This window comes from Amblyomma mixtum, chromosome 10 (genome assembly GCF_055824585.1).
Source record: "Amblyomma mixtum isolate Tamu chromosome 10, ASM5582458v1, whole genome shotgun sequence".
Classification (NCBI taxonomy): Eukaryota; Metazoa; Arthropoda; class Arachnida; order Ixodida; family Ixodidae; genus Amblyomma; species Amblyomma mixtum.
Window position 1 is genome coordinate 49,523,565 of NC_143021.1, and position 144,179 is coordinate 49,667,743.

General features: G+C 48.5%; 1 protein-coding gene, 1 long non-coding RNA gene and 2 pseudogenes across 2 annotated transcripts; 1 reads left to right on the forward strand and 3 right to left on the reverse strand.

Moving 5' to 3' along the window:
• Window positions 1–13,939: 13,939 nt before the first annotated feature.
• On the reverse strand, window positions 13,940–115,813 carry LOC149325741 (uncharacterized). The gene is made up of 4 exons (XM_089563810.1): window positions 115,610–115,813; window positions 90,171–90,239; window positions 54,279–54,368; window positions 13,940–14,654 (listed from the first exon to the last, which is right to left on the reverse strand). Exons 1-4 carry the CDS (start codon window positions 115,811–115,813, stop codon window positions 14,589–14,591), a joined length of 429 nt encoding a protein of 142 aa, XP_089419936.1. The 3' UTR covers window positions 13,940–14,588.
• On the reverse strand, window positions 29,649–31,595 carry LOC149325742 (uncharacterized). Its single transcript, XR_016286072.1, has 2 exons — window positions 30,917–31,595; window positions 29,649–30,337 (listed from the first exon to the last, which is right to left on the reverse strand). It is a non-coding gene; the product is annotated as an uncharacterized LOC149325742 (long non-coding RNA).
• LOC149325743 (uncharacterized) lies at window positions 76,550–77,736 on the reverse strand (annotated as a pseudogene).
• An 11,879-nt stretch (window positions 115,814–127,692) lies between the features above and the next one.
• Window positions 127,693–134,886, forward strand: LOC149325744 (protein GVQW3-like; annotated as a pseudogene).
• Window positions 134,887–144,179: the final 9,293 nt, after the last annotated feature.

Here is a 144,179-nt window from a genome sequence, read left to right on the forward strand (position 1 = left end):
AGGCGGCATAACAACGGAGCCGACAAGCAAGCGAACGTATTTTATATACCCCCCGCCGTTCTCCAGCCTCCTCTGTACACTCCGCAGCTGGCGAGAGCTCGGCGAGGGCAGCGCCTCCACTCAGCAGCGGCGCGGCTACGGCTGTAGTGCGCCGCGCCTCGCACCGCCCTTCAAGGTCAAACGTGCCTCGCGGCCGCCCCGCCGCGAAGAGCTGAAACCTGTCGTAATATTGCTTACGCAATAAAACTTTTCGCAATGCGTGTGCAGCCGCCAGCATTCTTGGCCCGAGGCGACGCCAGCGCCACGCACTATTAACGGCCAGGTGCGAGATGATTATCTCAGTATGTTTGCGAAGCCTGACCATAGCTGGCGCGCAGTTCCGTTTCACTGCTTTTTCGCCCGATCGCCGCGTAGACAGCGTGATCGCTAAGGGGATGTCTACGATTTGCTCGCGATTGAGGAGTGTTCTCACCGCAGGAACTCGGCATTTTGAGCGAAGTTGCCGCAGCTCGCGTGCCTTCATAATTTGGTGCCTAGGCTTCCAGACTAAAAAACGAATTTTGTGAGTAGTGGGCTCCACTTAAGTCAAGGAAAAAGCAAAGAGCAGGGCTAGCACAAGTTTGTGCAGCAGGTCAAGTTTAATAGCAAATAATTACGCGGTATGAAATTGTGTCCGGCTCATCCTCATATCTTGGTTCTCTGACAGCGCGCCTCGGATTCTTTTTCCAGACAAGTGTCTCCAGGAAGTAAGATTACTAAATAATTACGTCTACTTGGGACAGCAATACAAGTTGTTGAGCTAGTTCGTTTGATTCCATGCTTGCAGGACTCAGAGCAAGAAAACAAAGCACAACAAGAAGCGCTCCGTCCTGTCCTCCTTCTTGTTCTTGTGCCACGTTTTTGCGCCCTCAGTCGTGCATGCATATAATCAAACAAACTAGCCCAACAACATGTATTGCTCATGCATATCTCTAGTACAATATGCTCTTCCTCATCTTTTTATGTTGACCTTATACAAGAGATTGCCCTCTTAGCCACTGCTTCGTGAAGGGCAAGGATGTTGAGCTTTTCCATGGGCCACAGGTTTTTGCCCGCGGAGATCTTAAAAATGTTAGGCGGTGTAAATAAGCGCTTCGTCCTGGCGTCCTTCGAGTTTTTGCGCTGAGTCCTGCTAGCACAAAATCAAACCAATTCGCCCAACAACATGTATTGCTCATGCATATTTCTAGTAAAGCACGCTCTTCCTCATCTTTTTGTGTCCTTTACAAGAGCTTGCCCTGTTAGCCACTGCTTCATGCCGGGCAAGGATGTTGGACTTCTGCATGCGCCACAAGTTTCTCAAGTGTGTTAGGTGTTATAAATCAGAGCTCCGTCCTGTCGCCCTTGTTCTTTCGCCTTGTTTTTTGCGCTGAGTCCTGAAAGCATGGAATCAAAGCAACTGGCTCAACAGCATGTATTGTCCATGCATATTTCCAGTAAAGTAGCCTCTTCGTCATATTTTTGTGTTGACCCTTTACAAGAGCTTGCCCTGCTAGCCATTGCTTCATGCCGGGCAAAGTAGTTAGACTTCTGCATGCGCCACAAGTTTCTCAAGTGTGTTAGGTGTTGTAAATCAGAGCTTCGTCCTGTCGCCCTTGTTCTTTCGCCTTGTTTTTTGCGCTGAGTCCTGCAAGCATGGAATCAAAGCAACTGGCTCAACAGCATGCATTCTCCATGCATATTTCCAGTAAAGTAGCCTCTTCCTCATATTTTTGTGTTGCCCTTTACAAGAGCTTGTCGTGCTAGCCATTGCTTCATGCCGGGCAAAGTAGTTAGACTTCTGCATGCGCCACAAGTTTCTCAAGTGTGTTAGGTGTTATAAATCAGAGCTCCGTCCTGTCGCCCTTGTTCTTTCGCCTTGTTTTTTGCGCTGAGTCCTGCAAGCATAGAATCAAAGCAACTGGCTCAACAGCATGTATTGTCCATGCATATTTCCAGTAAAGTAGCCTCTTCCTCATATTTTTGTGTTGACCATTTACAAGAGCTTGCCCTGCTAGCCATTGCTTCATGCCGGGCAAAGTAGTTAGACTTCTGCATGCGCCACAAGTTTTCCAAGTGTGTTAGGTGGTGTAAATCGGAGCTCCGTCCTGTCGCCCTTGTTCTTTCGCCTTGTTTTTTGCGCTGAGTCCTGCAAGCATGGAATCAAAGCAACTGGCTCAACAGCATGCATTGTCCATGCATATTTCCAGTAAAGTAGCCTCTTCCTCATATTTTTGTGTTGACCCTTCACAAGAGCTTGCCCTGCTAGCCATTGCTTCATGCCGGGCAAAGTAGTTAGACTTCTGCATGCGCCACAAGTTTTCCAAGTGTGTTAGGTGGTGTAAATCGGAGCTCCGTCCTGTCGCCCTTGTTTTTCCGCCTTGTTTTTTGGCGCTGAGTCCTGCAAGCATGGAATCAAAGCAACTGGCTCAACAGCATGCATTGTCCATGCATATTTCCAGTAAAGTAGCCTCTTCCTCATATTTTTGTGTTGACCCTTTACAACATCTTGCCCTGCTAGCCATTGCTTCATACTGGGCAAAGTAGTTAGACTTCTGCATGCGCCACAAGTTTTCCAAGTGTGTTAGGTGGTGTAAATCGGAGCTCCGTCCTGTCGCCCTTGTTCTTTCGCCTTGTTTTTTGCGCTGAGTCCTGCAAGCATGGAATCAAAGCAACTGGCTCAACAGCATGCATTGTCCATGCATATTTCCAGTAAAGTAGCCTCTTCCTCATATTTTTGTGTTGACCCTTCACAAGAGCTTGCCCTGCTAGCCATTGCTTCATGCCGAGCAAAGTAGTTAGACTTCTGCATGCGCCACAAGTTTTCCAAGTGTGTTAGGTGGTGTAAATCGGAGCTCCGTCCTGTCGCCCTTGTTTTTTCGCCTTGTTTTTTTGCGCTGAGTCCTGCAAGCATGGAATCAAAGCAACTGGCTCAACAGCATGCATTGTCCATGCATATTTCCTGTAAAGTAGCCTCTTCCTCATATTTTTGTGTTGACCCTTTACAACATCTTGCCCTGCTAGCCATTGCTTCATACCGGGCAAAGTAGTTAGACTTCTGCATGCGCCACAAGTTTTCCAAGTGTGTTAGGTGGTGTAAATCGGAGCTCCGTCCTGTCGCCCTTGTTCTTTCGCCTTGTTTTTTGCGCTGAGTCCTGCAAGCATGGAATCAAAGCAACTGGCTCAACAGCATGCATTGTCCATGCATATTTCCAGTAAAGTAGCCTCTTCCTCATATTTTTGTGTTGACCCTTTACAAGAGCTTGCCCTGCTAGCCATTGCTTCATGCCGGGCAAGGTAGTTAGACTTCTGCATGCGCCACAAGTTTTCCAAGTGTGTTAGGTGGAGTAAATCGGAGCTCCGTCCTGTCGCCCTTGTTCTTTCGCCTTGTTTTTGCGCTGAGTCCTGCAAGCATGGAATCAAAGCAACTGGCTCAACAGCGTGCATTGTCCATGCATATTTCCAGTAAAGTAGCCTCTTCCTCATATTTTTGTGTTGACCCTTTACAAGAGCTTGCCCTGCTAGTAAGGCTGAGATCTGGGCGAGTTGGTATGCATTCATACTGGTGAACAGCGCAAAAAAGGCGGGACAACAACAAGACAAGCGCTAACTATCAACTGGGTTTATTGAAGGACGGAAGGGTATATATACAAAAACATAACACAAAGAAGTAAGAGATAGTGTGAAAAGGGCCGTGAAAATCAAAACTTATGTCACATGTGAAGTGATGTAAGCCAATTCCTTGTTGCTAAGTGCCCTGCTAGTCATTGCTTCATGCCGGGCAAAGTAGTTAGACTTCTGCATGCGCCACAAGTTTTCCGAGTGTGTTAGGTGGTGTAAATCGGAGCTCCGTCCTGTCGCCCTTGTTCTTGTGCCTCGGTTTTGTGCGCTGACTCCTGCAAGCATGGAACCATGCCAACTAGCCCGACAACATGCATTGCTCAAGTATATTTCTTGTACAATAGGCTCTTCCTCAGCTTTTTCCGCTGACCCTTTACTAGAGGTTGCGCTGTTGGCCATTGCTCTGTGCATGGCAGGGATGTTGGGATTTTGCATCCGCCACAAGTTTTTGCCCCAGAGATCTTAAGTGTGTTAGGTGGTGCAAATCAGCGCTCTGTCGTGTCGTCCTTCTTGTTCTTATGCCTCGTTTTTGAGCGCTGAGTTCTGCAAACTTGGTATAGGTAGTGACCTACGGATCACAAAAGTGGAATAACTAGAAGCATAAGAATGGAGTGAAGCGCATTTTGGCAGGTTCTCTGGAATCATAAATGGCATTTTTCTAATATCCCGTCTGATTAACGTATATGAAAGCTGTATTCTTTCGAAACTCAGCTGTGGGGAGGAAATATGGAGGCTGTTGTAGTGTTTGATATAAGTTCACAACACAGCGAGCTATGCAAAGAGAAAGGATGGCATAACGTTAAGAGGCAGGAAGAGGGCAGTGTAGGAAAGGGAACAAACCCGCTTTATTGACTTCGTAGTCGAAATCAATGTGGAAAATGGGCTTGGCTTGTGCACATGAGAAGGTGAAACAACCTAAGGCGTTAAGGGCAGCTTATGGGGTACCAAGAGGAGAGAAGCCTAGCTAGGGCTGGCCGAAAGTAAGGTGGGCGGAGGCGATTGAGAAGTTTGCAGCGATACGGTGGCTGCATTTGGCACAGGACAGGGTCAGTTGGAGAAACATGAGAGAGGCTTTTGACCTGCAGTGGGCGTAGTCCGGTTGATGGTGATGATGGTCTCGGCTTCCCGCCGCCGGGAGCAAAACACGTACAAACGCACACTTCACGAACGCGCTGCCTACGCGGCAATCGGGCGCCTGTGAAACAGCGATCGCATCGCACGGCGCGCCACATATCATCAGGCACCCTAAATATACTAAGAGCATAATCTTACAGCCGGCGGCTAACGCTTTGGGGCACCTGCGTCAGTCTAATCCACGCTGTCCGTCATTAATGCTAAGTGCGCAGGCGGCTGTAGGTTTGCGATAGGGCCGGACTTTGCGGGACACCTTCGTCCGCTCGGTCCAATTATTTTTGAAATGCACTCTCGATAGGCAACACAATATAAGAAAATTAAAGCGGATACTTTCTTTCCAATTCCTTTATTTCTACCTTGTAGAGACAAATACAGAGGAGGTGCAGGGAACACTGTCAGATACAGCTTGATAAAGCCGCAGCCCCAATTCCCTTGTCGGCGACTTGAGAGCAAGGCTTTAAAAACTGATACAGTTGAGCAATGTAATAACAGATACACAATATTACAAAGACTCAAGTTTCATCAGTGCCTTATGAAAACTTTATCTCTTATTACATGTAGCAATGGGATGTTTTACGTCACGCAGCCTGCGATAATAGACCAACCCAGGGGCTCCCTTATGTTTGCTTGTCGATGGTTCGATTGCCGTTGCATGGCTGACTCATGTCGTGACTAATAATTCTGTGCTGCATCTCCCGTATATTCGAACGCAACCGGCTCCGTACTTGTGCGACAGTTTGGAGACTCACAAACATTGATCCGAAATCATGTTACCTGGCAAGGTGCTATGTCATTACAAGGGACCATAGAGGAAGTGATGCTTTGAAGTGATGTTGGGGGAGAATCTGTTCTCGCTTCGGCGAGTGCGGCTTCGGCCGCTTCTTTTTGAGCAGCGACCGCTCCGGCGGACGCAGTTGTTGCTGCGACGCGCGTCTTTTCTTTCCTTTACTTCTTTTCTCTGATCTTTTAACTCTCCTCTATCTGCACGTGGCAGCGGTGGTGGCTTGGCTCGAGCCAGTAGCAGGCCCGTGCAATTTCCTCTCCATCCTTCTCTCAGTCACAACAACAACAACAACAAGTGATGTTGTGAGGGCAACAGCCTCGACCGTGGTTGGAGTTGTCTCGGGGCATTCAAATGCATTCTATTCTAATGCTATTCTACCGTTTTGCAGTTGTAAGTACTTTTAAAAACTCAGGGGGCACTTTCACTGTCTAAAGTGCGTAGAGGCGAAAGCGTTTTCCGCACCACTTTGACTGCTTCTGTGGCACTGGTGGCGTCACATGTAATTGAGTGTTAATTACTAAGTGACGACAAATCACTAATTAATGGTTAATTACTGATTAGTGCTTGAATACTAATTAACTGCTAATTAATGACGCTTAAGTTCGCCTTTAGGAGTGGAACGCGACAACGTGTTATAGCGCTGCCAGGGAGTCCACGGAACGCCACCACCCGTTCGGCGCGATGTCTTGCCCTTTGAACGATTTTGAGGAAAGGAAAGGGCGCAGTAATTCTCTGTCATCTCGGTGGACACCTGAACCGCACCGTAGAGGAAGGGAGGAATTGGGATTGGAAGAAGAAAGACAAAGATGGCCCGTAATGAAGAAAATGGACATTGTATTTGAGGAAAGGAAATTACGCAGTAACTGTCCCACATATCTCGGTGGACACCCGTCAAAATTCAGGGGGGCACTTTTTTGACCTAAAGTGTCGTCACTGATGTGTGGTTACGATGTTAAGCGTCGCCTCTAAGAGTGGAAGACGACAGCGTCTTGCAACGCTTCCAGGAGTCCATAGAACGCCATCGCCCATTCGGCTCTATGCCTCGCTCGTCGGCAAATTGGTTTTTGAGGAAAAGAAATGTATGTGTCTCTCATATCTCGGTGGACACCTAAACCTCGCCGGAAGAGAAGGGAGGAGGATGGGAGTAAACGAAGACACCGTATTCACTAGACGCACCTTTGTTCATTCCAAACCATCGTGTTGGCATGGCGGTGTGGTAGCGTGCTCGACTCGCACTCCGGAGACCGGGGTTCGATTCCCATGCTCGGCCAATTTCTTACTTGGTTTTATTTATCTGGTCGGACTACAAAGGTTAATTAGACTAATTGGTTAAGTAAGCAATTAACTAAGCTCAGTCCCACTTGGAGCATCACTATAGGATCCTTTCAATTGGTTGCCTGGTTACTAGCCGAAGTACAATTGGCCCTGTTTGAAATTCGCGCACTGTGACGTCACGACCGTTTCGACCAACTGAAAAGCGTGACATTTCTGTCGACAAGTGCTGCTTACAACGATGAGACATTAAAGGCTTTCGCCTTAATATTTGGTTACTACAGAATAATATTTGTATTCTCCTGCCTTTGACGACTTCACACTGTTTCGACCAATCGCGAGATTAGTAGTGCCACTTTTTAGATTAAGCTTGGTTCGGGTGTTGGTGAGCCGTGCAAAGCTTTGATTTAATTAGCCACAGAACAACACACCACAGACGCGAAAACTTTCAAGTAATTTTTACTCTATTATGAGGCATTCATGAACATACATGGGCAGCCTCACGAGAGCGAGCTCTCATGAGGGCGTCCTCGCTTGTCTAACTCGGTCAGCTGAGGGCGACGGTGAGGGAAAGAAGATACATTGCTGAGGGCGTGCCTCGAATTTCGTGCCTGCCCTCGCCTTTCTTTAAAGACCAGCAGAAACGCTTTTGGGGGAAATTCGATGAGATAATGTTTGAAACCGGTAGAATAAGCATACCAGGTAATTTTATGCTAGCATTTAAAGTAATTCCGTGATCGCATATTAAAGTCACGACGTTGTTCAGGCTTCTCAAAGGCTCGAAAGAGAGTGGAAAAACCGCAGAGACTGTCATCAAAAGTAATGAGTATACCGAGTATACAAAACACGCTTGGTTTGACAATGTCTTTTGATCCACCTAGTAGTCTTCAAACTAAGAACCTTGGGCACTGACACAGCCAGCCCAACTAGTTTACAACTACTTGTAGGTGTCTTGGAAGTCCTTTTGTGGAATTTCGTTGAACACCTTCGTTGCGACTCTGTGAACATGTTCCATAGTGTTGTATCGGTGTCCTTTTAAGACGTGTTTCAATCTCAGAAACAGGAAGTCAAGTTCGGGGCTGTGCGATGGCTATGACTTGTCCAGTTCCTGATAGCGAGCGACGTGTGCGACACAGCGAAGTCGTGGCGCAGGACCGATGATGTCGCATTATCTCGGCGCACGATCTCCGCGTCGAAATCTTCATTTGCCGTCGCCCCGGAGGCAAAAGAGTCTGATAGACGTGAAGAAGCCTAGCTTGCTGGGCCAGTTGGTGCATGGTAAGTAGAAAACCAGCGAAAGGGGCGCGTTCACAAGGAGGAGAAGTACGCAGGACAACGCTGTAATATAAGTCTTATAGACGATTCGCTTCAAGTCATGGAAAGTAAGTAACATGTGTTTCACTTTGGGTTTCGCATGCGCGCCTTCCTCAGACGGGGAGAGTAACTGGTGTGTCACTCCGAGCTCTAGACTTTGTTTCTTGGTCATGTTGAAACAGCTACATTTCAACTCCAGTGATAAATCGTAGAAAGCCTCCACCAGTGTTCATTCATCAACATGATTCATATTGGACTATTCCAAAAAGTGGCGTTTTCGGTATGCCTAACTCTACTACAATTATAAGGACACTCAAAGCTGGTCATTGTTCACTAAAGCACGCAAACAATCAACATTAGCGTCCGTAACCGTCGTCCACCGGGAGCGGCACCGTGGCTTGTTGTGGACGTCTTCACGGCTCTTTGTAAACGCTTAGTGCCGTTTGAACACTCGCGATCTGCATATTGCATAATTCTTTTATGCTGTCCTGATCTGATGCTGCCTGAGGAGAAATAGGTTTGGACAGGACATGTAATGCGAAGGCAAGATAACCGCTTTAAGGATAACGGCATGGAGTCCAAGAGAGGGCAAACTTAACAGGGGTTGGTTAAGTGGGCGTATGAGATTAAGAAGTTTGTAGTGGACACGGTGGCCGCAGCTGGCAAAAGCCAGGGTTAATTGGAGAGACATGAGAGAAACCTTTGCCCTGTCGTGGGCGCAGTAAGGCAGAAGATGATGATGACGTCTTGGTCATATCGAACATCTCAGTAGGGAGCTTGCTGTGTTTACACAAAACTTACCGTATAGTCCTGATCGATCGTTATCTCCACTGCGTTCTTAAACCAACGACGAAACAAGGCTATACTCTTAAATAAGGACTTCCACTCGCTTCACCGCCTATTCGAAGCCAACTGAGCTCGGTGCGTTGTGAAGCTGAAGGTTTCCCGGCATTCCTGCGAAACCGGTTTGCCAACCAAGCGCATGCGCGCGCAATGCCATGACCTGCCCTTTTAGTTTCAGAACTTTCCCTGTAGACGATTATGTCATTTTATTTTACGATTCAAATTTCCGCTTCCTTCGACGTCATCCTGGTGTGAGCACTCCGATGTCTCCAAACAGCGCTTCCAGGTCTTTAGCCTCGATCTCTCTGTTCTGAGCAGGCGTCTCTGTGTTGGAAATGCGCCGCTGCTGCAGGCGGCGTCATCTTTTCCCTCCCTCTTCGACACTGTGCGCTGCGCAGGAACCTGAACGTCGCCACAGCTTTATTCAGTGATGACGTCATAATTTTAAACTTTAGCACAAAAGACTTGGCACGGTTTAGCAGCGGCTCTCACACATTCGACCCCATTGAGATCATCGATCTCTGAAACCTCTTCAGTTCTTTCAAATTCTCTGTCCAAAACACCCCCACAAGAACTGTAGTTTAAGGGCACGCTGCATGATCCGCGCCGCGGGCTACGCATCAGCTAGACAGAAAACGGAACAAGACGATCGACGGAACAAAGGAAAGCAAGCAGGCGACACGTTGCTTCTCGACTGGAAGCCAGCTGGAACACATCCTGAGCCATGCGAGCCTAATTTTTGCAGAGACATACTTATTCCGGCCTCTCTCCCACTTCTGTAAAAAGGCAGAGGGGTACTCCGTGACACGTGGCACCATGACACATTTCACAATAGCCGCCCTGCGGATTGTTGTCGCCCCGCAGGTTGCGCTGCCATCCGCTTGCATCAGATCTTCCTCCATTCTTCTGGCCCCCCCACTAGTGGAGATGAATATATCCTGCTTTCCGCTCACCTCATGCCAACAATGGCAGGTGGAGAGAGAGAGAGAAATCACCCCAAACACCATATGCCGCATTGCCAAACTTCGCAGCTGGAGGCTTTACAACGCCGAACAGTTTTCGCCTTCATGGCAGTGCGAATGGTATCGCAATGAAATACAGGATGTTGCCCAAGGAAGCGGTGAGCACTTTTCGAGCACAAGCTGCGCTGACTCTAGGAGCCCCGGGGAAACCTATTCTGCGCACCTGCTATGCTACCCCTTTGGCAAGTAGCGAGGGGGTTTATGAAACAACCAAGGCTCATCTGGGCGCCAGGCTGCAGTTACTGCAGCCATTTACCAAATTAATTTGCCACTAATACCCTTAGACTAATACAGGCCTTTGTCATCTGCAGGATAGTGTACGTGGCCCCGTACCTTCGTTTGAGGAAGACCGATCTAAACCACCTGGACGTTATCATTCGAACGGCTTATAAGAAGGCACTCGGCCTACCCATGAAAGCATCTACGGAGCGTCTACTAAAACTAGGAGTACACAACACGGCTGATGAATTGATTAGCGCCCATCTTACAAGCCAGGTAGTGCGACTGGCCACAACTACGACCGGCCGCAGGGTCTTAGAAGATTTAAACATTAGCTTTCCGCAGCAAGTGGCTGGGAGACAAGATATACCTAAGGAGTGGAAGAGCAAATTCCTTACGCTTCCGCTTCCCAAAAACATGCACCCGGAGCACCATCATGCTAGACGAGTGGCGAGGAGCAAGAAGATGAACGAGTGCTATTCAACAAAAGAAGGAGCCTTCTTCGTGGACGCTGCGGGTCCTGTACAAGGAATATCAACAATCTCAGTGGTGCACCAAACGCAAGTCGTGGACGGGCTTTCAGTTCGTAACGGGGATACACAGGCTATGGAGGAAGTAGCGATAGCCCTAGCCGCAACGCACTCCGAATCTAAATACATAGTTACAGATTCCCAGGCGGCTTATAGAAACTATATGCGTGGCAGAATCACGCCGCTAGCCTGCAAAATTCTTAGTCAATGTAGGACTTCAGCTGAACGGAAGGAATTAATATGGGTACCAGGTCACCAGGGAGTTGAAGGAAACGAGCGCGCACACGCTTCGGCCCGAGCTTTTCTTCCCCGGCATCCTTCTACGTCCTCCCTTCCTGATTCTGGCTCCCCCTCTCCGCTAACGACATATTCAGAAATATTGCAACATTTACGCCTTGAAAGGCAGACACTCCCGAGGCCCGCTAAGGGTCTCAGTAAATCAGAGGAATGTCACCTTCGCAGGCTACAAACTATGTCTTTCAATAACCCAGCTACGCTTCACGCCATTGAGCCCGAGTCCTTTTCGGCACAGTGCAAATTTTGTGGCCAGAAGGCAAACTTGTACCACATGGTATGGGCTTGTCAGAAAAATGACAGCATTGAGATCATAAATCAGCCAACGCGGGAGGGCTGGGAGGCGGCCCTGTCCAGCTCGGACCTCGAGGAACAACGAGCCCTCGTCGCCAGAGCACGGGCAGCGGCTTTCACCAACGGCGTCCCGGACTAGGGACCCGATCAGCCTTCCCTTCAACTAAGGCTTTAATAAACGTTTTCATCATCATCATCCACTAAGGATGATGTGAGTATATATTTGCGGAAGTTAGCAAAAAGCGATTAGAGGATTGATGGCTCAAAAGCAGAGAATTGACATAAGGTTAGAAGAGTAAGAAACCGTATTGAAAGAAAATGGCGAATTTTAGTAACAATTTACAACACAGTTAAACAGAAATAAAGAAAAAAAAAAGCAGACCATAGTTGCCTTGAAAGAATGTCGTACGCCAAAAAGGACGAAACAGGAAGGAAAAACACAGAACAGGAAAGAGGCGCCAGTTCTACTACACAGAGCCGCGTAATACTACACCATAGTTGCAACTGCCACCACCCGGTTTTAAAGGCGACGCTCCTATCTTCTATCCATCCATCCATGCGCTTTGCACGGAAGAGTTTCTGCCGGCATCTTTCGTTTAATCGCTGCCGGAGGTGCCGGATTGACCCGGCTCTTGCCAGTGATCGGCTACAGCATGACCCTAGTTCTTTCGATGGAGATGAAGTGCTAGAGACCTGGGTATTGTGCGATGTCACAGCACGTTAAAGAACCTCAGGTGCTTGAAATTTCCAGAGCCCTTCACTCCCGCATCCTTCATAGCCTGTGTCGCTTTGGGGCATTAAACCCCCGCAAATCATAAACCTAGTTCCTGCGTTATTCTTGCAGATAATCAAGGCTACTGAGAACTTGGAAGTGCTAAGCAAGATTCATGCGTCTCGACACAGTGCAAAGCAGACGAAAATAGCAGACTGTTATGATTGTACTTCTGGCCATGTGAACCCAAGCAAGCAGCAACCGACAACGGTCGACAAGGCCGACAACCTGGCGACGGCGGCAGACTAGTGTAGTGCTTGTGATGCCTCCCCCCCCCCCCCCCCCCCCCCCGCTCCAGCCTAAGTGGATCAAGGCAGCGGACTCCCTCGACCACGGTGTCCACGGCGGCAGCGGCGAAGGTCGAAGACCGGCGAAGGCCGATGATACGGCGGCGAGGGCTGGCGAAGGCATTAGCAGCGGCGGAAACAGCGACGGAAGCAGCGCCGACGATGGCGGCGTCAGGTGGCCGAGTCTACCCTCCGGTCGCCGAACGACGGAGTGGTGCAAGGTCAAGCTGTTGCTGTTACCTGAAACACGGCTGTGTCTTCGACAGAGGTCTTGTGTTTTGGACATCCGGCGGGGAGGCACAAGGACGTTCGTTCACCTGCTGGTAGACTGCGGGAGATTCATTTCCAGCTGTGTTTGATTACTCAGCCTCTACCCCCTCCCTTCGACCGAGCGGCGAGAGAGCGGGACAGCCCAGCACCGCCCCTGCCGTGGGTGGTACCACCGGCGTCCACATCTGCCCATGCGATTGCACATCGTTCTTCGAACTTTATCTGGGATATGGGGAATCCGAACCCTATTTAACTCGGCTGTGAGTGTGGCCGAGAGTCGCCCGTTAACTCCCGTAGACTCCGGTTGGCGAAGAAGTTCCCTTCCACAGAGAGTCACTCTCAGTCGCTCTTTTGTAAATAATGTAAATAATTGTATAAAGTTTTCTTTGCCTTCCTCTTAACCCAGTCTCCCATCCTCCTCGTCCAATCACCGGCAAGGCCATGCTACCCGCGTTGCAACAAGACGCAGATAGTTTGCGCCTTGTTGCGATGTTAATATATCGGAGAATATGAGAAACAAATCGAATGTTAGCAGTGCTGATTGTGAATGCCATTGTGAAGGAGGGCCGACAAACTGACAGTGATGGCGAGGGCCAGGTAATTTTACGAACTGAGGGTGAAAGGACCAAGTATTTTATGGCGGGGGTAATGGAACAAGGATGAAATGAGAGGATCTGGCCATATTTGGTGATGCATTTACGCCGGCAGCTTCACCTTGCCCGTTTATTCGCCGCTCTGGTGCGAACAGTTCAATCTCGGTTGGTGAGAGTGCGCTCGATGGCTCACTCACACACCTTCCCACTTCCGCAGTTGGAATGGAAAAAGCTCCCCCGAATTCCTTCAATTCTTTTCTTCTTTATTCCTTTATACCTTTCTTTTTTTTCTTCTTTTCGCTAGTCTTTCTTCCTTCATTTCGTCGCTTCTTTATTTCCTTATTTCTTTCTTTCTTTCTTTCCGTCTATCTTACTTTTTATATCAATTTATTGGTTTTTTTATTTCTATTACAAATAATGGGGGCGGCCGAGATAAAAGCAGCTGGTATGCAGCCTGTGGGGCCCTTGACCCCTTCTATATGCAGCAGCTCGGGAAAGCATGGCATGCATGTTGTCACACTTTCATAAACAAGTTTCAGGTCCAGATATTAGTAAGCTGAATATGCAAACATTGAACATTATTTTGCACAGGTTGTCTCTCGTAGAAGAAAATAATACAAAGCATAGAGAAGAGAGAACGGACAGCAAATATATTACATTTTATACCGTCATACTCAAGTATAGGAATGTGGGAAAGCCTTAAATTCTTAATGGTTCATATTTCGAATGTCAATGCCTATTTCATTCTTTGAATTTAATATCTTAATCTTTCACTTTTTCGCCTAGTGATATCTGCTTTATCAAACAATGGCTGGCATATTTGTGCGCAGCGGTTAGAGTGGGAGGGTAGATTTCCGGAGTGTATTTTACCAGTCCTTCTGATGTTCCAGTCGCCTCGTTCTAGCACGCCTGCTAGACTGACCAATGTAGTGCCTGTCTCACAATAATGGAGTCTGATATGTGATCTCTAGCGTGCAGCCAATGTACCTTTTGCATGCGTGTGCAGTTTCAGATTGGTTATGTGTGTGCACTCCTCTTTTTCGTGCATGCATTCTCTTTGCCTTTAAGACAGCCTTCATTTAGTGCTCGCTTGGTGACTGTTTTCGGTCCGCGCGCTACTTTATCAATAGCTGGCGTGGCAATAAGCCGTTCTTTCCTGTGCTATCAAAGTGTCAGCGCAGTAAGTAGTTCCTAGTTTTCGCTTGTGTTGTGCGTCGTTCTGTGCCTGCGGTATTGTGCTGTGCAATCCCAGTGAGTTTCAGAAATGGCCGGCCAACAACCGGCCGAGTATTGGCGATGCAGCTGCGCCGTTGGTCGCCACTCAGAGGCTGAGCCCCTGGCTGGTCTGCACCAGGATCACCGTGTACGTGATGATGGCTCCGCCCATCTGCGAAGGAGCAAAGAGGCTCAGTCACGATTCGCGGCACGGCCAAGTGTGGCGAGCAGGAGGCTGCGACATTTGTGCATACATTCCCTTCTGGTCTAGCACGCTTTCATCGGAAGTTTTTCCTTCTGAAAAAGTTGCGATGTAGCCGCTGAACACTTCCTATTCGAAGAGAGCGCGCTTTTCGAGAAAACAACTTCCCGAAGAATTCGAAATAGAGAGAAGCATCGAAAGCTTCCGCGTCTCCTGCACCGGCGCCTTACCAATAAACACTGCACGGAATGCTTCGCATGCCTTCTCAAGACGAGCGCGACAACCATTGTCAGCACCAAAATGTTTTCAAACGCCGCGCCATTGATACCGGGAGGCCCATCAGCACCCATGTTTGTTTGTAAACGACAAAACCTTGCTCAGTACTTAATGCCGGCTATCGGAAAGAACTGGGAAATTAAGAACGGTGTGGATCTTGAGATCATGTATCACGAAAGAGGAAACTATGCGACAACTGTACCTTTTCAGTGCTCACCTACGGCACGAAAACGTGGAGGCTAATGAAAAGGGTTCAACCTATGTTTTTCTTTATTTATTTATGCAACATTTCACTTTAAGCACTCCGCCCAAGAAGGGAAAAAAATACATGAACCATTCGTCACATAAACGGATTTCTTCCAGGAACACCGGAAAATTCGGTAAATTGAGGAAAACGCAGCGCCTAATGGGAACTAAGATGGTAGAAGAAACGTTAATAAACAAGCACAGGGCAGAGTGGGTGAGAGTACGAACTCAGGTTGATGAAACCCTAATCAAAATCAAGGAGAAAAACTGGGCTTGGGCAAGGCATGTAGTGCTGAGGCAAGGTAATTGATGGTCGCTAAGGGAACGGACTGAGTTCCAAGAGGAAGCACGCTTATCACGGGGCGGCAGAGATCGAGACGGGCGGATAAGGTTCGGGAGTTTGCAGGGATAAGATGGCCGCAGCTGAAGCAGAACAGTGTTAGAGGGGCATGGGAGAAAATTTGTCTTGCAATAGGCATAGTTAGGCTGATGATGAGTGACGGCAGCAAAAGTTTACGTGATGCGGGTGTGCGGCAAAACAATTAATTTCGGTGGTCTCATGCTTCAGACAGCAGGCGTCCCGTAAAATTTTGCTCCCGATCGTAATTTTGGCGATAGGAACACACATGTGCCACTCTTGTCGTTCTGTGTATTTTGACGGTGTGCGTTTAGTGTGATGCCACACCATCCGTGCAGACTAGTAGCTACCGAACGAAGTGCGAAAATTTCCATAAATGAAATTCGCGTAAACTTCTTGCATGCTAGGAAAGAAAGAAACGCAAACTTTTCATAACGGATTAGTATAAGAGAGGCAAGGACAGACCAAGAACGGGCTTCTAAAGCAGTGTTATTGCAGACGCGCATAGAAGTAACGCTTTATAATTCACTGCTTCTATGTTATCGTACGTGCTTTACGCTGCTAATGTTTAAACAAGGGCCAGAATGGGTAACGGGTCCGGTGGCTTTTTTTTTTATTAGGGAGGGTGGGGGTGGGGGGGGGGGAACTACTTTAGATTTGGTTGCGTTAATCCTCAGTGAAGATTCTGTATTAAAAGCGAATATTTTACACAAGGTTTTATCAGCTTTCATTTTTTATTCGCTCATTGTTTGAGCCGTTAGATATATACTCTCGTCGTGTGCACATCTGATAAATTTAGCGTTGTTGTCAAGGTTCAATATGGCGTTAATGCAGACATTAAAGACCGTGGGTCAGTAAATGCTACCTTTCGGCAAACGTGAGCGATTGAATTTCATATGCAATGAACAATTGTTAATCACTACGACTTCTTGGCAGTGCTCTAGCACGTTGCGATAAGCCCAAGGGAGTTACCGCGAAAACCACGGGGTGGCGCAAGTGAACACTCTCAGGAGTAGGCTACACGTAAAAGTAAATACCCCCGAAAGCAGGAGATTGCACAGCCGTCGCCGTAGCTCAGTCGGCCGAGCAAATGACGCGTAAATCTGGGCTCGTAAGTTCGGATTCCAACTACAGCACCGCGGTTGTTTTTTCTTCTGATTACTAAGCACTTATACTCAGGCGATAAAATAATCACTGATAATCTCCATTGATCAACACCACAAAATAAAAAAGTTTCCCTATGCACCTTACTTTCTGCGGCTGTTGGCATTTTTTGATTGTGGTGAAAATTTCAAGCAAAAAATTTGTGCGATTCTTGGAATTCGAGACGTCGAAAGAATGCAAGAAAAAACCGAGATGAAGTATTTTTCTTCTTCAAGTTGGCTTAAAACAACTTCATTTGGAAAGCTGGTTTCGTTGACATTCGTTTGATGAAACGAAACGGCAAATCTGAGATTGCTTTGTACTTATCAACTACGCTAGAAACACGAAATTTCAATAATTTCTTCAAACATTTGGAAAAAAATGCGAGGTAGATATGGGCTGACAGTTAGAAAATTTATTTTTGCCAACACTTCCAAAAATTACTACAACTTTGACAATCTACAATATTTTCGAGAGTATTCATGAAAAAAAGTAAGGCATGCATCTGGCAGGTGTACCTTGGCCGAATTATTTGGAGATTATTAATGCTTTTGCTTCTGCTATTTTCAAAGGCTGTATTATTCACACAACTTCAGTGGTCGTAAGAGGAGCCGGGTAAGAAGGTTCCACTACATTTTTATCCACACTGTTTGCACATTGCCTGACGTGCGTGCTGTCTGCAGGGAATAAGACGTAATTATAAATGCATCAGCTACCTGATAATCTGAAAAGGGTGTGCGATTTGCGGCTATTGCATCCGCAGGAAGCCACTGTCTCATGGTCTGCAAGGTACGCAGCCGTTTTAAGACTCCTTCGATAAATAAGTAATTCTTGTAATTTCTTTTCGCTTGCCCGTCTTTAATACGCGGTCTTTTTGTTACAGCGTTAAACTTGTAAATATCGGCGGTCTTGTTTTCAGGAGTGACTAATAAAGTATGTCTTTCTCTTGTATCGCATCAAAGTATTCCCATCATCTGCATTTGTGTTCTATGGAGAACAGTGAAAATGCACCCTCTACGAGAAGAAAGAAATTTACCAGTGCTTTGATTTGATTTATTTGGGTTTAACGTCCCAAATTGACTAAGGCTATGAGAGACGCTGTAGTGGAAGGCTCCGGAAATTTCGACCACCTCGGGTTCTTTAACGTGCACTGACGTCGACCAGTACACGGGCCTCTGGAATTTCTCCTGCATCGAAATTCAGCCGCCGCGGCCGGGATCGAACCAGCGTCTTTCGGGCCCGCAGCCGATCGCCGTAACCACTGAGCCATCGCGGCAGGTAAAACGTACCGAGGGCAAAACGCTTGCCTAGAACACGTTCTGGGTGTGTTTCGGGCTGATTGTGTGATATCTAGCGACAACACTTGGTTTAAAATGGTGTGGATGTAAAAATTCGCAGTTAAACTCGTAGTATTTCATCGTCATTTTTTGCCTTCCTGGTCGCAGTGGTTTTGGGAGCTGCGGAACACACAGTTCGGTCGTTCTAGCCATGTGTTTGCCCTCTATACGTGTTCATCGTCTGTAATAGTGGCCTAATAGACGGGGCTCCAGTATTTTAGTTCAGTACATTGGCAGATGTACCGAATGTTTGCGATTCTTGACATGCGTCAGTAATCAAGATGTCTAGCAGTGTTCATGGGTCGGTCGTAATGCGTGTTGCCTGAATTGTGACATTGTACGGCGTGTTACCATCCAGTATAGAACAAAGCTCTTGCTGTATACTTGACATTTCAATGGCGTTTATATTCAAGTCTCCTTGCAGGTTATGACTATTTACCGAGCTGGAGTAGAAAAAGGAAAAGGTGTTACTGTTTAAACTAGGTCCCACTGCAAAAAGCACGCCTAAGTAGACTGCAATAAAAGCCCTTCATAGTCATCAGTTACAAGGGAGAAAATGTCAACTGCTTCGTACCTTATGTACGTCTAGGAAATTATCTCAAATACTCTCCTTTCTTATAGCTGCGGTTAAGAAAACTGTTGAATACCCTGGAATAATAAAGATTTCATGAAAGAAGCATCTCCACTTAATTTTGGTGGCGTTTTCTTCTTTGTAGTGATGCGTAAGACTTTACTATGTATTCAGTCACCACAGGGTGTTCGTCTAGGACCAATAAATTATTTATAATCGAATTATTAATCTTTTATTTCATGCCGTTCCAGTTTCAACGCCTCTGCGACATCAAACTTGCGTTTAGTTCCCGTGAAGCTTGCAAAAAGTGTAATATAGTTTGTTGCTTCTTTATTTTTTTCCCTCCAGTTATTGAGGCAGCTTAGTTTTAGCGTTGTAGTCAAAACGACGAGGCAACGACTATATGGGCATCGACACAAGTGGGCATCGCTCACTTGTGTATTTTCTTCCGTCTAGGGACCGATTTCTGGGATGACGAACGTATGGCCATCGATTTACAGCTGAGTGTGTTCGAACCGCGATATCACTGTGGTGTCAGCTGTGCACCCTGCTCTACCCACGAGGCCTGCCGAACTACGATGGTGGAACGTCATCCAGGACAAGGCCAATCAGCGCAAGCAACACGGATCGACAAGCTATAAAAGCCGCCGCTTCTCTTCGAAGGCTGCAGTCCGGCGGATTACGAGGGCATCACTCACTTGTGTATTTTGTTCTGTCTAGGTGAGAATATTTTTGCCTTTCACACTTGCTTTGTTAGCCTTTTGCCTACGCCGGACTGCCCGCCAGTTTTTTGCAATGCCAAGTAAAGAATGCCTTGCATGTTTAAAAGCGATCTCACCTGATGGCAAAAGTCTTATCTGTACCGAATGCAAGAATGCTTATCATGTTGGAAAGTGCTCGGGCGTTACAAAAACAAATGTCAAAAGCATGTCGAGGGAAATGCTTCGACAATGGGCATGCTCGACCTGCAAAGCGGGCAGGTCAAGAACCGCACGTCACAGGGACACTGATTCCTTGAGTGAAACATCGTCATGTGACCCTGATGAACCTTCTTTAGCAAGTGTCATGTCAAAGTTAGATGCTGTACTGCGTCGCTTGGACGAACTTGAAACAAGGCAGGAAGAACAGCTGACGAAACTAGATACTACAAACAAAAGAATAGTGCATCAAAATCAGACAATGCAAGGTATGGAAGCATCGCTAGACCTACTTTCTTCCCAATACGACACTGTCCTGCAGTCGCTAGAAATACAGAAAACCGAGCTGAAAGACATAAGAAAAGAGACTTGCGACCTAGCAGATCAACTAGCAACGTCAAACGCGCGGCTTCAGCAGTTGGAAACGGAGGTGGATAAACTGGAGACTTACTCCCGTAGAAACAATATAGAAATCCATGGAATAAAACAAAGTGCTAATGAAGACCTGAATGTAGTTTTGGCATCTATTGCTGACAAACTCCAACTTCCCGTTCCTGATGAGAATGAAGTCGACGCGGTGCATAGAATCAAAGGTAAATCGAGCAAGGAACCACCAATACTGGTCAAATTTTTCAAGAGAGCAACAAGAGAAAAATGGATCGAGAAAAGGACAGCCCTATGAGATGACGACATTTTCATCAATGAGAATCTCACATACTCTGTGAAAAAGCTGCACTGGCTGACAAAGTGTGCCGCCAAAGAAAAACAGTACCGTGTTGTCTGGGTGCGCAATGGAAGGATATACATGAGTAATATGGAAGGGGGAACAGTAGTACGAATAGATAAAGAAGAGGACCTAGCTAAGATTGCATGAACATGACAGCTAACATGTTAAATAACATTTTAAATCAGACAGCGCGTCATTCCTTCCTGCCATCAGATATATACGCTGCATCCTCGCAGAAAACAAAAACTATCTCTTGCTTTCATATCACCGCACAATCCTTGCGAAATAAAGGTGACGAATTTGAATCGTTTTTTTCCACACTTAACTTCCGTTTCAACGTTGTCATGGTCACTGAAACGTGGTATGAAAATAGTTGTGAAATACTGCAGTTGCCGAACTACAACACGCATGTACAAAATCGCAATGACAAACGAGGCGGAGGTGTCTTGATAGCAATAGACAAATGTTTTAAATGCAGTATTCTCGCTGATTTCACTCAAATTCATGATGACTACGAAGTACTGTCCTTACAAAGTGGTAAAAATGTCTTCTCTGTTATATACCGGCCTCCTAAAAGCAACTTCTCAAATTTTCCTTGCTTTCTTGATGAATATCTCCAATGGGTCTCAGATAACAACCTTAACCTAGTATTAGGTGGTGACATGAACATAGATTTTCTTTCCCATTCTGCTAACAAACTAGAAGTTGAGTCTATACTGCAATGCAACGGTTTTATTAACGTCATAAATGAACCAACACGATTACAGGCTGCAACGTCAATTGATGTTTTTTACTAATTCTCCAGCTGATCATCTTAAATCAGGAATAATTAATGTCCATATCAGTGACCATCTTCCAATATACCTGATTGTTGAGTGTGAAACATCTAGGAAACAATGCGTACCTTCTGCGATAGAATACCGGCGCATTAATAATGAAACACTGAATTTCTTTCGAGGCGCACTTGCAAATGTTGACTGGAACGTTGTGCGAAACAAAAATGCTCCAGAGGATGCCTACAATGCCTTCATCGCCATATTCAGGACTATATATGAGCAAAGCTTTCCTTTTGTCACTTTCAAAAGACCTCGAAAAGCCAGAAAACCATGGATAACTGCAGAATGCCTTAAAATGATAAAAAAGAAGACGCACCTTTACAACCGCTTCATTCAAAGAAAGTTACCCGATGATCTTGTACGATTTAAAACATATCGCAACCAAGTTACGTCTACTCTTCGTCAGGCAAAAAAACAGTACATGGAAAAACTATTCAACCAAGACTCACTAAAAAGGAGCGATCTTGTGTGGCAAAACATTAAAAGAATTTTAAACCGAGGTTCTGCTGCCACTGATGTACTTGAACTTTTTATTGATAATGAGCCAGTGAGTGGGAAAAAGCTAGCAGATAATTTTAATAATCATTTTGTGTCTCAGGCGGATGGGAATGACGATCTCACGGATGTGAAGTGTCTTGACGTACGTATTGTTTCCAGTGCATTCCTATCGCCAACAGATGCTATTGAAATTAAAAATTGCCTCTTGGCTTTACGCAACAGCAAGGTACTTGACATTGACGGTTTCAGAATTTCCCCAGTAAAGTATGTACCCGATGTAATTAGCCCAGTGTTAGAATATATCTTTAATTGTTGCATTGAACATGCAGTATTCCCCAAAAGAATGCAGATTGCCAGAGTCACGGTTATACATAAAGGCGGAGACAAAAACATTCTGTCAAATTATCGACCAATATATATTCTTCCTGTTTTTTCAAAGTGTTTTGAAAAAATCCTGTTTAGACGAATATCTGGTTTCTGTGACAAACATAACATAATAACGCCCAGTCAGCATGGTTTCAGAAAACACTTCTCGACGGAAACCGCGCTTCTAACTCAGAAAGAACTAATCTTAGAGTCCTTTGAACAGAAACTTCTCACTCTTGGCATTTTCATTGATTTTTCCAAAGCATTTGACCGCATGAATCACAGAATAATGATAGCTAAGCTCGAACATTATGGTTTTCGCGGAAAGTTTCTTCAAATCATTCAGTCTTATTTAGGTTCTCGAGTACAACAGGTAAACATACACAATGACTCCTCAGATTTTAGGCATATCACTTCAGGCGTTCCGCAAGGCAGTAACTTGGAACCACTCCTATTCCTCCTTTATGTTAATGACGTCGTCTGCATTAGTAAGCTGCCAACTTTCATTATTTACGCAGATGACACCACTTTATTTTTTAGAGCCTCACATTTACAAGATCTTCAGCAACAAGCATCACATTGTCTACACTCGCTTTTAGAATGGTCTAAATGCAATTTGTTAAGCATTAACACCCAGAAAACAAAAGCTGTGCTCTTCAGACCTCGCAGTAAGCCTATTAACGGATCGCCACTTTCTTTAAGATTGGGCTCGTCACTCATCCAGATTGTTCCAGTCATCAAAAGTTTAGGTGTGATTTTTCATGAGAACTTATTATGGAATGATCATGTCGAAATGGTAATAAACAAACAGTCAAGGTTGTCGGTATTTTATGTCGACTAAGGTACTTTATGCCGAAGCGTATTAAGCAAATGCTGTATAACGCACCTTTTTCTTCTGTTCTTAACTATTGCTTTTTGGTCTGGGGCACTACGTCTTTTACCAACATTAATCGTTTGCACCTTTTTAAAAAAAAAAGCTGTTCGTAGCATTGTGAATGCTCCGCGACTAGAGCATAGTGGCCCGATATTTCAGGCACTCGGCATCGCCCCCCTTCCCCAGTTGTATGAAACGTTGCTCTTAAGACGGTATGAAACAAGTGTTGTTAAAAACAATTGCTTTATGTTACAGCTGTCTGGACTGAAATACAAAGAGTCTAAATACTCTACTCGAACAGTTTTGAATTGGTTTGTACCTAAGACCCGCACAAATTACGGGTATCAAAGGCTGAACTTCACTCTCCCACATTTATTAAATAAGAAATCCTTATAAATGTATAGCTAAATAATGCCAACAACTGTTATGTGTCTTGTGTGTTTGTACGTTTTTTTTCTCTGAAAGTGCCCTCGTATTGATTCTTTCGTTTGTTCTGTTAACGTGAACAAGTGTATCACTGCCAAGCTTCTGTAGGGTGCGCCGGCCTCGTCAAGCCTTGCCACTGTCTTTTTGCCGGTACACCCAACATCGCCATGATGTTAAATAAATATATTCTGATTCTGAACTTCAAGAAATTTCCGCCAAAATCTAAGCAAACATTAAGGTAGTGCGCATAATGATAATGATGGGAAAACCCCCGATAGATGCGGACTAAGCAGGATGAACATGATATGTAAGAGAAAAAGAGAGAAACAACCTGATTGCCATAGAATGTTGGGATTTAGGGCAGTTGGGTGGCCCCCAGGTAGGGGCGACTTCCAGAGCCCACGAAACGAGTGCCAGCTGAATGGTCTGGCCTTCTGGGGAGTTGGTTCGATCCCTCCTCGGAGCGGGCTGGCAGTAAAGTTTTGTGGGGGCGTGTTTCCCTCCTAACCGCGGTATGCGCCTGGGTGGCGATTTCTCCCCGGTGACAGTTTTGGCAGGCGGGATCGTATTCACCGTCTGTGATGAGTGATAGCCTAGAATGGCTAAGGATCGAGTCTGTCTGCAACCTGCGGAGCATAGTGGCTTGCGCTCTATTTAAGTTTACTCATTTTATTTCCCCTGTGGACCCTTGAGGAAACAATAAATAAAGTCGGGGTGGGGAGGCGGAACTTAGCGTCTCGTCTCTCGGTGGATGTTGGTGAATTCGGCAAAGGTGTGGGGAGCCTCGGCAAGAGCATCTGGGTCCGTGGGGCCGGCCGCCCGGTTGATTAGAACTCGGGCTACTCGGTCCACCCCTTCGTTTCCAGAGTTTCCGCGTGAGCCGGTACCCAGACAAGGTTGACCTTATGGTCGTGAGTGCAGCCGCGAAAGCTGCGTGCAGCGGGGTGGCAGATAAAGCCTGCCGAGTAATTTTGTATCGCTCCTTTGGAGTCACTTAGGGCTGTGCATGTGCGTGAGTCAGTGACGACCGGCGAGATGCCGGTTTCTTCCGAAGCGGTAGAAGAGTGGGCTCGTACTGTACTGTGGCTGTGGTGACGAGAATGAACTGTATCGGTGTTGCACAAGTTACGTATGTGGTTGCACTTTGCCGTGCAGCACCCACGTGTTCGTCGGCAAGGTATGTGGCATCCAGTGCTCGGGCTTTGAGCTCGCGGCGCTTACCATGTGCGGCCAGGTAGCATGTTGTGAGGATTGGTTCGATAGCAACGCTGCTGTGGACGCCTATTGGAATGGGGGCCTGGGCTGGACGTCACCTATGGAGTTGATGTTGAGATGACCAACTTTTAGTGCCAGAGAGCTGGTGGATTTCGGCGGTCTTGCGTGCCCACATGAGTTCCGTAAGCGTGTTGTAGATGTCAACTTGGAAGAAATGATGCGTGCTGGCGTACTGGGGCAGCCTCGGTGCCGTTTTGTACACTGCAAGTATAATGCTGTTCGCAGCTTCCTCTTCCCTCCGGCGAAGGTGATAGTGGGGGTGGAAGTCGACTATCGCCCTAATAATGAATGCTTCCGTGAGCCGACAGAGGTCGTCCTCCTTCATACCTCTGCAGCGGGTGCCGATGCGGCGGATGAGGCCGTTCATCTGATTGACTGTGGTGCGGAGGCGCTGAATGGCCGCCGAAATTTGCGTGTTCTTCTGTATTTGAGTGTTCTTCTGTATTAGCACGCATAATCCGGACTAGATGTACGGGATGTGTGTCAACTTGTAGTAGAATGGGCTCATGCGAGTCGGATATGGGCAGGAGAACTCACATGTCCCTGGTGACTAGCAGTTCGGACTTGTGGGGGAGCATGTGAGCGGGTTCGTTTTTACAAAGGCGTCGCCTTTTTTGTTTTTGCTCTTTGAAGGAAGTTGGTGCAGAGGGCATATCATCATCATCAGCCTAACTGCATCCACTGTTGCGCAAAGGCCTCTTTCATGTCTCTCAAATTAACTATGTCGTTTTCCAGCGGCGGCCACCATATCCCCGCGAACTTTATAATCTTATCCGCCCACCTAACTTTCTCACAGCCCCTGCTACGCTTGCCTTTTCTTGGAATCCACTCAGTTACCCTCAAGGACCAACGGCTATCTTGCCTCCGCATTACATTCCCTGCCCAAGCCTATTTCTTTCTCTTGATTTCGATTAGGATTTCATTAATCCGCGTATGTTCTCTGACCCACTCTGCCTGCTTGCGGTCTCCTTGAAGTTCCACCGAACTTTTTTATTTCCACAACTTAATGCGTTCTCCTTCACTTAAGCTGAATCTTTTCGTTAGCCTTCACTTTTCTGCACCGCAGCTGAGTTGTGGCACGGTACAGCTGTGATATACTTTTTTCTCGAGAGAGGTATTGGTAAACTGCCATTCATGATCTGAGAGTGCCTGCCACATTCACTCCAAACCATTCTTATTCTTCCAGCTATTTCCCTCTCATGATGCGGATGAGCGGTCACTACCTGTTCTGAGTAGACGTATTTTTTTACCACTTCCAGCACCTCGTGACCAACTGTGAACTGCTGTTCCCTTGCAAGGCTGTTGAACATGACTTTGGTTTTCTGCATGTTAACTTAGACCTACTGTTCTGCTCTGCCTTTCTAACTCATTGATCATGTTTTGCAGCTCATCTTCTGGGTGACTTAACGAGTCAATGACATCAGCGAATCGCAGATTACTTAGGTATTGTCCATAGCCTCTTATCCCCAACTCTTCCCAAATCAGGCCTCAGAACACCTCCAGTAAATAGGCAGTGAAAAACATGGGCGGGATCGTGTATCACTCTCTGACACCATTCCTTAATAAAATTTTATTGCTGGCTTGATGAAGCAATATCGTAGCTGAGCAGCCGTTATAGATATAGTCAGTATTTTCACATGAGACTCTTCTACACCCTGATTCTGAAATACCTGCATGACTGCTGAGGTTTCAACTGAGACAAATGCTTTCTCGTAATCAACGAACGGTATATACAGGGGATGGTTATATTCTGCGTATTTCTTTATTCTTTAGATACCTGAGATACCTGTCAGGTATCCTGTCGAACCATCCTACCGCCTACTTCTCATGCACACTTCGTAATGATTGCTGCCAAATTATCGTTCATTCTTTCAACATTAAAATAGTCTTTCTCAGTTCGAGCAAAATATGTGCTTTGAAGCGATTTTCTGAATAATTCTCCTTTTCCTCTTACAGCTAACTCGTTAATGTGTTTCCGCTTCATTTATTTCTTCTGTTTCCTTCTCAAGTCTCAGCTTATTCGGAACCATTCCGTGGTTGCTACAACGTACTTTTCCAAGGCCATCCACATCCTGCGCGATCTAGGGCGAGCGCATAGTATGAAGTCTACTTCATTTTCAGTCTTACCACTCGGGCCCTTCCAAGTCCACTTCCTATTCTTTCGTTTGCGGAAGAAGGAATTAATGATCCTTAAATTATTTCTATCTGCGAACTCTAATAATAGCTCTCCCCTGCTGTTCCTGGAGTCTATACCGCAGTCGCCTACCACTTCGTCTCCGGCGTGCTTCTAGTTTACCTTCACGTTGGAGTAGCTCGTTAGTACAGTGTACTGTGATTTTAATTTCTTCATTGCCGATTCCACGTCTTCATAGTAGCTTTCAACAACCTTGTCACCACGGATAGATGTAGGCGCGTAGATCTGCACCACCTTCAGCTTGTACCTCTTATTAAGCCTAATTACGATAGCTGCAACCCTTTCGTTAATACTATATAACTCCTCTATGTCGGCAGCTATATCCTCATTGATGAGGAATCCACCAGCTAGTTCTTATCGGTCCGCTAATTCACGATAGCACACTGCATGCCCTCCATTTAGTACTGTACATATACGCCTCACCTGTCTTCCTAACCTCACTAAGGCCTATAATATCTCATTTAATACCCGCTAGTTCCTCGAACAGCACTGCTAGACTAGCCTCACTGGATAAGGTTCTTGCGTTAAAGGTTGTGGGGTTCATTTTCCAATGGTGACCTGTCAAGAACCAGATATCCTTAGCACTTTCCACTACGTCACAGGTCTGATCACCCCCTTGGTCAGTTGCTTCGCTGCCGCTGGGGACTGAGGTCCGAGAGTTAAATGGTTTGTTCATAGAAGGTTGTGGCTAAGTACTACACCAGGGTGGCCAAACCCTGCTCTGGTGAGGAAGTGCGTTGTCGGTTCTGATCACCGAGGTCAGGCCGCACCCCAGAACATGCGGAGTTTTTTTTTCTTTAAACCGGTAGAGAATTGCCCGGCGCCGAGAGGCAAACCCTTGTCCTCTTGCACGCGAGGCAGATGCTCTACCCCTACGCCGTCGCTGCATTCATCGGCGTATACTGAGTGCTCAATGAGAGGTATGTCTTCCAGCAGTGCAGGGAGGCCTCTCATTGTAGTGTTGAAAAGTAACGGAGATAATGTTGTGGTGTTCCCCGGGTGCCTAGGGTGATCTTCTCGCTGTGAAGGTCTGCAATGTGAAATTGTGCTGCATGGTTATGAAGAAAGTCGGCGATGCAGTTGTAGGTGCGGGTGCCGACATTCATTTGTGGGAGGTTTCCAGGATGAAAGTTTGTGACACGTTGTCGAAAGCCTTCATGACGTCTAGGCATCGGATGGTTTGTGTAGCTCGGATGGGGCTCGGATCGAGGATGTCGTGTTCGATTTGCCACATATTATCTTGGATGGAGCGGCCTGTCCTGAAGCCGAAGATAGTGGGAGAAAAAAGTCCCCTTGGTCTACGTGAGTGGGAAGTCTATTCAGTAGGACGTGTTCCCTGGCCTCTCTCAGGCAGGACGTGAGCGGGATTGGACGGAGGTTGCCCAGCTCCAGCCATTTGCCTGGCTTAGGTATTAAAATCACTTTGGCATGCTTCCAGGTGTCTGGAAGGCAATTTCATGCCAGTGTTGGTTGAAAAGGTCTCCCAGTGCCTCGATGGAGTGATGTTCGAGGTTACGCAAGTCTGGTTGGTTATGCGGCCGCGCCGGTGGCCGCGGTGCTTTTAATGCGATTGAGGGTGGTGGTAACTTCTGCTGCCGAGATGTCGGCGTCCATGTTGGGGTTCTGAACGCCAGTATACCCTGAAGGAATAGTGATTTCAGTGGAAGTATTGATGTATTTGTCTTTCAAGACGGCGAGGAGGTCCTCATTCATGCCCTGAAAGGCGCATATGCGCGAATTGGGTCCAGTAGATGTCTGAGCAGGAGCCACGAATTTTCGCATCCTAGCTGGCCGTTAAGATGGTCGCAGCTTTAATGCCATTGCTCCTATCCCAGATTAATGGAGTAAGCTTCGATCTCGAGCTCGAGGTCAACGACACGGAGCTTGAGGGGTCGATTGCGTTTTTGGCGGAGCCAGCTAGCATGAAGGCTGCACTGGGCCTCCCACATGTGTATGAGTTTGGCGTCGAGAGTGCGGCCATCTTCTTCCTGGGTAGTTGTGGAGATGGCAGCGGCGGCGTCTTGGAGCAGTGAGTTTGTCCATGTGTCCATGTCGTCTATAGGGGCTAGTGCGTTTGGTGCGCGCGTAAGATCTGAAGGCGTCCCAGTTAGTGTGCTTGATTCTTCGGCTGGGGGCTTTGCTGTGTGTAGCCGTGAAGGTGGTGCTGAGAACACAGTGATTGCTGCCTAGTTCATGCCGAGGTTCTTCTCGGCATGTAAGAGAAGAGGGGACAAAGCTGGGATGACTACGGTCCCATTACAGTGACATCAGTGACTTACAAAGTGGTGATTCAGATTATGAAGGACATCGTGCAGCCATGGATGGAGAACTAGGGGGTGCTTGGGGAGCTACAAAATTGGTTCTGGAAACAAATTGGCAGCAGTGCGCACATCGTACGCATCGCTCTAAATTCTACTGCCTTTGCAGGATCAACCAAGGTAGATATACCATGGTAGCGAAGGCTCCATAGACGCCCATTGGTCTAAAACATGGCGGCTCATGGGGGCACCCCAGCGCCACTAATTTGGGGGGGCAAACTACGTATGAGTGACGTTGAATGACGTCACGCATACCTACGCTTTTGGCGCGAATTATGAAGTGGTCTTTTTATAGAACCCGCATTTTCGAGCCGGTATCGCTTTAAGGTTGCCTTTCAGTGCGCACCAACCTTTGCCAGTCGAATGTGCTCGAGTTCCTGCTAGTTATGGCCTTGTTAATGTGCAATTGGGAACCCAATGAAAGTGACTGGCAAAGAAGGCAGCACAGAAAGGCAGCAACACTTGCAGACGCTGGGTAAGAATGCATGATTCGTAGTGGAAACCTTGGTGGAAATGCTGGTGCTAGTACTTTTGAGTATATCAAAGTATGATGCACAAAGCACAGGCTCAAGTGCACAGTTTGCAATACAGTGCACGGCAAGTATGGTTTTCATATTCATGGTTTATTACAGCAACCAAACAAATACAGCGATAAAGCACACCAACAAAAAATGCGCGTCACAGGCAGCTCAAGCAGTAGTTTTTTTAAGCTGGCTATTCATCTCAATGGTCACAGTGCGGTTAGGAAAAAGCCCTTAAGTTCCACGAACGTTGCCAGGTAGGAAATTGAAAAGTATAGAAAACAATGCTACGACAGCTTCCATTCAGGCAAACGTGACATGACATAGTACGCGCATCAACACATACACCATGCAGCACACAGGGATTACTCTTCACATTTCATTTCTTCAACTGAAAGAATACAGCAGCTATGTTCACACCTGCATGACAGTATTAACAAGTTTTAGCATCAACAAATCTGCTCAACGCTAGAGCATTACACCATACATAGGGCCTGCGCACAACCTCAACAGCTCCTTGTCGCTAACCGAAGTAATTTGAAGCAATTCTAATCAAGCCAAAATATACATGAAGTGCAGTTTAAAGTGAAGTGCAGGGATATTCAATACAGCCACTCCTTCCTCGAGTAGGCACAGCATCGAGACGCAGCCATCCTGGCCGCAGATACACAAACAGTTCGAAGTGCTTGGAAGAAACCCTCAGGTCTCGCAGCTGGCACGGCGTCTTCTCCAGGCTGAGGTTGCGGCAGAGCTCCACCCACGTTTTGCACCTGGACATGAAGCAGCATACACGTTATACAACTGCACCCAAATGAATACCATATACTCCAAACGTCAATACGCCAAGATTCCTTTCACCTAAATGCAGTACGTTATAACTATGGCAGAAAATGCTCGCGCCAAGCCTCCGCGCCTCAGAGTGCGGTTAAGCTCGCCTGATACCACACGGCTAGCTACTTTTCTATGCTCAAAGAGTGACGAGAGCGATGCAGCAAAATGAGTCTAAAACTACATTGACGGTCATGTATACGTAGAACGGCAATAACTACTGCTGGGCGAATTCAGTTAAGGCACAGTCAATGCGGCGCACATATACATGGTTGAGTTTCGATACTGTCAGTTGCGAGGGGATCCTCAAATTGGCTTCACGGTGCTGCAAAACCCATTAATGTCATGCTCAGAGCTGTTAGGCAACGCAGTTGGTTTTAAATTGAACATGCGGCAAGTCAATTTACTAAAACATCCCGATAACATGAAGCCAAGTGCGTATGAAACGGTTACAGCTACGAATGGGCGCGGTAAGCCCGACAAAAGCATATCTAGAGCAGACGAAAACGGCAATAGCTCACCTGCGAAAGTCCAGAGGGAAGCGGTGCAGGCTTGGTAAGACACCCACGGTACAACCCACGCTGTCACAATGTGCCACGGAGCAAGGTTTCTTCACATGCCGCAACCTCATCTTGAAATGCAGAGCTAAGCGCTTGAAACGATGAGCGCGAAGCCTCGGGAAAAGGTTTCGCACTGGCCGTACACCGAAGGAAACGCTGCAGCGGTGCAGCGGGGTGCAGAGCTTGCCAAACGGTGACAGAGAAGCGACGGGCAAGGACGACAAAAACTTCTTAAAGGTGCCATTTCGAGACCGGCGAGCTTAATTTGCACGCTTTCCAAGGCGCGCCATAGCAGGCAGCTGGAGATAAGAAATCGCTTCGTAAGCTCCCGCAGCCACTGTGGTCAAGGGGGGCCGGGTACCGAAACAAGGCCTGCAAAATCGCGCTGGAAATGCACAGAGGGCGCAACAAGAGCGCTGCAAAAAATTACAAAATTCGGCTTAATATGTTTTGCTGAAATAGTTTATCTATTTTATAAAACGTGGCATTAAAATATTCATTTGTTTTTGTTGTTTTATAGCATTTTTATTTGTGCTTTTGAATTTCATTATATAAGTGTTTCGGCCGCCCAAAGTGGCTGTGCTGCAGTCGCGCTAGACCGTTTTTGGGCCCAGCCTTCGCCACCATTCTACATCCACCTTGGATCAACTACGGCGCCGTTCATCTGCCGAGAAGCTTGACCTTGGCGGCATATCGTCTTCGCACGGGCACCACCGTATCACTGTAGTGATAGGCGTATCGCAGCTTTGCCTGCTGGGATCTGTCTACGTGGGATTACCGCCAACGACCGCCTTTAAAAGAGAAGCCACATCGATCTGCTCTTCAGTTTGGCAGCAGTGCGCACATCGTACGCATCGCTCTAAATTCTACTGCCTTTGCAGGTAAGCGATTTACTTCTATAGGTCGTCTTTGGCGCTACTCTGCGTACTGCTGCCAAACTTGAACCTGATTTCACCTTTGTTCGTTAAAACTGTAACCTTGTAATCCTCAAGCATGACGAAGGAAGTCATGAAAGCACTTGAGGATTTTAAACGAGAAATGAGGCACGAACTGCGCTCCGTGAAGGATAGCGTCAAATTCTGTAGTGACACGTGTGACGAAACAAAAGTGATTAGCTCCGAAGTTAAAGCACTCAGACAAGAGGTCACCGAACTCTTGAAATGCAATGAAAGTCTGCGAAAGGAAAACCGGCGACTGACGCAAAGAGTTGAGGAACTTGAGCAGTACAGTCGTCTGAATAATTTAGAGATAAAAGGTGTCAATTCAACAGAAAGCCCCCAGGACATAGTGATGAAAATTGGTGAGCTAATCGAAGAGCCTGTCTCTGAGGGCGATATTGATACCTGTCACAGGGTTCCCACTCAGAAGTCTGATGAGACCAATATCGTAGTTCGATTTGTGAGAAGGGAGAAGCGACATGCTTTTCTTTCGAAGGCTAGGAAACACAGGATTACAAACGACAAACTCGGTTCCGATGAAAAAGATCCTGTGTTTGTTAATGAGCACCTCACGCAGACTAACAAGAAGTTGCTCGGGGCGGCTGTTGCACGCAAAAAGCAGGTTGGTTGGAAATTTGTTTGGACCTCCGGATGCAAAGTGCTTGCGCGCAAGAATGAGACGGGTGATGTGCTAAAGATCCGAGATCTGTCTGATTTAGACAAGATGACTGCTTAAGGTGTGTTTTGCTGATGAGAAAACTGTTGCTGTTTTTTTTTTCCTCATGTATTCCTCACCAACATGTCGTTATTATGACAATCATAGCTTTAACTTAACCTATTGCTCAGAGAGAACTAGATTTTCTGCAGTTCATTTAAATGTTCGTAGCATGAAAAATAAGGGCGACTGCATCAACTTGTTCTTTGAATCTTTAAAAGTAAAATTTGATGCAATCTTGTTTACAGAGACTTGGTTGACCACTAACCACAATCACGTTTTACTTCCTGGTTACAATTATAATGGTCTTGTTAGGTCGAGTGGCAGGGGCGGTGGTGTTGCAATTTATGTCAAAACTTGCTATCCACAAAGGGTCATAGAAGAGTTTTCGATCATGTCTGCAAACGTTGAATCTTTGGTCATAGCTTTGCCCCATACTATAGTTGCTACAGTATACAGGCCACCTGCTGGTAACCGACTACAATTTTTTCGGTTCTTTGAAAATATTTTGGAACACCTAACGTCTGCCAATCTTCCGTTTGTTCTTATGGGCGATGTCAACATAAATCTTATGTCTGATGACAATATCACACGTGAACTAAATAGTATTATTCATACATACGCATGCTCTAACATTATCACTTTACCCACACGAGTAACTCTATCTACTGCTACTTTGCTAGACATTTGCGTCACAAATGTATTACTTCCTGAAACTGTGTCTGGTGTGCTGATCAATGACATTAGTGATCATTTGCCAGTTTTCTGTTTTCTTCCTGCTAGATTATATAAACCTAAATTTTCTGTGATAACATATAAGACTAGAGATATTAATGAAGAATCTTTAGATAGATTCAAGTCACTGGTTGACGATGTTTCCTGGGACACCATATACGAGATGACCGATGTAAATGATGCCTATGAAGCTTTTCTTCATAAATTTTTGGCATGCTGTGATGAAGCTTTTCCGCTGAAGGAGAGGGAGGTTAAAAGTAAGAAGTTTAGAAAACCATGGATAAATAAAGCATTGTATGATAAAATTAAAACCAGGAATAAAATGTACAATAAATTTATTGAAACTAGAAATACTGATCTCTTTGCTGAATACAAAAAATATAGGAACAAACTAAATAAAGAACTGAAGACAGCCAAATCCGATTACTATGTTCAGCGCTTTTCGGCAATACGCAGTGACTCTAAGAAAGTGTGGTGGCAAGTAAATAATTTGCTGAATAGAAAAACTCAGTCTGAATTATCAGAAATAGTTACAGCAAACGGAGTATTGACTGACTCTGATTTAGCAACAGCAATGAATCAGTTTTTTGTTAATGTGGGCAATGCTGATTGCACTGACCCAATCTCGTGTGAAACGTACTCAAACCTAATAACACCATTATCAAACTCTATCACCTTCTATTCTGTAACTCCCACTGAAGTAGCTGGTTTAATCAGAAACTTAAAAGACAGCGCATCGGCAGGGCATGACGATATTAAGGCTTCTCCCGTGAAACACGTGGCAACGTCCTTATGTGGTGTCTTAAGGTACATTGCTAACCTTATGCTTACAACCGGCACGTTCCCAAATTACTTAAAGATAGCTCGTGTGTGTCCCGTACATAAGGGCTGAAACAGAAATGAAATATCAAACTATCGGCCGATCTCTATATTGCCAGTGTTATCTAAAGTGTTTGAGGGAGTAATAAACGTTAGGCTCGAAAGCTTTTTTCATAAATACAATATTATCACTAGCTCGCAATATGGATTCAGGAAGAAAAAGTCTACAGAACAAGCATTGTTAACCATTAAAGAGAAAATAATTGATAATGTTGAATGTCGGAAATACACACTTGGTTTATTTCTTGACTTTCGAAAGGCCTTCGACTGCGTTCAACATGACATTTTATTACAAAAACTGGCGGATTATGGAGTGCGTGGTATACCTTGTAGCGCCCGGCGACGCTATAAAGCGCAGGCGCTGCGATCGGCGTTCCCGCGACAGAAGAAAATAAAGAACGACAGCGCGTGCTCGGAGCGCACGCCCGGCACGCGCAGTCCGGAACTAGAAGCCTGCCACGCTGGTCGTCTCTGCCTGGTGCTCCGCTGCGACCCCGCCAAATCCTCAACAGTGGTGACCTGGCGAACCGTGCCTTCTATCTCAGCGGCGTTCCAGCATGGCGTACTGGCAGCACCCAAGTTTCGACCCGCCGCTCCCGGCGTTCCGGCCTGCAGGCGTCGGCGGGTGGTTCGCCCAACTGGAGGCTGCGATGTACCTGAACGGCATCACCATCCAGCCGTTCAAACACGAAGTCCTTTGCGACATCCTCCCGCCCGACCTCCTGCGTCGGCTCACCTACTCTGCCTTCGGCGGCCGGCCATACGATGCGCTGCGTGCGGCCGTCTTGGCCGACTTCGGCGCCTACTACGTTCCGCCGCCGCTCTACGACGCAGCGGACCCGTTTTCGTCGCCGCCAGCCTCTGGCCCTGCACCGGCCTCGCTCGCGCCCACGCAGCCTTCATCAGAACCCGGCCCGCCTCAGCAGCCCCTCGCCGCATCGCCGCCACTCCCGTCCAGCGTCTCCAGTCCGGCTGTCTCTCTCGACGCCATACCAGGTGGGATCCGCACGAGCTCCGCCTCGCGTCCTGCTCCCACTACTATCCGACCCGCGTCTCTGGCTCTGCCTCCGTGCGCTTCAGTGGCGTTGTCGCCAGAGCCTCCTGCAGCCAAGGACGACTCTGCGGCAGCAGCCGTGCCGAGGCTTCCGGCATCTCCATCTACCTCGTCACTACCGCCAACAGCTCTGCAGGCCTCTTCTGTGAGGTTGAAGCCGTCGCCCGCTGATGCTAAAGAGCCCTCGACAACGACCAAGCCTGCTTGTCACACTCCCAGCCCCTCAGAAGGTCCGCAGAGCACTACTCGTCATCAGGAGCAGGATGAGAAAGCCAACCCGATGACAGCAGTAACAAGCCCGGCGATCGCCTCCAGCACCACTTTGCCTGAAACAGTTCCTGACCCAGTGTCAGCGCTTGCTCTCAAGCCCGACCATGCCCACACGCGTATCAGCACTGGCCAGTCGCTCCGGACGGCCACTCCCGCTTTACCCCAGCACCTGGAATTGAACCCAGCAACTTCCTCCGTCATCACCACAGCTGTCACCGTTGTCTCGTCGGTCACACCTGTGCCAACCCTAGTGGCCGGACCGCACTGCTCGCGCCCTACATCAGGGGCACCTAAGCCATGTAAGCCAGCCATTTCCACCTATTTGGACGACTTGAAGCTGGCGCTACAGCAGCGACACGACACCACGCTAAAGACCACATCTGTCCACGGAGCCGTTTCGACCGCTCCCTTGCTTGTGACGGCGTACTCTGTGTGCCAGCTTCCCGCCGACATCAGCTGCAACGGTCCAGCACCAATGACACTTGTGCCAGCGGGCAGCACTACAGTCGGTGACGGCCCCACCATGGCCTCCATTGCCCTAATATGCTTTGTCAGCTCGGCACTCTGCCTCATTCGCGCGTTGCGCAGCAGCCAGGCTCGTCCACCTGAGCCCGTGCACTCCACCCGACAGCTCTTCCCGGCCCCCGACATGAACTTACCGGACCTTGTAGCGACCCCGTGGGGACACTGTTACTCCAGCTGCCTGCTTGCCTGCCGTGGCTACTCCATCTCTGCCCCGTCGGCGCGTATATTTCGACGTTCCGTCTAGGCGGGGGGCCCTGTAGCGCCCGGCGACGCTATAAAGCGCAGGCGCTGCGATCGGCGTTCCCGCGACAGAAGAAAATAAAGAACGACAGCGCGTGCTCGGAGCGCACGCCCGGCACGCGCAGTCCGGAACTAGAAGCCTGCCACGCTGGTCGTCTCTGTCTGGTGCTCCGCTGCGACCCCGCCAAATCCTCAACAACCTCTTGACTTATTAAGAAGTTATTTGTATAACAGGCTACAGTATGTGCAAGTTCATGATTGCTCTTCCACTAGTATGATTATAAAACAAGGTGTTCCCCAAGGATCAATTCTGGGACCATTATTATTCATAATATATATTAATGACATAACTAATATTCCTGATTCACCCGATCTAATAATGTATGCTGATGACACAAATGCCTTTTTTACAGAAAGTTATTTGCCTAGATTAGCAATAAGGGTCAATGATTATTTAAATAGGTTAGAGAATTGGTTAATGGCAAATAAACTTGGCCTGAATCTCACGAAAACCACATACATAATATTTAGACCCATCAACTCTACTGTACAATGTGCTGTAGTTATAAAATACAAAAACAATATCATAGCACAAGTGTCCAACCACAAATTTCTAGGTGTTTGGTTCAATGAAAACCTTACATGGAATGTGCAAGTTTCAAATTTAGTGAAGGATCTCAGTAAAACTGTAGGGTGTCTTTACAAAATTACTAACTTAATACCAACTTGGCTCAAGATTTCATTGTATTATGCTCTTTTTTATTCCAAAATATCATACTGTATTCTTGTTTGGGGAACCACTGGATCCGGTAACTTTAATAGGTTGCTTGTTCTCCAGAAAAAAGCTCTAAGAGCCATTGAAGGCTATTATGGGAGACCGCGAGATTTACCTACAGAACCATTATACAAAAAACATGCTATTCTACCAGTACAACAAATTTATTATTTTTGTTTACTGCAGTATATTCACCATAACAGATTGTATGCCACTCTACCTGACAGACCTGCCATAATGTACCATCTGAGAACACGAAAAAAACTTGTGCCCATCACTCGGACTAACTACGGGAAACAGAAATTAACTTTCCAGGTACCATTTGTCATCAACCAAACTTCACTAGAACGGGAATTCTCGTCATCAACTAAGGTATTTAAAAAATGTATAAAAAAATATTTGGAAGAGAATCCTGTTTAGTTTTTTGGCCTATACTTGCTATAATATATGTTTTTGACTAGTCTTTGCTTACATGAAAACGTCCTGCGGAATAAAATTTGTCAATTCATGCTTGTTTATGTCATATTGTTGTTATATTATTTGTTGTCATTGATGTATTTAATTCATGCTTGTTTATTCATATTATTTTATTTGGTGTGATTGATGTATTCAATTCATGCTTGTTTGTGTCATATTGTTGTTGTATTATTTAGTTTCTTTGTTTGTCCTGCATAGGCGCTAAAGGTGTGTGCTGCCGCCTGTATCGGGGAGCCAAGGCCTAGTCAGGCCTACCGCCTTTTGCTTTGGCTTCCCCTTTCATTTTTGGAAGAAAATAAACACCAAACCAAACCAAACCAAAATAGGTTGGAGGACAATCTGTTTTCATTCACGCAGTGTATCGAGACTGCTGAACGGGAACACATGCACCTATGGCTAGCGTTGCTGGATATAAAGGGAGCCTACGACAGCGCTATTCAAGAGGATTTGTGGGACCACAAGGTCCCACATTGGATGTGGAAGATGGAGTATTTAATCTTTAAAAGACATCTATAAAAGTAACAAAATGGTCATAAAATGGGAAAAAAATGTATCACAGCCTATAAAGATACACAGAGGGCACCAGCAGGAGTGTCCTCTGCCAACTTTGTTGTCCATGTTGAAGTACCTAAAAGGATTAGAGACCAAACTAGAAAGAAGTGCACTTGTCTTCAATCCTCTGTTTTCAAGGAAGGAGAATGAATGGCACAGTTATTACCAGCACTGATGTACGTGGATGATACAATGCTAATGACTGACAACAACAAAAATTTGCAGAGGTTGATGGACATTTGCGGTACAGGGGAAGATAGAATAGGTTAAAAGTTTAGTAAAGAAAAATCAGCAGTTATACCTTTAAATGATGAGGGCGGCGAGAATAGGACTAGGGAGGTCACGCCACAGGTAGTGCATAAGAAAAGTATCTTGGGGAGTGGATAAATAACGATGCCGACCATCTGACGGAGCGATAAAAATATGTAACGACTAAACGCAGCAGGAAAGCAGCTGTGACGAAAAATAGGGCATTCTATAATTACAATAGGTACAGAGTGGTAAGAGCGATCTGGAAAGGTGTGATGGTTCCTAGTCTGACTTTCAGCAATATGGTCTTCTGCATGGCACCAGATGTCGTAGCATGGTCAGACATCAAGCAGCAAAGGGAAGGTGGGATTGCTTTGGGAGCCCATGGCAATACATCAAATCATTGGGTACAATGAAGTCTAGGGTTCGACGGAATCCCGTCTGGCGAGAGAAATTCATACTGATTTGTCAAAGAAAACATACACTCGCCAATGATGCAATGAAAATAAGTGGAATTGACGTTTCGGCGCCCGTACGGGTGCCTTGATCACAATGAAGCGAAGGACGGGAAGGGGAGCTAGATATGGGCAATTTTTCGAAGGGTGCGGGGATATATCTCTGGGATATTGCCATTGGTCCGGGTAGTCGTGTTTGGCGTGCATTGAATGTACAATGATTCAATGAAAAGGCGTTTTGGTAATGATTTTTCCGTCGCAAATACACGTGCTGCGTCCCAGTCGATGGTATGGCCAGTTTCCTGAAAATATTGCGCTAAAGCGTTTGGGTTAGTTTTCCCTTTGGCGACGTCATTTTGGTGCTGTTTGGGCCTTGTCTTGAATTTTACTGTTTCTCTGATTTAGGAAGCGCCACAATCAGGACAGGGGATCGTGTAGATCACACCTGGATATATATCGAGGTCAAGAGGGTCCTTGACTCGCAAGAGTCGTTGCCGAAGTTTGCACGAAGGAACGTTTGGTTTTTGGTTTTTATGGGGTTTAACGTCCCAAAGCGACTAAGGCTATGAGAGACGCCGTAGTGGAGGGCTCCGGAAATTTCGACCACCTGGGGTTCTTTAACGTGCACTGACATCGCACAGTACACGGGCCTCGAATTTCTCCTCCAAAGAAATTCAACCGCCGCGGCCGGGATCGAACCCGCGTCTTTCGGGACAGCAGCCGAGCACCATAGCCACTGAGCCACCGCGGCGGCGCACGAAGGAACGTGGGCCACTTGAACGTCATAATCTGAAAAGATGCGAGCAAGGTTCTCACTCACGCCGTGGGCATACGGAATCGGCACCCGCTTCTTTGCGCCTGCCACAGTTCGGATAGTCGGAGCAGAGGCGCGTCGTTACCTGATGATGTTGCGTACCAAAACGCCTTCTCACAGAATCATTGTACATTCAATCCACGCCAAACACGATTAATCGGACCCTTGGCAATCTCCCAGAGATATACCTGCGCCACCCCTTCGAAAAATCGCCTATATATAGCTCCCCTTCCCGTCCTTCCTTCTTTGTGATCAAGACACACGTACGGGCGCCGAAACGTAAATTCCTTTTATTTTCTTTGCACCATTGGCGAGTGTATGTTTTCTTTGAAAGATCAGTATTGGGTACAATGTAATATGGGGTGTACTTCATTCGAGACCAGAGAAGCTAGCGGTAAGATTTTGAGGAGCGATTGAGAGAAATGAGCAGTGTTGTGAAAAATCCATGCGCTAACAAAAAACTACACAGAGGGGACACAGCGCTTACTCGCAACTACAAGAAGTTTTATTCAGAAGCTTCTATGTATACAACAAAAACCAAAACAAACCCGTGGTAATCACAGGCCACATGCCGACCGATGTGCAAGAAAAGATTACGTCGCTGTTTTCAATCGCTCTTTCAAAAAACCTCTCTCTCTGCTAGACAAGCCAACCGACGGGTCACTAACACATGTATGCCCCATTTCCGCGGTATGAAAGGCTTCAACTATCTCTCGCGTTACACGATCTCGGTGACGAAAAAGAACACCCGTTTTGGAAAAAATGGGAGAACATTTCTTCTTGTTCTTGCTGCAGCTACGACAATGCAGAACCATATTGTTTGAAGTGTCACCTTTTTTCATATCTCCGGCATGTTCCATCAACCGCACATTCAAACATCGACCACTCTGGCCTACGTACACTTTTCCACACGACAAAGGGACCTTGTACACTGTGCCCACTTTGCACGCTACGTACGGTGTTCCGTGACTGACAACACAACCGCCATTTCTTTTCTTCGCGCCCAGCTCTGCCTTAGCTTCAATCGCAAAACATAACGTTGACAGTTTTTTGGGAGACGAAAACATGACACGAATGCCGTACCTGCCACCAACTTTCTTAATCCCATGTGAAACTCGATGCACATACGGTACAATCACAGGTTTGCTGTCTTCTTCTTTCTTGTCGTTTTTCCGCTGGCCCTTTACCCAGCGGATAACCTTCTCGCTGGCTCTGCCGATCACGTGGCGTGGATATCGGCTGTTTCCCAGTCTTTCCACCTGATATTCGACTCTTTCCTTGATGCGATGATGGCACGACTTTGATGCAGCTGACTTTAAACACGAGACCGCGATTCCATCCTTGATGATCTTCGAATGTGCTGACGCAAAATTCAACAAGCTTTTCGCGGAATGCGGACGGTAACTCCAACAAAGATGGTCCGGGTTCTTAATCAATCGAAGGTCCAGAAACTGCAGCTCTCCCCACTTGGAACCTCGTGCGTGAACTTGAGGCCGATACCGCTATCCTGAAACAACTTCACGATGTCTATTACCCTGCGTACGAAGCTGTCACAGTTGTCGACGATGATTAAATAGTCATCAACGTATCGAAAGGCCTTCCGAAACAGGTCAGCTGAATTCAGCTCTATCTTCTTGTTCACACAGCCTAAAAACATGCTACTAAGAGCAGGAGCTACCCTAGACCCACAGCACACCCGTGCGCACTGCACGAAAAAACGGTCAAATAGAACGACAGAATTTCCAGGAAGGACTCAAGGGACACACCGCACCTTTCAATAAACCCCTTTTTATCGTTGATGCATTAATGGACGCACCTCATTCACACGTTGTGCGACATTGAATAGTGCAGGTCCTCCACATCGATGCTAAGGAAATGACACTGCCCAGGGTTTTCAGCCAACAGGTACTTGACCACGGCTTCTGAGTTCTTGACACTGTATGGGTCGTCTATCTTCAGAGATCCTAAATTGCTCTGTAAATACTTTGAGACGGAATCCTGCCACGAGTTCTTCTCCGAAACTATGCAATGGAAAGGCATACCTTCCTTATGTGTCTTCACGCTGAAGAAGACTTCCAGATGAGTTGCTGAGGCTGCCTTCACTGAAGACGCTAGACGTAGAAGGTTGTGGCTCTGAAGAAGTTCCACTGCCTGCTTCTTCACTGCTTTCGCTTTGAATAGCACTTCTTGAAAATTCTTGTCAACCGCCCCTCTCGCCTTATCCTTGAACGTGCCAATAGGCATGACGACGAACACTCCATCCTTGTCGGCAACCAGCAGCCGCAGGTCATGTTCTAGCATGCACTTTTATATGAGTCAAACACTAACTAGTTTTATCAAAACGGCTCCTGGAAAATTTTGGAGATTTGTTTCAAAGCCAAAATCTGGCATTGAATTTTTGACAAGCAAAGATAGAACTATCACTGATAGGACTGATATGGCATGCCTCGTAAAAGAATACTTTGAATCAGTTTTTACTTTGGATGACGGTACTACGCCCCAAACGGAATCTCTTGATATACAACCTTTACCTGAGCTTAAAGTAAGTCATACCGGCATTTTCAATCTACTTCTCAAACTGGACGAAAAAAAATCCCCAGGTCCTGATGAAATTCCTAATGCTTATTTAAAGCGGTAAGCAGAGTGGTGTTCATTTTACCTCGCAGATGTTTTCCAGAAATACCTTGAATCTGGTCAAGTACCTAATGACTGGAAACTGGCTAAGGTAATGCCAATTCATAAACAAGGTCCCAAAGATGATGTCATGAATTACCGACCAATTTCCCTGACCAGTAGATGTTGCAAAACGCTAGAGCATATTTTGACCAACCACTTGATGAAATTTGTGGAGGAAAACGGCATTCTGGGGATCAATCAGCACGGTTTTCGACGAGGGTACTCAACATCCACAATTATGACTGAGCTTGTACATGAGATTGGTGAATTTATTGATGGAAAGGGGCAAATCGATATAGTTTTTATTGACTTCCGGAATGCTTTCGATAGAATATCGCATAGAAAGCTACTTATAAAACGGTCCTTTACCCTCGGCAACAATCAGCTAGTGAAATGAATAGAGGCATACCTATCACAAAGAGAGCAATTTTTTTCATTAAACTCTACTCATAGTTCTAAAAAATCAGTTCGATCAGGTGTGCCGCAAGGATCGGTAATAGGGCCTTTACTGTTTTCGATATATATCAGTGACATGAGCACAGGTTTTTCCCCACAAGTTGTGATGAAACATTATGCAGATGATACCATTGTGTATTAAAAAATATATTCCTCTTCTGACCAGCAAGAACTTAGCAACCAATGAGCGTACCGGTATTAATAAAAACACTTATCTAAAGCAGCCATATTACATTTCGGAGAGACTCGATAACACGAAAAAGATTAATAGTTATCAATGCCGCATTAATGTATTTAAGTATTCGTTTTTCCCTAACACAATCCTGGGCTGGAATAAGCTTCCGAATGATGTGGTTTGTGCACCTGATTTCGAAAGTGCTGTTGAAGCGATAGTCTGATGTATTTTTTTTTAGTTTTTTCCAGGTCTCGTGTGTTTACCAGCACTGTGCCATCACTCATACTATTTGTAAACTCATTTAGTCTTCTTTAATACGTTGTGTTATCCTTGCTGACATGTTTTCTAATATCTTCTTTGCATTTGTTATTGTATATAGTAATAACCCCCCTACAATAATGCCTCATGGGCGCTGTAGGTACTTTGAATAAATAAATAAACCATTTGGAGAAAATTAGTTCCTGGTGTGACGAGTGGCAAATGGAACTGAATGCAACGAAAACATCTTTTATGTGCATGACACGCGAAAGAGACCCTTTAACCTTCACTTACAGTATCAATGGTACAGCATTAACTCAAGTAACCGATGTCAAATACTTAGGAGTTCACCTTAAACATGACCTAAACTGGACAACGCGCATTGACAATGTTTGCAATAAGGCCACGCGGAAGCTCTGGTTATTGCGAAGAAAACTTCATGATGCCACTTTAGAGGTAAAACTACTTGCTTACAAGATGGCTGTGCTTCCAGTGCTGACTTACGCTAGTCATGTTTGGGAGCTGTATACTAAACAAAACATATTGAAATGTGAACGGGTACAAAACAAAGCTCTAAGATTTATTTTCAACTCGTACTCTAGAACCCAATCAGTGTCGGAACTTAGAAACAGGGCCGGGCTGACAACTGTGAAGCAGAAAATGCAGCTTAACAGACTGATATTCTTTTTTCATGTGCTGACAGGTAGCTGTAAGTTCAATCTAGACCGATACATCAAACCATTGAATGCTTCTGGCAGCTGAACAAAACACTCCAAACATATCACACCTCTGGATTTTAGAACAGATTCCTTCAAATACTCTTTTCTGGTTCGCACTATTGACGAATGGAACAAATTACCAAAAGAAGTGATTCAATGTTCGGATTTAAAGGCTTTTGAAAACGCCCTCATGAAGTATTTGTGACTGGTTTGACTGGTATGTTTTTAACTCATATCACATGTCATTTTGTCTTTCCTATAAATTTGTATTGTTGTATTGTTTTGTATTTCTCCTAAGCCGGTGATCTGCTGATGTACTGCATCTAGTTCTTGATTATTTCAAGGATCTCAACTCCTGTCTTGGCAGCAGCTGACAGTATGAATAAATAAAAAAAATATTCAACCAGCTGTTCGGTGGTTGATGTATATGAAGAAACCAACGCCAATCTGGCCTATAACGCCATCTTGAAGACGTTTTCTAGATGTTGCAACGCGGCCTTCTCATTGCAAGAGTATGAAGCAAGGAGCAAGAAAATAAAGAGGCCATGGATCACTCGTGAACTATATAAGAGGATAACGCAAAAGAACAAAAAGTACCACGAATTCATAAGATGCAAAGATACAAGCGTACCTGTGGAGTTCAAGAAGCTTAGAAATCAATTAAATTCCGATTTAAGAGAGGCCAAGGACACATATTTTGAAGATAGGTTCATGAATGTACAAAATGATTCTAGGAAAGTATGGGACATCGTCAACGAAGTAATGGGTAGAAAGCGCCACCAACAAGACATAAAAATTCAGGGGGCACTTTGACTGTCTAAAGTGGGTAGTGGCGGAAGCGTTTTCCGCACCACCTTCGCTGTTTCTGTGGCACTGGTGGCGTCACATATAATTGAGTACTAATTACTAAGTGATGGCAAATCACTAATTAATTGCTAATTACTGATTAATGTCTGAATACTAATTATCTGCTAATTAATGACGCTTAAGCTCCGCCTTTAGGAGTGGAACGCGACAGCGCGTTGTAGCGCTGCCAGGGAGTCCACCTAACGCCACCACCCGTTCGGCGCGATGCCTTGCCCTTTGAACGCAACGCTTTTTGAGGAAAGGAAATGGCGCAGTAATTCTCTGTCATCTCGGTGGACACCTGAACCGCACCGTAGAGGAAGGGAGGAAGTGGGAGTGACAGAAGATAGATAAAGAGGAGCCGTAATGAAGAAAATGAAAATTGTATTTGTGGAAAGGAAATTACGCAGTAACTGTCTCACATATCTCGGTGGACACCCGTCAAAATTCAGGGGGGCACTTTTTTGACCTAAAGTGTGGTCACTGATGTGTGGTTAAGATGTTAAGCTTCGCCCCTAAGAGTGGAACGCGACAGCGTCTTGCAACGCTGCCAAGGAGTCCATAGAACGCCATCGCCCATTCGGTTCTATACGCCTCGCTCGTCGGTAAATTGGTTTTTGAGGAAAGGAAATGTATCTGTCTCTCATTTGTCGGTGGACACCTAAACCTCGCCGGAAGGGAATGGAGGAGGATGAGAGTGAGTGAAGACACCGTATTCACTAGACGCGCCTTTGTTCATTCCAAAACATCGAGCTGGCATGGCTGAGTGGATAGCATGCTAGTCTCTCACGCCGAAGACCGGGGTTCGATTCCTGAGCTCGACCAATTTCTTAATCGGTTTTATTTATTTATATAGCCTGACTAGTAAATCTAATTAGGCTAATTGGGTAATTAAGCAATTAACTAAGCTCAGTCCCACTTACTTGGAGCATCACTGTACGATCCCTTCAATTGGTTGCATGGTTACTAGCCAAAGTGCAATTGGCCCCGTTTGAAATTCGCGCACTGTGACGTCACGACCGTTTCCACCAATTGAAAAGCGTGACATTTTCTGTCGACAACTGCTGCTTACAACGATGAGACATTAAAGGCTTCCGCCTTAATATACATTTACAAAGACGGCGTTCGAGTTCCCGTAACGGAAGTTGCTGAAGAAATGAATAGACATTTCATTACCATAGGCTCGTGTCAACAGGCTCGTGATGAAATATGCAGTCTGGTATCAGAGCAGCAACTCGAATCTATTGTGCTTGTACCAACGACACCTACTGAAATATATAACATAATTCAAAGTCTGTCGAATAGTGTCGCTGCTGGAGTAGATGGCATAAAAGTCGCACCCATAAAATATGTTGCAAATACACTTAGCCTGATATTGAGTGATATTATAAATAAGATGCTCCAGTCTGGAGAATTTCCCGAGGAACTAAAAATTGTTAAAGTAACTCCTGTGTATAAGGGTGGCGGAGCAACCGATGTTAACAACTACAGGCCCATTTCGGTTCTACCAGTGTTTTCAAAAATATTCGAACGTGCCATATATGTCAGGCTGTCGAGCTTCTTTGAAAAGCATCATATAGTTAGTAGTGCTCAGTATGGGTTTCAGACGAATAAGTCTGCAGAACAGGCACTCATCAATATAAAAGATAAAATAATTGAAAACATTGATAACAAGCACCTGACACTTGGTCTGTTTCTAGACTTAAAGAAAGCCTTCGACACAGTACAGCACAATATACTGCTTAATAAATTACAAACATATGGAATAAGAGGAGTCCCACTGGCATTGATCAGAACATATCTTCACAGCCGGTATCAGTGTGTATCTGCTAACGAAATGTTATCTAGCAGATTGACAGTTCTGAATGGCGTTCCCCAGGGATCCATTTTAGGGCCGCTGCTATTCCTGATGTACATTAATGATATAACAAGAATACCCAGTTCTCCCGAATTAATAATGTACGCCGATGATACAAATGTGTTCTTCAAGGCCCAGTCAAATGAATCCCTGGAATAAGCAGTTAACACTTACCTTTCTAATCTCTCTACATGGTTACGAATGAATCGGCTAGGACTAAATAATAGTAAAACTAAATATGTCGTTTTTAAGCCGATCAATAAAAAAGACTCCTATGCAATGAATATAAAGTTTGAAAACACGCTGATCAGCCAAGTAAGTGAACAAAAATTTCTGGGAGTCTGGTTTTCTGAGGATCTTTCATGGACGTGCCATATTCTTAAGCTCACCACTGATCTCTCCCGAGTAGTGGGTAGCATATGCAGAATACAGGGTCTATTACCAACGTGGCTCAAAATAAAATTGTATCTCTCTTTATTCTACTCCAGGTTATGTTATGGCATCTTAACATGGGGCACAACGACATATTCTAACTACAACAGGTTATTGATCCTACAAAGAAGAATGTTAAGAATGTGCGAAAACTTCCATGGAAACATCAGAAGCTTACCCACAAAACCACTTTTCACAAAATATTGTATGCTCCGGGCCGACCAGGTGAACTATTTCAAGTTACTTCTATGGATTCATAAATACAAGCTCTATCCAACTTCCTCAGGTAATTAATCTCGCTATTCAATCCGAAACCCAACACTTAGACTACCAGCTATAAGAACAAAATATGGACGACAAACATTAAACTTTCATACAATTAAGATGTTGAACAGAACCGATTTCAATGTAGATTTCAACAAAAGATTTCCTGTATTCAAAAAAGAGTGTAAAAATATTTTGGTTTCAAGCGGTTTTTCCTTTGCTTTGTAAATACATTGTGTGTTCTTGCATGCGTATTATCCACTAGAAAGAAGGAAGCCTGATAAAAAAAATATTCTGTGCTTTCTCTGTCCCAAAGTTCATTATTTTAGCCTTGCTACTACCGTGTTTTTATGCATTTATTTACATTTCATTATCAGATGTAAAAATGTTTTGTTTGACTCACAAGTGCAGTGCCGCTTGCCGAAATGTATTAATATTTTGTGCTGAATTTGTATTGGGGGGCCGAGGTCCCGTCAGGCGTTGTTACGCCTTTAGCTTCGCCCCCACCCCCCTAGACACGTTCTAAGAAACAAACAGTACGGGTACTCGCATACCACAGCATTATAAACACTGTTGATTTATTTTATTTATTTATTAGTTACCTACATCGCCTCGCAGGCATTACTGCAGGGGGGTACAGACTTCATTATAGGTGTAAAACATATATTGCGGCGCATGGAAAAATGCTTCATTAGATGTGATACATACAATGTTCGATGGCAAACTGTTCCAGTCCCGAACAGTTCTAACAAAAAAAGAATAACGCAAGACGTCACCCTTACAAGAAAATTCCCTGACCTTCAAGCAGTGGTCCAGTCGCTTTGATACATAATGAGGTGCCTGGATATATTGTTCGCGGTTTATGCCAGTTTTCGAATAATAAATCTCATGGAAAAATTTCAATCTGATGTACCTGCTATGGTCCTTCAACTCTTGCCAGTTAAGTTTTCGTTTGCTTCCCGTCATACTAACTTGCCGATTATAATTACCAAGAACAAATCTAACAGCCCTATTCTGAATTTTCTCTAATTTTCCTACGCACTCAGATGTGTGTGGGTCCCAGCAAACACATCCATATTCAAGTATGGAGCTACGTGATTGAAATACAGCTGTGTTTTCAAGTTACTTTGTAAATGGCTAAAATTCCGCCGTAGAAAACCCAAACGTGACGCTGCCTTATTCGCAATATAATTAATGTGCTTATTCCATCGGAAGTCCGATGTAAAAAAGACACCTAGATATTTAAATGGCTTGCTTATGTTTAGAGCAAAACCTATACCTATACGGAATTCTATACCTATACGGATGATTAGCACGTTTTCTTGTGAAGGTGACGTGAACAGTTTTGTTTATATTTAAGGACATGTCCCAACGTACACACCAGTCTGTTATAGTATCTAAATCAGTTTGTAGGATTTGCGAATCAGAAGTGGAATTTACTACTCTGTAAACAACACAATCATCGGCAAACATCCTGAATGAAGACTGTATGCCAACTGAAATATCATTAATATACAGCAAAAACAAAAGTGGTCCCAATACTGAGCCTTGGGGAACGCCCAACGTACCTGGTGCATACTGTGAAGAAATACCGTTCAGAACAACAGCCTGTTTTCGTAACGACAGATATTCTGCAATCCACGCAATTACTTTACAATCCAGGTTATACGCTTTCAATTTGGAGAGCAGAAGACTGTGCGCGGCAACATCAAATGCTTTAGGGAAATCCAAGAAAACGCAGTCCACAACTTGTTGCTTATCGATTGCCGATGCTAAATCATGAACAAACTCTACCAGCTGCGTACTGCAGGAAAATCATCCACACCTGAAACCATGTTGACTACATAGGAGATTGTGTTTGCTGAGATGGGCCATAACGCAACTATATATTACATACCTCATAATTTTGCAGGTTATGCTGGTTAAGGAAACGGGTCTGTAGTTCTGAACGGAGTTTCGCATACCACTCTTATGTATGGGCACGACACGCGCTACCTTCCAATCAGCAGGCAAGTGGGTTCCATTAAGGGACTTCTGGAATAGCCGGGTGAAATACAGACATAATGTATCCGCACAATTCCTTAAAATTGCGGCAGGAATCTCATCAGGGCCACAAGCCTTAGCCTGGTTCAAATCCTTTAATAATTTACGCACACCATCAACACAAAAAGTAACCTCCGGCATGCAGTCTATTTCAAGAGGTAATGCAAAACAGACAGAACGTGAACTAGGTGGCAAAAACACAGATGAAAAATAACGGCTAAACATTTCAACTTTAGACTCATCATCATGGATGATTATCTCATCATTTTTCAGAGCAGGTACCGAGCTGTCATCCTTACCATTACGCTTCACATACCTCCAAAATTCTTTGCTATCTCTGACAAGCCTTTCTCCTAGATTCGAAAAATACAAGTCCTTAGCTTCTTTAAAACAGCGCAAAAGACAGGGACACAGACAGAAAAGACACACAGAGCGCAGTCTGTGTCCCTGTCTTTTGCGCTGTTTTAAAGAATCATGGTTCACCATCTAGCCTGCACGTCCACCCTTTTAAGCCCTTAGCGATGTGAGACTTCTGTCTGAATTCATTTTTTATTGTTTTCGGCAATGCCAAACACTCTGCCAATTTAGACAATTTGTATCTTCGATACATTCGTCACTGTCTGCGAAGGGCACGTAACTCGGTGTTAAACCAGGGTTTATCTCAAGCTCTCCGACTTGATATAATGCTTGATGGAATAAAAGCTTCACGTAATTCAAACAGTTTCTGTTTGAAAGTATTCCATAGCTGTTCGATATTTAAGTTATCCGCGAGTTCATCAAAAGTTGGGAAGAACGAATCGAAAGCAGCGCTAATCGCCTCGTAGTTGTCCCTGCTGTGAGCATAAATCTTTCGCCTCGGTGGTTTCGCAACCTTCACATAGCGAACTACTAAATCAGCTAGAATAATATTGTGGTCGTTCAAACCAGGCAACACTTGTACATTGCATACAACATCAGGCACGTTACACAGGAAGAGGTCGAGTACGTGACCAGTTCCGTCCATTCGAAATGGTTCATGCACATACTGACAAAAGGTGTTGGAATCTAAAATGTCAAAAAAAGTCGAGTATAGATTCCCTCGAGCTATATCTCTTGGTTCGTCAGCTGACCAGTCAATGTCCGGAAGGTTAAAGTCCCCCCCCCCCCTAAAACAAGGCATTCAGTGTTAATGGTTTCAAGAAAATTAGATAACCCAACTAGCGGCTTTAAAGAAGGACCAGGAGGCCTATAAAATGACCCAAGAACAGTAGTTAATAAGTACAGAAAGTTGGGCTAGTTGGTGTGGATTCATACTTAGCAGCGCTGCTAAGTATGGACCTAAGAACCATTGCTTTCCCGTTCGGCAGTATACTTTGCAAACAATCAATTCAGTTTCACTATCAGAGAATTCCATTTGAGCGCATGGGACACTTTTATGGACTAGAATAAACACTCCTCCGCCACGTGCACAACGGTCGCGACGAAAACACTCGTACCTGTCAGGAAATATTTCAGCGCTTGAGATGGTCGGATCGAGCCGCGATTCTGTTCCCAGAAGAAAGGTCGGTTGGACGGTACGAAGAAGAAAGTGAAAGTCATCGACTTTATTTTTTATACTGCAGCAATTGATTGACAAAATGCTGACTGGGCACATCGCAGATTGAACAGTGGTTTGTCATTGTTCCCTGTACGGTGCCGGCTTCACTGTCCCATTGGAAACGCCTACTACCCAAGGGAAGCGTATCATATTTCAGAACTGATGAAATAAAAAACACTCCCGCCCCAATCCTTGAAGGAAAACAAAACACAACGTTTCGGGGCCCGTACGTGAACACATGGTGCGCGGGCTTGAGTTCGGCTAAAACTGAGGAGTGAGCGATTCTAGATTTATGGTAGATTTCCACGTGCTTTTTCAAGGGCATGCTTTGTGTTTTGTATGTGACATTGCCAGCGCACGCGAATGTGCGCCCTACTCTGCTCGATTCTAGATGAAGTACAAATTTCTTTAGTTGTGTGTCCAGCGTCGTCCGTGCGAATTCCTTCCCTTGTGTACTTGTCCTGTTCTGCTGATTTCTCTCCGTGGTGTCTGAAATGATTCTGAAAGGAGGCGTGACGATATGTTTCTCCCCGTGGCAACGACGGACGCTTCGTTCCAATAAACTGTGCGACCTTCACACGTTGTGTTCGTTCAAAGCATTAGGTGCAGAGCAGCCGTTCATGACGTCTTTCTGATGCTCTCTGAGCCTTCGTCGGAAGTTTCCCGTTTCGTCAGTATAGGCAGCGCCACAGCCTTGGCACGTTGCCATGTACACCACGCCAGGGTATTTTCAGAAATCTCCACGGTTTTTACTCGAAACAGATGTTTTTATCCACCTGTTTGGTTTGGTTTATTGGGATTTAATGTCCCGAAGCAACTCAGGCTATGAGGGATGCCGTAGTGAAAGGCTCCGGAAATTTCGACCACCTGGGGTTCTTTAACGTGCACTAACATCGCACAGTACACGGGCCTCTAGAATTTCGCCTTCATCGAAATTCAGCCGCCGCGGCCGGGATCGAACCCGCGCCTTTCGGGTCAACAGCCGAGCGCCGTAACCACTGAGCCACCGCGGCGTGGCTTTTAACCACCTGCATGCACAAGAGAAATGTGCACACCATAGCCTTTGAAAATGCGTGGAAGCTTCGCTTACCTCTAAGGAATACTATGGAAGCCTAAAGAATACTTACTCGCTTGGTTTCTCAGTTTTTCCTGCTCTTGGTCAAGTCTACCTCCTGCGCTCTTGGCTCTTGAGCTCCTGCTGAGGCTATCTGTTGTTTTGCAGATCTTGCTTCGCTTTCTCGAATTCGCAACGTCATTTGAAGAGCGTGGAGCATCGGGTGAAAGCGCGATTAAAGAACGATTTGGCGACCGACCGCTTCGGCCCAAAAGCATGTCCTGGCTATAAATTCAGTTAGTTTCCACTGTGCGTCTGTATTCGATACATTGAGGTTACAAGCGTGCTGTTTTTCCTCTGGACGAGAACATCAGGTCTGGACACCTATATGAAACTCAACCACGATCCAACAAAGCAAATTGAATCGAAACTGGAGAATCTGTTGACTGAAGCGTTCAAGCACGTACCTCCTGAAGGAAAACAAATGTACAACAAGCTTGACTGCCACAACGCTTCGGCTACAGCGATCTATGAAGTTATAAATGCGCTCAAGCCAGGTGTGCAGCTGGGACCAATCGTGCCTACACGCGTTCACCACTGTACCAACTGTCCCGACATCTGCAAAAAGCCCTTCGACCAGCAACTGGATGAAAGACGACCTACACTAAGGACTGTCGCCCCTTTGTGGAAACCTTAAAGGAAATATCGACTGAAGACGTCATGGGGCGTCACCTATGGGGCAGAAACGTGGAGGCTAATAAAAAGAGTTCAGCTTACGTTAATGAAAACAGCAAGCTATGGAAAGAAAAATGATAGGTGTAAGGTTAAGAGACCAGTAGAGGGCAGAGTGGGGGAAGAAAAAAATGTGTGGTAATGGCATCCTAGTTCAAATCTAGAGGAATAAATGGGCTTGGGCAAGGCATCTAATGCGAAGGAAAGATAACCGATGGTCCTTAAGGGTAACGGGGTGAATTGTAAGAGAAGGCAAGCGTAACAGGGGGCGGCAGAAAGTTAGGTGGACGGATTAGATTAAGAAGTTTGTGGAGATACGGTGGCCGCAGCGGGCAAAGTACTGGGTTAATTGGCGAGACATGGGAGGAGCATTTGTCCTGCAATGGGCATAGTCAGGCTGATGATGATGATTACCCTATGCTGGAGCTTCAAGAAACGCCACTTGAAAATCGACAGCGCGAAGCAAGATCTGCAAAACGAAGAATATCCTCAGCAGCTATTGAAAAATAACAGCGATAAGCTCACGCTTCCAGAGTTTATCAAGAGCAGAAAAACGCATAAACTAAGCGGGCGACTATTCCTTACACTTCCGGGGCGAGCGAAACACTGTCACGCATTTTAAAAGGATCGCAAATTTCTCAAGTGGCTACCATCAAGTTAAAACAACAGCTGGTCCCAGTAAAAGACCGTCTAGATGGCACGAGATACTCTGGCATGGTGTACTAGATACCGTGTCAAGGCTGTGACGCTGCCTATATTGGCTAAACGGGAAACCACGGAAGAAGGTTCAAAGAGCGCGACAATGACGTCATTAACGGCCCCTCTACATGTAATGCTGCAATGGAACCCAACATATCAACAGGACGCACCACTGATTAGAATGAAGTATCCGTCATTGCCACCGAGAAAAACATAACACGCTTTCTTTTAGGACCATTCCATATACACAACACGAAGCATGCTCTTAATAGAACACCTGTAATTCTTCACCAATCTACAAATGGTCAGTACGCAATTTTACCGGTCTTAAGCCACCGCCGTGCCATGGAGCGCTATATGTGATCAACGGGATGCCATGCACTGCTATATGGGCCTGTACTGTCACCGAAAAGTCGTGCTTCTTTATCCTTCAAGAATTATTCGCAAGTACATGTTCACTATCTCCGCAGGGCTTAGAATGATATGTTGCGGCAGAACCCGAGCCGTTTTTTAATGCGCGTTTATAATCTGCTAGGGATTAATGATACTTAGGCCAGTGCGGTCAATTTATGAATTTCGACAAGTTAGCGGGATTGGGTAACCGGCGCCCGCCGCACACTTTTCGAATGGTTTGCATGCTTACTTTTGGACATTTTACTTTATTTGACATTTACTCGTATCGCATCCGCTGTGAATAAGCATGTCCCGTCGGAATTCTTAGTACGATGTCTTATTTTGCAATTCGTCTTCTTACAAAGCGCTTAACTCTCGGCCCTCCAGAGCTGCGTCCATTGAGACATGTTGTGGCCGTGTTCGTCCCTTGGAAGTAAGGTCCAGTGCTTTTTTGTGCAGCTTACCGATATGAGGAGAGTCAGGTTAACCTTGAAGAACCCGCAGGCACTGAAGCACATCTGGTCCGAGTCCAAGCAGTCGTGAAGGAAGCGAACCTGCAAATGAATGGTGCAGTGAGAGAAAACAAGTTCGGCCACTTCTGCACAGCTAGCCCCTGCAGAGTGGCTCTCAGCGAGCGATAGATGCTAACGCCGGCGATAAAATAATCTTTTCGCTGAGCACTACTGAGCACTACACGCCTGTGCAGTAAAGTAGAAAGGTCCTGCTGCATCTGTTTCAGCAAAACCGCGATTGATGAAGCTCTGTATGGTCAGCAGCCATACTTCATATCCCACTGTCGTGATCATGTTTTTAAGGTGCATGAGATCAGACGTTGAACCAATGCATATGAAAACTTTTATTTCTTCACGTCATATCTGTGTGGTAGAAACTAGCAAGAAAGGTGGTAGACTGCATATATAGGGTACCGCTTCAATCATTTCAGCTTATATTGATTTTGTCTCAAATTGATATTGTTATACTGTTATATTGATTCGATACTGTCTCACCCAATTTATCATTTCATCAATTGATCAACCAAGCAATTCGTTTTGTAGCGAAAGCATCCCTACGGGGCCTTGTGCTTCGGTCACCGGGTGACTGGTTTTGACCTTCGGCTGGGTAAGATGTCAAACCATGAAAAAGAGAAAAAGGAATTGAATCAATATATATGACTGGGAGTCGAACCCGTGGCTGCGCGAACACATCTCCTTCAAGGGCCGCTCAGCGAGACCACTAGGCTGTCGCCGCCTTTTTTTATTGCATGGGAGTAGTGCCGCAAACAAAATTCTAACCATGCTGACGACACAAAACACCAGGCCACCACACACCTGCTTGCCCCTACCTTCCAGAACATCAAAAGTCTTGGAGGCACACACATGCATCCAGATAGGGGAGCCATCTAGGCGGCTAATGTAGACCAGCATATACGCCCCGCACCAAAGCGAAACACCACGAAACAAGGATTTCGACGACCGTGGTGATTCGGCGTGGCGGTCCATCATGCGTCTCTTCCAGAGACTAAATAGTCCCAACAGCATAAATATATCATATAACACAACACAGTTTTTCTCCACAAGCAAAAAACGGATACTGTAGGGTGTGATGTCCATGTCCTTAATTGTAATATGTCCCAGAAGAACACATCAATGCACATAATAAAACCATGGTCAGTTGTCTCTAGCGTAAAGCAGAGGTGCCAATCCACCGTCCATGGCGCGAGCATGTCCTTGGCATGAAGCCATGCCTTCGCAGGCAGCGTAGATGTATGCAGTTTAAAGAAGAATGTTTTTGCAGCAGAAGAAATGCACATTCGCCTAACTGGTTTTAAAACACTGGTCTCCAGTAACTCTAAAAAATGTTACCGATACTACGGTACAGGAAACATACTCTGCAGAGAGAGAGCGCGAAATGAACGGAAAGGCAGGGAGGTTAACCAGGCGATGCCCAGTAGGCTACCCTATACTTGGGGACAGAAACAAAGCGGCAAAAGGAAAAAGAACGGCAATGAAATGAGTTTTTCAGGTGTCCATCAACCACTATGTCAAGGGGACAGAGGGCGCGCACTAAAAACTTAATGATTATAAACGGTAGTACCACCCCGAGTCCTTTAGGAATTTTAGGAGTGCTTTCACCACTTTCCTTTGTGAGGAAGCTTGTGTCCGAGGCCCCAGAACCTTGGACTCTGTTAGAGGGCGCGAGTCCAAGCGGTAGATGGTAGCAGTCAGGAAATAGAGCTCTCGCTCAAAACGAGGGCAGTCATAGAGCAGGTGCCCGCTGAAAGGGGAGGAAGATGACGGCGGTCAAGACTCGTCTTTTTCGCCCTCTGATTCCTTGACGGGTGCCAATAAAGTTATTTCATCATCCTCATCGCGACCGCACTGGTCACACGCTGGAGAGTCTGCATTGCGATGAGATTGGAATAGGCGTTTGTGAACGCCACTTCCAGCCACAGGCGGCACAACACCGTAGTATCACCGTAGTAGGGAAAAGCTGAGCATGGTGGCAATTGCCACCACCCCGTTCCAAAGGGGGCGCTCCTATCCATCCATCCGTCCATCCATCCATCCATCCACCGCAGGGGAGGCCGGCTGGTATATGAAGTTGAAGCAGGAAATCGAAGTGGTGCGAGCGGGGTGTCCAACCTCCAGGGGCAGACTACGACTTACAGGCACGTTTCGGGCGAGCAGTGGAAGGTGCCTCGCTGCGTCAGCTCTTGTTAGCCTACAGTGCGGACAGTGTTGGTTGTATCGTGAGCCAGTCGAGCAGCATCGTCAGCTAAGGCGTTACCAACAATGCCGCTATGGCCTGGTACCCACTGGACCATGATTTCGTGACCCTGTTAGATTGCCTGGTGGCGCACATATCGTATCTCCGCTACAAGTTGCTCATGGTCGCTATGCTTAAAGGCAGATTGAAGACATTGCAGGGCAGCCTTTGAATCACAGAAAACAGCCCATTTTTCAGGTGATTGTTGTGAGATATATGTTACCGCCGCAAGAAGTGCGGCTAATTCTCCTCCAGTAGAGGTAGTCCGATGCGAAATTTGTTGATGAATTTGACTCTGTCGCGCAGGGACGACCACGGCGCAAGCAGAACTAGAAGAGGTTACCGAGCCATCCGTATAGACGTGAGTACGGTTGCAATATTCAAAGTGTAGCATGGACAGTCAGCTTCTTAATGTCTGTGCTATAAGGAGTCCTATGCAAGGCTAATTGTTAACCAAGAGCTCTCCTAAAGAAAAGCGCACAGTGAGAAAATTGAAGGTGCAAGCAACTTCCTTAAGCAATCCCTATAAAGGCCCCTCATGAGTGTATTCAGTCGGTGCGAACAGAAAGGCAAATGAGCACAGAGACGCTTAATAAGCGCGGCTACTAAAAAAGGATGGTTTGCCGATTTGAAAAGAAAAAAGAACGCAAAACTAGCTGATGCTCGAATAAGTGAACAAGGCCTATATTCCACCAGAGTCTATAGAAAGAAATAGGTTATCGCGACGCATGAGTTGCCATTGGGAACGTCATACCAAAGTAGTAAATGTTCTATCGTGGGAAGACACGACGCACGAACGAGGGCAGGAACGAATGTGGTTTTATTCCACGACGCCTCTGCTTTTATAGCATGTGCCGAGACGGTCCTACGTCATAGGGACGTGCTTGAACTGATAACCGATATCACATTCTTCCGTTCTTAGTGAAACAAAAGTCATTTTAATTACTACTATTTCTTCTTCCTGAAGTCTTCTGTAGTGTATCTGTCGGGAGGGTTTCGCGCACGGGTGCTTCGTCGCAATGCTACTGCTGATGACTGGTTTCTTGTAATGGTAGGCTCCTCATGTGCTGTGCCGTTAGACCTGGCCTCGCCGCGCTCTGGACGCCCTTCTCCTGCCACTGCTTGTGGGTCCTGTGGTGGTCTTGGTAGCAGGGCCCGGGAGGTCTGCTGGTCGGCGGACACCTTTGGTTCTGAAGGAACCAGCGCACAAAACACAACGGACAAGAAAAAGGCGGAACACGACGGACAGGAGCGCTGAACTTACAACTTTATTTCGGAAGTACAGATTTCAGAAGTACAGGCATCAACATGACAGCTGCGCCCGTATCCAAAAGGATAGAAATGGCCTTCCCTTCAATCTGCACGGAAACCTTGTAGCCTCGCTTCCAATCTCTCGCGCATAGCACGACGTGAAATGCCTGGGAATCATCAGATTCTTCGTCCGTCGCTTCAGCGTAGTTCACCGGACGACTTTTTCTCTCTTGGCACATCGTTTGTAGGTGCCCCGTCTGTGCACATGCGCGGTGCTTCGCGTTGCGATACCAGCACTTGTCTGAATCGGGCCCTTTCCCACAGCGATAACAAACTGTCCGATTTTGCACCTTTTGTTTCCCTCTTCCTGACATCCTGGCTTTCGTTTTCACTCTTCCTCGAACCCCATTTACGACGGCCGAGCATTCTGCCTAGAAATGCAGCTCCTTTGTTTGCTTCGCAGCAAGTACTTTTTCGAGCGCAATCTTGCAAGTTTTTTCAAAGGTTAAGTCTTCCGTTGCGAACAATATCCTTTGAGTCTCTTGGTCGCGCAATCCTGCCACCAGGCGATCCCTCAAGGCATCATTCAGAAACGCCTTGAACTCATAATTACGCGCCAGATGTTTAAGTTCCGTCATGAATTCCTTGACGCATTCTCCTTCCTGCTGCGTGCGTTTGTTGAACTTGCAACGCTCGGCTATTACTGTGTACTCGGAACTGAAGTGTTGTTCAAGTACCTTCTTTATGTCTGCGAAGGTCTTGCCAGTAAGAATGTCAGGAACTATAATTTTCTTGAGCTCCCCGTACACTGTACTGCCTACTACGTTCAAGAACAAGCTCAACTTCTTAGTCTCCCGAACGTCGTTAAGTGCCACAAAATTCTGAAACCTCTCGAAATACGACTTGATATCGTCGCTTCTTGGGTTAAACTCTGGCATGCTTCCGACACGTTGCGAAGATACAGGGATTACCCTTTTGAAACGCTTGCCTTCTTATCGTGGCCCGGCCGTCCGTTCCGCTGCAGCAGCTGCGCCGGTGCTTGCTTCAGAATCGTGGCATCATCCCATCCTCGTCGCCAGTTGTTCTATCGTGGCCAAGGGAAGACACGACGCACGAACGAGGGCAGGAACGAATGTAGTTTTATTCCACGACGTTTCTGCTTCTATAGCATGTGCCGAGACGGTCCTACGTCATAGGCACGTGCTTGAACTGATAACCGATATCACAGTAAATATTCTGTGTATCATCAGCACCTGCACTTTCTTTCTCGCACAGTGGAGAACCTGCAGCACATGGGCAGGTTTTGGAAATACAGAACTGTTTCAGACTTGAGCCCGAGCAAACACGACATTTCCCTACCCATCCAAGCCTGGGTTTGTAGCCTCATGGAGATTGTATATCCCAGTAGGCTCCACTGTTACCAATTTGGGGAAGAGGAACCCCTAGATAGCGAAGTGTCTAGCAGTCCCATTTTGTGCCACCATAATGACTTGGCGTTGTACCCCAATGGCTCAACCAAAACCCCTTGGATTTATATAAATTAAGAGCCACTCCTGATACCTCACAAAACTGTTCAGTCAAATGTAATGCTTCAAGCACACTCGTTTTGTCAGAAAAAAAGTGGGCGTCATAATCTGCATAGTCGATTTCACATTGCGCCATGGAGAAACCACGGATAGTTGCGCTGTTAATATTACTGAAGCAAAGGGGTTCAAGACGTAGGGAAAACAACGAAGGTAATAACAGACAGCCTTGGCGAACAGATAATTTCGACGGAATAGGTTTATTTAGCTCTTGGTTAACAATTATCCTTGTATAGGACTCCTTATAGCAGTCTTATGCCCGTAAGCAAAACATGTCCACTATTTGCATGCTCTAAGACCGCAAACAAGAAATCGTGAAGAACTTTATGAAAGGCCTTGGCAAGTTCAATCTGAATTAAAGCTACTTGTCCGGTCTTCTCTGATACTTTCTCCAATAATGAACGGGCCTTATGTACTATCGCGCTCAATATGAGTTGCAACGCGCGGTCATCGACTGGGTCTCGTTCCGTGGTGTGCCTCCTCCAAACAGCCGCTCGGAATTCTGGGAGGAACTGCTGTTCCAAGAAACAACAGCACCCCCGCTCAGGAAAAAGTTTCTCCCAGAATTCCGAGCGACTGTTTGGAGGAGGCACACCACGGAACGAGGCCCGGTCGATGACCGCGCGTTACAACTCATATTGAGCGCGATAGTACATCGGTTTGAATTCTGCTGGCTCTGATACCCCACACACCTGATGCATGCCTATTAAGTGGGAGAGAACTTGCTGCAGACGATTTCAAAGAACCTTTGCAAAAAGTTCCTAATTTACATTACAGAGGGAAATTGGACGATATTCCTCAACTGTTTGCTACCGATTTGTATCTGTGCTCTTTAGAATTCACATAGCATGCCCAGAATAGAAAGTGAGGGGCAAAAACCAACACCGTAAGAAGCCGGGAAAACCTTCATCAAGACAGGCGCTAGGCAAGTCGAAAATGTTTTATAGAACTTGCGAGTAATGCCATCTGGCCCAGGAGATTTCTAAGCCGGCAGGTCAGAAATGACAGGTTTAATTTCGTCCAAAGTGACGGGCCTCTCCACTACAGCACGCTGCTCGTCATCAAGTCAGGTAAAGGCTTCGAATAAACGACTGCAATCTGATCTCACATTTATGCCCGCACAACCCCCAAACAGCTTCCTATAATAGTCAAATAAAGCATCAATTATACCAAGACCATTGCTGTATGTCCAACCACCGTACTGAATTTCCAATATTTCTTTAGCAAGATCCGTCTTCCTTCATTTCATCACTCAGGACCCGTCGAGATGGTCGCTCATCCAAAAACCTACGGGTCCGAGACCTTATCCAGGCCCCTCTGTACCTTTCGGTTACAAACGGGTGAAGTTCTGCTTTTGCGGCAGTGATATCTTCTACATAAGCACCTGGGCTAATCCTCTCTAACGCATGTAGCTCAACGAAAGTACAGCCTTGCTCTCTGAAGGTGATGTCTCTTTAAAAACGCAATTCTTGCTGAGGCTTCAATAGCAATATTTTGGGTTTCTTGCTTAAAGAAGTCCCATTCTTGCAAAACTGAGAGATCACCGTGTGATCCTGTGTCCATCAAGCAAGCAGATACATTATCGGTGCAGCGCATACGACGAGGGCGAGAAGAGACACAGACACAACGCTCAACTTACGACTAGCGTTTGTTGAGGCTCTGCCTCTGTTTAAATACAGTGGTGGACAGTCTCAAAAAAGGGAAGAGAACACACATAAAATGACATACAATGGTATCACGAGAACAGAAGAACAAAGTAGAAAACAATGTTTCTGGCCATCTTGGCATTCATTGCAGATACTGCACAGAATAAAAAAAGAAGGAAAAGAAAGAACCATGTTTCCCCATTTTTCAACTAGTGCGAAGTCTTGACCAATAGCCGCGCTAAGATTAATAGAGAAATCACAGAAGCCTATGAAATTCAGAAACACCGAAACCAGTGCGTAAGCACCGCATCAATTGCTATGTGTGAAAAAGAAATACGTTTTCTGAACCATCGATAAGGAAATGCTCACAGCTTGCCAAGGGCCACTGTTGCCTCGTGCAGAGTTCCGGTTATGCCTTTTATGCCATTGTATGTGTCTGTTTTTTTCCTTTTTGAGACTTTCCGTCACTGTATTTAAAAAGAGGAAGAGCCTCAACAAACTCTAGTGGTAAGTTCAATGTTCTGTCTGTATGCGCCTCGTCCTCGTCGTATGCGCCGCACCGATAATATCTAACCAACATGCCCAAGCGTCTACCTTGTAAGCAGATACAGCACGTTTGAAGATTTCATCTGTGAGCAGACAGCTATTCAGCTTCCATAGCTCCTATCGAGGATGGAGTATGCGCCATCGATAGCTCCTTATCAGAAGAGACAACATGCAGTGTTCAATGAAGAATATGGCGCGCACCCAGTAATTAAAAACGCTGGCTGACAGTCTGCTGGAACGTAAATCCTGTCAAGCAGAGCACTAGAGGAGCACTGAAAATGAGTGAAGTGAACATTATGCCCCTTGTTTTGCCCAACATCTACCACGTTGTATTCGCATGCCAAGTCAGTAAGTAAAGCAGCACTAGGGTCATAACGCTTCCTGAACACTGCTCGGTCCTTGGTGGGAAGACAGCGCAAAAAACGACAACCACAGGGGAGGACAAGACACAAAGGAATTAGCGTTCCTTTGTGTCTTGTCCTCCCCTGTGGTTGTCGTTTTTTGCGCTGTCTTCCCACCGAGTATGAATTACCAACTCGCCCAGCACCATGTTTTACTGATGCTCGGTCCTTATCGCTAGAAACCCAATTGAAATCACCCAACAGCATAATTTTATTATCCGTGCAGAAATGGTGGACTAGTGACAGGAAAAATAGCCTTCTATCACGCTGCTTTACAAGGGCATAAACACATATAATTCACCACTGTGCACCCGAAATTGCGAGGTCACAGCAGATAAATCGCCTTCATCATCTCTGCGATACCAAACAGCAGTAATCCCCAGTGTGCTGGCCAGGACTATCATGTAACCTCCTGATAAGCATCTCGACTGTCTAAGGATAGCAATGAATTCTGAAAAAAAAGGCTCGAGAGCAGCTACAGTATCCTCTTCAGAGGACAGCTTGAGTGCCTGGATGGTGGCCACACTCACACCCCTTTTTTTTTTAAAGATGCTGTAACTGATGTTGCCTTCGACGGTTACGCAAGCCCCTAATGTTTAGGGTAGCGACGTGAATTGCTGCGACGCCTCCATTTTTAGTGCTTGTCTTATTTACTGCCATCCCCTGTACCGGGGAATTGGGGGGGGGGGGAGGGGGAGGGGGAGGGGGCGGCCTGCAAATGAGCGGCCTGTAGAGCAGACATCGCTCTTCGTTTTGAGGTTACCCTGCCGGGTGCCACCACACCACGTGCCTTCAGATCACCGACACACACCTCATCATCTGCACGACGCTTCAATGGTGCGCTGTAGTCCATCGCCTCTTCTGAGACAGCCAAGGCTTCGGCCCATGAAACCGAGTGTACCACGTCGCTCGCAACCACGCTGACAGCCGACGGAGCACCTACCACACTAGAAGGCCGACACTTGAGGCGATAAACTGTCGCTGCACTCTCGCGATGAAGGGGCATCGCCGGCGCAGAATGCATGTCGCACATTCACTGGCTGCAGCGCCTCCGCTAAATCTAACGAAGGGGCGTGCTCCCCTCATGATCGCTGGGTGACAGATTGCTCCTGAGCAGCAAGCACAGGACTCCAAGTAGCAGGCCCAGGCAGACTCGGGTACGGTGGCTTTGGTTCTGGAGACGGGGATTCTTGCTTTTCCGTACTTGGAGGGGGTCGCTTGCGTTTATTCAGTGCAGAAGCCCTTAGTCCATCTTCTGTTGGGATCTCATGACTCGGTTCACCCGACGCTTCCACAACATCCGACACATCCATAATATGTTCTGACACCACCTCATCCTCATGTGTCCAGTTGCCCTTGCGTAACCTGTCAGCATAACTCATAACACAGTTGTCTACTGTGTGCCCTAAGCGTGAGCACGGGGTGCATCGAGACGTACGACACTGAAGCCGTACATGGCCCGCACGGCTACACCGAAGACAGCGGAGGCCTGCGTGGGATCACAACTACCCCCCGAAAACATTGAACATGTGAGGAATTGTACTTGCTAACACTCCGTCCTCAAACGTGAGCGAGCTTTCATGGTTGGCTGTTTCCATGTGCTCCATTCCAAGGCACCGCCACTTCTCAAGCTCTACAGTTTGTACAGTTCCAAAAGGCAGCAAAGCTACCACAATAGTCCGGTGCTTCATATAGCGCGGTAGCCAAAAAAGCTTAAGCTTTACGTTTTTACTGTCCGGGTCAAATATGATACATTTTAGACCTTTGACGTGGATCTCTGCTTTGTGAATAAGCTTCCGTTTCGAGGAACTGCTATTGCAAGTGACCATCCAAACGTGGCTCATTTGGTACCGGCCAATACACAGTGTCACGGAGGTCCAGAATCGGCGCCAACCCGTCTCGGAAGTTGGCAGCACGGTATGCGCGACCCTTGAGGTCACCATTCAGAAAGACAGTGTTGAGGACAACATTACCAGTGAGTAGTCGAGGGAGAACAACTTTGTACGAGTCCATAGCAAATTCAGGTGTCGGCAGACCTCGGCAACGGCCGATGCGCTGTCTCCAGCTAGAAGCATTTCAAGACACATCCGTTTAGAACGGGTTCCTCCTCCTCTATCCCCAACTAGGCTGTACTATACTAGGCTATACTATACTGCAGCGAATCTTTTTGTAGTGTTCGTTTGTTCATTGTTCAAATCTGCCGGCACGCACACTTTATCGCTTTGTTTGTGCTGCAAGACCTGCCTAGATTTATCTCGATTGATCGCATCCAGGTGGAGCTGATTCTACGTTGTTTAAAGAATGTTCTAGTAACTTTCCAAGCTTTATCTCGAAAGTTCGCTAGCAGGGACGGTATTACGAGTTTTCGTCGCAATTTTGAGACTCTGACGTCAAAATGACGACACCGCGAGATGCGAACGCGGAGTCAACCAATCAGCGGTGGCCAGTGAAGTCCCTAGCTAGGGGCTTTAGCGGCTAGTAGCAGGGCTCCACCCAGGAAGCATTTAGTTGCGCAATAAGGGACCGTATGCAAACGTTTTGCTGTAAACAAGCCGTTAATAAAATGAACAATGTTTTATTTTACCAACAAACTATGTTTCAAACCTAACAACATTAAGCAAAACAAGAAGTATCCTCAGTTTTGCAATTAAGTTTGCTCTTCAGTCACGTTTGCTGTCGCTAGGGCGCACTGACGCTGGAAAAGCGTAGGCTAGGTGGCGTGAGGTGCCGCCGGATTAAAAGGATTCAGCTACATTCAGCCTTATCCCTCCACCCACATATTCACCCATCGTAAACATGGCAGCCAGAACAAAATCAGCTGATTCGACGGCTGTCCTTTTTTTTTACACAATACGTAGAGTCACAGTACTGCGCAGACGTCTTAAGTGCGCGGAAAAATCTATTTAAAGGCAGTGATTGCTACGAGTCTGCCGATATCAATTTGCAAGGAGCGCTTGGCTCGAAAAACGGCGAAGGCAGCTTTAAGGCAAGTTCACACTGGCGAGTTGCAAACGTCAAGCTAGTATTCTAGACGACCGATTTCAGTCAATTAGTTACGGTTTCCGAAGCACATGTAAAGCGGGGAGGGAGCGTAATAAATCGATTTAAGCCTGTCGCGCGACCTCCGCGACTCGCTAGTGTGAACTCACCTAGCCTGCTATCGATGGCAAATGTGCTCTGAGGGCGATGCGTGGTTCTATTTATTTTTGTTCTGAAAATACCAGGCGACCATGAATAATCACACTGCAGCAACTGCCGACATACGGGAGCAGACCGGTGCAGCTGCTGGGAGCTTGCAATCTCACTGCGGGAATAAAGAGCCGGCACGCCCGGTCACTGCGCCAACAATCACTCATGCCGCCTCGTAACCAACTCATGCCGTCCGCTTCGGGTTAAGCACTTGATATTCGTGTTGGTGTTGTTGCCGTTCCGTTCGGATGTTGCTCGGATGACGCCGCCGGGGATACTAAGGTGGCGAAAGTTTATGCGCAGGAAGTCCTCCTTCGCCGCCGCCTTGTCTTGGGGGTCTCGCCGGAAAGCGCGCACCTTCTGCGACTTAACTTTGACAGTGGTCTCCGCAACTCACCGCAAACACTTGCTCGCAGTCGGTTGGGCTACGCAGACGTTTGCTTCATTTCCGACGGTGTCTTGAAACCCACCGGCGGCGAAGGCGCGCACAGCACTTGCCGCTCCACTGACCGCGCACTCACCCGCACACCTCCAAGTTCAACGGCGAGTTCGTCGCACAGCCATTGTGTTCCTTCATATGTCAAAATGTCGAAACAACTCGTGCGGCACGTCAAAACCGTCTTCATGCACCCTCTTACACCGTTGCTCGTGCGGCCACCGGCCATGCAAACAACCGCCATTTTCTCTCTCAAGCGGTTTGAGATCACTCGTTCCAATCCCGAAAAATCGTCTCAATCGGCTCACATAATTAGGTAAGCAACGTCAACACTTCTGCACGTTTATGACGTCGGCCGGTGACACAAAAAACCAATATGGCGGCTGGTCACGACCGACCAATAGGAACGGAGCAAATGAGACACTTTTTGATACACTTTCCGATTGAGACGATTTTGAGCAACTCGTAATCGCGCCCCAGCTTTAAAAAGAGCACAGGTGAGAGCGGCGGGCATTCTGTTCGAAAACCGCTGAGCACGCCTGTTGCTACGCCGCCGCCGAGTCATTGAGTTCTTTGTGGACGCAAGTCAGCCCAAATAAAAGTTTCGTTTGGAAGCCATTCTCGCTGTTTCCCTGCTCGCCGGACTGCAGTCACCACTACGGGACAATGCTATACACGGCTATACTAGGCTATAACCGCCGCCAACACGCTTCGTGCTAAACTGCACCACACTCTCGTGCTGTGCATTGGAGAGCGTCGTCTTCATCAACTTCCGTATGCTCCGTCCCGGTGCGACTATTGTTTCCAAATCAGAGACGAGCCTACTTTGCTTGAAACGCGTGTTTGAGGACAAACCATGAAAAAGAGAAAAAAAATTCATCGATACCTATGGCTGGAAGTCGAACCCGCGGCTACGCGAACAGATCTCATTTAAGGGCCGCTCAGCGCGGCCACTAGGTTATCATCCGATTTTTTTTCCTTCATGTTATTTATTCTACATATATGAGAGAAGCCAAGAGCCACAGAAACCAAGGGACAGAGGGGATTTTTAATTTATTTATTTATTTTGTGCTGTTGTTCGATTTAGAATATTACTGAATGTGTTATCGCTTAAGGCTAATTGATTAGAAAAGCAGAAGAAAAAACAACTGCATGCCGCCGGTGGGATCCGAACCTACGACCTCCGAATTATGCGTCCGGTACTCTACCGCTGAGCTGCGGCGACGGCTGTCAAATCTTCTGCTTTCTGGGGTATTTATGTTTACAATTAACCTAACCTTTAGAGATCACAAAATGAACAAGGGAGGGGAAAACCTCTGGTTGCTTGAGCCAACGTTTCGACAAGGGGACTTGTCTTCGTCTGGGCAAAGCGTTCATCTGTTCATTTTGTGATGAACTCTATGCCCAGACGAAGACAAGTCCCCTTGTCGAAACGTTGGCTCAAGCAACCTGAGGTTTTCCCCTCCCTTGTTCATTTTGTGATCGCCAAAGACCATCTACCACACCCTCTCTCTACCACTAACCTTTAGAGTGTTCATCAGCGCCACCCACGTTCTTAAGCGGCGGACGTAGCACGTCCTGAGTTACCGCTGGATATGGATGTATATGTGTGTGTATACACACAAAAAAAAACTATTCACAGAGCATTTAGGTGGGCGCTACGTGGCACAAGCATGATAGAAAACATAACAGAACTAAAAGGCCGGCAAGGATATACAGCGCATCAAGACAAGAAACCAATCAAATAAAAAGTCCAATTCTTTGTAAATGTCGGCTAAAATGAATTCTGGGCGAAACAACAGGTTCAATTTTGCGGTCTCGCATGCGCGTTTTCCAAAGGATATCAAGTCCAATCAGAAGAATCATATCATAGGGTTTCGAGTCAGGTTGGGAAACAACAAGGTAGCGCACATTGTAGGAAATTGGGAGAAAATCTTTGTGTAGTGTCCTCTGCAACACATCCCAAAACAAAATTGCGTCTTTGCAGTCTTTACGAGAGTATAATACTGTCACGTAGCAGTTGGTACAGGTAGCGCCGCGTCCAGACGGCAGAGGAACGCCAACACCGAGATGATGCCAGCGCACACCGAGACGGCCAGGATGGAACGTCGAGCTTCGTCTTCTTCAGCAGCGAACAACGTGGCGCACGAGCTGCGTGCCGAACAGCCGCCGAGCGGCTATTGTTGTAGACGCGGCATTACCCTCCCTCTCGGAAAGAGCGTCGGCCCGATGCTTTAACAAGAAAATAGGGAGAAAGAAACAAAAAAAAAGCAGAGTAACACACAGCACTTAGTCACTGAATGTCTCGCGAAAAATAGGGCTTCATCCGCACTACATGAACAATCTCTGGTCTCTGCTGACGGCGAGTAGTCCGGGAAGCCCCATCCGGGAGAACTTCATAGGTTACGTCACTTAGCTGACGGAGAACTCGGTAGGGGCCGAAATACTGCTTGAGCAGTTTTTCGGAAAGACCACGGCGTCGAATGGGGGTCCATACCCACACTTTGTCGTCCGGGGCGAACGTCATCAGTCTGTGGCGGCGGTTGTAACGTCGGGCGTCACGGTCTTGTTGGTTCAGGATGCGCACTCTTGCAAGTTGTCGAGCTTCTTCTGCGCGAAGCGTGAACTCCTCGGCGCCAACGTCGAGGTCGCGGCCATCATGGGGCAGCATTGCTTCCAACATTGTCGACACTTCACGGCCGTACAACAGACAGAAGGGCGTCCTCCGCGTTGTTTCCTGTTGAGCCGTGTTATACGCGAAAGTAATATATGGCAGGATATCGTCCCAAGATCGATGCTCAACGTCAACATGCATGGACAGCATGTCGACGAGAGTTTTGTTGAGGCGCTCGGTCAGGCCATTCGTCTGGGGATGGTAGGCGGTTGTTTTGCTGTGAATAGTGCCACTCAGCCGCATGAGGGATTCCAAGAGTTTGGCAGTGAAAGCGCTGCCTTTATCCGTGATAATTAGTGCTGGAGCGCCATGGCGGAGGACGATGAGTTCCACGAAAAATTTCGCAGCCTCGGCTGCTGTGCCGCGCTGGAGGGCCTTGGTTTCAGCGTAGCGCGTAAGGTAATCAGTGGCAACGATAATCCACCGATTTCCCGAAGATGATGTTGGAAAAGGGCCGAGAAGGTCCATGCCAACTTGCTCAAACGGGAGTCTGGGCACTTGAACGGGATGCAAAAGTCCGGCTGGCTTGACAGGGGTGTTTTTCTTCGTTGACAATTACGGCACGTGCGCACATAGTGTCATACAGTCGCCGCAAGCTTAGGCCAGTAATAGCTCTTTTTGATCCGAGCCAGAGTGCGGGCGTAGCCGAGGTGACCTGCGGTGGGCTCGTCGTGACACGCCTGCAAGATTTCTTCACGGAGATTCGCTGGAACGACGAGGAGGTAGTCGCTTCCGGTTGGAGAAAAGTTGGCTTTGTACAGCACGTTGTTGCGCAGACAAAAGGAGGACTGGGTTCTTGCGAAGGGCTGGGGAACCTCCGTGGTACGTGCTTCCAGGAAGTCAATGAGAGGTTTCAACACCGGGTCCTCACGTTGCTGACCGGAAATAGTCGCTACGTCTACGGCTGCGATGAGAGGAAAGTCCGGTTCGTCGTCGTCGCGCGCAGCTTCGACTGGATATCTGGACAAGCAGTCGGCATCGTTGTGCTGGCGCCCTGATTTATACACGACGGACATGTCAAACTCCTGAAGGCGTAAGCTCCAACGCGCAAGGCGGCCAGAGGGATCCCGTAAGTTAGTCAACCAGCAGAGAGAGTGGTGGTCGGTTACAACTTGAAAATTCCGGCCGTACAGGTAAGGTCGAAATTTTGTCACAGCCCATACCACGGCAAGGCATTCTTTTTCGATCGTGGAATAATTAAATTCAGCACGAGACAGAGAGCGGCTGGCGTATGCTATTACACGCTCAGCGCCGTCCTGCCACTGGACGAGTACAGCACCGAGACCCACGTTGCTGGCATCTGTGTGGACGAGAGTCTCCGCACGAGAATCGAAATGACCAAGGACAGGCGTGGTTTGCAAGCGTCGCCGTAATTCATCAAATGCCTGCTGCTGCTGTTCTGTCCACGCGAATGGGACGTCCTCTCTTGTAAGATGCGTCAACGGTGCAGCAAGTCGGGAAAAGTTGGCAATGAACCGCCGGTAATACGCGCAAAGGCCCAAAAAACGCCGGACAGTTTTCTTGTCCGAAGGAGTGGGAAAGTTGGCGACGGCAGCTGTTTTAGCAGGATCCGGCCGGACTCCACGATGGCTGACGACATGGCCCAGGAATAGGAGCTCCTCATAACCAAAGTGGCATTTCTCGGGCTTCAACGTCAGGCCGGCAGATCTTATAGCCTGTAGCACGGTCAAGAGGCGCTAGAGGTGTTCTTCGAACGTTGGCGAAAATACAACAACGTCGTCCAGGTATACCAAGCACGTCTGCCATTTCAGGCCCGACAAAACAGCGTCCATCATTCTCTGAAATGTTGCCGGAGCTGAACACAAACCGAAAGGAAGGACCTTGAACTCATAAACGCCATCCGGCGTCACGAACGCTGTCTTCTCGCGATCCCGCTCGTCAACTTCGATCTGCCAGTAACCACTTTTTAAGTCCAGCGAAGAAAAGTAGCGCACGTGCCGCAGCCGGTCAAGAGAGTCGTCAATGCGTGGTAACGGGTAGACGTCTTTCTTGGTAACCTGGTTAAGCTTCCGGTAGTCAACGCAAAATCGCAGACTACCATCCTTCCTCTTAACCAAAAGCACAGGCGAAGCCCACGGGCTCCTCGACGGCTGAATAACACCATCCTGCAGCATCTCTTTGACTTGTTCAGCTATGGCTTCACGCTCCCTCAGTGAGACACGGTATGGGTTTTGTCGAATTGGTCGCGTACTGTAGTCCGTAATGATGCGGTGCTTAGCGAGAGGCTTCTGTTTGACTGCCGACGTAGACGAGAAACAGTCTTGGAACTGATGCAGTAGGCCGACTAGGCTCTCCCTATCGGCTGGGGGTAAGTCTGGGTTCACGTCGAGGATCAGCTGAGGTGTGCAAGAATTGCACGTTTCGCTCTGGAGGGCAAGGCAGTCGTTAATTTCGGCGATGCCCTCGAAGTATGCGACCGCAGTGCCCTTGGCGATGTGTTGCCGTTCGGTCCCGAAATTTGTTAGAAGGACATCTGCCAGGCCGTTCCGTAGCGTGACGATACCCCTCGCGATGCAGACCCCATGAGAGAGCACAAGCGCAGTGTTCTGTTCTGCTACGCCGTCAGCTCTGCACCGGTCGTCACAAATGACGGTAACGAGGGCACAGGATCGCGGAGGCACGGTCACATCGGCGTCGATTATGCGCAGGGCCACTCTGAGTGGTTTGGTGTCGGCTGAAATCGTTCCAGGGGTCGAAAATGTTACCAGACGATCAGGAAGGTTTATGATGGCACCATGCTCACGCAAGAAGTCCATTCCGAGGATCAGGTCTTTGCAGCAGTGCGGCAGAACAACAAAAGTGCCAACAAAAGCAGAATTGGCAATGGTGACTCGAGCAGTGCATCTTCCGACAGGCGTCATGAGGTGACCGCCAGCAGTACGAATTTGAGGTCCATCCCATGCTGTCTTTACCTTGCTGAGGCGATCCGCGAGGTGCTTGCTTATTATCGAAAAGTCCGCGCCTGTATCGACTAAAGCAGTCACTGGGTGCCCGTCAACGTGAATGCGGAGGTCGGCGCTAACTGCATCGGTGTCAGGGAAACTCAGGTTCACAGAATCGGGCTGCGGCGGCATCGGGATCTCGGCATCGCGTTCCGGCGGCGTTCGGGGGTCTTCGTTATATCCGCTGTCAGCAACCTTCCCAGCACCTCCACCAGTGTCACGTAGCAGTTGGTACAGGTAGCGCCGCGTCCAGACGGCAGAGGAACGCCAACATCGAGATGATGCCAGCGCACACCCAGACGGCCAGGATGGAACGTCGAGCTTCGTCTTCTTCAGCAGCGAACAACGTGGCGCACGAGCTGCGTGCCGAACAGCCGCCGAGCGGCTATTGTTGTAGACGCGGCAATACATTATACGAGAGTGCAATGCGGCCCGCTAGCACGCCGCTGCAGAAGAATGTCCTCGCGGCAGTGCTGTGATCTCTCTGTGATCGACCGTTGGGCTATTAAGGCGGAAGCCTTTAATGCCTCATCGTTGTAAGCAGGAGCTGTCGACAGAAATGTCACGCTTTTCAGTTGGTCGAAATGGTCGTGAAATCACAGTGCGCGAATTTCAAACGGGGCCAACTGTACTTTGGCTACTAACCATGCAACCAATTAAAGGGATCGTATAGTGATCCTCCAAGTACGTTTGACTGAGTTTAGTTAATTGTTTACTTAACCAGTTAGTCCAATTAACCTTTCTAGCCAGACCAGATAAATAAAACCGAGTAAGAAATTGGCCGAGCTTGGGAATCGAACCCCGGTCTCCGGAGTGCGAGTCGAGCACGCTACCACTCCGCCATGCCAGCTTTTTTGTTTTCTTTATTTTCGAGATTGACATGAAAACAATAAGACCACTTCAGCTACACTTGAGCTGATACGGGTGAAGTTAAAATTTCTTAAGGTTCACTAGATCATCTAGTAGTGTTACCCACTGGGGTGGGTCACGCTGCGCCTGGTAACATTCCCGCATATAAACAGCACTTTCAACAAAGTTCTCACGTGTACTACGAGTGTTTATATCCGCATGCCTTACTTGCATTCGCGTTTTCCACAAGCTGTGGAGGCCAAGAAGCATTAATAAGTCATAGGGTACCTCTTTGCGATCAACTGGTAGAAGTCTGATACCATAAGGGTGCAGTGGTAGTTCTTTCTTGACGGTTCTCTGCAGGACATCCCGGAAAAGTATGGCGTCCCAGCAGTCTAGGAAAACATGTTCAATTGTCTCCGGCTACTTACATGACAGGCAATTTGTTGTCCATGGGACAAAGATTCCTTTTTCATGGAGCCAGGTTTTAACGGGTAGTGTATTAGAGTGCAATTTGAAAAAAAATGTTTTCACTGTCGGCCGGACCGGCATCATTTTCACCCGTTTTAAAATATCCTGCCCTGGGCCTCCACGGTAAGGCGCACGATACAAAGGTGGCGGCAGCATAATATCAACCAGTTCCTTATACAGCTTCTTTTTGGGAACGTTATACAGGTATTCTAGTGAAAAACGCACTTCCAACAACCTGAAGGAAAGGACAACCTCACGCAAATATCCGTTTACAGCACCACACGTGTTTTCACACGATGACACTATGATTCAGGGGAGCAGCCTTTGCAACCGCATTTGCATAACAGTTCTCAAAAATATGTCATTTTGATGACGAAGGAAAATAAAGCGCGACACCACTTGACGCAAAAACAAATGAACCGGTCCAACGCCACCGCTTTTGACTGAAATAAACAAGTTTGTTCGCCTGGTTTTCTCCCAGGTCGACGCCCAAAGAAAAACTGCAAACACTCGATGGATTTTTTGAATATTGCTGCGCGACGCACAGAGCACATTCATCACGTACCATATCTTAGAAATCAAGAAAACATTGCGCACAAAGGCACGTGAAAAGATTGACAGCTGCCTTCCTTGCCACGCGTCCGCTTTCTCTCTTGCCTTTAACGTCTCCTCGTTCCAGTGTGTGCTGGGATCGCGATAACTTTTTAGGGGCACCCCAAGGTACCGCGTCGGTAAGTCAGTCCATTGCAGTCGAGAAAAAAAATCAGGTGAAATATCCCATTCCCCATGCCAATATCCTGAGCTTTTTCCCCAGTTTATCTGACATCCAGTTTGGTCGCAGAACTTTACGACCACATTCGTAGCTTCACGAATGCTGTCTCTGTTTGTGCAAAATACCGCTATGTCCCCGCGTATGCAAGGATTTTCACTTCGGCTGCCTGAAGCTTGAATCCAGAAATGCAGTCACTGTTAAGAATGGCCAAGCACAACGGCTCGAGATATACTGCAAAAAGCAGGGGAGAGAGCGGGCATCCTTGTCTCACCGACGAGCGTACTATGAGGCTGTTGGTAAGTTCGCCGTTAACTATAATTCTCGTCGTACAATTCGCGTAAGCCATTTTTACCCCTTCTACTATTACGTTACCCAGGTTGGCATGCTCTAGAATGGAGAAAAGAATGTCCTGAGAAACACGGTCGAAAGCTTTTGCTAAATCTAGCTGCATCATCGCTACTTGACTGCCAAGCGCGTCAACGCATTCTAATACGCTTCGTGCAACATGTATATTTGTGGCAATGCTGCGACCTTTGATGTCACTGGTTTGATGCGGCCCAACTAACTTGGCGATTACACTTTGCAATCTGCTGGCTAAAATCTTCATGAACACCTTGTAATCCACATTTGTGAGGCTGATTGGTCTATAGGACCCCACCAACATACGTTTCTCCGTGTCATCAGTCTTGGGAATTAAAACAATGTGGCAGGTAGTAAAAGACAATGGAACTTGATTATTTTCATAAGCTTCTGTTAATACTGTGAGCATCAGTTGAGCGACGTAGTGTTTGAATGTTTTGAAGAATATAGCACTCAACCCATCTGGCCCAGGGGCTTTCCCAGATGGTAGGTCGTCTATTGCTTTTTCTATCTCCTGCAAGGTAATTGGCAGCTCTAGGCGCTGCTTGATTTCATCGTCAAGTGTTGGCATCAATTGTAAGAAGTTTACATGAAAACCTTCTACAGTCTGGCGCTTGTTACTTAAAAGTTCTGTGAAGTGGTCCACAAAGGCGTTCTGAATATCTCCTGGATCGCTGGTAATTGCGTCTCCGTATCTTACCTTTCTGATTTCTTTCTGGCAAGCGTACCGTTTTTCGTCCGCGTGCGCTCGCTTTGTAGGCGTTTCGCCTGTTCACAATTTTTCGTACCTTGCACGTACGACAGCAGCTTTATATTTTTCTGTGTCATTGCGTTCCAGTTCGCATTTCACATCTCTGATTTCTTTTGTGAACATTCCAGGAGCGGTGCTTTCGATGTTCAGCAAGCATTCCAGTTCAGCGTGCAGGGTTCTTTCTTTTTCTTTCTCTTTATACCTAATCACACTGCTCCTTTCTATTGCTTTAATCTTCACCTGTTCTTTGAATCTTTCCCATTCCATTGCAAAAGAAACTGGTTGGGCAATAATAATGTTCTCAAAATCAGTCTTAATTTTCATCACGAACTCTTCATCCTCCAAAAGTTTGGCATTCAGTTTCCACAAGTGCCAGTTGAAGCGTGCTTTCCTGCTCTTTTTTCCAAAAGTGGCACTCACAAGACAATGATCACTGAAAGTCACTGGTTGTACATGATAACTACAGCATAAGGGAACAAGATCAACTGACACATATACTCTGTCCAATCGCGCATGACTATCGCGCTGAAAGTGCGTGTATTCCGGACAGCTCCCAGTGGAGAATACACTGCCAATATCCTCTAAGCTGTAGTCACTAACAAATGCGGTCAGCATTTCAGCACTCTTATCTCTAAATTTTCTGTACTTAGCTCTGTCAACAGCCATGCACACGCAATTGAAGTCCCCAAGAACAACCAAAATTTTGTCGCATTTGAACCATGACTCCAAGGATTGAAAAAAATTCTGACGCTCTCTTTCCACATTCGGAGCATATACACAAATAACACGCCAACATAATTTCGAAAAGGTGAAATCTACAACGAAAAGACGGCCATTTTCACAAGAAAAAACCGACTCCACGCCTATACCCAAAGTAAATAAATTCGCAACACTTCGGGATGCCTCACTCGGGATGCCTCTTATTTATAAGAGGCATCCACCAGATGCACCTACAGAATGGTAAACGCACACATGAAAATTTGCCTGAAAAGGAACCACCATGCGGCCGGCATGTTCCTCTGACTCTATCTTAGACTCTTGGACTGCTATCAGGTCTAGATCAATGTCTAAAAGGAGGCGGTGAAGCTGGTACTGCCGCCTTCTTGCACCAAGCCCTCTGACATTCAGTGTGGCTACACGAAGTGGTGTGTCCAGCTTAAATACCATGTGTTATAGAGAGAGAAAACAAGCTTCTGGCCGTCGCGTTCCTACCTCCGTGGTCGGTGTGGCTTAGTCGGTGGACGGTCCGCATCGTCCGCATGAGCATGCGGCTTCCTAAAGAAACGTCCGGTGGCGATTGGAAGCACGTCGGAGGATCAACCACGATTTTTTTTTTATGCGAAGCATACTACTTTAGCTACCACTTAAGCCCTTCACCGTGGTTATGCGCCTCCAAATCACGTGATCCATGACGTTACACCACGTGACACGATGACGTCACGACAGTAGAGAAACGGGGGCCCACCTGGCGCCGTCGCTGTGGTTGTGCGCCTCCAAATCACGTGACACGATGATACCACACCACGTGACACGATGACGTCACGGCGGCGGAGAAACGGGGGCCCACCTCGCGCCGTCGCTGTGGTTGCGCGCCTCCAAATCACGTTATACATGACGTCACACCACGTGACACGATGACGTCACGACAGTGGAGAAACGGGGGCCCACATCGCGCCGTCGCTGTGGTTGTGCGCCTCCAAATTACGCGACACGATGATGCTTCGCATTCTCCAGGCTTAACCAAGTTAAGCCTCAGCCATTTTTTATGCGAAGCATACTACTTTAGCTACCACTTCAGCCCTTCACCGTGGTTATGCGCCTCCAAATCACGTGATACATGACGTCACACCACGTGACACGATGACGTCACGACAGTGGAGAAACGGGGGCCCACCTCGCGCCGTCGCTGTGGTTGTGAGCCTCCAAATTACGCGACACGATGATGCTTCGCATTCTCCAGGCTTAACCAAGTTAAGCCTCAGCCATTTTTTCGTACACAGACACATCACCGCTTCCGGATCATCTTGAAGATGATCGACGAAGAGTCGACATTCACACCAACACGGTCTCACTAGAGCTACGGAGGCGGTTTACCCGCCTGCCGCGTGTCGGCCGAAAAGTTCGGCCGTGGCCGTAGCGTCGAGCGTCTGACTCTCGATGTCTTCGGCGGCGGTTCATCATTGCCCCCATCAGGCGGCATCTTCTCGCCTACGCTCTCGTCATGCGACCGCTTCGCAGCTGTCGTAGCGGCCTCTTCCTTACTTGTGTCCATAGCGACGTTGTCATCACTCTCCACGCTGCTCGGGGTGTCGAACGCGACTTCCGTCGCGTCCGTCTCCTGGCCACTGTTGTCTTGTTGAGAGCCATGCTCCACTGATGCTGCAGCTGCTACTTGACTGGTCGTCGTCGTCACCTTTTTTTGAAGAGGCGTCAACGTAGGTCCACCTTGCACAACTGGTTGCCCAGTTGTTTTGGCTGCCTCTTCCGCGTCCGCCTCATCCATCAGATGCTCGGACGCATCTTCACTGGTCCCAGGTCCTGCGATGTTCGCGTAAGTGCGAGAACACTGCCCTTCTTCATGGCCAAAGCGCCGACAGGTTCCGCAACGCGGGACTCGGCACTCCCGACGAATGTGGCCCGTACTTCGGCACCGAAGACACAAAGGGGGTCTTCCGGGTACCACAACGAGTGCCAACTCACCGCCGACGTTCAGCTGGTGAGGCAAATCGTCAAGTTTAACACCGGCCTTCAACTTCAGGGTGACAAGCCTTGTGGTCGACCCCTTCTCTAAGACGCCTTTCACGCGCCAGCGTTCCCGGGTCACTTCTGCGACCTTCCCGTACGGCGCAAGGGCGACACGTACGTCCTCGTCGGGCACGTTATGGAGCAGCCAATGGAGCTTGAGGCGCACGTCCTGGTTCGTCGGGTCGATCGCTAAGCAGCGGCGTTCCTTCACGAGCAGCTCACCGACGCCTGCAATCTTCCGCGCTGCATCGGCATCCTTCATTGTGATAACCCAGACGTGGCTCATGCGATACGCCCCCAGGGCGATAACGTCAGGGAGCAGCGCATGCTGGGCTAACGCGTCTCGGAAACCTTCCACCCGGTAAGGGCGGGCCGTGATGTCGGCGGGCAAAAAACGGTATTTAAAACAAAACGCCCTGTAGGCAGACCTGGCAGAACAACCTGGTAGGAACTTTCCTGTTCAGTAACCCTGTTTCCTCGACCAGACAAGGCCGCTGAAGCCGCTCCTACGGAGCCCATGATCGCACGTTCGAACACTGCGGTGGCCGGAAGTGAAGACCACTCCGCCATGCCAGCTCGATGGTTTGGAATGAACAAAGGTGCGTCTAGTGAATACGGTGTCTTCGTTCACTCCCATCTTCCTCCCTTCCCGTTACGGCGAGGTTTAGGTGTCCACCGAGATACGAGAGACAGATACATTTACTTTCCTCAAAAACCAATTTACCGACGAGCAAGACGTATTTGTCCGCGTTTCAGATTGGTCCAAATTGTCGTGACGTCACCATGCGCGAATTTTGACGGGTGTCCACCAAAATATGTGAGACAGTTACTGCGCAACTTCCTTTCTTCAAATACAATTTTCGACTAGTGTCTACTGAGATATGTGAGACAGTTAATGCGTAATTTCCTTTCCTTAAATACAATTTTCATTTTCTTCACTAAGGCCCCTCTTTCTTCTTTCACTCACACTTCCTCCCTTCCTGTACCGTGCGGCTCAGGTGTCCACCGAGACGACAGAGAATTACAGCCTCATTTCCTTTCCTTAAAAAGCGTTGCGTTCAAGGGGCAACGCATCGCGCCGAACGGGTGGTGGTGTTCCGTGGACACCCTGGCAGCGCTACGACACGCTGTCGCGTTCCACTCCTAAAGGCGAAGCTTAAGCGTCATTAATTGGCAGTTAATTAATGCACCAACAAAATGTGAAGTGAATAAGCGCGTAGCAGAATGCAGCACTCAGGCTTTCGCCTTTCACCACTTTAGCCGCTAAAGTTCCTCGTAATTTTTTGCGAGAGGGAGTGGGCAATCAATGCAAGGTGCGCCTGTCGGAGGCCGCTGGATAACACTGGACAGGCACGAGCCGCTGCAGGTCAGAGGACCCATGCTGGCGAGCTCGAGTATTGGTCCCAGCGGCAAAGGCCGGCGCGGACAAACAGTAGCGTACGCACCTTACGCTGTCACGGAGTAATCTCTCTCTGGGCTCCGCTCGGGCGGCCGCGTGGCCGCCGAAGCAGGTCCCGAAATTCCACCAAAATGCACCGATGGCAAAGGCCATTGGGAAGCCGGGGTGGAGCTGTGGCTGACTCACAGTGATCAGTCACCTAGCCGCCTCTCCATCGCCTGAGGCGGGAGCAAGGGAAAGAGGAGAACAACGCGGTACGACGGCAAAAGCCGTGCAAAGGCAACGGCGGGAAGGCAGGATTACCACAAGCTGAAGATTAAAGCGAAAGACTTTACCAGCTCATTCTTCCGTCCGGCGTTACATCCAGCGCCTGGGGTGACTCATCGACGAGCGCAGCTGCCAATCTTCGTCGGCAGGTGCACCCGTCGGCGCGGCGGCGTCGAGTGCTGCTCCGTCGTCAGTCGGTGTGCGACAGCTAGTGGACTGGGACGGCTCCCAAGCGGTGCAGCCGTAAAAAAACATAGGTAGTCATTTGCAATCGAAGTAGCACGACACAGGCTTTCGCCTAGCCACTTTAGGCTCGGAAATTGACCCCACAGTTTTTTCTAACTTCCCAGAGGTCCAGCAACTTCAGGACGCTAGCGTAAGAGCTAGATTTACTGTAATCGGCGCTATCTTTGTAAGATATGGTGTGCCGCAAGAAGTTTGCTGCTTAGTGCGGCAAGAAAGTTTCGATTTACGAGTTCGCCTCATTTAAACAAAACTACGGCTTTACACATGTCACTTCTAGCACCCCGTATCCGTCGTTGAATGGCTTGGCGGAGAAATGTGTGCACGTCGTCATATGCATCTTGAAGAAACCCCAGGACTCCGAGAACGACTTCTGTCAAGGCCTACTGGTTTAGAGTTCAATACCACTAGAGGACGGGCGATCCTCGGGTGAATTTTCGCAAGGGAGGCGCCTCTTAGCCAACCTTTCTGGCTTCGATTATGTGCCATGCACCAACGTGCAAAAGCATCCACAGCGAGCGCTGGCCAAGCCTTTTGCCGATGCTTTCTCGAGGCGACGTACTGAGGCTCCAAGTAACTACAACGTGGTCCCCGAAGGGGAGGGTAGAAAGCCTGCTCCAAGGTCCTACCAGCTGCTAAGTGAAGATGGACGAGCTCTGCGGCCCAACCGTCGGCATCTCATACAGACGCGAGAGTCGAATTCTGAGACTAGCAGCAACGACACCTCCAAACCGAGCAGGCCAATTGACCAACCCCCGGTACCTGCCTCGCATTCTTGGGCTGGGTCAACATCACTGGCCCCGGGATCGCCACAAAGGACTGCTGGGGCACAACAGTGCACGGCCAGTACAGCGGGAAGCTTCATGCTGGATGCATTGCAGACCCCATCTCTGAGTAAATTATGCCAGATTATGTTATTCCAGCAACGTTTTTTTTTTCTGGCAACAAAAAGGTTTATCAGGTGTTAAGGTCGTAGTACACGGGCCTGCAAAGACTACTTCCAGACGTGTGTCATCGGGAAGCAAGATGCGGTGTCAAGGTCGGAAAACACGGGCCTGGGAGAGATTACTACCAAACGTGGGTCGTCGTCAAGCAAAGACGCGGCGAAGGCTAAGCACCGGCGGAAGCAGCGGCGACTGCGGCGGCGTCCTGTGGCCGAGTGTACCAGGGGTCGCCGAACGACGGAGCGGTGCTCACAAGATCAAGCTGTTGCTGCTCATCGAAAGACGGCTGTGTACTCGACAGAGGCCTCGTGCTTCGGACATCCGGCGGGGGAATACGAGGACGGTCGTTAAGCTGCTGGGAGGGAGCGAGCAGAGGACTTGCCGCAGTGATCAAGGCGACACCTCAGTGTTTGTTGATCTACCCCTTCCCATCCCCCGAGCTGCGAGAGAGCGAGAGAGCCCGGCACCGCCTCTGCCATGGGTGTTACCACCAGCGTCATCAACTGCCCATCCGATTGGACAGCGTGCTTTGAATTTCTTTCCCCAGTCAGGGATCTGGGGAATGCGAACGTTATTTAACGGGATGTTTTGGTGACCACAGCACTCCCTTCTCTTCAATGTTCCTGTAAAAATGTAAATAAACCTATTCTCCTCTCGCCACCTTCGAGCCTCTTCGCCCAGCGGCACTCCTGTCCTGAACCCTCAACTTCAACAACTGGTGGCAGCGGTGGTATCGACCATGCGGCGTGGTGTTGCTTCTGCGGGTAAGTGCTTGAACTTTGCTTGATATTCGCCAGGCTTCAATTGTTTGGGTTATAACTTTGAACTGCTGGGAATCGATGGAAGTTGGTCAGTGAGAAAAGTGTGTTTAGCTCACGTCCACAGTTGATCAGCAAAGTCAAGGCTCAGAGCAGCAAACATGGATCTAATGAAGTTGCTAAAGACAGATTTGCTGTTATTGTGCGAAGAGTTGGGTGTGGAGGTAGAGGAGAAGATGAAAAACTCAGACATTTGCACATTGCTCTTGGAAACCACCGAGGAAGGAACAGTTAGCGATACGTGGGAGCTCCTCAAAGCGGAGCGAAAGAAAGAGGAAGATGAGAGGCTAGCGGAGCGGGAGCTCAGAAGGTTGCAGCTTGCGCATGACGAAAATAGACTGGAATTTGAGAGCTCTAGAGGCACGACTCCAGAGAGAGCGAGCGAGGCCGAGCTTCGAATGGACAGACTGATGCAGCTGTATAAGATTGGCGAGGGTCTTGGTTATTACCTCGTGAATTTCGAAAGGGTGTGTGAGGAACGCGGTTACGCTAAGGATACATGGCCACAAAAACTACTTATGATGTTGCCCTGTGAGGCGGCCACTATAGTCGCGAGGCTTAATGCGAAAGATGCCGATGACTACGAAAAAGTCAAAGCGAGTCTGCTTAGAAAATACCGCCTGTCGGCGAAAGAACTTCGACAGTGGTTCAGAGGCGGAAGCAAGAAAGGTACCGAGAGCTATGCGGAATTCGCATTCAGTTTGAAGGAAAACCTTACAGAATGGTTGAAGGGTGCTGAGGCGTATGAAACCAAAGATAAGGTTGCAGCATGTGTAGGCCTCGAGCAATTCTTTAACAGTATCCCTGAGGCTGTTAGGCTATGGGTGCAAGACAAAGAAAATGTGAGCACGGTATAGAAAGCTGCCGAACTAGCGGACGAATATGCAACACGAAGTTGAGCTTAGAGGCCAGCGGGTCTGAAAAGAAAACTTTCGGGTTAGAAAAGCGTTTTGTACCCAAAAGTGGACCGCAATTTAGGAGTCGCGAGGCGGTTGAGGGCACTAAACAGGTCCCAGAAAAAAGTGAGGATCGTGCCAAGCAGGCCAAAGCTCAAAAAGCATTAACGAGGGAGTTCGAGAGCAGGAAGCCATTCCGTTGTTTCAACTGTCAGGAGACGGGGCACATCGCTGCTAGGTGTAAAAAGCCACGATTAGCCTTCTCATATGCGGACGACAGTGACGATAATTTGCAACTTCTGCGTCCGTATATTCACGAACTCCAAGTGAATGGAAAACCGTGCAGGGTCCTTCGGGACAGCGGGGCAATAATGGACATTGTTCACCCCTCCTATGTTAAAGAGGAAGACTTCACGGGAGAAGTTTCTTGGATAAGGCAGGTGCTGGAAGATCAGAGTGTGTGCCTACATATGCCAAGGGTGGTCATTTCCGGCCCGTTCGGAGAGCTAGTGACAGAGGCCGCCGTCTCGTCGGCTGTTTCGTCACAGTATCCGTACTGAAAAACTGCGCAAAAAACGAAGACTCAGAACGAGAAGGCACAACACGGGCGCAGACTATCAACTGAATTTTTATTCACATGAAGAGGCCTATGTACGTATCTTCTGCCCACAGTGAGACAAGCCCAAAAACACAAAAACCGCGAAAATCAACCCAAAACACAATCACCCACTATCCCTTCGCGTGCACCGTGATGCAACCGTCAATTACTCTTCCAAAAAACTGCGCACAAACAAGACCACGACAACCTCAACGGTCACGCTGATATCACGCCAAAGACCCATATCGCCTGCTCGCCTTAAGATAACTGGCCAAAAAGGTTATCTCCCCATCAAGCAAGGCCACTGATGGTGATGTCACACAGGAATCTGAGTCTTTCTTGATTAGGTAAGCCTCCACCATCTCCCTGCATACCTGATCGCTATGTTTGAACAAGACGCTCGTCCTGTTCAAATGAGGGTAGCATTTTTCGCAACCCTTCCAATGCCCGGCAATACCTGGCACCGCCTCTGCCATGGGTGTTACCACCAGCGTCATCAACTGCCCATCCGATTGGACAGCGTGCTTCGAACTTATTTCCCCAGTCAGGGATCTGGGGAATGCGAACGTTATTTAACGGGATGTTTTTTCGTGACCACAGCACTCGCTTCTCTTCAATGTTCCTGTAAAAATGTAAATAAACCTATTCTCCTCTCGCCACCTTCGACGCCACCTTCGAGCCTCTTCGCCCAGCGGCACTCCTGTCCTGAACCCTCAACTTCAACACAGGTCCGTGTATGTAGGTGTGTCTGCGTCATTGACATGCGCGGCGCAACCGGCCTATTCCATTCCTGGTCTATATAAGCACCTGTTTCCTATAAATCACTCTTCTTGTTCTGGTCATCGTAGTGTTGTAAAGTCCTTCCCGACTCGTATGCACTATTGTTGGAGTTTCCGACAGTCTTGGGCTATGTTAAAGATGCGCCATCCTAAGTGCAGCACTCGCAAATGTTCTGGGGGATTTTTATGCACTATTGTTGGAGTTTCCGACAGTCTTGGGCTATGTTAAAGATGCGCCATCCTAAGTGCAGCACTCGCAAATGTTCTGGGGGATTTTTAGGGCGATAGCACTAAACCTGCCGCTAGCGAAAAAGGCCTCATATGTCGGGATGAAGTCAAAAGAGCGGACAACAAAGGCGCGCGCGCTGTTTGGGAAAGGCACAGAAGGTCACGTGGCGCGGCGGCGCCGCTAGTGCGATGGTCGGCACGGGCGCACGGACGAGAGAGGAAGCAAAGCCGAAAGCCTGCGTCGTTTCCTCTCCCTCCCTCGTGTTCCTTTTGCACTTTGAAGTCGGGTGCGGCAGGGAAGCTGCACAGCACTGGCGGCACTGTAGTCGTTCCATTGGGCGACTAAATAAAAACTATTCCAGTCAGCCACTTGGGCCCCTACGAATAATTACAGGCCCTCTTTTGGCATTAGACATTCATTTAAGCCAACGCTATTGGTAGGAAAAAAAAGGTTCCCTTGTCACTATTCAGAGTTACTGCACAAATCATCTAGTCAGCAAACAAGAGTTTGTTCCCCTCGCCTCCGGAAACCGAAGAGATGGTGGTTGTGAGCCCATTTCTTGGCCACGTCTTTCTATACATCTCCCTAATATTATAATTACGAGGGGCGACTGTCAAACCTGAGACAGGGGTCGATCCTTTAGTGGGAACTTGTTGGCCTTGTCCCCACCGTCTTCGGGACTGTATTCTGCCACGGAATGACACTTGCGCCCCGGTGCCCACGCCCTCAAGATACAAGCACGTGCGTCTTCCCTTTCCTCACGCGCGCCATTCCACAGCGCGGTTCCCTTGGCGGATTTCTCCCGCGCTTGCTTCGCACATCCTTCGCTTCATGCCGGGCCTTCTAATGCCGGTCTAGATGCTTCGCGCCGAGCAGCCGTCGGCTGAACACCAACTTAAAATACGGCAACAACAGCACGAGTCGTAGCGAAGTGACAAGCAGAAGCGGTATCGACAGTATAAGGTTCCACACGACAAGTTGAAGCTGCCCAAGAACAAGCACAGCGACTACATGCTTATGTCCTTACGCACAAAGGGAACCGAATGTCGAAGACTCGCGCTCTGTCAAAGTAAGGATCAACAATTTCCGAAAACTGCAGAGCACAGAACCCTTCCACCAAGAGCGGATTGCTTGGCTAAGGCAGCTCGACGAGATCAGAAAGAGGAGCAACAGCTGCAGAAGCACGTCGCCGCGACAAACATCTTGAAGCGGGATTTCCTCAGCAATCCATACGGCCATGCGCGTGCCGTGTGAGACCAATTATGGCACAGTCTGGACCTAACCGCAGTGACTCCGAACATGATTGGCGTGTGAGAGATAATCTCTCGAGGTGAGTCATGTAAGTAGTTTTACTATGTTCACGACTTGTAATTTGTCGTTGAGACGTGACGGCCACATGAGCACATCGCCCTTTGCTTACGTCGCTCCCTGTCTACTTACAGCGCATCTGTATCTGCACAGAGGATCACTACCGACGTCCGTGCAGCTGACTCGAAGCCCAGTCGCTTCGAGCTGACAAAGCAGCCTGCGCCAGGTGCCGGTTACGCCTACAATCTGCGCCTGCGCCCTGGTCTCCATCACCAGCGCTTCGACCGGCTTCTTGACCGTATATAAAGGCCCTCCGCGCTCGGCCCCTCTTCTTGGCAGCAGTGACGGCCCCGTGAGCACATCGCCCTTTGCTTACGTCGCTCCCTGTCTACTTACAGGTTAGTTTTATCGTATTCTTGTTAAACATTCTTGTTACGCTTTGTTGCCGTCACTGCTGCCACTTTGACGCCGCATTGGTTTTCTTTGTCGCTTGTGCCAATTGCCTATAGAGCCAGTTGCCTATAGTGTTTTTTTTTTTGCTATGCCTTCTGAGATGGAAAAACTTCGAGAAGAGCTGAGAAAAGAGTTTAGAAAAGAGATTGCAGCTATGCGGAACTCGCTAGAACGCGACTTGCGCAACGACTCAAGAGAATTAACTAAAAGCGTTGAACACTGCAGCAATGGATTTGATGATATGCTCGCTAGGGTTTCATCATTGCAAGAGGAAAACAAGGCATTGAAATCCGAAAATGCTGCAATTTCATCCGAATGTGAGGAACTGAAGAAGCGATGTTCTGACCTTGAGCAACGACTAATAGGCCTGGAACAGTACTCCCGAAATAAAAACATTGAGATAAAGGGACTTCCATCCCAGGAAAATGAAAGCCTGCCAAACATGTTGCAAAAAATCGGCGAAATGATCGAAGAGCCAATACTGGAAAGCGATGTTGATGTTTGCCATCGTGTTCAAACGAAGAACAAGACTAGCTCGAATGTGGTTGTCCAGTTCAAAACACGAACCCAGCGTGACACTGTGCTGGCAAAGGCGAAAAAGACAAAGCTTGCAGCTGAAGACCTCGGTTACGATGGTTCGGATACTGTCTATGTGAATGAGCACTTGTGTCCCCTGCTCAAGAAATTGCTGGGCATGGCAGTAGCTCGAAAGAAGGAGCAGAAATGGAAATTTGTTTGGACGAAAAATGGGCACATTCTTGCTAGGAAGACAGAGTCATCGACGATTGTGCGTATCGCCTGCGAGCGAGACCTGGATAAGATAGTATATATCTGGCGTTTCTTCTAGCACCAAACAGTAAAATGATGCCCCAAGATGTGCACAATAGTTTTGCCTTCTGACCTTTGTGCTGTGTCTGCTCAGAAAAAGAATGCTGTATCCTTCTTTCATCTTAAAGCGCAATCTTTGCGAAGCAAGGGTGACGAGTTAGAAGCATTTTTTTGTACACTAAACTTCTGTTTCAATGTAATAATGATTACAGAAAAGTGGTATGAAAGCAGTAACGAAACTTTGCGCTTGGCCGTTACAACACGCATGTGCAGAACCGTACTGGTAAACGAGGCGGTGGTGTCCTGATAGCAACCGAACAAACTTACAAATGCACCATTCTTACAGACTTTTCTATAACCCATGAGGACTACGAAATACTGTCGTTGCAAAGCGGCAGTAGCGTCTTCTCCGTTGTATACCGGCCTCCTAAAGGCAGCGTTTCTAATTTCATCTGCTTTCTTGATGAATATCTGCAATGGATTACAGAAAACAGGCTTAATCTAGTTTTAGGCGGTGATATTAACATAGACTTTCTATCCCAATCTGCAAATAAACGTGAGGTTGACTACGTATTGCACAGCCACGGATTTGTCAATGTTATAAATAAACCTACACGGCCGAAGGCAGCGACCGCCATTGACGTCTTCATTAGTAACTGTTCAGTTGACTGTCTTCATTCCGGAGTCATTAATGCCCAGATAAGTGACCATCTACCCATATTCATGTTTGTAGATTCCTTAACTCCACCAAAACAACGCAAGTTTCCTGTGGTACAATATCGGCGTATAAACCAGACATTAAATTCCTTTCGGGCAGCACTTGCAGGCGTGGACTGGCATCATGTGATCGGCAAAAATGATCCAGAGGACGCATATGGTGCCTTTATTGCTACATTTAAGTGCATCTATGAGCAAAGTTTTCCACTTGAGACTTATAAAAAACCCCGCAAGGCCCGCAAGCCCTGGATAACAAAAGAATGCCTTCTGATACCGTATTTTGCGCATGCTAATTTTTTCAAATTCAGTTTTTTTCCCCGTTCAATAGAAGCCTGGAATTCTTTACCTGGGTCCATTCGTTCTCGTCCATTTCAAAACTTTGTAACTGCCATTGAAGACGCATAATAGCTGTGTATTCTTACCCTGTTGTTAACAGTTCCTTCCTTGTTTGATATTTCATTTGTGATTTTAACTTTTTGTATTTCTCACTTTGTTCATTTTACTGCATTTTGTTTCCTTGCATTTTGTGTTTTTCCCACTCCTGCCATAGCGCATACAAATTGCGCTGCAGTATGTATAAATAAATAAATAAATAAATAAAATAAATAAAATGATAAAACAAAAAACGAATCTTTACAACTGCTTTATCAAAAGCCGTTCCCTTGACGACCTAGCGCGCTTTAAGGTGTACCGAAACCAAGTCACTTCCTTTCTTCGCCAAGCAAAGCAAGAGTATATGGAAAAACTATTTAATCCAGACGTAATTAAAAGGAGTGACCTTGTATGGAAAACACTAAATGAAGTTTTGAACCGAGGTGGACATGCCAACGGCATACTTGAGGTCTTGGTAGATGAGTGGGAAACACACCAATGAGTGGGAAACTTTTGGCAGAAAAATTTAATGATTTCTTCGTGTCACTGGTAAATGGCAGCCACGGCCCCAATACTACGAAATGCCTTGACCCGCGGGTGTCTTCCACGGCATTCTTGATGCCAACGGACGCAAATGAAATTAAAACCTGCCTCTTGACTCTGCGCAATAGTAGGTCACGAGACGTAGACGACCTTAAACTCCAACCAATAAAATATGTAGCCGATGTAATTAGCCCAGTTTTAGAGCACATTTTTAATTGTTGCCTCGAACATGCAGTGTTTCCCCGACAATTGCAGATCGCCAAAGTAACTGTTGTTCATAAGGGTGGAGACAAAAACGATATGTCAAATTATCGCCCAATTTCTATCCTCCCCATTTTCTCGAAGTGTTTTGAAGAAATACTATACAAGCGAATGTCCAGTTTCTGCGAGAAATGTAAAATAATAACACCTAGCTAGCACGGCTTCAGAAAAAACTTTTCTACAGAAACTGCACTTCTAACCCAGAAAGAACTAATTTTAGAGTCATTTGAACAAAACCTTTTCACTCTCGGCATTTTTATCGACTTTTCGAAAGCGTTTGATCGCATTAATCACAACACAATGTTGGCGAAACTCGAGCACTATGGTTTTCGCGGAAAATTTCATCAAATAATCAGATCTTACCTTAGTTGCCGTGTCCAACAAGTAACGGTAAACAACGAGTCATCAAATTTTAAACATCTGTTTTCTGGCGGGCCGCAAAGCAGTATTTTAGGGCCGCTGCTTTTCCTCCTTTATGTTAACGACATAGTCTGCATCAGTAAACTGCCAATTTTTGTGATTTACGCCGATGACACCACTCTGTTCTTCCGAGCGGCACATGTGCGTGATCTTGAACATCAAGCCGCAGATTGTTAGCAACAGCTTCACGAATGGTCTGAGTCGAATTCGCTAGTCATAAACACCGAAAAGAGCAAAGCTGTACTTTTTTGACCTCGCAATAAGGATCCTGCTGTCTCACAAATTTCTCTGAAAATGGGTTCCTCATTCATTCAAATAGTTCCTACGGTCAAAAGTCTAGGAGTGCTTTTTAATGAACATTTAACTTGGGATGAACACGTTTCAAAGGTCAGGGACAAGTTGTCCAAGGTTGCTGGTATCGTGTCCCGACTGCGATACCTTTTACCAAAACATATTAAGCAGATGCTGTACAATGCACTGTTTTCTTCTGTTGTTAATTATTGTATTTTGGTATGGGGCACAACATCATTTATTAATATTAAACGGGTACATATACTTCAGAAGAAAATTGTTCGGAATATTGTTAATGCTTCACGATTTGAACACACCGAACCGATTTTTGTATCTCTTAGCATTACCCCCCTCCCACAAGTTTTTGAAAGTATACTGTTAAGGCGGTATAAAACAAGTATTAGACAAAACAATTCATTTATGATGAACCTGTGTAACTTAAAATGTAAAGAACAGAATTACACCACACGTACTGGTTTCACATGGTTCGTGCCAAAAACTCGAATGAATTACGGTCGCCAAATGCTTTGCTATACCCTTCCGTGCTCATTAAATAAGGCAACTAGATTGGTGTAACCCTAGGGACCGTCGGCACTGCGTGTCACGGAGATTTTTACTCATGATTTGTACTTTTTTTTTCCCCTGTGTGCTCACTTTCCGTGTACTGTACAACATTCTGGTGCTGCTGTCAAGTTATTGTAGGGTGCGTCGACCTCTGTCAAGCCTTCTCTCTGGCTTTTTGTCGGCGCACCCAACATCCTCAAGATGTTGAATAAAAACTGAATTGAATTGAATTGAATTGATTATACTCTGTGAGTAGTGATTATCTAAACCTCCAAAACCTACGAATTTCATTCCGTTAAATCCGGCTGTAAAACGGCTGATCACTCCTCGAACCTAGTTCATGCTGACGCGCTGACTCTTGTACAACTGGGTCCATTACGGGATGAAGGGGCCGATTGTTAACTTTCCTGCAGAGACAGAAGCCATGCTCGAGGCTTTGCTGCGTAAAATCGAGGACGACCATTCCTCTCTTGTAAACATAAGCGGAAAATAGCAAAGTTTTCTCCCTTTCTGACTTTGCTTCAAAAGCCACGCTTGTGCTGAGGACCCGAACCAGAGGTTCTTCGTAGCCAGACGGCTTCACAGGGGCGGAAAACTGCCATCGCACATATAACACATTTCCAACCAGGGTTAAATAATGAATACTTTTTTTTTCTACGTTCTATCAGTGTCCCTTCTACGAAGAATGTAGAGCCTGCTACGATCATACGCTAAGGGCGTACTTCGTAGCAGGCTGCTACGAAGTACGCCCTTAGCGTACTTCTGAAAAACGTGCAGATGGAATGCGTGGTCCTAAAAACCTGAAAAAAGTTGCATGGAATCTTGGAGTAGCAACAAGCTCTTGAGGATCAGCACTACAGTGTAATCGTAATTCTTCGTATTTGCCTTCGTTTCTGGCTTTATATGCTAATGTATAAAGCATGTGGAATTCGCCATCTGTGCTTGTTTACTGCTGTCAGCTGTTAATTTGGATAATTTGCTACAATTCCGCACCTTACGCGCCTGAGAAGATAGTGCACTCACCTGCTTTGAGAAGCTGTCTGGAAGTCCGAGGAAGTTCATGGATTGCAGAACCCATTTCATTTTAGACGTCTGAAAGAAAAAAACGAGCCTCTGAGAATTATTTACTATTGTAATCACGCTAATCATGCTAACATTAGTTGCGACAAAATTCTGCGGGAAGAGTTGGCCCACACGATAGATTGCCGCCACGGGCTTCTTCAAAGGAAGCCCATTGAAGGCGGCGTACGAATGCGCTCAGCATCCAGTGATCAGCGGCGTGTCTTCTCGGTGTTCGTGCAGCAGCGCGGGGCTGGTGCTCAAAGCAGTACTATGCATCAATAAGGAGACGGTAAGGGGAAAAAGCGTGCATATGTTACCCACACAGATTTTATGCGGCTATAATTCAAAAATGGCGAGACGAATACGCATGTCTCGAAGTTTTGATGCTATCAAAGACGTATCCGCTTCAGCGCGCCCCCTCGCAATATCGCTCTGCTGCTAACACTCGTTTACCACCTCTTCGTAAACTGCTACCGACTCTTTCTCCGTTATCTGCGCTTAGAAACCCCAAACGTCCTGTCGCGGACGCCAGAATGTATGTCACCACTTCGCGCTCTTTAGCGTGCGTTCCCAGACACCCTTAGAGCGCGCGGGGGTAGCGGTCTCGGACGCAAAGGAGTTGCCCTCGACGCAGCGTGGAAAGCTCAGCACAGACCAGCTACCAAGTGACACGAGGCTTCGTCGTCTGGTGCCCAGCTTTCGCTGGTTGCAAGCCAGAGAATGGGTCGGAGCCATAGGTTCACAAACAGAACAAAGCTTATACGGCAAAGAGACGATACAGAGGATTTAGCAATAACTCGTACGAGCACATACAAAGTGATTAACAAAACAATGCAACTCGCACAAAGTTACACTCGAGAGACGTTGCAACACAAATGCCTTAATGCGCCTCAAGTGCGCTACCACAAGAGGGAGGCAAACAAACAAAACACCATTTGTTCACCGGGCACTGCGACAGTCCGACCACCAGAGGTTCACGGCTGTTCACGGTGCGCGCTGCCTCGTTGGTCCGGGGCTGCGCGAGTGGTGGTGTCCCGGGAGTCGAGCGGGCGCGCTTCTCTGAAGCTTGAACAACGGCTTGGGCTGACAGAAGGCAATAAACGCCCTTCATATATAGGCGAGCCTCGCGTCAGTTCGGTCTTTAACGCCAAGGCAGGCGCGCGCATACACACAGTATCGGCTGTGCGATCTCCTTCTTCTCGCTCGGGGCGTGCGTCCCTATTGGTCAGGCGCTGAGACTAGGTTTGAGATTCTTTGAGATCGTTCTGGTGCGGCGCCGCCGCCAACGCGCGAGTGAAGAGGGGATGGGCATCTCTTAGCTCACTCAAGGCTACGCCCTCTCTGTCAACATCGAGTACAAACGACTCCGACATTCTCGAAGGTTCTGCATCATGGGCTGACGCAATTTCTTGGCACCGCGCCGGCGAGAGATGGTGGAGACAGCAGCAACACAAACAAGGCTAGTCGCACTCCGGGGTTTTCTTCTCCCCTGTTCTCGCGGCGCGCGCTGGTTTTTGTTCTTGTTCAAAAATGCGCCGAATTTTGTGACAGTGTCATTTGTCCTGAAATGTACGCGGTCAGAGGTCATCAGCGTGAGCATACCATTCCCCCGTCCCCGTACCAACCAAGTAAGTACTGGTGCTCACCCGCCTGCAGCTTGTCCTACTATGCATTTTTAGTTTTTGGCGGGTACCATCTTCGAATTCCCGCCAGGATCGGCGAGTTCTATTCGCTGACAACTTTTCACAATCCAATTTGCTTCTCATTCTTTGCTCCAGGTGAGCAGGCTCAGTCGCGCTCGAGGCGTCTACGACAGGAACCGCTGTGCTGGTGTTTCCTCAGGGGTGCCTCTTCCTATACAAAAAACATCATTTGCAACGAGATTTACAAGGAAAACAGCCTAAGGAGAGCTAGCCAGAATGGCGGTCTGAGCTCTGACCATAAACACAACCATCGCGCACCGTACGCTGGCCATGCGGCTGCCGGCGCTTCGCATCTTCCTCCTTGTTTGGTTTATTTGGCGGGAAGAAGAAGAGGACCCTGCGGATCAAACTGCTTTGAGCACCTGCCTATCTGCTTTGGTTCCTGGTGGTGCCGGGCGTTTCTGTTTGGTGAGGACGTTCCACGTTCGGGGGTTTTTTGGTCAGGATTCAGGGTAGCACTGTAGATTTGAGTAATGTGAGGTTGCCTTTGCGCCGGCTGTAGGCATGGCTTTCACCTCCCCGGGTGGGGGCTCGGCAGCCTGGTTCGCCAGTCTGCCGGTCGAAAGCTTGCCTCTGACTTCATTTGGGAGGAATGGTGTAGATGCAATTCCGGTGGCGCTTGTACCGTTAGGTGATGGAGTACTAAAAATGAAGAATTCCAAAGCGATCCAGCACGAACTGAAGAGTCTGTCAAATCACTATCTCGACATCTCTGAAGTGCGACCTTTCGGGAGGCGTGGTATTCTTTGCAAGTCGGCAAACACTGAGTGTGTGTCGGATCTGCTCCGGTGTCGTACTTTTACAGCAGTTCCGGTTAAGGCCTTCATTGCGGAACAGCTTGCGTGCACCAAAGGTATTGTCCGTGGAGTGGACCCGTCATCTTCCGCCCAAGAAATTCTGGAGGAATTCCAGGACGCAGGAGCCGGGGTTATTTCTGTATACCGCTGCTCGCGCGAGGTCGCAGGAGTGCGTGTTGCTACAGAGTCGGTAATTACAACTTTTGCTGGTCGTACCTGCCCCTCTGAGCTGAAAATATGGCCTATTGTATATCGCGTGGACCCGTTGCAACCTCGTCCTCTGCAATGCACTAACTGTTGGCGTTTTGGACATAGTGGTAAAGCCTGCAAGTCGGCGACTAGATGCCGGGTGTGTGGTGAAGGTCACTCTTCCGACAGCTGTACTGCTGGTGAACCTGTCTGTTGCTTGTGCAGTAACGCCCACAGTGCTGATGATGCCACTTGCGAAAAACGGTCACAGGAGCAGAGTATATTGGAATTAATTGAGCAAAATAGATGTTCCCGAGCAGACGCTCATGCGCTCCTTAACCGCAGAAATCACTCTTACGCCAGCCTTGTGCGTTCCTCTACTCCCGACCTTGAAGCCACGCTGTCTGCCAAGATTGTGTCAAGCGTCGAAAAAGCACTGTCAGCTGTGGTAGAGCGTATGCTCAGCAGCTTTACTCAGGCTTTGTCTGAGATTGCTGCGAGTCAGGCAGTTTGTCATCTCCCACCTGCAGTGCCGCCAGTGGCAACTTCACTTCAACCGTGTGCTGAAAGTTCGATTGGACCATCATCTTCCAATATACCGACTCCCGTGCCACCTCTCGATAGCGTCCCAGTTAGTCTTCCTCGCAGCAGTGTCTGTACTACTGATGTGGAAATGACCTGCCCTACACAGAAGCGTCGTGCTTCCACCTCTCCCTCTAAGACCTCCGTTCCCCAGCTCAAGACTAGAAAAGGGCCTGCTAAAGTCTCCTCGAAGTCTGATGTGCTAAAGGAGGCTGTTTCGGCCTCTATTCTCGACTAGTTAACATGGCTGGTGTAAAGGTTCTACAATGGAACTGTCGATCTCTTGCTTCTTCTCTTACAGATTTAAAACTTCTTTTATCTTCTCATAATCCAGATACAGTGCTCTTACAAGAAACTTGGCTCTCATCTGTAAAATCATTTTCATTAAATAGGTTTCGTGTTTTTCGAGTGGGCCGCATACATGGTAGGGGCGGTGGGTTAGTGACCCTGATTTCTTCAAAACTGTGTCACCGCGCATCAATTAATAAAAAGGTTATGCTTCCCGACTGCGAGCTCTTAGCTGTTGATCTTATTTTGCCGCACTGTACTCGTGTCACAGTTGCTAACGTATATTATCCAGCAGGAGTAAACAGAACAGACCACCTGGACAGTTTGCTTGGCAACTCTAATAGGGTGATTATTGCTGGAGACTTTAATTCACATCACGTTGTCTGGGATACCTACACTGACTCTCATGGTCAGATGTTATGGACATGGATGTCGGCAAATAATGTGCGCTGCTGCAATTCTCGGGCCATAACTTTCATCCGTGGAAATTCGAGTTCAGTTCTCGATTTGTCTTTGGCAGCAGGTGGGGTAGGTATAGGGGCATGGTCCACAGTTGACAGTGGTACGTTTAGTGACCACTTGCCAATTATTTTCACCATCTTGGTGCGCTCACTCCATGGGCAGGGTTCTGCCCGAAAGTTAGTTAATCTTGCAGCCTACAAATCATCTTTGCGCGCTTCCCTTTCATCTGATGTTTGTTCCAACGGAAACGACAGGGCTCAGCGAGTGTTTCATTCTGTTTTGAAGGCTACAGAGAGTTCCCAGTTCATTGTGCGGTCGGGTGTTAGCAATAAATCACCATCCCCATGGTGGAACGCTGCGTGTGAGACAGCCTTCCGCCGTAGGAAAGCAGCATGGAAGAGCCTTTCGCATAATCAGAGCCCTGCTAATTGGATCAACTATAAATTTTTCTCGGCTTCGTTTAAGAGAACAATAGCAAAGGCAAAGGATGAGTACAATCAAAATTTGAATGCCTATTTGTCAGCCCCAAACAATAGGAAGGCTCTGTACCGTTTTATGGAACGGAATATCCACTCCTCATCAATGCAGTTAACAAGCTCGGCTGTACTGTCCCCACATGAGGCGAAAGATGAGTTAGAGCGAATCGCACAAGGGCTCGCGTTACGCTTTCAGGAGAAGCGCAGAGTGCCCTTGTTCGACCCCTTCCCCTGCTCAGACTATGTGGCGGTTGATAAATCAGAACTACTAACTGTAGTTTCTGCGATGCAATCTTCGGCTCCGGGTTCGGACGGTGTTACGGTCGGTATGTTGAAAATCTTAGCTGAAGAATTCACTCAGGACCTTCTCGATCTGGTCAACGCTTCATTGGAAGCTGCATGGCTGCCGCACTCCTGGAAGGTGGCGAAAATAGTATTACTCTTAAAAGATTCAAAAAAAGGATTCCATCTTGATAACATTCGGCCGATAGCTCTAACATCCAATTTGGTAAAGCTCGTGGAAAGAATTGTGCACAGCCGCCTGTCAAAGCATGTTTCAGAAATTAATGCATTGTGTCCAGCCCAGATTGGCTTTCGCCGCGGATGCTCAATATGGTCTGCCCATGTTGATTTAGAGAGCAGAATCCGCCTTGCTATGCGAAAAAACGAAGTCCCAGCGTTAGTGACGCTTGACATTGCTAAAGCGTACGACAGTGTTGAACATTCTATCCTTCTCACGAAATTGTCAACACTACACCCGCCGTACTACGTTTATGCGTGGATCCGCGAATTTTTAGCGGGACGGCAGTTTTTTTGCACTGACGGCTCCTTCACTTCAGACACCTACGCCCAGACCAGAGGTGTGCCACAAGGTTCTGTGCTTTTGCCACTCCTTTTCAATATTCTATTGTGTGACATTCCCATCCACCCTGACGTTACAGTTTACGTTTATGCAGATGACATTGCCTTCTTTGCCTCGGCAACCGACATTCATGCCCTGTATCGTTGTCTTCAGGCTTACCTCAATGCTCTCGAGGTTTGGCTTAATAACATTAATCTGGTGCTAAATGTGCATAAAAGCAGTGTGTTAGTTTTTCAATCTAACATGCCTTTATATATATCGTTACAATATCGCACGGACATTATACCGCAGGTGGAATCCTTGCGGTATCTAGGCGTAATTTATGATGGTAGTATGGACTGGCGGCCCCACATCAAGAGTATCGTTGAGAAAGGAGAGCGTGCGCTGGGTCGGCTACTTCGAATAAGCAATAGGAGATTTGGCATGCGTCGGGACACGCTCCTACAACTTTACAAAGCCTATGTCAGACCCATTTTGGAATTTGGCTGCATACTCTTTTCTGGGTCCGCCAAATACAAGCTCCGTCCGTTGCTGCTGTTAGAAAGGCGTGCCCTGCGCCTCTGCCTCGGCCTCCCTCAGTCAGTTTCCACCGCAGTTCTGTACCTGGAGGCTCGTATTCCCGACCTTAACTCTCGTTTTCAGCTATTAACTGTCAGGACTTTCTTACGGGCATTTGAGTCTGCTTCTGGTGTGGCTACACCTATTTTTGTTTCCCACCCGGCTCTCTTTTTTAGTCATCATTGGCCAAGGTTTCGCCTCCCTCAGGTCGTTTTTACTCAAAACCTTTTATCGGTCATTGGTGTAGATCTCAGTTCTGTGTGTAGAGTAGGTTCTGCAACGTCCCCTGTGGATATTGCTTTTGATTATATTTTCCCACCTAATTCAAAGCATCTGCCGTCCAGGACCCTACTTAGTCTCCTCTCAGAAAACCTTGACTCTTTCCCCCACCACAGCGTGATTGCTACAGATGCGTCCGGGGCTGGCCAGAACGCAGCCGTTGGCATTTTTTCTGAGGATCTCTCTTGGAGTTATTCACTTCGAGTCCCGGATTACACTCCCATATTTCCAGCGGAGTTTATGGCTCTTGGGCTGGCTGCTTTAAAGATTCCCTCCAGTGTCTCCCAAGTGATATTCCTGTCAGATTGCCTCTCTGTGTTGTTGGCGCTGGATTCTAAACGGGACGATCTATTGAGCCGCTCATTGAAGTATTTCATTCCTGGATGGGTGAAAGAGGTGCGCTTCGTTTGGATCCCAGGTCACTGCGGTATTTCTCAAAACGATGCAGCAGACTTTTTAGCAAAATCTGCTCTCAATGCACCGGTCGCCTGTAGCGTCCCTAATCTGATCCTTTTCGGAATGTCTCGCTTTCAGCGCTTTCAGCATATTACCACTATGTGCAACGATCCCTTGCTGTCTACTATTGACTACCACCATCTCATGTACCCATGGAAGGTTCGTGCTTGTAAATCCCGGCAGTGTGAGGTTGCAATGACACTCCTGCGGTGCAGAATTCCCAGCTTAAATCTTTATTTATGCAGATGCGGGTTCAGTGCCTCAAACCTTTGTGCGACTTGCGGAGAGGTGGAAACACTGGAGCATTTCATACTCTATTGCCGGAGGTTTGCACTTCAGAGAAGGACGTATCTCGAAATTCCAATTTCTCGAATGGGATCACTTTGTCGGTTCCGCTTCTTCTGTCTTTCGGTGCTAGCGCCAGAGGTTTTGCATTGCATCAAGCTTGCGATTTCCTCCACAATTACATAATTGCTACCGGCAGGTTCCCTTGCTAATGGTACCCAAAATGTCCGCATTGCAAAATCCTTCACAATTTTTCTGGTATTCAGTTCTCTAATCTTTATGCCGGTTTTTTTTTTCATTCATTTCTTCCCGTAATTTCTTTTTATCAATAATTCCATCTTTAATTCCTCGCAATATGTACCCAAAGTTAATGATTAGCTTGGCCCCAAAAGGTAATCCATTAGCTTGGTACCAATTTGCCTTCTTTGGGCTCTCCTCACTGAACCCTGGCCAATCCCCCGTCGTGGGTATGTGCCATGCCACCAAGGCAACAACAACAACAACAACCTGCTGACTATTTTTATTTTCTCACATCTCAAAGGCCTCTTGAAGAGGTTATCGCCTCTGAGGGGCCCTGTTACAACTCGGGGACCCCCTGAGTGTCCTCCCCCTGAGAGGTCAAGACCTCGATTTTCATTTTTCTGCACTTTGCACCCGGGTAGCTGCCTGGTTAGGCCTGGCGACTGCTGGCTCGGGCGTGACTGACCACGCAGCGGCCGCCAGCTTGGCCCTGGCACCTGGACTACACGCGGATCCCCCATATCCTGAGGTCACCTCTGACCTCGACGCGGGCCCCACCGTTGACAAACCGGACGACACGGTCATGCCAGATGGTCATCTTACCATGGTGCCGCTTCAAGTGGTGAACCCCAACCCTTTCAGGCTCAGATATGACTCCCTTAACGGGCGTCCCGGGCCTCTCCTCCGCACCTTCCGCTGTCCTTAACATCCTGGCCCCCGACAACCTAGAGCTCGGCACCGATACCTCCCTTTTGGTGGCGCACGAGGAACTTGCTGTCCATCATTAACGACGGAAAACACAAAATCACCGCAGGGGTCTAGGCCATCCTTGTGTCCCTTGTCTCCGCCATGAACGCTAATGTGCAGCACTTCTTTGCCCGCGACATCCGTGACAGGGAGCGCGTGCGCGCTTTGCGGGACCAGGTTATCGTGCAGGATTCCGAGCTGAAAGTCCTGAGTGCCCGGAATGCCGAAGTGTCCGCCAGGGCTTCCGAGGCCGAGGAGGAACTTCGCCTTCTGCGGGCCGGACCAGACGTTCCTAAGAACTTTGCGGCGGCCCTGCGTGGCGGTGCCGACCTTCTTTCACATGTCGGCGATGGTTGGGGGGGGAATCTAACCGCGCGGCCTGCTCGTGCCCCCCCCCCTTCCCCCCCGCCACCAGATACGGGCCGGTGTAGTTTCGGCTACTAGGCTTTGTTCCGGTGCAGCGCCAGCAGTGGGAATGGGACGGTCGGGACCCATCCTTTGGGTATGCAAAACCCCATGGGAGTGGCAGTGACTCCCAGGCGACTGTGAGGGCCAGTCGCGCGCGTGAGGTCCGATGCCTGAGTGGAGGCAGGCGTGGGATTATACTCAGGTTGGACCAACAAAATCCGGCACGGAAGGCATGTCAAAAGTTCCATAGGTTTTCAAATACATGCTACTTCCCTCCGCACGCGGGGGCGTGCAAGTCTGGCTACCGACGCGTCGGTTTCTGGTTCCGGAGAAACCAGGTCCGCGCGGGGGTTTACAGTAGCCAGGCTCTGAAACGGCGCCTCTGGGAAGCGGCCTCACGGCCGACCGCAGGGCTGTAATGGCTTTGCGGGACACCGGGCGATGGGGGATTAGCACGACCTCGAAGCGTCCGGCAAAAACCGTCGACGTTGTGGAGTACCGGTGGAGTAGGCCCGGGCCATCTCACCCTCAGCCACGTTTTTGGTTTGTGGCTTGGTCGCCCAGCCTTGAAGACTCCCTCCTCGGTAGGAGAAGACCAAGCTAGGGGAGCAAATAAGTGCATGGTTGGTTGGGTGGAAGCATAGAAGGGTCCCCCCGGAGGTGTTAGGTCATGATGCCGAAGGCCGGAGGGCTGTTAGGCTGACGACCTAAGCCTCTACTGGCTGGATCACATCACACATACTTCCGGTGTCTGAAAAACGGCGAAAAGCACTCGACGGTAAGTACTTGGCTGGTCGGAAACACCCCCTAGGGTCGTGGAGGGGCCCCAGGTAGCTGACCCTGTGTTAGGTTCTCCTGTCTCCGGCGGTCGGAGCCCGCTGCTTATGGTGGGTGGCCGGGCTCCCGTGAGCGGGCCGCACCATTGGGCAATTGCTCTCCCTGCCCTGGCCAGGCAGGCCAGAAATGGAGTCGAGATAAATGAAGGATCACAGAAAAAGCCCCGCTGTCCCTATTCCCATCCACAATTCCTAACCCATACCTGACAACCATTAAACCCATCCCTTTTTACCCATCCTTCCCCCTACCTCCCAGGGGAGATCAGGGGAGTCTCCACGGGCCCGCTCCCCCGGCTGTGGGTCGCTACAGTAGCTTTTCCCTTTTCTTTTTACTTTCCACCTGCGGGTGGTAAAATTACCATTTTCCCACGGGCCTATTCTTTTATATTCGAATTGGGTTAAGCCTGTTGTACGTAAGTGGTGCAGGCAGGGGCTTATTATTTTTATTTCCTTTTGGGTAGCCCCAATCTATTCATTGTCTGCGATGGTTCAGGCGCCTTAGAGGTGACCCAGAGACACCCAGGGCCCGTCGAGATAGAGGACTCTCCTGTAGCCGAGGAGCCCCATCAAACGCTTTTAACGTCTGTTGGGACTTCCGACAACGTGGGTCGCGAGGTCGCTACCCTCATCAAGTCGGCCATCGACCCGGAGTCTGAGGGAATCGGAGCCGTCACACTCCGACCCACCCGTCGCGCCTTAGTGGATACATCCTGGGACCCTGGGAACATCAGGCGCCTGCAGGCTGCCATCTCCCGCATCAAGGCCACCCGGGGCTTCCATCAATGTCCGTATGCTTCAGCGACGCAATCTCTGTATCCGCCTGTCCGGGGTTTATCCTGATATCCGCCCTGAGCACCTCGTGACCGCCCTCAACCGGCGGAATCCGGCGCTCTCTCGATTCGAAGAAATGCCAGCTCAGATTGTCCTGTACACAGCGCTCTGGACAGCGCGTTCATGTCCTAGAGGTCGACTATCCCGCTTTTCCCGGCTTCGCGAGGCGCGCCGTGTCACCGTGGACTGGACTTCCATTGAGGCCCAGGCCCAGGAGGACCTCCACGTCCCCCTGGGGGCGTTCTGTGCTCAGCAAGGTGAGGCGTGGCCGCATGCAAAGGACCCCTCTAAGGCCTGCAGCACACGATTCGCGGGGTCACACTCTCTCGCACAGTGCCCCCGCCCTACACAGCACCCTAACGCCATGTGCGCCCCGTGCGACGCGGCTGGCCTCCCCTGTAACCATCCAGCTGGGGATGCCTCATGCTCTATATTGCAGGAGCGCGCTGCTCGCGTTCGTGCCAGGGCAGCTTATGGCCTTTAGGGCCGCGGACCCCCTGCATCCCGCGAACCGCAAGGCCGCGACTCTGGTTGCTCCTACAGCCTTCTCTACTGATTTTTCCTCCGTATTCTTCTTTTGTTGCTGCCCTTTATCACTTGGCTCCGTAGCTGGTCCTCAGCCCTCCTACTTCCACCACCGCCGAAATCTATTAATCACTCTATCGTTTTTCCTCGTTTTGTGGCCCGCGACACCTTTCACTCACTTCCCCGCTGTTCTATCTACTGTGTGTCAACTTTATGAGATAGTTACTCCTCCTTTTAATTCCTCTCTTCGCACCCGACTCACGACTCAGTGCACGAATGCTTCTTCGCGTGCCTGTCGCCCCAACTCCGCAGGATACTGTTCCCCCCATTCGCTTCTCTTGCTTTCCCTTATCCTGCAGCTGTCACCCATATGTGAACCTTTTCTGCTTCATTTATTCCCGTTCCTATGCCTCCTGGTTTTAGTTTCCTCCAGATCAACCTTGGCCACACCCGGCATGCAGCGGCTGCCCTCTGGAGTCATTTCCTCTCTTCTCTGTTTTCTCTGGCAGCGGAGGCGGACCCTTACGTGGTCGGTGGTCTTCCCACCCGGTCTTCCTGGTGGGGTTGCCGTTTTCTCTGCGCAATCACGAGCGCCCACATTCGTCGTGGCGGTGCTCTGCGCCTTTCGCTCTGCTTGGTTCCGCTTTGTCTTGGTTTACTCCCCGTCTCGCGCCCTATTTGACCCTTCGTTAGACGAACTGGACGAAGTGGTCGTTTTGGTGGCCAGCCGCCCCATCATCCTGGCCGGTGACTTCAACGCCAAGCATGAATTGTGGGGCCCGCGTTCTCTAAGTCACGTGGCTCCAAGCTCGTCCACTTTGCCGTGGCTAACAACTGACTGCTTTAAATGATCCTACTTCCGCCCCCACTTACGCGGAGCCGTGGATTGATGTCACGCTCGCTTCTCCGTCCCTCCTCAGCTCCGGTTACGCGTGGACTATCTCGGACGCCTAATCTCAGTCCGAGCAGTCTTATATTAAGGTGTCGACTGGTGCTTCTTCTCCGAAGCAGCACCGCCTAATGGTTGCGCCCGGGTCGTCTGCTTCAGTGCCTCGCAACGGGCACATGGTCTCCTCGGGTTGCTGGCGCAGATCTGCGCTCCTCCGGCGCACCGCAGACCGTCGTCAACCGGTTCCGCAACCGAGTTACCACGCTGATTGAGCGCCACAAGCGCACGGTTGTGAGTGCCTCGGCACCGAAGCCATGGTGGTCCCCTGCGCTCGCCGTCGAGCAGCGCCGCGTTCGAGCTTTGCGCCGGCGCTTGCAGCGTTGCTCAGACCCATCGTTGCGCCCCGTCTATCGCACCGCGCTTCAGGCGGCACATGCCTGTTACCGTCGCAGTATCAGGGAGGCGAAGGACTCGGTGTTGCGCCAGGCTTGCCACGATGCGACTCGGAAAAACCTTTTCGGCGCACCCTTTCAGAAGGCATTCGCCAAACTGCGCGCCCCCGTATTCCTACCACCTCTGGACAGAGGAGGCGCATTCCTGCCACCTCTGACACCCCGTCGTCCTTCGCTTCTTTCGCTGCTGTGGACTCCCTTCCAACCGCTATCACCTCGTGCGCTGCTTTCTTTCCCAGCGCACGGTACTCTACAGTGCGCGCACTGGTGTTGTCTGCCAGCCCTACTCTCGGCAGCCCTCAGGGATCCCATGTTTCACCCCTTTTTGTGGAACATAATAATCACAGACCTTATAGAGTTTCCCATGCCTCCTGACGTAATAATAAAGGCGTATGCCGACGATACCATTGTGATGGTTGCGGCCCGCACGCGCCTTGAGCTGGAGCAGTTGTGTGCGGACGTCCTTGACAGAATAGCCTGTTGGGCCTCGCATTCGCGGGTAACGATCTCGAGGACAAGAACTTCTTGTATGCTGTTTTCCCATGGCGTGGGCGGAATGGAAAAGCGTAATCCCACCGTGCGCTTTTCTGGCCGCCCCTTAAGCTTCAAACAGGAACTCAAAATTTAGGCGTTGTCGCCACCCCACTTTTCTACCTCACGCTAACTTCCTCCGCAACAAAGCAGAGATCCTCACGTCGCGACTTGTCTCATTTCTATCGTTCCACCGTTCCCTCCCTCCTTGTTCTCCACGTAGGCTTTATTTCCAGATAATACAACCCGCTGCTACTTTCGCCGCGGCCGCTGGGTGGTCTTGCAGCGTCAATTCCCGCCTTCGGGAGATGGTTGTTTCTGTGCAGCGCGTCCCTCTTCTCGGTATCACAGGGGCATTCCACAAAATGCGCACGGCTGCCCTTCAGATGCTCCTCCGGGAACCCCCTCTTCCATTGAAACTGGATCGCCTCTGTGCGGAGTACAACCTTTTCAACGGTCTAGATCCCGTCACCTTTGGAGGTCACACTTACCTACCTTCTGGTATCTTGCTCCACTTTGATCCCTGGTGTGACCATCCTTCTCTGGCCTCCTCGTTCTCCTTAACCCGTCCTCTCCCGTCTCACTTTCCTTTCAGCCGTTCCTTCTCGGCCTTCACATATTCACGGGCGGTTCTACTCTGATTGCCTTTCTCTCCTTCAGCCTCTTCACTCTCTTTCCACGAACGACTTACGCTTTAAAGACATCACGCGCACCCTTGGCGCCAGCTCTCTCCACCGTCCTGTATCATGTCCTCGACCACTGAGGTGTCTGGGGCAACGGGCTCGCCGACTAGGCCGCCTCACTGGAGTCGGCGCGCGGACTCCTGTGGCCGTCGCGGCTGTCGCCCTGGTCGGTGCGCACCCGCATGCGTACCAGTGTACTCAGGCCATGGTCATACACCTGGGCAGCGGAACATTGCGACACCCTCCAGGCTGTTTTTTGTAACCCCCATTAACCGTCTCCCGCTCTCTTTCCCTCCACCCCGACCTCTTGTTCCTCTCCTGACTGGCCACGGTCGTTTTCCATTGTACTTCCTTCGCTTTTCACTCCTTCCTTCGCCTTCCTGTCCATGCGAGGCAGCTGTGTTGTCCAGAAGCAGATGTAACGGCAGCCTTCCACGAACTAAACAATAGCACATCCATTGATATTGATGGCCTCCAGATAAAGCCTATACGGTATATTTTTGACCTTATTTTACCATACATCACGCATATCTCTGTTAATGTTAAGTTATATGCTGATGATTGTGTCCTCTATGAACGAATTAACTCAAGTGAAGATCAAATAAGGCTAAATAATGACTTTCAGAAAGTAATGCGCTGGTGTGATAGGTGGCAAATGGTGATAAATTTTGATAAAACAGTATATATGAGAATAACGCTTAAAAGGAATCCTCTTCTCTACCAGTATGGTACTTCCGATAGTGCACTCTCAGAGGTAATATGCTACAAATATCTCGGCCTATGGATTTCCAATAATCTTTCCTGGAACAAACATATTGATACCATCTCGGCAAATGCTCTGCGCAAAATATTCTTCTTGAGGCGTGCACTACGGTTCGCTACTCCTGAAACACGTTTCCTTGCGTATAACACTATTGTGCGGCCAATCTTAGAATATGCGGTAATGATCTGGGACCCATATACCAAGATTAACATTAACAAATTAGAAAGGATTCAAAAGAAAGCAGTAAGATTTATTTATAATTCATATGGCCGCACCTCTATCACTAATCTTATTAAAAAGAGTGGCTTACCATCCGTTACTGATAGAAACCGTATCTGTCGTTTGAAATTCTTTTTCCAGTTAATTCATGGGCAATACAACATTGACATCTCAAAAATTGTTAGTTACTCTAGTGGTTATGCAACACGCCTGAGACATTCTCTTTCCGTAAAACCTTTATCCACAAGAACGAACTGCTACAAATATTCCTATTTTCCGAGAACCATTACCGAATGGAACAACCTTGCTGGTCATATAGTCGAAGAGAATAATTTGTCCCATTTTGAGGAGATGCTGCAACAAGTGAAGAAATTTTGAATGTTCGGTTGATGAGTAATTTGTTTAGATTTACTGAATTATATGCTTGGCTCTATGACTGCAGTATATATATTCTGAGGTTGTGAATTTGATACAGTACAGTGTGATGTACTAATTTCGTTGCTGTGACGCCTTGTCTGCTGTATTTCCTTTTCATTGTCCTTTGGTGTTACACAAATCATGTACCCACCTGCGATGGTCTTGTAGTTCAAGACCGCAGTATTTATAAATAAATAAATAAATAAATAAAAATCTTAAACCTTTGTGTCAGTACCGCTGTATTTCCTCGTAAAATGCAGATTGCACGTGTAACAGTTATCTTTAAAAAGGGTGATAAAAACCAGCTCGGAAATTACAGGCCAATATCCATCTTACCCGTGTTTTCTAAGCTACTAGAAAAAGTAATACTTAGAAACTTTTTGCAGTTTGAAGAAAAACACAAAATTATAACAGCGGCTCAGTATGGCTTCCGTAAGCACCGCTCTACTGAACTTGCACTATTAGATCAACGAGAATATATATTGAACGAACTCGAACATAATAGGATAGTCATTGGTATTTTTCTTGATTTTTCGAAGGCATTCGACTTATTGAACCATACAATACTTCTTCGTAAACTTGAGCGTTGTGGCTTCCGCGGCCATGCACTATCGCTTGTGCAGTCATACCTCATGGATCGCAAACAGGCAGTAGCAATAAATGGTCTCCTCTCAGATATGCAATCTGTAGGCTGTGGCGTTTCACAAGGTAGCATTTTGGGTCCATTTCTGTTTTATCTCTACATCAATGACATTGTACATGCAACTCCATTCGTTAAATTTATCATCTATGCTGATGACACCGGTATTTTTCTTGCCGGAGATAATGCAGCTGAACTCACAGATACTGCAAACAATGCACTGAAGCAAATAGAAAACTGGAGTAGCAGAAATGCGTTGCTGACTAACACAGCAAAGACTAAAGTCGTTGTTTTCAGAGGTAGAAACAAGGTCTGTCTCACTGAGAATATATTCCTTCAGTCCGTACCCTTAGAAGTTGTGCCTTCATTTAAAACATTAGGTATAATATTTAATGAAAGAATGTCATGGGATGATCATGTTAGCTTTGTAATAAATAAATGTTCACGTATTATTGGTCTTATTTACAAGAACCGTGAGATACTGCCGCGAAATGTAATGCTAATGCTATATAATTCATTGATACAATCTCATTTCAGCTATTGCCATTTAACCTGGGGTGCAACAACAGCAGGCAATCTTCAGAAACTACACTTGTTACAGAAAAAATTTCTAAGAATTGTTGAAAATGTTTCGCATACCTACCATACGGCCGCACTTTTCTTAAAGTATAACTTACTTCCAATTACTAAGCTTTATGACTATCGTCTGAGCAAGTGTGTGACAAACGAGGTGTTGAAGAATATATCTTTTCTATCCAAATTAGCTGGTTTAGAAAAACGAGATGCAATGTACAACACAAGAAATATAGCACAATGGAACGTAAAAACATACAGAACTTTCTATGGTAATCAAACATTAGAAAATAAACTACCACGACTTCTTAAGAAACTCGCACAAAACGATATTGATCTCCAAAACACAACACGCCACAAACTGTTCGAGTATTTTTTACACTACACCTAACCTTTTTTTCTGTGATTTGTTTACCTAATTCTTCTTTCTTTCGCCATCATTGTAAGTTTTCTTTCCAGCCAGGACAATGCTGTTGGTTTTATGCTGACTACTGTAACCTGATAACAGCTCTGCTATATGTATTTTTTCCTTTGTTATCTGTATTTCCTGTATTTTCTTTTTTTTTCGTGTGTGTGAAAAAAAAAACCACTGCATTGCTGTCAAAGTGGGGGCCCGTGGCCTTGTCAAGCTGTCAAACGGCAGCTTTTACTACGGGTCCCCGCCATCATCTGTACCATGGTGGCAAAATAAAATTTGAATTTGAATTTGAATTACTTGCGTGCCTTTCCTTTCACCTACAGTGTACTAGAATACTTTCACCGCCGACATAGCAGCGCGGCTCCCCGGTTATCCGCCCTTTCTTTCCCCTCAAGACTTCCTGTCTTTTTTATTTTCACCCCGGTCTCATGCTTTGCTTGTTCGCGCTGCCGTCCGCGTTACTTCTTTTCTATCACCTGTCTCTCGGGTTTACTCCCGCCCGGATGGCTCGCAGGCCTCCCTGCCACATCTGCGCGTCTCCCATGTCCCATGTTGTCGGGGGCACCATTATGTCACGTTGTAGTGACGACAGTCCAGCGGTCAGGAAGACACCAAGAAGACTTGGAAACGAAGCTCTTTATTTGGGCTGACTTGCGCCCGCAAAAGAAATGAATCACTCGGCGACTGCGTAAGCAACAAACGTGCTCGTCAGTCGTCGAACTACGAATTCCCGCCGCTCGCGGCATCGCTCAATTTAAAGTCGGCAAGGAAACTTCGAGATAACAGGTCAAAGTCGTCTACAGTAATCTGGAAACACGTAGATGCAGCTCTTCATGGCTGTGATCAATCGAGATTAGTCCGGTCGCTTCCTGCGTCATGACCAAAAATGATAACGCTCCTTTCCTGCGGCCTTGAGCGAACAAACGGACACTACAATGATACGTGGCATTACCCCCCTCCCAAAGAAGCATCGCCTCGATGCTTCAAAAATTAAAATAAACACAGAGAATGCAAACTTCGAGTCCTTCACCGTTCATAATATGGCTTAAGTCGTACGACATGTACGACTTCCGGGCGTGTGCGTCGTCGCTGAGATGCTGTCGTGCCGTCGGGGATGACTTCATAGTCTAGGTCACCGATGCGACGGAGAACCCTTTATGGGCCAAAGTAGCGTCGCAGCAACTTTTCACTCAGTCCACGGCGGCGTATTGGCGTCTATATCCAAACACGATCCCCTGGCTTGCAATGCGTGTCTCGTCGGCGCAGATTGTAGCGTAAGGGCGTCGGTGTGCTGCTGGTCTTAAATGCGAAGTCGCGCAAGTCTTCGGGCTTCGTCGGCGCGATGAAGGTAGGCGCCGACGTCAAGGTTGTCTTCGTCTGAAACGTGCGGGAGCATTGCGTCGAGTGTTGTCGTGGGCTTCCTGCCATATAAAAGCTGGAATGGGGTAGACCTGGTTATCTCCTGGACGGCAGTGTTGTAAGCGAAGGTCACGTAGGGCAGAATGGATTCCCACGTCTTGTGTTCGGCGTCAATGTACATGGAGAGCATGTCTGCGTTGGTCTTGTTCAGACGCTCTGTGAGTCCGTTGGTTTGCGGATGATAGGCAGTTATCCTCCGATGGCTTGTCTGACTGTAACTTAAAATGGCTTGCGTCAGGTCCGCTGTAAATGCCGTTCCTCTGTCTGTGATGAGCACTTCGGTGGCGCCGTGTCGCAGGAGAATTTGTTCGACGAAAAATTTGGCGACTTCTGTTGCGGCACCACTAGGTAACGCTTTTGCTTCGGCGCAGCGGGTCATGTAGTCGGTAGCCATGATGAACCACTTGTTACCTGATGATGAAGTCGGAAAGGGGCCGAGGAGGTCCATCCCTATTTGTTGAAAGGGCTTAGTTGGAGGTGGTATGGGGTTCAGGAGTCCGGCTGGTCTAGTCGGAGGCGTTTTGCGTCGCTGACACTCACGGCATGTTTTCACGTAATGGGAAACGTCGGCAGCTAGCCGCGGCCTGTAGTACTTCTCCTGGATGCGGTGCAACGTGCGAGCAATCCCGAGATGCCCTGCAGTCGGCTCATCATGACATGCCTGCATAACTTCTCGCCTGAGATTTTTGGGCACGACAACAACATGCACTGTCCTGTTGGGCGCGAAGTTCTTTTTCAGGAGGACATTATTGTGAAAAACGAAGGACGACAGTTGGCGCTTGAAACCTCGCGGAGGCGATGCGGTCTTGCCTTTCAGATAATCAACTAGGCTTTGCAACTCAGGATCCCAGCGCTGCTGCTGCGCGAAACTGCTGGCGCTTACCGGTCCGAAGAAAGCGTCGCCGTCTTCCTCTTCCGGTGCTGCGTCGACGGGGGCTCGCGACAAGCAGTCTGCGTCAGAATGCTTGCGGCCAGATTTGTAGACTACAGTTATGTAGAATTCTTGAAGGCGCGAGCTCCAACGAGCAAGGCGGCCGGAGGGATCTTTCAAATTGGCTAGCCAGCACAGAGAATGATGATCGCTCACTACCTTGAATGATTTTCCGCACACGTAGGGGCGAAATTTAGACGTGGCCCACATAATGGCGAAACATTCTTTCTCGGTGATCGAACAGTTGGCCTCGGCTTTCGACAGTTAACGGCTAGCATACGCGATAACTTTTTCCTGTCTACCAATCTTCTGAACGAGGACCGCTCCTAAGCCCACACTGCTTGCATCGGTATGAATTTTGGTTTCAGCGTTTTCATCGAAGTGCCCTAGCAGAGGAGGGCACTGTAAGCGGCGCTTCAGCTCTTTGAAAGCTTCCACTTGCGGCGTTTCCCATTTGAAAGGCACGTCAGCCTTGGTAAGTACGGTCAAAGGTTCAGCGATGCGCGAAACGTTCTCGACGAATCGCCGGTAATAAGCGCACAATCCAAGGAATCTTCGGATAGTTTTCTTGTCATTAGGCTGTGGCGAACTCCATCTTTCCTTACGACGTGACCAAGGAACAGCAGCTCCTCGTAGGCGAAGTGGCACTTCTCTGGTTTCAGTGTTAGGCCTGAAGACTTGATTGTTTCCAGCACTATCCAAAGCCTTCCGAGGTGGTCTTCAAAGCTTCAGGAGAAGACAACAACGTCATCTAAGTAGACTAGGCAAATCTGCCACTTCAAGCCTGCGAGCACCGTATCCATTACTCGCTGGAACGTCGCTGGTGCAGAGCAGAGGCCGAATGGCATCACCTTGAACTCGAAGAGTCCGTCTGGCGTGATGAACGCAGTGTTTTCGCGATCTCTTTCGTCGACTTAAATTTGCCAGTAGCCGCTCTTCAGGTCCATCGATGAGAAGTACTTAGTGTTGCACAGCCGATCCAATGTGTCGTCGATGCGAGGGAGGGGGTAGACATCCTTCTTCGTAATGCTGTTCAGGCGGCGGTAATCGGCGCAGATGCGAAGTGTGCCGTCTTTCTTTTTCATTAGGATGACTGGTGCTGCCCAGGGGCTCCTCGATGGCTGGATTACGTCGTCACGTAGCATTTCCTCTACTTGCGGATAGCTTGGCGTTCCAGCGGTGATACGCGGTAGGGGCTCTGCCGCAGTGGTCGGGCGTGTTCGTCTGTGATAATGCGGTGCTTGGAAAGCCGGGTTCGTCGCACATTCGATGCCGATGAGAAGGAATCGCTGTACCTTCGAGGAAGACTGCGTATTTGGTCTTGTCTGCTGCGGGGTAATGCTGGGTTGATATCAAACGTGGGTTGCTGGCCTTGGTCAGATGGTTCTACGGGTTGGTCGGGGACGGCAGATATCTCTCTGATGACTGCCAGCTCGTCGAGAAAAGCAATCATCGTACCTTTCTTTAGATGCTGGTATTCTTCGGTGAAGTTAGTTAGCAGCACTTCGGCTTGGCCATTCCGTATTTGGGTGACTCCCCTTGCGACGCCCAGTCCTCGATCCAGGAGTAACTGGGTGTTCCCCTCGACGACGCCTTCGGCATTTTCGATGACTCCAGTACCTATGCAGGCAAGGACACTTCCTCGGGGCGGCACGCTCGATGCTTCGTCGAGAACGTTTAAGGCAACGTGTTGAGTCGTGCTCGTCGCAACAGGTGTGGCTTTTTCCGTGGAAAGCTTGATCGACTTAGATCGAAGGTCGATGATCGCCCGATGTTCATTCAGGAAGTCCATTCCCAAAATCACGTTTCGCGAGCATTGCTGTAGGATCAGGAAAGTTGTAGAATAGGTTCTCCCATTTACAGTAACTCTTGCGGTGCAGCGTCCTGACGACGTAATAAGGTTACCACCTGCGGTGCCGATCAGCGGGCCATCCCAAGTTGTTACTTTCCTGAGTCGGACAGCAAGTGGCCCACTCATGACGGAGTAGTCAGCTCCCGTGTCGACCAAGGCAGTAACCGCGTGACCGTCGACCGTAACTTCAAGGTCACTTGTTCGCGTTTTCGTATTACACGTGGTCTTCGGTGTACGATCTCGGCTACGTCGAGTAGTGAGGCTGCGGTGGGCGTACTCCGACTTTACTTCTCTGGGCGGTGGTAGAAGCTTCAAGTTTGGCCGCGTCGTCGTCGTCGTCTTCGGTGTTGTCGTCGTAGTTGAGGCACGGTCTTGCGTTTTCGTCGATGGAGGATATTTGTTCTTGCGCTCAGAAGCAACCTCACCTCCAGAGGCTGCTTTATTCAGTTTAACCTTCCGGGGCTGGGGGAGCGCCCAGCACTGCGTAGCCTCGGCTAGGAGATACATAGCGCGGTGACGATGGCGACGGGGAACGTGATAGGCGGTTCGGCGATGAGTATTCTTCCGGACGCAAAAACTCCTCGATTTCGGCTTATCGCTGGCCGGGTCGGGGCGGTGGGACGTCGTAAGAAAATCCTCGGATGCCCATTATCCTGTATGGGCAGTACCGGAGAATGTGACCGGCTTCGCCACAGTGGAAGCATAGTGGTCGGCGCTGGCCAAGAGTTCTCCACTCGTCGCATTTCCTCGGCCCTGTGCGACGCTCGGAGTACGGGCGGGTTGGGGCGAGAGGGCGGCGGTCCAATGCAGCTGGCTGAGGGCGATAGGGGCTTGGGTCCCGTCGTCTAGGTGCAGGACGGCGAACTTCTGCGGCGTAACTCATGGCTGGGGGCAGCAGAAGCTGCTTGGAGGTCGGCGTCACACTCAAGGCCTGTTGAACATCGTCCCGGATTACGTCAGTAAGTGATGTAAGCTGCGGCTGCGTTCTCGTTGGCAGCAATCATCGGAGCTCTTCTCGCACAACTTGGCGTATAATCTCCCGCAGGTTATCGTTGTTAGCGGTGTCCAGGCAGCTTGCTGAGAAAACGCGCTGCTGGCGGTCATACTGGCGGGCTCGGGCATCAAGAGTTTTTAGAGCGCAGCTCTTTGGCGTCCGTTCCTGGGTTTCGCGTCGTCGTCGGCGTTGTCGTCGGCCTCGTAACCAGCTCCGCCCCCCTTTCATCCCCCCAGCGCTAGCAGCGACCGACTGATACCGCTGGATGCCGCTGACGCCGCTAGAGAGTCAAGATAACGTGACTGCATAGAACACCGTCGCCGCCATGCAGAAAGAGGAGGAAAAGGTCCCCCCCCCCTGTTCTTGTGTGGCGGATAGGGTGCTCTTCAGTTGCCGACGCGCCGGTTATTTCACGTAGGCCCCGGCACGTCGACGAATACGTGACCACCTTCCCACGGCTAGACCTGGTTCTTAGCGCTGCGGAAGCGAGGGTATCATATTGTTTGTGTCGGCATCGGCGGCGTTGTCCCTGAAACCAACTCCGCAGCTGGGGTTGACTCACTATCGGCGTCAGCGGCATCAGTCAGTCGCTGCTATCTCTTCCCTCCTCCCTTTATCGTGTTGTCCGCTTGCTGCGCGCGCTTCTGCCCCCATCGTTTGCCGCTGGGTGTACACGCCGCCCCCCTCCCCCCTCTTCCTGCGAGTCTCCGGTTGTCAAAGCGCCGGCTCGAACTTAATTCCGTGATAGCGCATACATGTGTTGCTCGATTTCTTTGCCTCAATCTATCGAAAAGGTGAAACAGCTTATTTGCTGCGCTCAAATTTCGCATTAGGAAGTAACGTAATCGTCGGTAATTTTTTTTCCTTCGTGTATGCCTCTGCTACGAGTTCCGCGACGGTTTTCGGTGGGTTGCGGACAAGGCCGGCGAAGATTTGCTCTTTAACTCCACGCATAAGCAACTTCGCCTTCTCTTCTTCCTTCATGCTCGCGCTGGCACGCCGGAAGAGACGCTTCATTTCCTCAGTGCACAGTGCAACGGTCTCGTTTGGGTGTTGTATGCGAGACTGTAGCAGCTGCTGGGCTCTCTCCTTTCGCACGACGTTCGTGAAGATCTTCAGAAGCTGCTCCTTGAATTTTTCCCAATCCGTAAGTCTAGCTTCCTCATTCTCAAACCAGATTCTTGCTGGTCCCTCCAAGGCGAAGAAGACGTACCTATGTTTCGTGGCATCGTCCCAGTTGTTGAAGACAGCCACACGGTCGACCCGTTCCAGCCATTCTTCGTGGTCGGCACCAGGCGAAGCGTCGAAGGTTGGTGACACCCAGGGCTGCTGAAGAATGACTGGAGTAGTCGCCTGGGGCAAGCGCATCGTGGACGTTGCTGCTGGCTTTCGCTTTAGGGTAGGGTCCTGCAGAGTCCCGAACTCAGGTGCGTCCCCTAGCAGACGTCGGCTTGCGCGGTGGACTGGAGTGAGCTCCTCCGGCGAATGACTCAGAGGGCTGGCGTCACGACTTGCTGGGGGTGTCCGGTACATAGAAGGCTACCCAGCACCTCCACCAGATGTCACGTTGTAGTGACGGCAGTCCAGCGGTCAAGAAGACACCAAGAAGACTTGGAAACGAAGCTCTTTATTTGGACTGACTTGCGCCCGCAAAAGAACTGAATCACTCGGCGGCGGTGTAAAAAGAGAAGTTTATTTTTTCTGTTTTAACATAGAAAATACAAAACAAAACAGATGAACTTAATTCTCTGATCAGTCAAGCACATGCGCAGTGACGCAGCACTGAGCACGTCAGTAATGCAGTAAAAATGCCGATACTCGGCGGCGGTGTAAGCAACAAACGTGCTCGTCAGTCTTCGAACTACGAATGCCCGCCGCTCGAGGCATCGCTCAATTTAAAGCCGGCAAGGAAACTTCGAGATAACAGGTCGAGGTCAGCAGTAATCTGGAAACACGTAGATGCAGCTCGGCATGGCTGTGATCGATCGAGATTAGCCCGGTCGCTTCTCGCGTCACGAACAAAAATGATGACACCAGGAAAAAATAGTGATAAAAAAACGAGGGAGATAATTGAAGCTGCGGCGATGGAAAAAGAGGGATTGGGAAATTGCGTTAGTGATCCTTCGGTGTCATTATCAAAAAAGGACTTAGCTTTCTTAGATGCAAAGCAGCGGGCGATAGTGTGAAACGTGCTCACAGATTGGTCGTTTGCATTGTGTTTTTTCTCATTGCTGACACGTCATGAACTTGACAAGATAATCATTGTTTGTCATCTATACCTGTACCTTACGTCATCTTTATAAGATTGTCTGCGCCAGATAAAGATCGTTCAGTGGAAGTTTAGCGCTTGTGTTGTGTCCCTTCAATTTTGCGCCCTATGGATGCTCATGATAACACCCCTTTCCTGCGGCCTTGCGCGAACAAACGGACACTACAATGATACGTGGCAATAGGGCCAATTTTGGTGGGCGGTGTCCCTGCCCCAACCTCACGGACAGGTGGATGCCATGTGGATCTTGCTATTTGCTCTCCTTGCGTGCGCATACACAGTTTTTTTTTTGTTTGCTCTTCGTATTTTGCCAAGTCTATATTTATTTTTTGTTGGTTTTCAATATTTATTTGTTTCTTCTACCGGTTATATTTTTACATTTTTTACTTCTGTAATTTTTTATTTCACTCCTTCTTTCTCTTTGCTTTTCTGCCTGCCGTTTTGTCATTTATCCTGGTCCACTTTTCTATTTCCCCCCTTTTTACGTACCCCTTCTGCTTTCTGAACCCTATTATCTCCTGTTTTTTGTTTCCCCCTGGCTTTCATTTCTTGTCTTTTCTTGCTTCCTACAGATCCACGCTATGAGGCTCTGAGGGACGCCATAGTGAAGGGCTCGGGAGATTTCGTCCACCTGGGGTTCTTTAACGTGCACTGACATCGCACAGCACACGGGACTCTAGAATTTCGCCTCCATCAAAATTCGGCCGCCGCGGCCGGGATCGAACCTTCGTCTTTCGGGCCAGCAGCCGAGCGGCGTAACCACTGAGCCACCGCGGTGGAACCCTTTGATAAAACCTTGCCCTTGGGTGTTTCCAGCTTGATTTCCTTAGCGGAGATAAATACTTCCTTAAACACTGAAAAAATGCACGCAATCCTATTCCCCGGCTTTCTTTGTCACTGGGAGCCGCGCTACGCCGTCAGCGCTCGCAATATCGCTAGACTTCCGATAAACCCACCAGGAGTTGTAGGCTGCCAGCAACACCAAGCAAACAAGCGGGAACCGGCTTGTCGTACCCTGAAAGTCCTACTAAGGGCTGCTGATCACTTTAAGTGAAAGACTTGCACTTGAACAAATACCAGTGGAACTTCCCAATTTCGAACACAACTGCGAGTTTTCCCGTCTGGTACTACTTTTCCTATGCTTTGCTGAGTGTTTTCGACGCGAAAGCGATTGGTCTTACAAGCAGACCTACTTTGTAGAGCAGAACTGCTCATACTCCGCAAGGCGATGTGTCACACCCAAAACCCTTTCAAGGTCATGGTTGAATGAACGTTACTGCTCTACAACATAGACAAGGGTTAACCACGCCAGGAACCAGTAGCAACTCGCCCAACTTGCCCTACCACAGTTTTTCCAGGGTGTTAGTACGCTAGTGCCGCGTACTGCGTAAGCCACACTTTTGTTTCTTGAAACAGTGTTTTCCTTTTCAGGCCTCCATTTCTATCCCGGGCTATTGCTGATTGCCATGAATATCCCGAAGAGCCATTAAAGAACTTAGCACAGTTCATGAGGCCCCTGAAGCGCCAAAAGTAACAATCCATGCTTCCTTCCGCCATTTCGCTGCAGAGCTGCTAATAACTGGAGAAGACTATTCATTTTGGCTTACTGGGAACAGAGGATCGTAATAATCTCGAAACGACGTTCTACTCGCTTCTCATGCCTGTTTTCTTTACTGAGTGGTTGTTTAACTTCCGAACATACTGCTGCAACAGCGTCAGCTCAAGCTGCGGAAGTAATGCGTTGGGGCCTTAAATTGAGAATTGTCGCTAGAGAATTACTTCAACTAAGACATGCTTGTATACATTTCTTATTCATTCCAACGTACTTGGAGCTTGAGTGACTCGACGAGAAAACCGACGTCAACCATGTCAAGGGTGATGAGGAAGCCGTAGCAGAAGCAGAAGATGCGCAGCGACCAGGTTGACGTCGGGTCGACGAGACAGTACGCAATGCCACACAGCATCACCAGGTTTCCGCCGTAGGCGACCACGATGGCGACTCTCAGGATGCGGTTCGTGTACCGGATCATGCCCTGCGGAGACGACATCCTCATTCTACACTGCCCTGAAAACTGGCCCAACAATTCTCTCCCCTTTTGCTCTTTCGTCGCTTTGCAAGTGAGCGTACGCAGCGGAGCCCCAGGGACAGCTTCACTCTCGAGAATACGCGTGCACGAAATCGAGGAGCAGGCCACAGCTTCGCGTTTCTAATGCTGGCAACATAATTAACAAGTGATCGCCACTGGGCTGTTGAACCTTTAATTTTAAATATGATTTGCGGCCTGGATTGACACGCACGCAGTTCGCGGTGACACACCGTTAATGCTTGCCTTTGCTGACTGTGTGCGTGTCAATGCAAGGAGCGCAGCAATCGTAAATATAATTTAATCTGCTTGGCGCTATCTGTCGTGCACCTTTCCTATAAAACAGGAACTCAAAGATAAAGGAGGTCCTCCGCCAGTGGAAGCTACAGACCGTGCCGTACAACCTTTGGTTGTACGGCACGGGCGGTCAACCGCGCTGTACATGCTAGCGTCGCATCATATGCGGCTGGCAAGTTCAAGCTGAATTACCATGACGATATGAAAATCATTGCAACGTTAATTGTAGGATAAAGGACTTCCCAATAGCTCTGATGTTGACCCCCTCCAGTGGAAGCTACAGACATTTTATTCCCGCAAACTTCTCTCTCTCATTCGCCCATCTAACTTTCTGCCGCCCCTGCTACGCTTGTCTTCTCTTAACGGCCGTTGGTTATTTTGCCTCCGCATTACATAACACGCCCAATCCCATTTCTTCTTGATTTCGTAGGATGTCATTAGCCCGGCCCATTCTACCCTCTGCCTGTCTCTTGAAGTTACACATGTCATTTTCCTTTCTATAGCTCGCGGCATCGTGCTCAGTTTACGCTGAACCCTTCTCGCTAGCCTCCACGTTTCTGCCCTATAGGTGAGTACCGGTACGACACAGCTGTCAAGCCCTTCTTTCTCGAGGGATATTGCTAAACTGTCATTCATGACCTCAGAGAAGCTACCAAATGTGCACTACCTCATTCTTATTCTGGTCATTTCCCTCCGGTGATCAGGATCTGCAGTCACTGCCTGCCCTAAGTAGAAATATTCTCTTACTACTTTCAGCACATCACTATAAAAAAAAAACAATGCTGTTTCCTTACGAGACTGTTGAGCATAACTTCGGTTTTGTGCATATTAACTTTGGAGCGCAGCTCTTTGGCGCATGTTTCTGCGTTTCGCGGCGTCGCAGTCGCCGTTGTTCGTTGTAACCAGCAGTGGACACCTTAGTCGCGCTTTAAGCTGCGAAACCAATGGAGCGGCAGCTTGTAAAGCAAAGGAAAAGCGCATAACTGCCCTTTTGGAACAGTGGACACCTCAATCGTGCTTTAAGCTACGTGGCGGTAGTGGCAGCTGGTGTGCGCTGCATGCGTTGGCATTGACAACGTTGTGCCATTTGAAGGAAGGGAAGTGCGCATAACTGGCTCCCTGGGTCAGTGGACGCCTGAATTGCGCTTATAGGTACGTCGGGTGATGAGAGCGAGAGAGATGTCGGCTGCATGTTTTAGCGCTGACAACGGTGAGCGAATGCTCGCGATCAACCATTAACTGCCACCTGCCAGGGCGGCAGGGTGGATGGGGACTTTAATGTACAGTTTTTGTCGAAAGTAACCAGGCTGCACGGTTTTCTTTTCAGGCGTATATTAAAGCTCCTATGCCAGCCCTCAAGCTTTAAATCTCTGTATGGTAAGGAGAATCACTGGCTTCACCTTCAAAGAACTTTTTAATCTTTAGGGAAGCCGTAAGGAATCTACTATACGAATGAGAAGCAAAGCATGCAACCTGGTTACTTTTGACAAAGACTACATATATATATACATATACATATAGGCAGCCAGCACGTCAGCATCTGTTCCAGATGCTGACGTGCTGGCTGCCTTCCAGTGCGTGCCCATCCTCGGATTACCAGCCTTCAACTACCGCCTTCACCCTGAGTGGAGCTAAAAAGTGGAACCCGCCCTGGCTAGAACCCCCTCCAGTCGCCGCGAACTCGAATCCAGCCCGAATACAGCACTTCGCCTGGCAACGTACCGCATCGCTAACGTTACCAGCATGGAGGTAAAAAAAACTAGGAGAGAGTGCGCTCAGCCTCTGCAAGCCATCCTCCTCTGACGCCGCTGCCGAGGGTCCTTTTGCGCACTGACTCATGGGAAATAGCATGGAGGTAAAAAAACTAGGAGGGAGTGCGCTCAGCCTCTGCAAGCCATCCTCCTCTGACGCCGCTGCCGAGGGCCCTTTTGCGCACTGACTCATGGGAAATAGGCCCTCCTCCACAGTTACCAGACTGCCAGCCAGCGGTGCTTTTTAGTGAACGTCCGTGCTCCGAAGTAGCGCAGCGCAGCGCTTTGGCGGAATGCGTACCGAGCTCGAGGTTGTCTGAAGGCTCCGCGTCTCTGTTGATTACTCTTGAGTTTTTGGGTGCACTGTAGAAAACTGCGGGTAAACTTTTCATCAAAGGGTGCGGCCGCGACCTCGTCACTGTTCAACTGTGGTTCATAAAGAGAATGAAGAGGAATTCCTTTCGTCGTTGTACACACATACGGAGCGTTTATTTCAGCGCATGCTATGAGCGGAGAACTCGAGAGTAGGCGAAGAAACGAGCCTCTAAAAAAGGGTGCAGCGGCTTCCAGAGCGCTCACGGCGGACGGACGTGTTGAACGAGCGCTCCGGCGCGCTGCGCAAGATTCTATTTCTCGGGCAGGCGGACTTCGGCCCGCCCATGGGCCCTCCGTTCTCCGCTATTCTCAAGGCACAAGTCGTGCCGAATACGCGCGCGCACATAGGCGGTTCCGACGTGAAATTCAGCAGTGAAGTATTTCTCTTTCTCTCGCTGTCGAGAGAGAGTGCCGGCGGCTTTACGTCTGCCTCTGCGCGGGGTCTCCCGGCCACTGCGCACAATCACTTACAAAAAGAAGTAAACTGTATGTATACATAGCCGCGCGCTCGTAGCGTCCTGTCTCGGACTAATCGCGCGCGCGGCATACTGCACTAGCGGCCGGGGTGGGGCGCCCGGCCGCGTATACCGTCGGAGGTAGCACCCACGGAGCGTTCGTGTCACGCGTGCACTACCTGGCGAAGAGCGAGCGGGAAGTCAAGCCCGCCTGTTCGATGAACGCACAGAGGCTCACCACTGTTTTGTCACGGGTATAGAGGCTAGAATATCACGGGTGCGCGCAGTGCCGCGCGGCCACAGGAGTGCTTCGAGACTGTCCGGGATGATTCCCAGCGCCCTGCAGGCCGCGAGAATCTCGCGACGCGGCACTGCAGAAGCGGCACAGCGAAGGAGCATGTGCTCCAAGTGTATTCACTGCGCCGCAGTCAGCGCACGCGTCGCTCGGGGATGGTGGCCACTGCGGCGAGCGACCAGTTTGCGCTCACCACGGAGCCGTCAGTGAACGCAAGCAGATGGTCGCGTAGTTGCTCGTACAGCGAGAGAGCGAAACCGAAACCGAAATCCAGCTAAGAGCTACCACTGCCTTGTCACGTGAGGGCCTATTTCCCATGATGCTTTCCATTATATTTTTTATGACTAGGCTTCAAGATTGTGACGTCATGGTCCCTCCTAGTTTTTCTTCCTCCATGGGAAATAGGCCCTCCTCCACAGTTACCAGACTGCCAACCAGCGGTGCTTTTTAGTGAACGTCCGTGCTCCGATGTAGCGCAGAAGCGCAGCGCCTGTGTTGCAGCTTTGGCGGAATGCGTACCGAGCTCGAGGTTGTCTGAAGGCTCCGCGTCTCAACACTTCTGTTGATTACACTCACTCTTGAGTTTTTGGGTGCACTGTAGAAAACTGCAGGTAAACTTTTCATCAAAGGGTGCGGCCGCGACCTCGTCACTGTTCAACTGTGGTTCATAAAGAGAATGGAGAGGAATTCCTTTCGTCGTTATACTCACATACGGAGCGTTTATTTCAGCGCATGCTATAAGCGGAGAACTCGAGAGTAGACGAAGAAACGAGCCTCTAAAAAAGGGCGCAGCGGCTTCCAGAGCACTCACGGTGGACGGACGTGTTTTGACGAGCGCTTCGGCGCGCTGCGCAAGATTCTATTTCTCAGGCGGACTTTGGCCCGCCCATGGGTCCGGCACAAGTCGTGCCGAATACGCTCGCGCACATACGCGGTTCCGACGTGAAATGCAGCAGTGAAGTATTTCTCTCTCTCTCGCTGTCGAGAGAGAGTGCCGGCGGCTTTACGTCTGCCCCTGCGCGTGGTCTCCCGTCCACTGCGCACAATCACTTACAAAAAGAAGTAAACTGTATGTATACATAGCCGCGCGCTCGTAGCGTCCTGTCTCGGACTAATCGCGCGCGCGGCACACTGCACTAGCGGCCGGGGTGGGGCGCCCGGCCGCGTATACCGTCCGAGGTAGCACCAACGGAGCGTTCGTGTCACGCGTGCACTACCTGGCGAAGAGCAAGCGGGAAGTCAAGCCCGCCTGCTCGATGAACGCACAGAGGCTCACCATTGTTCTGTCACGGGTGCGCGCACTGCCGCGCGGCCACAGGAGCGCTTCGAGACTGTCCGGGATGATTCCCAGCGCCCTGCAGGCCGCGAGAATCTCGCGACGCGGCACTGCAGAAGCGGCACAGCGAAGGAGCATGTGCTCCAATATCTCCACTGCGCCGCAGTCAGCGCACGCGTCGCTCGGGGACGGTGGCCGCTGCGGCGAGCGAGCAGTTTGCGCTCACCACGGAGCCGTCAGTTAACACAAGCAGATGGTCGCGCAGTTGCTCGTAGAACGAAAGAGCGAAACCGAAACCGAAATCCGGCTAAGAGCTACCACTGCCTTGTCACGTGAGGGCCTATTTCCCATGATTCTTTCCATTATATTTTTTATGACTAGGCTTCAAGATTGTGACGTCATGCTCCCTCCTAGTTTTTCTTCCTCCATGGTTACCAGTCACAAGACCGGATCGTGCACTACTTAAGCCAAGCAGCTGCGGCAGCCACTTGGGGCCCGACACCGTTCGTCGCACCATGTTTACGGCCATCCTCCTGTCCCAGGTTAATTACTTAAACCATTGTAAAGAATACCGAAGTAGCAACCTCTGCCTTGTCGCAGTGTCGTGCCCCAATTTTGTCGACTGGCATGGAGTTATGCGTCTTAGTTGTGGCATGCTGGCGCTTGGAATGCTGTTGCGATTATTGCTCTTGCTGTCATGCGATGTAGAACTTAACCCAGGCCCTACCAAGAAGCATGATAAAGCTATCCTGGACGCTCTGCGGCGCCTTGAGGAACAACACGCAGCCTTCAGTACTGAGCTGAAACAGCTACGTACTACCCTAATCACCCATGAAAAGTTAATATCCTCACTAACAAACCGCGTGGTTGCGCTGCAATTATCCCAACAGAACTTGAGCACACAAACCAAACTGAACGAAACAGGCGAACTGAAACATTAAATAGCAGTCTTAAAGGCCGGAAGTATTGATGCCAGCAATCGAATGCGATGAAATAATTGGCTCTTCCTAGACCTTGAAGGCTCTGAATATGAATCCTGGACAGAATCTGAAACAAAAGTCTTGTCATTCTGTTCGAATGAACTTGACATCAAGATAGACCCAACCAGCATCGAGCGTGCCCACCGTTTAGGAAAATTTAATGCTGAAAAAAAAAACGTCCTATCTTTGTTAAATTAGCACACTTTAAAATCAAACACACCAACGGCATCCGCTATTCTCTTCTGCTTGCGACGTTCGCATATATCCCATTTATTTTTAATTCTGAATTCGATTCTCTATCTAGGATGCTGTCTAGAAAAAGGGTTGCTCACAAGTGCGGGAAGGTTGTGAGGACGTCACAATGTCATGCGACTGAAGGAATCATATTCTTAGCGGTAAGAAACAGACACAACACCAAGACACACACACACAGGACACCCGCAGGTGTCCTGTGTGTGTGTGTCTTGGTGTTGTGTCTGTTTCTTACCGCTAAGAATATGATCCCTTCAAGCCGTTACCAACTAGCCCAACTTAATGTTTTAACGAAGTCATGCGACTGCTCTCGTCAAATCCGCGAATTTCGTCTCGTTCGTCGGCGGAGTTTTCTCGCGTCAATTGTAACTCGTTCGCATAAAAAAAATACGGGACGGTCGGACGTTTGATGCGAAAATTGAACGAAAGATATTGGAGTTACCTTCCACAAATACTTTGACGCTTTTGCTGTACTGAATCCTAAGTCCTTACCCCATCCCCGCACGAATCTTTCCCGAAGAGTGTATGTAAGTGGGCGGAAGCTGATGCGTGAGTGGGCAGCCCCCTAAGTGGGAAAGGGGGCTGCAGGGAGATCAGCTTCCTTTCCTACAGCTACTTGTTCTCTCAGCGGGTGGAGGCCTCGGGGCAGGTGGTCCCTGTGGGAGACGGTAGATCGAGGGTGGCGGTGGGTGTGGGTGGAAAACGCCGACAGGTGCTTCCAGACGAGGTAGGCTCCTCGTTTGGCCTGGAGGCTTCGCTTCATAAAGCAGAATTTCTTTGGCAGTAACAGGAAGCTATTGGCAAGCATAAAAGCCTTAAGGCATCACTGCTGTGCAAGAAGCGCGCAAAACACGCGCGCGCACACACATGGATGAAAGCTGCGCTCAAAAATGGTGAAGCCACTCCTTCACTCTCCAGGAGCTCGAATCGGCTCTGGCTGCTAATGCTACACGCTGAGCTCCCAGTGAGGGTGTCATTGCATACACCACCCTTCGTAACCTTCCTGCCTGCGCCAAAGAATTCCTCCTTCAGTATCCCTATCCTCCACTACACCACCCTCTCCAGCCCTGACTGACGAGAGCCGCTCCTTCAACCACCGGCTCGCACTGCTTGAACGCCAGCATCAAGAGCCGCAGCGCATTTCCCACGATCTACAACAGCAGGTCCATGCCTTGACCCAAACCCTCCAGACAACCACCTCCTCTCTTACCTCCAAGCTTGCAAAGCTAAATGAGCACCTTGCCACGTTCACCACTCCCTCCTCCACCGCCGACGTCGCACCTTTTGTTGATCTTGTCGAAACCACCACACAGGCACACCCCACTCACTTCGTTCGGCTAGAGCCATCGGTTCTCCAGATTCTTACCACCCTCCAAGCACAATCCAAACAATTGGAATCCTTCACTTCTATGCTCCTATCCGTGCATGAGTCACTGCCCCCGGCCAAAAAGAAGGAACGCATACCCTGACGAGCCTCTACCTCCGCACTATCATAATGGCGTTCGGCGAGGACTTCGAGATTGTGCAGTGGAATTACCGAAATCTTTGCCATACTAAGACCCCCTCCACCAGTAACTACTCACCCGCCCCTCCTTCTTTAAATATTTAGTTGGTGTGGTCTATTACCACCCTTCTTCCCGCATCTCACTCGCCCTTTTGTCTTTTTACAACACCCCTGTCACTTCCTCTATAATCTCCACCCTGCTCAAGCTCCTTCACTCTCTTCCATCTCCAATCTCCTCTTTGGTGGTGACTCTAATGCCCCTCCCACAGTCTGGGGCTGCCCAGAAACCCGGCCGCCTCCTCCGCTCTCTGGACCAGGAACGCCACCTCACCCTTCTTAATATTCCTGGCTCCCCTGCTCGAGCGGGCACTGCCTCACAGCCCCCACGACACCCGACCTCACTTTCTTTTCACTTGCAGGTCACAGCAGGAACTCTCCTCAGTGACCACTTTCTCGTCCATATTACCACCTCTCTTTCCCACATCCCTCGATGTCATCCGGTCATTCACACTGACTGGCACGCGTTTCGCACTAATCTCGCCTCCGACTCCTCTCAATCCTACGATGACTGGACGTCGCGTATCTCTCCAGCGCTCACGTCCACTAGCCATCACGTTCGCTCTCGTCACCCAGTCCAAGACCTAAATCCTCACCTTCTCCGTTTATGGCGACGCCGTAAACGTCTTCAACGCTCCTTTCGCTCCCAACCCTACAATGCCCAGCTTTCCTCCCGGATCACTGCTCTGCGGGCCGACATCGTAACCCACTGCGTCTCCCTCGAGCACTCTCGTTGAAGTGCACATTGCGATGGCCTTCACTCTCAATTGCACGTGCTATCCGCATGCTCTCTCTTTAAATTCCTCCTTGGCACTAAGACTGCCCTTGCTCCCACTCTAGCTAAAGCCCTCACTCAGGGGACTCCCTCTGATTTTTTTGATCAGCTCGCCTCTCTCTACCTCCAGCCCCCTCTGGCACCCTCCTTCCCGGTCTGCTCGGGCGGACATGACCCCGATCTGGACCACTCCTTCACTCTCCAGGAGCTCGAATCGGCTCTGGCTGCTAATGCTACACGCTCGGCTCCTGGTGAGGATGCCGTTACATACACCACACTTCGTAACCTTCCTGAATGCGCCAAAGAATTCCTCCTTCAAACCTACAATGAGGCCTGGAACACCGGCTGCCTGCCGAGCTCCCTCCCTGATTTCTGTGATTCCAAAGCCCGGCAAACCTCCCTCTCTGTCTAACCTCCGCCCAATCTCCCTGGCGTCTTGCATTGGTAAGACCCTTGAGCGAAGAGCCCTGACTCGCCTCTCCAACTTTCTCGAGGCGAGGAAGTTCTTCCCCCAATCTCTCATCGGCTTCCGACGCCGCGTCTGTGCACAGCACATGTTTCTGGTTCTCCAGCACACCTTTCTGTCACCTACCCCCACTCAAATTGACGCACTTGTGACCATCAATGTTCGCAGGACCTTCGACGGTATTTGCCACGACCACATCCTTTCTCAACTCGCCTGCCTAGACTGTGGCTCCCGCATGTACTCTTCTATCCGCTCATTCCCATCTGTCCCATCTGTCCGACCCCTACCACCTCAAACGTGGCACTCCTCAAGGTTCTTTTCTCTCTTCTACCCCTTTCAATCTCGTTATGACCCCTGAGGTAATCCGGGGCCTCAAATGGGAACCGCTGGGGATAAGACTAAATGCAGAATACCTAAGTAATTTGCGAGCCGCTGATGGCATTACCTTGTCACGCAGGAATGTCCCAACCATGATCAATGAGTTAGACAGGAAGAGCAGAATGGTGGGGTTAAAAATTAACATGCAGAAAACCAAAGTAATTTTCAACAGTCTAGAAAGGGAACAGGAGATAGGTATTGGTAGTGAGGTGCCGGAAGTAGTAAGAGAATATGTCTACTTATGGCACGTAGTGACCGCAGATCCGGGTTATGAGAAGGAAATAACTAGAAGAGTAAGGATGGGGTGGAGCGCATATGGCAGGTTCTCTCCGATCATGAATAGCAGTTCGCCAGTATGCTTCAAGAGAAAAGTCAACAACAGCTGTACCTTACCGGTACACACCTATGGGGCAGAAGCGTGGAGGCTAACAAAGAGGGTTCAGCCTAAGTTAAGGACGACGCAGCGAGCTATGGAAAGAAAAAGGATAGGTGTAACGTTAAGAGATCGGAAGCGGGCGGAGTGAGTGAGGGAAAAACCGCGGGTTAATGATGTCATAGTCGAGATCAAGAAGAAGAAATGGGTTTGGACAGGGCATGTAATGCGAAGGCAAGGTAACCGCTGCTCCTTAATAAGGGTAACGGGCTGGATTCCAAGAGAAGGCAAACATAGCAGGGGCGACAGAAAGTTAGGTGGGCAGATGAGATTAAGAAGTTTCCGGGGATACGGTAGCCACAACTAGCAAAGGACAGGGTTAATTGGAGAGACGTGGGAGAGGCCTTAGCCCGGCAGTGGGTGTAGTCTGGCTGATGACATAGCCTCCTTTATACTTTATGTGCCTGTCAACGCGCAGCGCGAACAATACAGCGGTGCTGTCGGGTAAAGTTGAACGGCGCTGCCGCTCCCGCCGCTGAGGGCGCCACTGACGTAGGAGTCGAGGCGCTCAGGTGCGAATGCCGGCGCGAGGATCGGAGCGCTGTTATTCGCTCGCGGGATAACTGCTACTGAGCATGAATCGTACATATTCGTTATATTTACCTCTGAGGCCGACATCCTCTAAGCATAACAAGTGATCACGTTAGCTGTCAGCTAGTAACACCATCGCTATGATATGTTATGTGAGGTAGTTTCAAGATATGTGGGCATGGCTCGAAAAACTGCATGAATGCTCCGCTACCGTCAATGGTAATAGAATAATTACAATACTAGTCTACGCTGCGCTAAAACAAAATTTAAGAAGGCACTAGCATTTATTTACACATTTCACAACAGCGGCTGTGCTACAAGAGTAACTACTTTTACAGCTTCGTGACTTTTCCTGAGAGTGGCTTCTGCCGAAACAGCGGCTTATACAAATCATTCGTATCTGTTATCGAGGAGGCGTAGTTCACCAGCAGCGGTCTGATAATTCTAGTTGCCACAAGTAGAGAAAAATGTTCACGGTGACTGCTGTCACTGACAGGGCACTTCAGCAACCTTAATTTACAAATCGCTGGAACAGCGGCATCGGTCAGGGTTTTCAATAGATTTTGAAGTCGTGAGTTTTCTTTTAAGCTTGTCTCCACAAACAGCCGCAGCGTGTCTAAGACATAGAGTAATTCGTCAGATGGGTAAAGAAGCCCACCAGGGTCCTGTTCTCGCGTGAACTGCTCGAGTGGGTTACTAGTGGGTGGCTTGTAAACAGCACTGCTCACATCCCATATGTTCACTTATCACACGAGCGATGCAATGTAGGTAGATAATCAGGGACATGCTGCACGTCTAAGCGTCCCAAGACTTCCAAAGCAGCATGGGAGCTCATCGCTCCTCCCAAGTGCACATAGCCCTGCAGTCCTAAGTCCAGTGCTGTGGTGACTCTCATGATATAGCACGTCGCTGTGTTCAGATGTCGCGGCAATTCCCGTCTTCAAGACTTTTTCTAGTCCTGAGAGTACTGACCGCATGTCAAGTTCGTCATTGCATCCCAGTGACCGCCTCAGGGTTCCAAACAGCACTTCAATTGGGTCACTGCTGAATTTGCGCGTTAGCACAAAACAGAACTTCTGCTCAGCTAACAGATAGCGATTGCAGCAAGCAGTCGAGTAAGTTGTGAGCAGAAGGGCCTCGTACGTTTCGGCTGTGAAAAAGGCACGAGTATAAGTTGCATCTTTCTTTAGTTGGTCGATATAGAGCGGAAATGTAATTTCCAGCCATTCAAGCCTAGAATCATTTTTGTCATCAATGTGCCTGACGTCAGGGAAATTTTGCTCGATATGTTGGCACTTTTTGCTGGTGTCGTGCAGTAGGAACCACCGATGGATGTTCTTCATAAACAGTATTGTTGGTCCCGCATAGGCAACTGATGTATGGCAGCTCTGTCCTGCGTGCTCTTTCAATAACTCCAGAGCAGATGTAACGTCTGGAGAAAAAACTTCGACAGCTCGTTTGACAGCTGTATTCCTGCGGCATCCGAAGGCGCAAAAAGAGTGGAACACCTTGCACACTGCGAAACAGCCCACGTAACAACGACAGAGCAACAGCAGGCGGCTATCCGGGCTGCGTGCAACACAGCGCACCCGGCACTCGCCTGGCGAAGGTGCCCCAACTTCTCTATCGCCATCTCTCGGCAGCCTGCGGCGTAACTTCTCAAGGGAGGAGGAGCGACGGCGACGGCCGTGGAGCGTGGAGTTGCCAGGCACAGAAAGTATAAAGGAGGCTATTCTGACGATGATGGTCCCTCTCGCCTCCCAGCTAGCTCAAATCCCCGATCTGCATCACATACGAGGTCTGTAAAAAAAGTATCCGATTTTTTTTTTTTTTGCGAGCACCTGATGGATATGAAGGAAGCGCGCTTGCCTCAGCCAACCTTGAAACTTCGTGGGCATGCATTGAATTTTTCTCGCCTGTCGATAGCGTCAGTCGCTGGGACGCAGCGTCGGAGTGAGGCAGTGCGCAGTGCTCTCGTCGGTTTTTTTATTGCAAGGATAATGGTGGAGCGACAGGAGCAGCGGTACTGCATCAAATTTTGCCAGAAACTGTGAAACAGCCAAGTGGAAGCCATTCAGAATATTCAGACAGATTTCGGTGACGATGCAATAAGCAGTACACAGATTAAGCAGTGGTACAATTCGTTTAAAGACGGCCGCACATCGGTGGGGAGAGAGCCACGCTCCGGTCGGCCATCAGCATGCCGAAATGGCCAGGTCATTGCCAAAGTGAACGTCGTGATTATGCGGGACCGTCTTGTGACTATCCGAGAAATTGCAGAAGAGGCGGACATCAACAATTTTTCTGCACATTCCATTATCACCAATGATGTGGCCATGGAAAGAGTTGCGGCGAAATTCATGCCGAAGCTGCTCATGGTGGAGCAAAAGCAGCTTCGTGTTGAAGTCTTACAGGACATGCTGGATTCCACAAACAGTGAACCCAACTTTATCAACACCATAATCGCTGGTGGCGAGTCTTGGGTGTACGGGTACGACCCGGAAACCAAATCCCAGTCGTCACAGTGGAAGCATTCCACGTCACCAAGACCAAAGAAGGCCCGCCAAGTGCGCAGCAATGTCAGTGATGCTGACTGCTTTCTTTGACTCCCTCTGTGTGGCACACCACGAGTACGCACCTCACTGGGTCAAACAATGACCAAAGAGTACTACAAGGATGACCTCCGTCGCCTACGTGGTGCTGTTCGGCGCAAGAGACCACAGTTGAGATCAACAGGAAATTGGCGCATCCATCACGACAATGCTGCTGCACATTCCTCGCACTAGATTCAGACTTTTTTGGCGAAAAACCAGACTCTTGTAGTTCAACAGACACCTTACTCTCCTGATATGGCCCCCGGCGGCTTCTGGCTGTTTCCCAAAATCAAGAGGTCATTGAAAGGAGCGTGATTTCAGACAAGAGAGGACATTATGGCTGCAGCGACAGCTGACGTAAACTCTATTTCGAAAGGGGCAGTTTCGGAATTCTCCCAACAATGGCAGCACCCCTGGGATAAGTATGGGGAGTCCCAGGGAGATTTCTTTGAACGTGATTAGGTTTCCAATGCTCCAGTTATGCCAGCTTTTTTTCTTCGGCCAAAGGTCGGATACTTTTCTAACAGACCTCGTATCTTATGCCGATGACTTCACTCTCTGGTGTTCGTCTGGCTCTCCCGGTCACGTACACGACACCCAGCGACGTGGCCTAGATCTCATCGGCTCCTTTCTCACACCGAAGGTCTCTCTCCTGCTCCTAAGAAATCCGAACTTCTCCTTCTCAACCATGCTTCTCACCAACGCTCACGCAACCACTTCGCCTCTTTCCACCTTTCTGGCTATCCTATTCCTGTCGTCACGCAGTGCAAAGCTCTTGGCTTCCCTTTGCATGCGGCCAAGTACGTTGAAGCCCTCCAGCACGCTGTCACCACCTGCCACTCTGTAACTCACCTAGTGCTGCGCGTGGTCACTCGGCGCTCAGGTCTCCACGAAGCTCATGCGTGCCGAGTTGCGCACGCGCTGGCCCTCAACAAGGTCTTGTACTTTGCACTCTACGTGTCCTTCACTCAGACTCAAATTAACGCTCTCGAGACTGCCCTTGTGGGCCTCTACAAGGCAGGACTCAACCTTCCTATCATTACCTCTACCGCTAAGATCTTTGCCCCAGGCCTCTTTCATCCTCTCCGTTCTGTTCTCACTCTCCATCGTGACTAGCAGCTTGCCCGGCTTTCCCTTACCCGTGAGGGTCAGTGGCTATTGACTCGCTCATTTCAATCTCCCCTTTTACCTCTCCTATTCCGGCTGCTGGCCCGAAAGACGCGGGTTCAATCTCGGCCGCGGCGGCTGAATTTCTTTGGAGGAGAAATTCGAGGCCCGTGTACTGTGCGATGTCAGTGCACGTTAAAGAACCCCAAGTGGTCGACATTTCCGGAGCCCTCCACTACGGCGTCTCTCATAGCCTTAGTCGCTTTGGGACGTTAAACCCCATAAACCAACCAACCAACCCTCACCAATTCCCACCCCGGCTCCCAATCTTCGTATCCTCCCCCTCCCGACCAACATGTCCCCCGTCCTACACGCCGGCCGTCGTCAAGCGGCCGCGCAGTACCATTCCCCTCTCTTTCATACCCAGGGTGTAGCCTAAACGGATGCCTCCTTCGTGGCTCCCCGAGGTTCCTGTGGCTACGCCCTGTACCATCCCCACCTTCTTGCTCCTAAATCTCACACCGGCGGGCCGTATCTACGCCCTCCGGACGCACTGTATCTCGAGGTCCTCGCCATTGCGCATGCCCTTTCAATCCTTTGCCCTCCTTCCCACTTTCCAAGAGTACACAGTCTATTCAGACTCACAAGCCGCTATACATGACATACAGAACCGCACCTTGAAGAAGTAAAAACAGCGCAGCGACGACGGACAAGACAGAGGGAAGAAGAAGGACAAGCGCTGTCAATATGCACTTCAATATTCACCAACTCGCTCAGTTTTCGGTTCTTCTGCGGAACCGCACCCTAACCCCTTCTTTCCAACAGGAGGTCGAACGACTGGTGCCTGCACTGCAGCCTTCCATCGTTTTCCTCCGCTGGGTCCCTGGGCGTTCAGGGATTGACGGCAATCAGCTGGCCCATCAGCTCGCCCGTGAAATATTTTCGGGGCATCGTTGATCCCCTGGCCCAAGCCCTCCGAGAACGGTGGGGGACTCACCCTTCGTCGCACTATGAAAGAGGTCTACCTCGAGCTCCGCCTCGACAAACGCCTTTACCCTCCCCCTCATCCATCACTCACGGTGCCGGAGGCTCGCCTTCTTTGGCACATCTAAATGAGTGCAGTCATCAACCCGTCCTCCCTCTTTCGCTATCGCTGTCGATCGGACCCTTCCTGTCTCAACTGCCCCTGTATCTATGCGGACCTGTCTCATTGCCTCTTCTGCTGCCCGGCAGCTCAGCAGTCGCGTTCCTACCCCACACCTTCTCACCTGGCTGGACTGGCTTGGCGCTGAAGGGAGAGAACAGCGACGTCTGGTCACCCAGGCGGTCGACATGGTCGGCCCGTAAATTATGGCCGAATAAAGGTCTACTACCATTACTTGCAAGAAAACTTGAATCAGTTTGGAACTCCATCACACCATGAAAGTGTCGAGGAATTGTGGCAACGTTTTAAGGGCGTACTAAAATATTGCATTGATAGGTTTGTTCCCACTCGCTCAAAGAAATCGAAGCAGCTCAATCCTTGGATCACTAGAGAGATCATTCAGTTAAAGCGCAAGGTAAAAAGGCTACGAAAGCAAAAAAATAGAGCGACAGAACTTTCAAACATCAAAAAGAAGCTCAAAACAGTGTTAATAGATTCGAAAAAAACTTTCTTCAATAAAACACTGACTAATTTTCTCACAAGCTCACCACAAAAGTTCTGGCGATATTTTTCAGCGAAAAAGAACGCAATCACGCAGGTAATTGATGGGGACGATGAGGTGACTGATAAAAACGATATTGCAAACTGTTTAATGATTTCTTCCAGTCGGTCTTTAGTAGGGATGACAATCACATTGAGAGTGATCCTACAGCAATTTACACGTTGCCATACTCAATGCACGAGATTCGCATCAATAGGGAGGGCATCTGTCAGCAGCTGCTGTCTCTGGACCCGAAGAAATCGAGCGGTCCCGATGAATTACCGACGGAATTCCTTAAACGGTATGCTGAGTGGTTATCATATTACTTGCAAATTTTACTTGAAAAGTCATTGCGGGATCATTCTTTACCTCGTGACTGGCGCAGCGCCATAGTAGTTCCGGTATTTAAAGGCCGTAATCGACTTCTTGTAAAAAACTACAGGCCAGTTTCACTCACTTCCGTATGTTGCAAGGTTTTTGAACACATAATAGCTAAACACATCCTTCATTTTTTGGAAATAAATGACCTATTGTGTCCATTCCAGCATGGTTTTCGGACCGGCCTTTCGACAGTGACGCAGTTAATTGAAACAGTGAACGACTTTTGCAAGGCTATAGATGAACGTCAGCAGGTAGATGTGGTCTGTGTAGACTTCTCGAAGGCTTTCGATAAAGTTCCGCATCATAAGCTTCGTTTTAAACTACGCAGATTAGGAATCGCTGAAAATATAGTACTATGGATTCAGGCCTATCTAAGTAACCGCTGCCAAATCGTCAAAATAGAAAGTGCAGTATCAAATAGGCGTGAAGTTCTGTCGGGGGTGCCACAGGGCTCCGTTTTAGGTCCGCTTTTGTTTTTATTGTATATAAATGATATTTCTGCTATCGTCGAATCACCTGTCAGAATGAAACTTTTTGCCGATGATTGTGTAATTTACTCTCGTGTGGCTTCCCTGGCAGATCAGATGAACATAAATAGGTGTCTTCAGTCGTTAAACTCGTGGTGCCTGAAATGGGGTATGGAAATAAACTACCAAAAATCTAATTACATGCAAGTAACAAAGAAGCAGAATGTTATGATGTTTCGATACAATATCGGTGAAAATTCCTTAGATCAAGTAAAGTGTCTCAAGTACTTGGGAGTGACATTAACAAATAATCTTGACTGGCGCATCCATATTGAAAATGTCTATTTAAAAGCCTACCAGAAGGTCTGTTTCCTGAGGAGGAAGTTGCCGAATGCGACTAGAGAAATTAAATTGATTGCATACAAGACGTTCGAGCGGCCAATCATAGAGTACGCAAGTGCAGTGTGGAGTCCTCATCAAAAGGGTTTAAAACGGAAACTGGAAAAATTGCAAAGGATGTCAGCACGTTTTATATGCTCTAAATACCGCCGCGCTGATTCAGTCACAGTAATGCTAAAAGAGTGTCAGTTAGAACCACTCGAAGTAAGAAGAACAAAGCTAAAAATTGAAACTTTTTTTTCTGACAATGAATGATAAAGTCAAAGTTAATAAACATCACTATGTTACACCTCCCCTGAAGCGTTGCCCTCGGAAAAATCACAGTAAGGTACGAGGGGGTACCCAAAAGAAACCGGACTGAATTTTTTAGTCGGCAAAGCTTCTATGGTACCGCGTTTTGCCACTAGGGGCGCATAGAACGAACATTTTAGAGCCAGTAGGCCGAATGCCGTCGTTGAAGGAGGTCAGACTAGTTTAGGCAGAGTTTTTGAGTGACGACTGTTTTGTGTGAATGTCGTTTTTGCAATGGGTGATTTGCGTGAACAGCACGCACCGGTGAAATTCTGATTTTTGCTCGGAAAAAGTTGAATGGAAACTCTTGAAATATTAAGAAAGACGCACAAGGACGATGCTATGGGGACAAGTCAAGTGTTCCTGAATCGAATCCTGAATCAAAGCAACAATCATGCCAATGGAAAACTTCAAATTCACCTCGCCTCAAGAAAGCTCGTCAGGTGAAACCAAACCTCAAAACAATGCTGATTTGTTTTTTCGACGTGAGAGGAGTCGTCCATTGAGAATTTGTTCCGCAGGGTCAGACAGTTAGCCAGGCTTTCTACTTGGATGTTTTGAAAAGATTGGGCAAGAGTGTGCGGTGGAAGCGGCCAGATTTGTGTCGGTCGGGTGACTGGTTTTTCCATCATGGCAATGCTCCTGCTCACACAGCCCTGTCTCTACGACAATTTTGGACCAAAAATGGCATGACCCCTATTCCTCAACCCTCATACTCTCTTGACCTTGCCCCGTGCTACTTTCTTTGTTTCCTAGAATGAAAAGAGAGGTGAATGGAAAGCGTTTCGCTGATGTTGCTGAGGTGAAGAAAAAAACGACGGAGGCACTGTCAAGCATCACAAAAGATGAATTTAAACAATGTTTTGAAAAATGGAATGAAAGATTCGACAAGCGTATCATTGCAAGTGGGGAATACTTTGAAGGAGACTGAAGCTGTGTGCTTAAAATGTGAACAAATAAGTTCAAACAAAAATAAGTCCGGTTTCTTTTGGGTACCCCCTCGTATTACAACCTATTATTACACGTACTGATGTCTATCGCTACTCCTTTTTTCCCGATGCTGTAGAAATTTGGAATCAACTACCAAGTCACGTTGTGGACCAAACAGATGTAGACAAATTTGTGATAGGTGTGAACGCGTTCCTGGAAGATTGCTGCGGAAATCTGTAATTCTGTGCATTTGAGTGTTTTTTTTAGCGAAGAGAATTGCACTTGTGTCTGTATATGTTTCCCTCCCTGTAATGACCCTCATGCAGAGGGTTAACAGTATGAATAAATAAATAAAAAAAATTAAAATATAACACCTGCGTCGCGCATGAGCGCACAGAATACATGAAGAAAGATGCGTGCTAAAGACAAACCTAGAGCCGACATGCACCACTTCTGGGCGAAAAAAAGTCGCCTTACGATCTGCACAAAAACTGAAGCATCGCTTACGCAATTATTGCACGTTCCCTCCTGTGATGTTTCCACTAGTTCCTGTGCGGTTCGTCTTTGCCCTAACCGGGAATTTTTGCACCGTCAGAACCCAGCGCAAATTTCTTTCAAGACTGCAATGGGCAACTCAGTTCATATCTTCGTAATTCTTTCAACTCTGTTCGCGCTTTCCCAACTGATCTTTGACACATCTGCATGTTTTGCCGACTTAAGAATATGCGCCCGAGATTGGTATTTATACACCACTCGTGAATCACGCTGCACGTAAGGCTATGCAGCTAACCAAACTTTCCAATCGTATCTCCGGCAAGAAGGCCAAAGAGAGAGAGAACAACTTTATTTGCCAATTGAGGGTTTGAAGTTAGGGCAGGTGGGCTGAGTGTGGCCCCCAGGCGGGGGCGACGTCGTGAGCCCACGAGGCGAGTGCGAGTTGTGTCTTCTTGTCTGGTCTTGCAAGAAGTTGGATCCAACCCTCCGAGGAGGGAGCAGATTACTAATGTTTGTGGGGGCGGGTTTCCCTCGCATCTCCAGAGGATGTGTGCCTGAGTGGCAAACACTCCGTGGTCTCAATTAGGACAAACGGCGTCGTATTCCCCGTCAGTGATGAGGTATAGTTTAGAAGGACTGAGAATAGAATTGGTCTGCAGTCTGCGAAGCATGGTGGCAAAGCCATGGCCAAGAACATGTTGCAAGAAGGCCAAAAGAAATGGGTGCTGAAAAAAAGCTCTCTCTCCTCTCTCTCTCTCTCTCTCTCTCCCAGGACGTCTGCAAAACTGGCCGATGTGTTGAGCACCGTTGGGCGAGCTCGGCCAAAAATTGGTGGGGACACGTGAGCTTCGCCTTAAGCGTATGGCATAATTACGATATGTGCAGAAGGTAATTCTGTACTTTACATTCATGCCTACCTGGGATTCCTGATACCCCTCCAGGCGCAATGGTGCAGTGTTTAAGCGATGCGCCACTCCTCAGCGATGGGGCCCGGCCCAAATAGCTCTTCCTGGGCGACAATCATTAATTCAACTGACAAGGCGGCCAGTTCGCTCACTGTCCGTAGGGACAGGTTGTAATGAAGCCGCAAGGTCACGTGACCCAGGTGGCCCGCCTGGGTTGCAGCCCTCTGGAAGACCGAGCCATGCCCGGGACTTGCCGGTCACAACGACGACGCCGGCACCGCCGATTTTCTGGTGAATGGTGCCTGTAACGCTGTCGCATTATAGAATTTAAAGAACACTGAAGTGTCCGACATCTCTCCAAAAATCTACGTAATAGTGAAAACCGAACCGCACGGGAAGTGCCGGGAGGTTAGGGCATAATGAAAAGTGGCAATGACAACGTAAGCAATGCTTCAGTTTGCGTTCAGAAGTGCTCACCAGCCTGATTAAGCCCAATGCAGCGCGAAGGCCTCTCCCATGTCTCTCCAATTAACCCTGTCCTTTGCCAGCTGCGCCCACCGTATCCCCACAAACTTCTTAATCACACACGCCAACGTAACTTCCTGCCGCCCCTTGCTGCGCTTGCCTTCTCTTGGAGCTCACTCCGTCACCCTTGAGGACCAGCGGTTATCTTGCTTTCGCATTACATGCCCAGCTCAAGCTCATTTCTTCCTCTTGATTTCAACCAGAATATCATAAACCCGCCTTGTCCCCTCACCCACTCTGCCCGCTTCCAGTCTCCAATCGATACACCTATCATTTTTCTTTACATGGCTCGCTGCGTTGTCCTTAACTTAAGCTTAACGCTTTTCGTTAGCTTCCATGTTTCTGCCCCATAGGTGAGTACCCGGAAGATACAGCTGTTGTATATTTTCTAGCGAGAGCTACACTACGCATATCGCTTCGCGAGGTCATCGTGGCTGCGCGCTGAGCCGTGGAACCACACTTCGCCAGCTGTGGGCATGCGCGGAGTGACGTCAGAGCACGCAGCTGGTGTGCGCGCCTCGCCGCTGCGCCGACGACGGAGCTGACGCCGTCCGCCCCGTCAGTTGTGCGCAAGTCTCACTACTTTACTGACCACCGAAGCGTCTTGACTGGAATAAACGATAAGGTTCAAGCCATTACGCAAACTGCGTGCCTTACTTTCAAGCGAAACCTAAGCGTAGGCAGGGGTATGTACCTCTCGCTACTCTACCGGGCTTAACCAGAGCTAAACAAACAGCCAATGTTTTCTCTGCAGAGACACTAGTACGCCGTTTTATCCGCCACAAGATGTTTCTTACGGTGAATCGTCATTCTAGCCTGGGCTCTGGCACATGTATTTTTAGGCGCGAATGTATTTTAGTTGCTTCCGCGCATGCGAGCCGCAACTCTTACATTCAGCATGCTCTCCTGCAATAAACCAGTTGTGAGTATAGTGTCCGTCCTAGTGTGAATGGGATTCTTGCACATTAGCTGTAGGTATGCAACCAGCTTCTTGTCGGCCTGTGCGGCCCAAGTGCTTCCCTCGCCTGTATGTAGTTGACGTCTAGGCGACAGGCCTCCAGGATGGAAGTCGCCGCCGGCCCCGTGGCGTGGCGGGCCATCTTGAGCGTGTGCACCTCCTTCTCGAGGTAGGCCAGGAAGATCTCGACGAGGGCCTTGAGCACCGTGCTGTAGGCTCCGTCGTACACCACCAGCAGCACGCTAGCCGAGCCCAGCACGACGTTGAGCAGCAACAGCAGCGGAATGCTCCTGATGTCCACCATGTACATCATGTCCATGTTACGGATGACCACGAACACAAGGATTAGCATTCCCTGTCCCCAGAGGCGCAGGTGACCCCTGGTGACGAGCCGCTTCTCCTGCGGCAGGGGCACGAAGTTGCGCGATATCTCGAAGTGGCGCGCCTTGGCCATGAGCTTCTTGAGCCTCTTGGACGAGAGCGAGAGCGAAAGCACGCTGAGAAACGTCTTGGAGACGACGGTCACATGCAACACGACGTACAGCGTATTTAGAAACATCTTGCGCATGCCGAAGCTGAACAGCAGCGTCCAGAATATCAGTCCAGATTCGATGATGAACAGGGTGGACAGGCATAGGGCCGAGTACCAAGTGTACGGACGTCTCAGCGCTGCCTTGAGCGGGGCTCGTCCACCGCGGGTAGTTGCGTCTTGGGCGAACCATGCGCCCGACCAACGAAGGACGCGTGTCGAGCGCTGAAACCGATCTTCAGCCAGGGTCATCGTCTCGAGCCGGTACAAAAGCGCGTATGTGTAATCCCAATTCTTACTCTAGCACTGAGAACATGCAGCGCGGTCGCCGTCCAAGTTCCGTTTGCGTCTTCAGGCAAGCTGTCTGGCCTCAAGCGGCGCAAGGTTTGTTGAACATGGACTGACGCCTCCTGGTCGTTGTTCCTATAAAAATAGACGAGAGTTAAACATGAGCAGAGTAGATTCTGCGAACAGGAGCAGGGGCGAGAATGGATTGTTGCACTTTATCTTTTGAGGACCACAGTGCGACGACAGAACTCGCTGGTCAAGCGTTGACTCAAGGACCGCAGATGTTATCTTATTTTGACTCCCTAATGAATCTGAGCGAACACGCGATGCCAGTGACAAAAGGGAAGGCAGCGAGAGCACTGTTTGCGTCCAGGGCGATAAGCGAGTTTGCGCAGGGCGGGGCTGTTTTTGGGCGAGGTCGGAGCGATGACTGATCAGCACAGTTTTCTTACTGTGGCTATAATTTTCCTCCCATACGCGCGTTAAAACGGCACAAGAGCCAGACGGACCGCAGGCCGGAGCGTTTCATAAATTACAGGGGACCCTAGCAGATACTGACCGAATTTTCCTGTTAGTCTTCTAGTTTTGAAAACAATCGCATAAGGCGGTGCGCTCCACGCTGGCGCGGGCCGCTGGCGCGGGCCGCTGGCTCTTTTCAACATTATTCCCGCGATCACTGAGGCCTCCACTTGCGCTAGAAATACAAGCTGATTTAAAAGATTTTAATATTTTTTAGTTGTATGTGGTTTCAGCTCCTAATAACTATTACTATTAGTACACATGAAGTGATCAAAGTAAGCAGCGCATGAAACGATACCTCTTTTTGACCTACTTCGCTCTGAAACTTCTTTTAAATAAAACACCTGCGCCAGGAAAAAGCTGCTTCTGCGGCGTTTGGAAGACAATTTTAAAAACTTCTCTTGGCTCCAGAGGTTAGTTATTTAGATTCGGAATTCTAAAAAAAGAGAGAACGTGACTACAATGACAAATCATACAGGACCTATAGCTTGTTGTCTGTAAAAAAGAAACGGAAGTATATTTGGAACCTTTGGAGATGATGCATAATTCGTTATGTATTCAAAAGTGCTCTGAACTGCATTTTCTAGTCTTGCAGATATTGTTCTTCAAAGCGTACCGCAAACAAAAAATAGCTTTCCTTCATAAGTAGCGAGTCCGGTACGACAAAAACTTGGAACGACAAAAATTGAAGAATCACAATATGCCGCTCGCACAAACTTTGCATAGAACCGACTTCATTTTTTCTTGTTTTCTCGAAATGAATGTCATACATGCATACATACATACATACATACATACATACATACATACATACATACATACATACATACATACATACATACATACATACATACATACATACATACATACATACATACATACATACATACATACATACATACAGGATTGCACGATATATATATACAGTACATAGCGTATGTCCGCAGAAATATGTATTAACATATTTCTATACAGCTTATTAAAATGCAAAAACATTATTACTCCTCCGTTATCAATGTATGTGAGTAGTAGTAGTAGACCTTTATTGGGCCATAATTTACAGGCCGAGCATGTCGACCGCCTGGGCGAACAGAAGTAGCTGTTCTCCCTCCCCTTCAACGCCAAGCCAGTCGACTCAAGTGGTGATGTATAGAGAACGTGGGGGGGTAGGAACCCGACTGCTGAGCAGCCGGGCAGCAGAAGAGGCAGTGGGCCAGGTCCGCATAGATGCAGAAGCACTTGGGACAGGAAGGGTCCGACCGATAGCGATAGAGAAAGAGGCGGGACGGGGATGATGACTGCATTCATTTGGATGTGCCAAAGAAGGCGAGCCTCCGGTACCGTGAATGATGGATGAGGGGGAGGGTAAAGGCGTTTGTCTAGGCGGAGCTCAAGGTGCGGCGAAGGGTGAGTCTCCCATCGTCCTCCGAGGGCTTGGGCCAGGGGTCAACGGTGCCCGGAGAAGTGTGTCGCGGGCGAGCTGATGGGCCAGCTCATTGCTGTCAATGCCTGAATGCCCAGGGACCCAGCGGAGGAAAACGATGGAAGGCTGCAATGCGGTGACCGCTCGTTCGACCTCCTGTTGGAGAGAAGGGGTTAGGGTGCGTTTCTGTATGTGGTGTATAGCGGCTTGTGAGTCTGAATAGACTGCGTACACTTGAAGAGAGGGAAGGAGGGCAAATGACTGGAGGGCATGCGAAATGGCGAGGACCTCGAGGGACAATGCGTCCGGAGGGCGTATATACGGCCCGCTGGTGTGGGTTTCAGGAGCGGGGAGGCGCGGACGGTAAAGGACGTAGCCGCAGGAAAATCGAGCAGCCACGAAGGAGGCATCCGTGTAGGCTACTCCCTTGGTAAAAATGGTGCTGCCCGGCCGCACGACGACAGCCGGCGTGCAGGACAGGGGACACGTTGGTCGGGAGGGGGAAGATACGAAGATTGGGAGCCGGAGTGGGAAGAGGAGAGGTAAACGGGGAGATGAGAATGGTGGAGATACTAGATTGAGTCAATAACCACCGACCCTGACGGTTAAAGGGGTGGAGACACCAAATTTTGAAGCTATAAAAAGCCTGCTATGGGATTCCTACGTATGCAAGGGCACTCACAGCCAGGTGTTGAACGCAACAAACGTTTAAAAAATATTTTAATTCGGTTCCAAAGATTACCTAAATGCTCACTCTCACGATCTAGACCCATCGCTAGCGCCATCAACCATGACGTCACAAGGGGTGTAGAAAAATAAAGTTTTAGTGACGTCATACCAAAATACAGTGACGTACGATGAGCGGGGCACGGCCGCGTGAGCGCAGTCGACGCACCAGCGAGCCGCGTTTGCTGCTAACCGCCACTCGCTCGGTTTGCGGCGCGCCGTTGCGAACAGCGTCGCAACGTCCGATTGCAGCTCGTTGCCTGCGTCCGGCCTGCTAGATGTCAACGGCGGGAAGCGGCAGCCAATGCGAGCGCGGAGAGCGGCAGCGTCATGATGACGTAGGGCGCACTCCTTGGAGCCGGGCGGCCTGCGCCAGTCTTCGTGCCGAACGCCGGCATCTGAAGAACGCGATAGTATTGTTTGCTCACGTTCATAGCAAACCCTGGGATATATGAATATCAAAAATGCATCGTTTCTGACGATCGTTGGCAAATACCGAGTTCCTGGTAGAAGTGATGACTGCGATGCAAGCAAATTTCATCCCATAGCCGGTTTTGTGCTGCTGCTACCTGGTGCGGTTCGCCTGCCTTCTGCTAGCTCTGTTGCTGAAGACGTCGTGGAAATCGAGCATATCTTTTATTATGGGACGAGTTCACAGTAAAGGGATGCCGAGCGGAGCACGTTTCTGAGCGCTGGCCAGTCCCGAAGCGCCCTCAGCTGCGGAGTCGATATGCGAAAGCTGCTAGGCCTAGCGACGACTAGGGCAGTCTGGGACCAGCGCGCAGGTCGTCGGCCGGCGTTGCCGCAGGCAGTGTCACTGCCGAAAGATCCACTTTTAGCACAGTCATCCTGTCGTATCTCGAATCTAGGAAGCATCCTTTCTGGTAGCATGGCTGTTTTGTATTTTCTTGTGCGGACGTGAAGTACGCCGAGTCTGCCGGCCGGTAGGTCAGCCTGGATACCGTCTGCCGAAGTCATAAAAGCGAGCTAAAGAGTGTTCTTGACGTAAATAATAAACCATGGGACAAGAAATGTGAAAAAAGTGTCATTTTTGAGAATCGCTGACCAATACTGAGCTGCTAGTAGAGGTAACAACTGTGACATGAGCAAATTTCTCACAACCGCGCCTAGCAGCTGCCGCTGGCGCGACGTCGGAGTCCGGCTCGCCTGGCGCCCGCTAGCTCCGCTGCCGAAGGCGTCGAGGAGATTGACCATACTATTATTTTATTGTGAGATGATTCTGTTAACACTACAGCTATTTGTGAAAAGTAGACCTTTTATTATAGCGCAGGCGACTTCCGAAGCGCCGGCCGCTTGCTAAACATGCTATAGACCAGATTTTTGAGCCTCTCCTGGGCGCGGCCATTTTGCACCGACTGGCGCGCCGCGGTGCGGGCGTTTCTTTGGGGACTGCGGGGCTGCGGCAGTTCCGCGGCCGCGCCTGCATATAGCCGCGCTTCGGGCGCTAAAAAAACATTGTCGAGCACACTTCCGCTGCGTGGTTGTGTTGCAGGAAGTATTTACGTTATCAAAGCGATAACATTGACGCGTTTTAATGACATTTAGTTTGACATTCAGGTTGATTGTGCCGGCGCTTAGAACGCGCTCGTGCTTAATCGAATTCCGTCTTGGTGCTCCACCGCAAAGAAACTTTTTATTCAATATCAACAATTAGGTGTGCGGCTAGTATGCAGTTCCAATTCCCATGCACTCTTATTCCTTCCTGCCGTTCATAAAGCCCCCCCCCCCCCCCTTCCACAAACGGCTTTCTTTTCGCCGCGCCAGTTTATCAACAAATTACCGCTGTGAGGTCAACTGAGTCGCAGCGCCAACAGAAAACAAATTTTGTCATGGTTTATGCAACCTGGTGCATAAAAACGTACTTCCGTTTAATTTATAAAAGCTTGAATAGATATGAGCAGCTAATCCAGCTTTCACTAATTCTGGGGTCCGAAGTCGCGTTATTTTATTCAGGAGCTCTCGCCGCGTGTGAGAGCGCAGCGTAGGCGTTTGGCTAAGTGGGGAAAATGTAATGAAATCGCGCATATTTTCCTATGAATAATGTCGATACCGCACCGCTGCGGTGGCTCAGTGGTTACGGCTCTCTGCTCTGGCCCAAAAGACGCGGGTTCGATCCCGGCCGCGGCGGTCGAATTTCGATGGAGGCGAAATTCTAGAGGCCCGTGTGCTGTGCGATGTCAGTGCACGTTAAAGAACCCCAGGTGGTCGAAATTTCCGGAGTCCTTCACTACGGCGTCCCTCATTGCCTGAGTCGCTTTGGGACGTAAAACCTTAATAAACCAAACCAAGCTAATGTAGATACCAACAGCAGAAAGATACTATAGATAAACCTTTACCCCCCAGATACCTCTGACATGCGTGCGGAAAAAGCAGCTGAAATCGGTAGCGGTCGTGCTTACAATCCTGTGCATTAAATGTTCTTAATGGGAACAAGAGCAAGCTCAGCGCAAGGATGCTGAACACGTACTGGTGATCGAAAACACGCGCTCCGTCGGGACAACCTTCAGTCTGCAGCTCGCCTATCCAGTTACTACTCCACTGAGTCAAGTCAATAGATCTACATTCTGATGCATAATATTATCATAGATGATATTGCACGTAAAAGGCGACAACAAACGACACGACAGCGCAGAAATCTGCTTCGAAGTGCCGGTTTCCAGTCTGTACACTACCTGGTCGACTACCCTCGGATGTCACGTTAACGAGTAACTGCGCACAATATAACCGCAGCACTGTCTGGAAGAGGGCAAATGTGAGTAGTGACGCACAGCACACACCCTCATACGTTAGCTGATGGAGCACAAAACGGCAGAAGCGAACACGTAAACATGCGTTCTATGCGCGGCGTCGGCGCGACCCGCAGTCCCTCGGGCCGCGCACGCCGACAGATGGCGACTGGCGTCGAGAGTAGGCGCGCGTCCGCAGCCTGCGTGCGAGGGTAAAAAAAATCTGGTCTATAGGCCTAGCGACGACCACGGCAGCCAGGCAGCAGCAGAGCTCCTCGCCCGGAGCGCCCGCGAGCGGTGCCGTTGCCGAAAGCTCCCAACATTGGCAGACATGCTTTATCGCTGCTCGAGTATAGCTGGCAGTTCTGATAACAAGGCGATCTTGTCTTTTCTTGTGATATTTGTACACCATCCCAAGCAGCGCTCAGGTACTGCTGCACGGCAGCGAAGTGTGACACCGGTTGTGGGCGCAGCTTGGGTAGAGCGGCGCAGCGATGCTTACTGGCATTTTGCAAAGTGTTTCGCATCCTCACGACAACCCGCGAAGGCGATATTAGCGTGCGAACAAAAAAAAAAGTCGATGTCCTCACTCGTTGGAATCAGATCTGTCAGAATCCAAGCTGCTGGGACTAGACGTGCAGTTGTTTGTTTTCATATGCGCTGGTCAGCACGTGTGTGGGAAAGCAGACGATGCAGCAGTAGGTGCGTCACAACTTTTGTGGGCCCACGTGACCAAGCGAAGTAGTTGATCTTCCCCCTCTGTGACGTCACTGTACAACTCGGCGTTCCGAAACCGAAGCCGAAAATCGTTCACCTAAAAATGCTATAATAAATTATTCACTGTGAATATATGAATCTTTGAGTGTGTATCATGCTTCCTGGAGCCATAAGAAACGTTTGAAACTAAGAACGCGCGAACCACAAATTTGGTGTCTCCACCCCTTTAAGGGAAAGCCGGGCACGCTGCGAGTCACGATGGAGACTGAGAAGAGAACGGAGACGATGGGAGACGCCTGTGGCAAAGAGCTTAGCGGTAAAGGTAGTGCAGTGCTGCCAACCCTAGGGATTTTTCCCTAGATCTAGGGAATTTAAAAGCTGTTTAGGGGGAAAGGGATTTTTTGTATAATCTAGGGAAATTTGCTTGGAGAGTTCTTTTTTTCTCTCTCAAATTGGGAAGACAGTGCAAGCTTTTCGTTGTTTTTTGTCTACAACTGACGGAGGCCCGCACAACACCGCCGTGCGCTCGAGTAAAGTTCATTTCACATGCAACTGAAAACGTTTTGTTGCTGCGGCACAAAGGCTGTTTAGAGCCATCGCGGCAGCTCCAGCAGTCAGAGAGCCGATGTGCCAACAAGTTACAAATTTTTCGCCGCACAGCGCTGCTCAATTTTCAGTCGCTTTCATGCATGTGAACCAGCCTTTGCACGGACGTAGTCGGATGTGTATGGTACCTGACGTGGCCAGTGCCACCTGCTACTGTGGTCTGGCGAACCACCGCCTTCCCTCAACTCGCGCGTC

Bases quoted from the DNA above. Each gene is read 5' to 3' on its own strand.
- LOC149325741 (XM_089563810.1), bottom strand. From the start codon at position 115,813: ATGATCCGGTACACGAACCGCATCCTGAGAGTCGCCATCGTGGTCGCC. The intron at 54,369-90,170 runs GTGAGTGCACTA...ATTCATTTGCAG, and splicing joins CAGACAGCTTCTCAAAGCAG to GTTCGCTTCCTTCACGACTG. The intron at 14,655-54,278 runs GTAAGCTGCACA...GCTCCTTCGCAG, and splicing joins ACCTGACTCTCCTCATATCG to ATGGGCGGAGCCATCATCAC.